Source organism: Pelecanus crispus, chromosome 10, assembly GCF_030463565.1.
Source record: "Pelecanus crispus isolate bPelCri1 chromosome 10, bPelCri1.pri, whole genome shotgun sequence".
In the NCBI taxonomy this organism is placed as follows: domain Eukaryota; kingdom Metazoa; phylum Chordata; class Aves; order Pelecaniformes; family Pelecanidae; genus Pelecanus; species Pelecanus crispus.
Genome location: NC_134652.1, coordinates 22,853,609 through 22,997,287, shown reverse-complemented (window position 1 = coordinate 22,997,287; position 143,679 = coordinate 22,853,609). Strand labels below are relative to the sequence as shown.

Genomic DNA, 143,679 nt, shown 5'->3' with positions numbered 1-143,679 from the left:
AACACAGGGATGCCAACAGCTTGAGGCCACGCCACCTTGGGATGTGATCTGGTTAGAGCTCACAAACCAAGCAGGATGGGACAGAAGTTCCACTGGGATTTGGCTTGGAGTCAGTTCAGAAATGCTACCTTTAGGGCTGCTGGGGAAACTGCTGGGGAGTCAACAGGGGGTGGACAGAATATTTCTTTACACAATGTTAACATGTCCTGGAAAATACCAGACTAGGTAAAAGAGTCTAAGCTCTATGCTCCAAAGCATTTCTGTCCTATAAATCAGCTGCTCCCAATTACAATGCCAAAAGAAGACTCTTTTCAGTGTACATGAAAGACGGTCTCAAGGCTTTGCTGGGCATTCTATGCTATTTTAAGAGTACTGTTCTCTGTGTATGGTACAGCAGCATTGATCAGATCATTTGTGGTAATTAAAAACCCTGTGGCAAGTTTCATCAGGGACAGGTGACAGGTCCGTTAATTATTTTTAGGAAGCAAAATTCCCTCTTCAGTTCTGAACAAATTTGATATCTCTTCCTCTCTACAGACGGAGAAAAGTAACAGCAAAATTATCTTTTCCCAGGGGTGATAATGGTATTGCCATTAATATTAATAGAATACACTTCCCTTTATATTTGGCCAAATTTTGGTGAATGGCAGTATACAGAATACATTAATCACGTGTTTGGTAAAAATTAGCAAGAATTAGTAAAGAGTTATTTATCCTGGAAAACTGAAGCTGATTTTACAACAAAGGGGATGAGAATTTGACCTGAAGCACAGATTTTTTTCATAGCAGGAATAAGTCTGGAAAGTAGAAACATTGATAGACATTTGCCTGGTAGGAAGTGTGTACCAAGATGTATCCTGAACTGAGGAAGCCAATACACTGGTTGTCCTCCCCTTACACATTTGTAATATTTTATATATAGTTAAAGTGCCACAATACTGAAGAAGATAGATTTGTCCACTTAATTTTCATTGGAGTTACTGACTCCCACATTGACCAATTAAAGGGAATAAGGCTTGGTGAAGGACCAGGCTGTGCCTAGAGAATCCGCACGCCACAGAGTATTGATGCAACAGTCTCCCCTTGTAGGCGTCCTGGGAGACCCAACTTGAAATACATCACTCGTATGAGATTCATGCCTAGGGTGTATTGCCCTGGAGGAGGGGGAGGATGATCCCACTTGCACGCTGGATTGTGACTGGGTGTAGGATAATGTAGGGTTCTTTGGTACCAAGAGGACTTGGACCAAGACGAGCATGCTCAGAGAAAAGCAGAAAATAGTTTAGTGTTGGCTGACACTTGAAGGAGTAAGAGAATTGAAAGACACATGCTTAGATCTGAGAGAGCCTTCCAACTCCCAACAGAAGGGAAGTGGCAAGGAGCAAACATCCAAATGCTGAGTGCTAAGTAGAAGTGGATTAAGGAGATGGAGTGCGTGGCTGTAAAGATCCATGCCTGCCTATTTTCTATGACTGTAACAATGAAGATGAATTGTCTAAGGTGGAGCTGCTGTTTTGTTTGTCATATCAGAAATTTAAGAAATGAATCACAGAGCTAAAAATTGAAATTGCTGTAGCTGAAGCTGTTACAAATGGATTTGGCTTTGATAGTCTTCATGGGCTGGGCACAGGGTAAACCTGAAAGGTAGTGACAAGAAAGTTATCCTGAGAGCTTTTGTACAACTGCAGAGCAAACACCGTGGCACGTTCTGCCCTACATAGCAGAATTTGTTCACAATAAGCCCTTGGAAAGACTCTGATATGATACATGCATCCAGTTGTCTGCCATGTCTGAGGAAGCCATGTTTATCGCTATAGCATCCCCTTTCTTCTATAGGCAACCTACCGTCTCTACCAAAAACAAGAAGGAAAGAAAGCCTAAAAGGGTGAAGAAGGATTTTCATTATGAAGTTAATTAGCTTCTGAGCCAAGCTGCACCTTTTCAAGAGGAGGAATTAGAGGGATTTAATTGCTTTATCAGCCTTCTCTTTGATTTTCAGCAATCAGGCCGATTCCATTTAATTTAACTGCCACAGATGAGAAGAAAATTGATGCACTCACCTGCCTCGGAGCAGAAAGAGAGAGTGAGAAAGAAAAGTTGGAGAAATTGGCAAATATAGTGTCTGCAGATTAATGAAAACCAACAGCATTTGCTCACAATTGGAAATGATGTGCCTGCCCTGAGGTGTTTGGAGCTGTGCGTGTGCCGCTGTGCATGGTGATGTGAGACCCATCTTAATGGCAGAGAACAGGGAAAAGGGGGTGGACCTGCCCTGGGGAAAGAGGGGAATATATTCGTGAGATGATCAGGGATCAATTAATGAATGGATGTGCAGGGGGGGTAGAGAGGAAAGGAGGAGGGAAGCGGCCAAAGCCTTGTGCTAGCATATAAACAGGCAGAGGTCAATGTGCCGAGCAGGCTTGGTGTGGCATCTGTTGTCAGCCTCTGCCAGCGGGCTGTACCCTGCCCGTGCTAGGGGAGAGGTGTGGTTCACGCTGTTGGTAACTGATGGTCTGTTCGTTTTGCCGAGGTACAGGGGAGAAGTTTGCAGCTCAGGCTTTTTGTATATAGTGTGCCTTTGCTGAAATGCTTTTCTTTCTGTCAGAATGAGATTTGCTGTTGCTCCCTGCCATGTTCTTAGAGATGCTTAATGTGGAGCTGAATGAGACACAAAACCAATGTGTTGAAGAGGAAGAAGGAAATTAGAAGTGATGGGAATAGCAGAGGATGGTCCATGAGGAAGTGACGAGGAGAAGGTAGCAGGGGAGGGAGCTGAGACTTGTAGAACTGGGATCCACATGATGAGAGCTGACTTCCTCCAGCTAAGGTGTGACTTTGCAGAGGGCCTGCTGGGTTTCAGTCTGTTAAACAAAACAGTCACCTGTGGCTGTCTGTAGTCACAATAGCAGTCTGGGAAAGTTGTCTGGTTCTCAGCCTCTCGCTTTTCAAAAATGAGGACTCCTGAAGGTGTCTAGAGATAATCCTTCAAAAATGGACCCAAGTAATCTTTGAAAATCATGGCTCAAAATTATAATGTGGCTGTATTGGAAAGCTGGATTTTCAGTGGGAGGGCTCTTGGTTTCCACATCACGTTGCTTTGGCAGTATGTGAGCTAATCTCTTTACCCTTGCTGGCCCCCAGTTTGAGGAGGGCTGATCCCTCACTTAAACAGTGTCGGACAAAGGTCTTGGTTGGGAAACTTTGCATCCTTTGGTCTGTGCAGCAAAGGTGAGGCTTCCTCCTGGGTCTTCACCCAAGTCTTCATTTGAGGGAAGATGGCAAGAGTGGGTGAATAAAAGGCATTGAGGAAGATGGTATTTTATTTTAGTTGTGTGCCCTCAAAAAAAGATAATCGGGGAGTTGTTTGGTGTAAGAGAGTGTTTTCCACCAGAGAAGACTGTTTAACTGAAAACAGAAACTCACCACTGAAATGTCAGTTTCACTGAGATTTTGTGTCACAAAAGTTTTTGAGGGAAGCCTCTTGGTAAGGTTGACACCTGCAATTTCACTCCTTCGGAAGCGAAAGGGTTTTTTCATTTCAAAATAACTTTTGTTCAAAAATGTGTTTGATTCTATAGTATTTAGATGGTTCTTTAAAGAAGAACATTTATTTTTTAATTTTATTTTATTGGAGTAAAACATTTTGATCCAAATTTGTTTCTGTCAGGAAATTTATTCTATGACAGACGACTTCTTGTGTGGATTATTTCCAGTCCTAGATGAAACAAATTTCAAAATTGAAAGTTTTCAAAAAATTGGGAATTTTCAGTTTCTCCATAGGCTAGGGATCTGTTCTCCCCTGGGATTCTGAGTCTGTTTCAGGTCTATGTGTTGAATTTTAACAAATTTCTTATCAAATGTTACTGTTCCCATTGTTTAGATTTTATATTATCTTTGAATCATAGAATCATAGAATCGTTTAGGTTGGAAAAGACCTTTAAGATCATCCAGTCCAACCACTAACCTACACTACCAAGTCCACACTAAACCAATCAAGGGTAGACTAGACTAAACCATGTCCTGAAGTGCCACATCTACCCATTTTTTGAACACTTCCAGGGATGGTGACTCCACCACCTCTCTGGGCAGCCTGTTCCAATGCTTGACTACCTTTTCTGTGAAGAAATTTTTCCTAATATCCAACCTAAACCTCCCCTGGTGCAGCTTGAGCGCATTTCCTCTCGTCCTATCACTAACTATGTGGGAGAACTTGGTGCAACTTGACTATGAAAATGACTTTGAATTATTTTTAGAAGGCCACACTAAGGTTTGATCAGATTAGCTACATTATTTTAGATACTATTGGAACTGTACGTCAAGAGATGGCTTTTTCTCAGGCAAAAGAGGGAAGACGGGCAGAAGCCGGGAAAGGGAAGGAAAGGCACAGAGGGTCGAGCGACTTGGCCAGGGCTGCACGGCAGTGGGGAGCGGACTCGGGAACACAGGCTGTGTCTCCGGACACGCAGGAGAGTGCTAAAGCTGATAGCCTGCGCTGCCTCTGTGGCAGCCTGTCTCTGGACTCAATACCTGTGGTTGGTCCAGAGTAGAAGCAGGAGCACTTAGAAGCTGTCGTCACCCTTACAAGTCAGTCTATAGGTTTTGCAAGATGGAGTTGGCTCTTTGCTAGAATCTAACACCTTTAGGTACAGACTTAAAAAGGAGCATCTTTGTGGGCTGTAATTAAGACTCTGGAAGGGACTTTTCTCTGATGATTCTCTCTGCTCACCCACAGCAGGTTAGATGAAGGGGTTAATAAGGTATTATTTCCCCACAAAAGCCCTGACGGTGCATTTCCTCACAGCTTGCCTGCCAGGCTTGGCCTAGCTGTGTGGATCAAAGGCTGGTTATCACTAATATTGAGCTGTTGTAACCTCTGTCCCCTTTGATTAAAGTGGAGCTGCTGTGAATTTCTCAGTTAATCATGCCTTGGCTCACAAGGGTCAGCTTGCAACTTGGCAAGTTCAGAAAACTACAGCGGAGGAGAGAAAGGTAAAATGTATTATGCAAATGCAATTATGATTGAGCCTGACTCCACCCAGCCCAGGCCTCGTGCTGCTGGAGAGGCTGGAGGGAGAGGAATCCATAGCCCGTCCTTCGACGAGAGCCTCTTGGTGACAGAAGGGGAATGGAAAAGGAGACTCCCCTTTTTTCTCCCCTGAACTTCCCACACCACTGAGGAATGCAGGGTTTTGGGGACTTTGAAGCCCCCAGCAAGGCACGGTGTGTTCAGAGGAGAATGTGACCTCCCAGACATTTTCCATCCCTGGGAGCTATGACTTATGTTTTTTCCTTGGACTAAATTGAAATGGGAGCTCCGTCAATGGGTTCAGGACTGCTAACTCTGCTTTCCACTCCACATCACTTCCCAGAGCCTCAGGACGAGAGGAATCAGCAGGCATCATGGCAATGTGGATCCAATTTCAAAGCACACAGTAAGATAGACAGGTGTGTAAGTCACGAGGTGCATGTGCAGGGCTAAAGATGAAGCTTTTTTGCCCCAGGAAGGCTGTAGTATGAGACGTGAAAATCAACGCAGTTGGCAGTGAATTAGGTTAGTGAAGACAGCAGCCTAACCCTGTTTTGGGGATGCTGAAGGATAGGGCTGCTGTCTAGAAAAAGGTCAGGATTGTTGAGTCTCATTATGAAAATCACTCTTTCTTGTTCTGTGTTTTGTTTTCCCTGCCTGCACTAGGGTGTGATGGTATTGTTCTGCCAATGGAGGTGGATATGACAGTTCCTCAGCACTCAGGATATAAGTTAGGGTTTTTTTTAGGAAGGTACCCTGTTCTTAGTACCATTTCAGTAGCCCGTAGAATTGGCTGCGTCAAGAACTCGGCTATCTACAGGCATATGGTAAAGCCATATGTACATGCGGAGGTTTTAATGGTGTAGAAATACCCGTATAACATACCGGTGAAGCATTTCTACTGTGGTTGCAAAACTAAGCTGTGTACTTTCCTACTGAATCCAAGTGAAACAAGCTATGGCTATAACTCCATTTTTGCCATTATTACTGCATAGTCAGGTGTGGTTTTGCCAACCAGCTATTGATCAAGGTTTAAACCCTAGCTATCGGAGTTGCTCCATGAGAGGTGTGCAGCCTAGGAACAGTCTGTGCAGAGATGTTAGACCAACAGTAGGTGTGGCAGAGCCACTGGGCCACGGTTACAAACAGCTCAGCAGCGCAGCCAGGAGCAGAACCGTGTGCCCAGAGCTCCGGCTCCCCTGTGCCAAAACTCCTGCTTCTCCTGGCCCTGGCTGACTTTAGCAGTGCTTCTCAGATTCAGGAGGTTGCCTGCAAAGGGAATTTGCTGTTTCTACTGGCCTGGCAGAATCTTTCCTTACCAGTCATACCCTGTCTGGATCCCAGTCTAATTTGCTAAGTCATCACGTTCCTGCCTTCCTCCCTACTCTTAGGGGAAAAGGGTGTTTTGCTGCCACTGCTCAAACCTGTTGTGCTTCCTGGCTGTGATGGTGGGAGGAGGGAGGGAAAAGAATGAGATGTTTCTAGGGAGACTGGTAGTTTCAGCTCCAGCTGTGCTGCAAAGCAGATCTGAACTGGTGAGCAGAGGTGAGGGAGAAGGCAGCGCAGGGGCACGCCTCTACTGCGGCAGCGCGGGTCTGAGCAGAGCACCGAGCACAGAGGGGAGTGGGGAATGCTGGAGGAAGAATGAGCACGGCAGGGCATTCTTGATCAAACCCACTAATTAACTGCTTGCTCTTGTTTTATTTACTCCAATCTTTCTATTTTTGCATCATTTGTTTCCCTGTTCAAGAGAAACAGCGAGGAACTTTTTAAAATTTAAATTCAGAAGTGCTGGAACTGAGCTCCTGCTGGGGAGAAAGTCCTGGAGCTCTGCTCCTGATGGCTTTTGGGAACGGATGGCAATGTTTCGATGTCTCTCGCTCCCACCATTCTGCTCTGTTGGGGCACGTGGCTCTCGTTATGTTATCAAACCTCGCAAGCATGGGAATGGAACCACAATGCCTGCTGCTATTTGAAAGACCCCTAAGCTTGAATTTTAGTAGGTAACACATACAGACATCTTCCCATCGTGGACTTTTCCTCACTTTACATCTATCTTTCCCTTGTGTGCTTCTCGATCCTTTCGCACTGTTTTGTTGTTTCAGATTCCTAACATATAATTATTCTGTAGTTTTTAGAGATGTTAAAGACACTATCCAGATGGCTCAAAGGTGCGACATGGTCCTGGGCAGGACTTCATTAAAAATTACAATTACATGACTGCAGCCTCCTCTTTAAAAAAAAAAAAATGCTAAATTACAGCTCTCTTGTCAAGGTGCTTTGGGCAGATAATGCAGCACTGCTGTCCCCACTGCATGGATAAATTGTGGCTGGGAGAAGCAGTTTGCCCAAGGTCATGGGAGAACTAGAGTCAGGAGGTGCGTAAGTGTTCCTGGTATGGCAGTCTATCTGCTGTATCATATGCCCCCTTCCTACAGAAAGTGGGTTTTCCTCCAGCTTCTATTTTCCCATCTTCTGAATCTCCCTCTGATTTCTTGGTCAAGCCTCCAAGAGAAGAAACTGGCATTGCACTATGAGCTGAGGATTAACAGTGTTTGCTGAGGTCCAGAGTGAGTGCCTTCTGTGATTCAGTCTAAGGACTAGTAGCTTCACTGTCCAGGAGACAGTCATGAAACACCACGTTCAGTGAGACTGCTCCTCTGTCAGGACTTAGTAGGGCTCTGTGGAACAGGAGCTGCACCTTGCACAACTTCTGTAAACTGTGAACTAATGTGACTGTGAAAGAAAGGGTGTGATGGGCCAGAACCAAAACTCTTAAGTCTCTGCATCTTACCCCACACATGTGATGTTTTCCCTGGCAAGGGTGAGGACCTTCAGCCCAGATGAACCTTCCAGCATCCTTTCTGTGGTTTCCTTTGCAGATCTGGAGTACTTGATCTGTAAAGGAGCTGAATGAAATTAGGCTCCCAGGTCTTTTTGAAATCCAGTGGAAGCTGGGCATCTCTCACCCTTCACTTAGTTGAAAAATCTCTAGCAGTGACATATAATGGGGTCATCAGAGCAGGCTTCTTTGAAACACTTAATGCCATATTTCTTCAGTCATTAGTATCTGTTCTGTGCACTCCTGGATTCCCCAGTAGTGTTAATGCTATTGATTCAGCAGCAGTAACAGGTGGAATTTCTGTTCGGTGTGCTGGAGCACTTGGGAGGGTTTTTAGGCATGCGGTGTTTTTATGCATTACAGGACATGCAAGAGAGTTATGCCTGGGCAGACAGAAGTCATAGTGGGATGGGTCTGTTACAGACTCTTTAGAAATTCCTATGGACAGTCCTTGCCATAAAATACAGCGCTCCCAAGGCTGCTCTGATTTACATTCCAGATTTCCCCCTGCAACAGCCCAGTATCCCAAGGTTACAAAGGAGGTAAATGCTAACCCCCTTTAACTTAGAGGTCCAATATAAAAGCTTATTCCTTATTAATCACAGTTAATTTTTTCAGTGGTGCCTGTCACTGTAATATCCTGCTTTCTCTCCCCACATCTTCTATCCTTCCTTCTTTCCTTCCCTCCTCCTCCTTCTTCCTCTTGCACTTCTTTTACCTCCTTTCTTCCCCTCAGCCCTCTACTTCCCTGCACGAGTTTGCTGCCTCTTGATTAAAATGTTGACTTTAACTTGGAATTAACCTGATTAATGTAATTGAAAGTAAAAGTCTGCTGCTCAGCACTTTGGGTGATGAGTGGAGATGGATTGAGAAAGAAAGCTTTCAGATTGAATACACTTCTCTCCTCTGGCTGTTAATTGCACCGTTTACTGGTACCTGACTCACTGACCGTCAGTGTTTAGTCCAGTTAATGATGATACACAGTCCATACTTTCCAGAGATAATTAAAAAACATTCCAGCAGACACTCTGCTGCAGAGAGCTTTCCTATCTGTCGCAGTCAGCAGGCCCCAGGGGTTAGGGGTTGTAGTATGTAGAGACAGGGAAGGCTGTTCCCTGGGTGCAGAGTTGAGCTGGCCTTGATTATGCAGGTGTTTCGAAGAGAAGAGGGATGGTAACTACTTCACGTGTTGGCTTCAGCGTGTCTGTCTCCTGACTGTACAATATTGTGCGTGGGTGAGCATGAAGGTTCTCTGGGGTTGGGGGCCTATTTTTGTGCTTCCAAAGCACTTTGGCTAAGATGTTGGATTTGTAAGTAGAGCTCTCTCCCCGCAAAGTCAATTGAGCTTTTATCCATAAGGGTAACTCAGCACTGAGATCAGTGAGAATTAGGCATTTAAAGGCTTTGTGCATCTGGACATTGGTCTCTTGTGGCATACTTTTACATCTGCAAAATAGGAATGCTCAGACTTCCTTACAGATGGGGAACTCTCAAATGACTGTGGACAGAGATTTAGAGAAAATGCCTTGGCTGCCATATCCCAGAGACTCCCATGCACTGAAGTGGTAGCAAAAAAAAATTTTCTCCAAATATAAGAATCCATTTGGAAGCAGACTGGCAAGGGATGTGGTGAGAATTCTTACACTGCTGAAAAGAAGTACTTGGGCAAAACAGGCAATCTGTACCAATGCCAGCACTGGTTAATATATTTGCTAATGACGTGAAAAAGGAATGAACAAAGGGAAGAGAAAGTTGTAGGTGTGATAAAGGTAGGTATGCTGATCAAGATCAGGAAAGATGCCAAAGAACTTGTGAAGGACCTCACAGCAGTGGGTGAGTAGGTAACAGAAAGAACAGATTTACACATAGAAGGAATCCTGAAATCATCTACTCTGCCCTCCTGAGTGAGGGACATGTTGTACAGATGATATTAAGAGAGTAAGAACTCACTGTTTCAGTTGGCACTTTGTGCCAATAGCTAATCACTGTAAATTAAAACTGTGGGCTGTATTTTTCATCTGAATTTGTCTGTGTTTTAACTTCCAAGCCACTGCTGCTTGTTAAGTCTTTCTCTGCTAGATTAAAAAAGTCCTTTTATACTTTACGTTTTCTTCCTGTTCAGATACTTCTGTGTTAGACTTAGTGCAAGGTAATGCACACCAAAAGCTATGATTTGCATTTCTTGTATGCCTTATGCTGTCAACTCAGGGAAAAAAGCTAGGTGTCACTGTGACCAGCTCAACAAACATAAGTACTCAGCATGTCCTCATCCACCCTCTCTTGTCCTGCTGCCATTTCCCTTTACACGTGGGCTATGTGCAGTGACCTGACTATGAGCAGTGTTGAAGCTCTGGGGAAGAGGGATGAGATTTTAATGAGAGGAGTGGGGTTAGTGTGTATATTACAGTAGCAATGAAAGGATGTCATGAGATCAGAGCCCTTGTCATGATAGGTTTTGGGTTTTTGTTGTTTGTTTGTTTGGTTGGTTTGTTTGTTTGTTTGTTTTTAAAAAAAAAAGGGCAAGCAGATTATATCCCAGAGGCTTTATAATCCAAATGGTCTGGAATTTGGGAAGACTGTATCCTCAGACATGGGGAATCAAGATCTGGATTTTGAACCCACAGAGTGGAGCAAAATAAGGACTGCAACCTCCACCTCTTCCCCTTAGTCCAGCACTGGTATTGTAAGAGCCTACTGCATCTTGGGTAACTTTTTAAATTGGTATTGCTGCGCAGAAAAAGAATGAAATGGTGATTTCTTCCCTCCTCCCCCCACCCCACTGTCTCCTATTCCCAAGAGACTAGGAGCCTGCATGTAGCTGTGGCATATTTCTATATATTGAAATAAAACTTAAATAGTGATAATAGTAAATGTTAGGGACTACAAGGCTCCTTTCCTCTGAGGACGTAACTCCTCTGGGGGATTTTCATGCTTTTAAATCTGGCCCATTGCAGACACAGTATATGGTCAGGCATTTGGTCAGGATGCCTAGCCAAAGCATCCAAAAATACTGAGTCCAAGAGAATGGTTTCTTGTCCTGCTTCTCTATCTAAAAGTGTAGGTTGGTTTTGGCAAAACTTTGGAGTATGAATGAAGAGCTGTGTTCTGGCTGTGTTCCACAGCCCTTCCCTTTTCATTTTCTACTTTCCATTCCTGTATCTGCTTTAGCCTTTGTTTCATGCTCTTTTCCATGGTTGTCCCATCTTCTCTGACCCTTCTCTCTCTGCTCTATATCACATCTGCTTGTACCCTTCCTCACCAGCCAGGTCCTTCATCTTTGTCCATAACCCCAGGCTGTCTTTATCAGGTTTACCCTCAAGGCCATCCCATGGAGTATAGGAGTGCTTTCATATCCATTCAACAGCAAAAAAACCCCCAAGGCTCAGAAGAGCAGAGGAACTTTGGTCAGGGCCACCTAGCAAGTCTTTGGTACAGCTTGGTTTGACCAGTCCCTAAGACCATGAGTACTTAGTCACTTAAGAGCTGGGTAACCTTCCTCTAGATTTTCAGTGGGATTTTTTCACTGAAAATTTATCCCATCGTACTAACAGTGCTAAGATGAGCGGAGGGACCATTTCCTCATGGTGGGCTGGTCCCTGCCCTTGGCTGACCTGCGCCTCTGGAAGTGGACACAGATGCACCTGGGGGCATAATTAGGGTCCTTGAGACCTGGCCTGCTGGCTGAGTTCCCAAGGGACGTTGACCCATCACAGTAGAGGGTGGCCCTGCTGTGGGTTGCCTTGGGCTTGACCTTGCTGCTGCAGTGAGTCTTTCCAGTGCCTGAACGTGGCTGGTGGGTGAGGTTCATGGAGGCAGAGCACAGCATGAGGATGCTGCCGTGGGACCAATTGTGCTGGCACCTGCGAGGAGGCCAGGCTGGCTCTTGTTTGCTATTCCCTGCACACACGCAGGGAGCCTCGTGCACTAAGTGACATCAAGGCTCATTATTTTCATCAGATGCCACATTTGTAACCTGTTACCAAGTAAATTGTGATAAAATAGACTGGAGCAGCCCAGAGTCTGACTCTTTGTGCCGAGATGGCTGCTGTAAGCATAGCAGACAGGTACAGAGCCTTACAGGACCAGTGGCTTCAGCACCTTAAAGGAGCAGGAGAGGGTCTGGGTCAGAAGATGCTTATGATGCATCTTTTTGGCAGGCACTGTGTGCTTGGGATGAGGGTGAACTGCATCCTTCCAATGGTCCCAGGAGGTAGGTCATTTACTTCCCTCCCTCTTGCTATTGGGAAAACTGAGACACGAGGAAAGAGAAGTGACTCACCCAATGTCACATAGTAAATAAATATGCAGCTTCACCTCCTAGTTCTTCACCCTGTGCTTGGAGCCAAGAACAGGTCCCTCACAAGTTACTATCCAAATGGCAGGATGAACAGCAGTGGACCAGCAGTTTTCACATTTTCTTTCCCGCATATTAGAGTCCAGATGATGTGTGTGACTTGCAGTGGTAGTTGAGAGCACAGAAAAAACTCCAGCTCATTGCTGGGGTTTAGTTTTCTGTCTTTGACTTCATTCTCAAAGTCTGCCTGGGACATTCAGGTTTTTGGAGAGGAACTGCATTTGTTTCCGTACTAGGAGGTGTCAACTCTGTTTCAGTTGCTTTGTGCTTCCCTCCCAAGCCTCTCCCTGCCCCACAGATACAGACAAATAGGTTTGCCCTACAACATATTGTGAAGCTGGATTATATATTATCTTTAGTTTGTATGTGGAGAAACTGAGGCAATGAGAAGCTAAGACATTTCTGCAAGGATGCTTTTGTGTGTTTGAGAGTTAGAAAGCTGAGAGCAAGAGTCTCTCAGCACTGCTGTCCCCTGAGATTTCTGGTCTTCGTTTCTGACATACATGGAAGTACCTGCTGTGGTTTTAAGAAACAAATGGGACTTTTAGTGGAGAACTGCACTCTGTAGCACACTTTATTTGGCTTCCAAGTGAATATGTTTTTACAGGATTGATAGATGCTGAATAGCAAATAAAGATGCTTCACCAGTGTATGTTACTGGTGGTGCTGCAGTGGAACGTGCTGGAGGTAGTTATAATGATGGTTGTAAATACAGAGTTTCTTAGGAATTTTAATACATCAAAAAGTGTGCTGTGATCCAGAACAAGAATAGTTTTTGAGAAGTTTGACTAAACAGAATGATGTAATTTTAAGAGCAATGTAAATATTTCACTTTGGCAAAATCAAGATGGTATGATTTTTAGAGCCTTTCTGTGTTCTTTGCAAATAGAAGAAAATGTTGAAGTGAAAATGTTTTCAATAAAAGTACAAATTTGTATCAGAAAACAAACTGATAATATTTGCTTTCAGATTTTTAGTTTAAAAATACCTCTGGCATAGTGAAATTATGAAATACTTTATTGATATGAAAGGTACATTGCTGGGGGGAGGGAGTGCATGAGCGTTTTTTTCTAACTTTAGCTATATGCATCTGGACTCTGGTTACCAGCTGACTAGCTCTTTACTGCAGCACTTCTTCAATGCTTACTGATCCCTTATAAATATAATAGAAGGTGTGCTCTACTCTCTGCCCCAAAGGTCTTACAATTTAAATTGGCAGTTCAGAAGAAATATCTCCCTATTTCAGGAACTGGAGCATAGCAAGATCAGTGATTTGCTCAAGGTGACATGGAAAGTATAAAAAAAACAGCATCAGCTCGTTCCACTGTCCGGATGAGATCCATCCTCCAAGTTACCCCTCATTTTGGGAGCCCTCCATGATTTCCGAGCTGGCCTGCTTTACTGCCCCAACGGCTTGAGGTCGGGTGATGGCCAGTGGCTGGGGACGGGAGTGGCCGGCCAGCTCTGCTGCAGCTGTCGCTGCTCTTTGCTGACAGTTGCTGTAATCCATGGTGCCTGCTTTTATGGTGCTAATTAATCTCTTTTAATTAATGAAATCCTTCTACCTCATGTTCCTCCCCTTCCTTTCCTCCTTGCTTCTCTTCACCTTCCACAGCTGAAACCTACAGTCCTCCTTGAGCAGGGGCTGATAAAATCTCCAGCCTTTAAACATCGCTGTGTACTCGTCTGTGGCAGTGCTGGTGGCTCCATCTGCTTTTCTCCTTTGGTGCGGTAGCAGCTTAATCTTCATGGCCTGTTATCTTTGAAGCACACTTGATTTCTCAAAAGAAAAACAGCTAAGCATTTTAGCACCCGCTGCTTTCCTTCATAGGCTGCTACATGTCATTGCTGTTTAATCATGGCCTGAGTTTGCAAACACTGTGTATGTAATGGTACTCCTTTGAATAGACTTATGGGCTTGATTGGGACAATACATTCAGATAATATTGCTTGCCAGCATCTTTGCACTCCAGGACTGTTTATCTTCTTTAATTCTGTCCCTTAACTCCTACTCATAACCTTTTCTCTCTTCTCCTTGGGGCACAGAGTCTAATTCTTGTCCCTGTGCTATGAAACTTGCCATTCCGTGATGGGTAAATTGAGGAGCAGAAAAGAGGCTTGGGAATTACAGGACTGGATGTACCCAACCTGTCCACCTCCACTCCAAGTTATCACTTGCGATATTCCTGAAAAAACAAGGACCAGAGCCCTGCTGCACAAGCAATGCACAACACACAACAAAATATAGTCCTGGTCCTGAAGGACATTCAGTTCATCTTGGGAATAAGAGCCCATTTCTGGACTCACAGACACATGTCACTGCTTGGCTGAAAGGTGATAGAAAATTCTAGGGAGCAGAGGCATCAGCATTACAAGGGGAAGTTTCCATACCTCTGCACATTCAACTGCTAATCACAGCATACTTTTTCCCTTTGCAAACCCTGCCAGATACATTGTTCTCTGTCACCTTTTTTTCCCAGCAGTTTCTTTTCCTCTCTCAATATTTAACTTTACAGTGCCTTTCCTCCAGCTCTGGTGGCTGATTTACATACAAAAGGGTGATAAACTGTGGGAAGAACAGTCTAGCGGATCAAATACTAAGTGACATTAAGTGGCATCTAAATGACATTACTTCGATTCTCTGCTGAGCTATGAGTTGCAGTGTGACCATGCACACAGTAATTAATTCCTATGCCTCAGCTCCCCGGCTGTAAAATGGGCATGGTTCTGAGTTCCTGGGAAGTCCCGTGTTACTCTGAGGCCAAAGTGAGCAATGCCTGTGCAGAGCTGAGAAGCCGTGGTGGTGGGGTCCATCCAAACATGTCCTTAGGAAGCTGCTAGAAAGGCAGTTACTGTGAGTGGGAAGAATTGTATTGTGTCTTGTTTGTATGACAGAGCCATGCTTTTATGTGACACAAAACCTGCATAGGGATTCTCTAGTTATATTAACTTTTGCTTTTTTCTGTGCATCCCTATCCTTTTGGGTCAGAACATGCACACAGTCCAGTGGAAGGTAGAACTGCAGACTGGCTCCTTAGCACAGCAAAGGTCCAGGTGTATAAATCAATATATGGAGATATATTGACATCAGAAAAACTTTCATGGCTCATATAGTAGTTTGTCATTTAGTGAGAGAGAGAAAAGCATACCTTAAAGAGTGGTCATGGGAAAGTGATTGTGGGGGAAAAAAAAAGTTCCGTCTCACTGAATGCATCTGCTCACACTCACTCTGATTCTCACTTTCCTCATGATGGTGTAAATCCAGAATTTTCAACATATGTTCTCCATGTACTTTGACAAAATCAAGTCATTGGTGTAGCATCAAGTCACTGTTACACCTGAAACTGTAAATGCTCTAGGAAAGGCGTATACCTTGCAGCTTTAAAGGACCAGATTCTTTTCCTGGTTGGGCTGTTGTAAATCACAGATGATCCTGTTCAAGTCAGGGTGAACCCTGATAGGCTGAATAAAGCTTGACTCAAGAGGCAGAATTACCTGAAAAAGAAAGGGAGCAACAGGGAGACTACAGAGGCTTAGTAAAAGCTCTTCTTGTCATCTTCTCTCATGCCTGCATGCAAAAGGTCTACCCCAACTTTGACTCTGTCCCAACCCAAAAATAGACCCCAAGTGTCCCTTGCAGACACCTTTGCCTCTGGATCAGAGGTGATTTCAGCCAAGCAGTGACATGGATGTACTGAACTTTTCTCCCTAAAGGGCAATCTCATCCATCCTTGAAAGGAGACCTGTGGAGCAGCGTGTGCTCTCATGCCCTACCATGCTTCTCAAGTGGTAAATGAGTATCATGGGCTGAGAGAGCTGTGGGGTCTCCACTGACACCAAACACGTCACTGAGCTGCCAATACAATGAGAGCTGGGAGAGCTGCTGGCCTAGGATCAGATGTCAGGGAGAAGTGGCAGGAGGTGAGAAGGGCCAGGAATACTGCTTCCCAGCTGGCTCTGGAAACAGTTTATGTCTGTGTCCGTCTGCACTTGGATCAAAACCTCCCTGAATTATTCAGGTGTTCTTTGAAAACTCTCATCATGCAGAAAGTGAAGGCAGGTTGGCTTTAGCTGCTGGAAAACAAGCACTCATTGTAAGCTCCAGGGCCAAACCAAGGTTCCTCTGCTCACACAATGACAGTGGCTCCTGCCACCTCTATGGCAGGAGTTCGCTCTTCTTGTTACACCAGGTTCTCACGTATAGGCCTCAAATGTGTGGGCCTTCAGTCCGTACAGGCTTCACTAGGTCTTTTGCATCTAAGTGGGCCCATCCTTGCAGTCCTGCACTGATGCATTGATACTGCCTTCCCCAGCGTTTTGGGCATGTGGATACAGGTGCACTTAAGAACAACTTCTGGCAAACCTGTCTGGGTGGTGTTGAGTGGTTCCAGCTGTATCGATGGGAAGAACATTCAGTTCAGCCTAAAAGAATCAAATAAGATAGCACAAACTTGGTATTTCCTGGAAGGCAAGGGCAGTGTGCACTCTTTTGTGCTGTGATGCTGCAGCCGCTCTGTTGAAGCAATGGGGGCGCCAGCACTGACCCCCCCCCCTTTCAGAGCAGCAGCACACAGCAGACAGTGCTACATAGCAGCTTAAAAGGAAGAATGGCCTGAGAAGGGTAAGTGAGGCAGGGTCAGAGCTCTCTGCTGTGCTTTAAGCTGCCGATAGCTTCCTCTTCTGGGGAGTGAGTCCAGCAATCCCCGAGTTAGAAGAGCTGGTTTTGGTATCATGGGCAGATAGAGCTGTCTTAGAAGGAAAGACCACGTCCAGCTTTCATACGCCTTTCTGCATATTAAGCCCTCTGCATATCCAAGGCTGGGGTTACTCAGGCCAGCGTTATCAACTGTGATGTCTTTGTAATATTTTACTTGTGTGTTTTCTTTTAAATGCCAGCGCAAGGAAACAAATTATTACATTAAAAAGTAGCTTTCATTTTTAGAACGGTGCTTTACTAGCTATGTGGCTGAGAAGGTGGAAGGATTAAAAAGGAGAGAAGGAAACCCTCAATCATCCCCAACATTTTTTGCTTCTGAGATTTTAAGGCTGTCTTCGGAGTTGAACACTTGCAGCTACCAGCCCCTCTTACTAGAAGGTTCATCAGGCAAATCCCACTTTTCATCCTCTGCTGTTGGCTACAGCCTACAGATTTACAGAGGCAGGCTGTTCTTCCAAGAAAAGGTAACCAGCAACAGTCCACATTGATCTGCTGGAATCACATGACATTTTTTCCTGCTTGTCAGTACTAGTTATATTGCAAGGCCTGTGTCCTTGATGTGCATAACTGTGGATGATGGTGGTCTGTACCCACTGAAACCCCCCAGACCCCTCCTCATGAATCATTATCAGCTGCATCACAGAATACTCCCCGATAGACAGTGAAGTGGTTTGACAATTTCACACTGGGACCTGATGACCTGTTGCATTCTAGCTTAGGCAGGTAAGTTGCCACATCCTGCCAGGAGATGATGCTTTGAGAAAAACACGTGCTTCAGAGAGGAAGTGATTATACGGAAGGACGTCCACAGCAGAGCTGCAGTGCAGGGACCTACTAACTGAGTTCTTCAGCCTGCAGAGTGAGCGCTTTGAGGACAAAGTATTGAACAAACTTGTAACAGCAGAATACAGGGTGCTCCCGTGATAGGGCTGTCTCTTGGGATAAGCAGACAGAAGCTCAAAATATCCTTTCATTCCACAGAGTGGGTTTTATCTTTATTGCCTATCTTTTTAGACAATAAAGGTGGTCAGGATCTCCCTAAGAAAGTCTGTCCCAAGACAAAAATAAATTTTCTGACCTGATTATTATTAGGTCCTCCACTATCAAAACTATTTCATATCTGATTTCTCCTGTCATGCCAGCTCTGTGAAGGTGTAGTTTATTTCTGGCACCAAGTAGAAACATTTTAAAATATTTATTTATCTGTTGTTCTGGTTATTTATATATATTTATCACTACAATATCTGAGTGACCTCACCATTACTTGTGCTGTCTAGGCATTCATGGTTCCTGTTACAAAGAAGTTATAATCTAGTGAAAATTATGTTAATTGAATGTTTCTTTCTGAATGTTAGCTGTAACTTGACAGAATTAGCTTGTAATATGATCCCCATTCTGAATATCTGAAGTAAGAGGTTTTTGAAGGCCAACAAATGACAATTGTATACCTAAGTTTCACTGTTTAAATTCATTGTTTTCCCCATCAGTGTTCAGATGAAGCACAGGAATGGAATGAGCAGAACTAGCAGGGACCTCTGGGGTTATCGAGTCTGGTTTTGTTCCATGGGAAAATGACTGCTTTTTTTCTGACTATATTGTCATGATTACAAAAAGTGAAGGGAGTGGTTACTATTTCTGCATGCATGCTAATACTCTATTGCAGGCAGTTACCTAAGAGTCTGTGGTAAAGATTACTGCAGACTGTACATCCTGCAGATCAGCTAAAACCATCTTTGCCCATGTACATTACTCATTAGCTGAAATAAAAGATTCTCTTCCTCTTCTCGTGTGAAACTAAGGAACAGAAAACATTTTTCATCTAAATTTCTCTATGAAATATTGGTTGCTGGCAAGAAATGAATGCTAAAAAGCGCACTTAAAGCCTGATTGAGAAGGGATTTGTAAGGATTCTGTGTGACTTAATAGTCCTTTGTCAACTGAGTTTCCTGATCAGGCTGTATCTTCCACAACACACTGAGATTTATCCATTACCGGGTAAGTACTGAGAGACTAGAGTCATAAATAGAGATATAGATAAATACATAAATATAGATTGTCATTGGATCAGATGTTTGCTTCCTGGCTTTTGTTGTTCAAGATATGCTCTTTAGAGATATTGTTGGGTCTTGAGGACAGAAAAGATACCTCCCCTTGGCTTGTGTAAAACATCTCTCTTTTAAGGAAACTGGCACAGTTACTCAAGTTTGTCAGCGGGCCCATGGTGCTAGAAGGTGGTTGTGGAGTTGTGATCTTGGAAGGTTGCCTCTGGGATAGGGATGGGTGCAAGGGAGCAGTCTAGGATATCCCTCCAAGGTGTCCTCCAAGCTTTGGAAGGATCTGACTGGTAGCTCCACATCAGGAAGATACGTTTTGTAGTTTGTGGCATTAAACTAAATCTAATGTGCCACCTGATGTGCTGGAAGGTCTATCTGAACTGCTATGTCTGTTCTTCCCTATGTGTACCATGATAGGCAGGGCAAGGATTTCTTGCCTCTTTAAAGTGGACTGTGGTGAGGTTAGGAGAGGTAAAGGCAACAGCTTTTTGCCAAGATAGAACTGCGGTGATTCGCCAACTCAGACTTCCGCTGTAGTTTGTGTGTCCCTATTGTGCTGGTAAGCGTGGAGGGATAGGTGTGTATTTAGAGAGACATCTGCAGAAGAAATGCACTTAAACCCCGTATGAACACTCCCAAAGGTTGGGAAAATCCAGACCAGGAATCCAAAACTTTGAAGTACAGTTCTGTGTCTCTAGGCACCTGAGTAAATAATGTGTGGGCTGGAAGTGTTCCAACACTGCGGTTCTTCACTGGACACCAGTAATCGTGTGCGGAGGAAGAGATGTTTCTTCTTCAGTAAGCTACTTGAATCAGCAGAGTTGCTAGTGGGAGGCCTTAACTCCTCAGCGCCAGTGCAATATCACCACTCCCAGGATTTCTTTGCGTTCTTCAGCTTTTATATGGAGGATGAAGTTTTGAAGTTTTTGACCCAACTGGAAAATACATGTTATATTGGATTAAACCAGAGTGCATCCCATTGTCTTCCAACCAGACAAGAGAATGTGAAAAGCAGCCTATGCATCATTTGTAAATCTCTGCCATATGGTAGAGACATATTTCTGTCTCTTGTTTAAAGGTGGAGATATATCTCAGGGCCTGGCTTCATGTTTTCTCCAGGGGAAGTAAGTGTTTTCAAATCTTAAAGCCGCAGCAGGGTGGAGAGGGGAATGGGGTAGTGGAGCACTGAGGTGGATTGCTTAGGGAGGTTGTGTAACCTTCATTGTTGTTCTTAAAAACAGGCTAGACAAAAAGGTTTAAAAGTACTTTAATGCTGGTTGATCCTGCCTTGGCAGAGGCATGGTCTTGACTATCTCCTAAGGTGAACTCCAGCCTTATTTTCTGTGATTCTGTAAAAGGTTAGAATTGCTATTATTTCTGTTACTGCCATTTGAGGAGCACTTCTCAAAGATCAGAATCTGGCATTGCCTGGTGCTGTACTCACATGCTAGAGAAAGATGGTCCTGCCCTCAGAGAGCTTACGAGTCAAGAAGCAATGGCTAGTATGGACAGCTGAGGGAATACAGTAGGGAGCAATGAGACGCTATTGATCAGCAGGATAGGCAGTACTCATAATACATCAGCAGCCTAACTGCTGTCAGATTTTTGCAGGCATCATGGCTAAGGAGAATTTGAAGGAGGATAATGAGGAAGCTTTGCAAATGAAATCTCCAGGCTCCCACCACCTCTGCTCCAGAGCTGGGCAGCAGCAGCATAATGGTTTGCCTCCCACTTCTGACTGTTCTTGCGTCCCTGCCCGCCGCTGCCCACTCTCACTGAGGGCACAGGTGCTGCTCTTGCAAACTTGCTTCTAGCCTGTTTTGTGGCAGGATGGCAGGAGACAGAGCCAGGATAAGGCCTGGCCCTCTATCCCACATGCTGTGGGATCTCTTCCAGTGACAAGAAGTAAAGTTGATGAGTCTGTATCGAGACAGTGAAGTGACCCCCGTGCTGCTCCACATAATTAATAAATAAAGCACTGGGGGAGTTTTTGCCATGCCGGCTGCTATGACAGGGCTGTCTACGGTGCACTTAAGCATTAAATGACCAATTTCTGTCAGACTAACTTCCCAAGCCTCTCTCTCTCTCTCTCTCTCTCACACACAAAGCTAGCTTCCTCGCTCCCTGCACTTGGAGTTTTTCAGCAACTGATGGCTCCTGGTTCATTTCTGTGGAATTAATTGGTCCCTGAATGAATTCTGTTGACAGGGCAATTTATCATGTGTTTGGGTTGACAGTGTTGGATACCGGTAAAGGGGGGGAGTGGTGTGTGAGTGGGATGAGGGGAGATGGACAGGGTGGGGGTGGGTGGGAGGATGAAGAAGAGGAGGAGTAGAAGAAAGGGGAGGTGGAAGAGGAGATTTTTTTTTTTCAAGAAAAAAAAAAAAGGAAAAATTCTGTTCTTCTTTGGCTCACTCCAGTCCAACTCAGTGCGATGGATAATGCACAAGAGGGATGGGGAGAAGAAGGGGGGAGGAAGGGAGTGCCACTTGTCTCATGACAGGAGTCAGGATGTTGTTTTTCCACAGTTTGCACCATGGCTGGGGGAGGAGAAAAAAAAAACCAACAGTAAAAGCTAGTAGTTGTTGTGTGGTGTCTCTGGGGCTTGGCCAGAAGCCTCCATATGTAACGCCCACATTTCTACTTCTCCCTCATACCAAAGCGAGTGGGAAGCTAGAGACAAATCTGGTTAACCCTCAAAATGCTGATATGTGCCCCGATACTGTTTCAGTAGGTACCAAGTGGTGTCCAGTACCTCGCAATGCGTTGGTATCTGCCATTGTGTCTACTACTCAGGGACATCCAGGAAGGAATCATGTCTTACAAAACAACATCAGTGATTCGGGTTCCCAGTTTCTCCTCAGTATGGGTCAGGAAGGGGTGCCTGGTCTCGTATGTGCCTTTTACAATCACAGGTTATATCATTTCGCATTGTCCAAGATTGGGACAATGAGGGACTTCCCAATATAATTAAAATTACATTGCAATTACATTGTCATTAAAATGTCGTGACTCTGGCTTATGGATTCAGTTTCTAGTCAGCGCAATCTAGATGATCATTTTAGTCCCTCTGGCTTCACAGCTTCTGAATGCAGAAGTGTGGGTATGTGTGCGCATGCATGCGCTACAGCGTGGACAATGTTAAAACCAACCAAAGCCAGAAAGAAATTCAGTTTGGATGAAACAAAAGTATTTGAATAAAGATTAAATAGATTTAAAAAATTATGTCTTTTCTAGAAATCTTTGAGTGACCTAAAGAGGTGTGCTAAAGACCTGATCAGAGGGAGGTATGTCAGTGAAACATTGGTTGCATGCGTGTGCAGAGGATAGGCTCCATTAGTGTCATCTTCACCTGTCTCCTCCCCCAGCCTTCCCTACACTGTGAGTAGGATGTTCCAAAATACTCAGCGCTGAGCTCAGTGGAAGAGTTACCAGTAGCTTTCCTGCTGACCTCACTGGGAACAGCGTTAAGCCAGAGCTCAGCATTTTTGAAATTGCTATCCAGAGCCTTTAGCTTCAGGCTAGTAGGACATGCCTCTGTTTCTTGGAGCACTGTGGCTCAGTTTACCAGCATTCAGTCAGTATCTTTGCCTTGGGACCAAAGGTTTCATCAATCCAGCTGACAAAACGAGCAGCCATATCGTAAACAGCCTGGAGACAGAACTGAATTGGAGTAGCAAGCCCCAAACTGGGGGTGGTGAAACACAAGCGGTGTGGCAGTAGATGGTCTCTCTACTATTTTGTTCAGTCAGGTATAATGGAAATGGAAATACAATTCTTATCTGGTAAAAATGGTGCAACTGAGCATCGAGGAGACTGACTGCTTGTTTATGGTTGTCTTTACATTGTTGTTTCTACCCTGGATTGGGTCAAACCTCTAGCCTGCATCCTACCTGAGAACATCTGAGCGTCAGATCTTCTAGAGTGCTAAAATGGAGCAAGTAGGGTAAGGAGATGTAGGAAGCAGGGAGCTGACACAGTCAAACTGCAGAGGATTTAAGACACTTCTTGTAGGGCCCCCAAGTTTCCTGCCAATTAGAAAGCCAGTAAGAGCCACTGTACAGGAAAAGACAGCCATGCAAAGTCATACTGGGTAGAGGGAAGATTTATTTTTCAAACACTTTTATTTTCCTTCTCTTGGTATGATCACTTCAAGGAAATGGTGCAGGCAGCTCCTTCTCAAGGCTTTTGTAACAGGTTTCCATTGTAGTTACTCAGGTAAATAAAGCTGAGATTCATCTGTGATGCAGGGGATCAAACCTAGAAATACTCCCGTTAGAGATGAGCGGATCCAAAATAACAGTTGTGACTCGGTTTAAGGAGGAAACACAAGTGTAGCAATTTTTTATGTGGGATCCGAAAGTGTGAGTTGTTTGGGGTGAGGACCCGCTCTTTGTTGTAATTTAAGACAACAAACAAAATACATATAGGAACTAATGTACACAAATTGACGATGGTGGCAATAATAACTGAGCAATGATTTTTCTGCACAGAAGTCATGCAAACAGAGCTTAATCAGAAAACCTGGGAGATGTATGTGGTACTTGGAAAGGACCAGGGTGAATTGGGGGTATCTGTGAACGGAGAGCCTGGTTGGTTACAATCCCACACAACAGAAACATCGTTGATTGCTAATGAGAAGGTGCTTGTATAGGAGTTGAGTGTCTTTTTATAAAGAGGGCCTCCACACAGAGATATGAAGCCTAAATACAGGTTATTTATAAAGGGCTTTTTTCCTTCATTAAAAACAAGATTAGTAGTATTACGGTTTATAAATATGAACCAAAATGAAGAACATAACAGTTTGGTAGAAAAGGCTCTGCAGCATAGTATACAAAGATCTGACAAGCTCCAGCAGCTATAAGTTGATAGTAGGTAAATTCAACCAGAAATAATGTGCGTATTTCCAACAGTGCAGGTAATCACCTGTCAAAATATTTTAGCTAGGGTTCACTGTATTTTCCAGCACTTGAACCTTTATACTCGGTAGCAAATGTTCCTCAGAAACAGATTCCTCTAGCTCAACCCCAGCTACTGGACCCGCAGCAGGAATTAATTCAAAGCAACTCTGTGGGTATCTCATATCAGAGGCCAGACAAGATGATCACAGTGCACTAGGAGTCTCCTCTGGGGTAGCTGTGGCAATGAACTTGAAAACAGCTATCTTAAAAGTCAATGCCTGATTCCAGTTTCACTTGCACACTGTTTACATGAGTGTAACACTTTTGACTTCAGACTTCTGATTGACAGTTGTAGATACAGAAGGCAAATCAAGATTCTGAGAAAAATGGTTTTGACCAGGCTGTCCTGAGCCAGTCAGGTGAACATGATGTAGGACACATTAATGGAGTAAATGGGTGTATTTTAACTCATGTCACCGAACCTTTGGGACAGAAACACAAACATTTTTATAAAAAAATTATCCCTAAAAATTGAAAAGAGAGAGCAAAACCTGAAACAATACAAATCTTTCTGTATTGTGAAATGGAGGTGAAAAAACTCTTGTGGTTGAAAAAGCAATGATTAAAACTGAAGTCTGCATAAAATACTGGAGACAAAATGGACCAAAATTAGCTCCAAGCAGGCTGCATTTAGAACTAACCAGGATACAACAGGTAGCTAGCTAAGATGGCAAGACAGACGACTTAAAAATTATTCAATATGCAGTTCCTGAAGCAGTGGCTATGATTAGAAATGTAGGCCAGAGTTGCAGGCTGAGTTTCCTCACTTTTAATGCTAAATCTGTGGATTTAGGAGTATAGGACTTGTAAGACTGGGCCAGGCTCATGTTTTGTCTGGTCTACCATCTCTAGCAGTAGTCTCAACAGATTCTTAAGAGAAAAGCAGAACTGTGCAATGGGCAGGCATAGGAAGCATCTGCAGTTTGCTGGGAGCTCAAGTAATCTACAGATTGGCTTAATCCCAGAAATGTTCATATCTTTCCAGAATGCTTGGTGAACGCTCATAACTCTGGATTTTTTTTTAATCTGTAAAACTGTCCAGTCTTTTCTGGAATCTTGGTAACTTCCTGTGGTTACAAATTCAGTTGGTCAAAACAGAAACTGTTGGGGAAAAATTTTAATCAGCTTTGAATTTGCTGCTTTGTAATCTAATCAAGTGTCATCTTGTGTTCTTTTGACCTGCAGGGTCTGGTTCTGCTAAAGAAGCCTCTGGCTTGCCTTCTGGGGAATGTTCAGGAACCATTTTGATGAATTCCAATTAAGAGTCTTCCTGACATTAGGGGATGCAGAGGTCAAAGAATGCCCCGAGCAGCACGGCAGCAGACCACATGGAGCACAGATAAAGGTAAGAAAATGGCATAATTGTAAAACAGAACAGAAAATTCCTGAAGACATGAAAGGGGTTTGAATGTGGAAGGATTTTTGAGTGAAAGGTTCAGCTAAGATTTCTGCATGGAGCCCAGAAGAACTTGATAAAGATTCTTGTATACTTGGTAGAGAAAACAACGGTGTTAGTAATGTGTTGCCTCATTATGTAGTGATTAATCTGGAATGGAAGTTTACAGAAAGTTGTAGATGGTCTGATCAGAAACAAGAGCTTTTTGTCATTATGTGAGACTTGTAAGGAAGAATTATTGTGGTCGCTTGAAGCTAAGGGATCCCCGAGTGCCTTCTGTGTGCTCGTGATTCCAGCTGAAGCTGTGGGAAGTCTGTTGCTCCTGAAGATCCTAACAGAGGTATTCTAAGACACAACACCTGATCTTGGGAGAGAAGCAGGAGACCTCGATATGTTACTAGAAATGGCACTAGTCTGCATAGTAATTTGTCTTGAAGCAACTCTGTCTATGGCTAGTAAAAGGAAATTCAGGGGACTAACCTCCCAGCCAAGTGGACACTCAGTCATGAGCAGAACTGACAGATTCTTGCTGACATTTGTAGGAGTCGATCTCTGTCTTTAGCACAGCACAAGTAACTTGTCATACCAATATTGTAGCATTAACTGAGCTAGATAGCACTCCAGTGAGTCTGAGGGACTTAATCTCAATGTAGATAAACACCCATCTGGCTGTGGGACTAAGGAAAGGTAGGGACCTTGGGCAGAGAGGTAAAATCTCATTGCTCGAGTTGAGGAGTGTAATTGATTGCATAAACAAGTTGGTTGTTGTCAGTATCGTGTATTTTCAAACACTGGAGTCAACACTGGAATTCACAGCAGAAACTACTATGCGTAGTAGTCTACTACTTCAGTAGCTCAGAGAGTAGCATGAAGGAGCTCTTTCGCACCATGTTTATTCCAGGGGCATGAACTCCTCCATGGAGGAGGTATGGGTCATGTTCACAAAAAGGTGCTTTCGTTTTCAGACTGTTGCTGTCTCTCCTTCTAATGACCATTTTTTTTCTCTTTGGCCTCTTCAGTCTGGGTTGTATCTTAGGTGACTTGTTCAGCCTTTGAATAAGAGATGGCTGAGGAAAGCTCACTTTGGGGGGCAAACATATAATACAACGGGGATAGATGCAGAAACAATAGTTATTATTTTGGCTCTGCTAACTGAAACTAGAATACTGCCTTTTCTTTTTTTCCCCCAAGGTTGATCGGTTTAGGAGCAAGCCATGTTAGACAGACCATTGGCTAGTTTTGGGTGTCTAGGGAGAAACAGTGTCAGGAAAAACATTCTCCATGTTTGCTAAGTAAACCAGATGATCAGTGGCTTACAGATTCACCACACTTTTGTCACTTTGAAATTGGGTTAATGGGACAAAGTGAGAGGTCCTGCAATCACAGCACTCATGTCTGAGCAGAAGCAGCATAAGGAAGTTTGCAGCTGTATGATTTTTTGTCCATATATACCTCCTCTGTTAGCAGCATGGGGAATTTCAAACTGAGAAGTGTCTGTTTTGGCAAATTAAGAGCATGAGAACCCTTCTGCTGTTCTGGAGCATAAACCAAACTCAGTAGTAAGATTCCAGCTGCCTTTTGAGGCTTTTGGTTGGCCATTTAACGTGGGCTCTGATGCTCACTGTTATAGTACACAGACATGTATTGCGCAAAAACCACACATGCAGTTCTGTGTGTATGTAACCAAATAATCCAGACTCGACTTCTTTGTGTTCTGAGTGGCTGTGTAAGGGAAGAGATGCATCAAAGCTTTTGCTTTTCCTGTATTAAAGCCATTGTAGTTCAGAGATGACACAAATCTAGTACCTTTGCTGTGACTCACTAAGAAGGAAGGGCTCCAAAAAACCTTGCCTCCTTTCCTCCCAGTCACCTTTGAATGGAACACAAAAATGATGAAGCCCAGCCCTGTGATATAACCACATAAGCATCTGCCTTCCTTTGCCATATCCTTCACCATGGGTCCCAAATGTTCTGGTGTCTCCCTCTCTTCTGAGAGGACAGGTGTCTGTGCTGTCTCGGTTTGTGAAGGCAAACAGGTCTCAAAGCAAATCAAAATGTTACTGATTTTTTGCTTTTGCTGTATCAGCCAAGCAAAATCCATATGAAGAGGTAAAACACATGAATAAACAAACAGTCACAGGTCAAAACAGGCAATCCATACTCAAAGATAAAAATAGAAGGGCACACAGGACAATATTGGAGATAAGATAAAGACTGTCCCAGGTTTCCAGAATCAAAGACTGTTCTGAGTTTCTGAGTTCCCTTTAGTTTTGTTTTCACTCTTTTCACTCTCTCTTCCCTCCTTTTGGTGGGAACTTCTCATGAAGCACCTTGACCCAGAGCAGGATTTTCTGGGAAGTCAGTAATGACAGAGAAGCAGCCTCCAAGGAGAAGAAATGTTCGACATCACCAGGATGTTTCCCAGGAATGGTAATTTGTGGCCTTTCCCCCAGAAATAATTTGCTGTTTACAGTTTATTTTGTGGTAGCTTTTTGAGACCTCTGGTGTGGGCCAGGAGCCCACTATGTTACCTGCTGTGCAAACACAAAGCACTAAGAAAATTCCTGCTACAGACAGTAATAACCTTAATGTAGTGAGAGTGATCACCTGATATAGACAGAAGGGGGAGCACAATGAAATAGTTGGAGGAGAGGGTATAATTTAAGTCCCTTCTGATTTATAGTAAAACTTAAAAAGAAGTCAGATGGTGAATATGTATCCTAGCTGGTAGAAGAACAGGGGAAGATTTTTACTAGTTTTCAAAGAAGGGCAAGTTAAAAATAAATTTATTAATTAAACCTCAGGTCTGATTAGACACAGAAAAAATGATGGATAGATTTTCAGGGAACTTTAGCAACTGTTCTTACAAAAATTTTCAAAAAAGTTCAGTGTGTAATGTACAGCTGAGTGTCCCAAACACTCCTCAAAGTCTTCTAGTAAAAATACTGAGCTGTACATATTTACATGCCTAGCTCACATTTGGACCCTTTTGAGGAGCTGGTCACAACTGTAGAAACCGAGCCTTTGGAATATTCTGACAAATGTAAAACCGAATAACTAGTTTATACAGTTCAGAATGCTGGCCAGTTTCTTATGGTTGCTGGCCAGTGAATCCTCAAAGTAGAGTACTGGGATGGGAATAAATCATGGAAGGAAATCTCACTCCACTCCTGAGTGTATCTGCAACAAACACAGATGCTCATGAACTAGGAAAGTGCTGGGCTGTTGGTGATTTGGGAAAGTTGTAGTATTTGGTTAGATCCCTGAATATGGGTTACATTTTAGAGAGCTGCTTTTGGGAATCTTGGCCAAGGATGTCCCTGTATTAATAGCTTTATGCCTGTTTTTTGGACTATGGGTGTGCTTCTGTGAGCTATCTGTTAGCACTTTCTTTCCACTATGTAACATCCTACAGTTTCTGTTCTGTTTTGTCACAGTATTGTCGTGGTTTAGCCCCAGCCAGCAACTAAGCACCACACGGCCGCTCGCTCACTCCCCCTGCCCCGGTGGGATGGGGGAGAGAATTGGAGGAGTAAGAGTGAGAAAACTTCTGGGTTGAGATAAGAACAGTTTAATAGTTGAAATAAAGTAAAATAGTAATGATAATAATAACAATATAATAATGATAATAATAATAACATACAAAGCAAGTGATGTACAATGCAATTCCTTACCACCTGCCGACCGATACCCAGACAGTTCCCAAGCAGTGATCGCTGCTCCCTGGCCAACCCCCCCCAGTTTATATACTGACCATGACGTCATATGGTATGGAATAGCCCTTTGGCCAGTTTGGATCAACTATTCTGGCTGTGCCCCCTCCCAGTTTCTTGTGCACCTGGCAGAGCACGGGAAGCTGAAAAGTCCTTGACTAGCGTAAGCAGTACTTAGCAACAACTAAAAACATCAGTGTGTTATCAGCATTATTCTTATACTAAATCCAAAACACAGCACTATGTCTGCTACTAGGGAGAAAACTAACTCTATTCCAGCCAAAACCAGGACAAGTATTTTCCAACTCATTGGCTTACATGTTCTTTATGTTATGCACATGTATTTCCCTGCCAGAAAAGGATGCAGCAGGTAGAAAACCTGTGTTGAAGAGTCATTATCTTTTCTTTCATTTACTTTCTCAAGAATCTGGCAAACCTTTCAAAGTACATCAGTGAGGTGGGTCTGAGCAGCCACCTCTTGTCTCTTCCCAGAACGTGATCACTTCCCAGCATCCTTCTGCTAGGGCTAATTGGTGGCGGTCCCCTCTGCTTTTATTCATACCTGCATAAAGGGCAGGAGGATCTAGCATGGTGGCATGGCTGGTGAGATTTGTGTGTCATTCCCTTTCTGTCAATGATCAGGTGAGCAGCGTTGAATGACTCGCTTCCCCTCTCTATTTTGTCTAATGATAAGAGGGTTGGTCAGGACAGGAATGATGTCTTACTTTATACAGTACGTAATGCACAGAGTCGTCGTCTCGGTGTCTCTAGGTGATAATAATATAGTTCATAATCACAATACATAGGGACTGTAATGTTTCTTTCCGTGACTGTAGCCTGTGGCTATGCTACTTTGTGTACTCATTCAGTACCCCTTAAGCTGCCTGCTATAAGCAATCTTTTAGCAGTCTTTTCAAGACCCCAAACAATGATGTACAGATTGTATTTTGACCTTATACGTGTAGCCCAGCAAACGTGTATATGAATGCTAACTAGCATCATCTGGTCAATGTTTTACCACATTCATCTTGCACATGAAAGTCAGTAGTTTGTATGCCCAGTTTGGCAAGTCTCGAACACTCAGTAAGCAAAAATTGCTTTCCTCCACCTGCAAGAATAATGACATGAACTTTAATGTCATAAAGAGTTTTTCTGCTGTTTGTTTTTAAGCTCTTTGTCTTGTCTTTTTGAGCCTGTAATTGAAACTGGATGGTAGAACCAAATGAACTCACAACTGTTTTAGAAAGGCTGAGATTTTCATATTATATCACATATTCTGTAACTTGAGCAAAAGCACAAAACTTTCATGAGACTTGTGAGGCAACTGTGAGAATTAGTCATGTACCATATTCTAGTTTTGAGAGAACTGGCTGGCTACTGCACTGTCAAAACAATTACATTGATACCTGCAAACAATGTAAGTGACATACGATGGCAGAGCTGTTCTGAGCAAAACAAAGTAGAAAGAGAAAATACAGGTGCCTGAGATGAGGTTTGTGATGGGGTGCTTAAGAGCCAACATAAATCCATCATCAAGCAGCAGCTCTGTGAAAGAACAAGTTTCTTGAATGGTTCAGTGGCAACCTGATGCAAATATGCAAATGATTACACTTTGAAAAATTAGGTTAAATTATCTTTTTGAACACAAAAGAAACAATTAATAAAAATTTGGCTCCCTACTTTGGGGCAGACAGCAGAGTTCAGAATTTTCCAGTGAAAACTGGACAAGTTGAGATGTCTGCTGAAGTCTGATCTCTCTGGGGATCGTTCCCACAGGTATCATCAGCTCCTAAGTGCCCCAGCTCCTCTCAAACACCATGGTGTGAGATATTGCTCTTTGCTGCCATTTTTCTTCCTCTTCTATGCCTTTATAAAAAATGCTTCTCTTGTAAGGCCTCATTCAAGCAGTCTGCAATCCCCTTCTTTCCTAGCAGAGAGGTGGAAATACCCTCTCTGCTTCTCCTCAGTGGGTGATGAGATAGGCAGGGTGAACACAGCAGCTTCGGAAAAGGGTTTGGAATATGTCCTCTCTCTCCTCTGTGGTATCATGGCTCAGTCCCCAGAGCCCCAGGAATGTAGCGTCTCACATTTACCGCTCCTGCTACATCCTTTTAGCCACCAGAAAACCTGCATAGTTTAAGAAATGAAAGCTTTCACTTAAGGTGTGAAAAAACCATGTCCAGAACAAAAGGTGATGCCAGTTCCTTGACCCCTCACCAGAGCCGTGAGGAAAGAGCCAAGCTGCTGATTGTATTGCAAGTGAGGAGGGGAAACTCCCCCTTCCTCCTCTCCCATCCCAGCCCCCAATAAGGCTTCATCTCTCTGTGAATGGAGTCCCTCTGAGCATGATGCTGAGCCAGAGGAGTGACAGGTGCCTCCTGATATGCCTAAATGAGAAGAACCAATCGGAGGAGCCTGCCCAGCTTTTGTTGTCATCTGGCTTTGCTCACGAAAGATGAGTTTGATTGACAGATGCATCAAGGTTCACAGTTTATTGGTTTTTGCAAAAGAGCCAGATCTGCCAATTTAGACAGGGGAGTGACACAAAACTTTCCATCTAAATGGACTAATTTTACCACAGGGAATTCCCAGGCAGAGTGCGCCAAGGCAGGCGCAGTCCTGTTTTATTTTTTAACAAGGACTGAATGACAAATATAAACGACAGTTCTAGGCTGACGGAACATCAGCATTTGACACTTCACAGGGGAGCGGTGAAATAAACAATAGGCAGAGAAATTGAATTAGAATCAGATGAGAGTCAGCTAGAGAGGAGGGCCTGATTCTCTACCAAATCATTTATAAAAGAGCAAACTGAATACTAAATAGGTATAACATGCTCACATCCTGGTTTATTAGCAAATTTAACCTACTAGCGTATTACACTTGCATGATGCAAATGGATCGCTGGACAAAGGTGGGCGGTAGGGGAGACCAATGCACGGGGAGTGCGAGTGTACAAGGGGTTTCTGTTCGTGGTGGTGCGAGCGTCTTGTCATAATCTTACCCTGTGTTACTAATAGACTCCACAAAGTTTGAGAGCAAAAAGTATGACAAGTTCATTTTATTTCTCTCCTGCTCCCTATGGCAGGTCGCCTGCAGAGTTCTGTCCAGTCTTCCCGTATTATGGCACTTGCTAACTTTTGGGTACCCAGCTTTGCAGCCTTGGCTCAATTCTTTTACTGCTATTTTTTTCTCTAGGACTTTTCAATTTAAAACAGGCAATCCATTACATTTAAAAAGAATGATCCTGTGCAGAGTCTGTCTGGGACTTCTGAGTGTGGACCGTGTCTGCTTGAGATAAAATGTTGTCTCAGCTGATAGCGTTAGCAAGCTATTATCCTATTCCTACTCAGCTTTAACAGGGGGATAGGATATATAAACTTTCCTGATGTGTTAGGCAGCTAGCTGTTTGTTAGCTAGACATTGCTTGGTAGAAATTTGGATTCCTGGATTTTATGTCATGCTCTGAGATTTGAAGCATATCTAGAGAAGTGATTTTCAGTCTTTTTCAATTAGCAAACAGTAAGAACAAAAACCAATCAGTAGAAGAATAGCTGCCAGTATAGGGCATCTGGGTCCATAAGCTCAGTTTTCCCAGTTACATTAAAAGCAGTTTCCTTAAAAATAAACTAGAGATTTTAAAAACGTAAGTTAAAAGCTACTGGTGTTGATGTTAGAGAAAGGGGCATGAAAATAAAAGGCTTTGGGTTGACTTGGTTGTTAATGATGATTTGACTTTCATATATGATTCTGAAAATGTGCATATGTGGAAGCTGCCTTATTAGCAGCTTATATAACTAACCATTGCTGGTGTATTAAGGAGGTGCCAAATGCAGATCTGTAGTTAAAACTGCATTCTGATGGAGGCTGACATGGAGGAAAAATGCTTCTTTCTTCTGTACACAGAGGTACTGTATCTGTGTGAAATTTCACACTGTTCAGTCTTATACCCTTTGGGTTTTCTGTGTAGGTTTTATTTGTCTTCCTTTCCTAAGTATTCAACAGGGTGTGTTTGAAATTGGTCTCAGGCTGAAAGTCATGTTTGTAATGTTTCATTGTCGGTGTGTCTCTTCAAAACAGAGTGAGTTGTCTCCTTTTGAACAGGCACAGGTGCAAAGCTGGAGTAATTCTGATGCAAATACTATGTTTTGAAAGTGAATTGAGAAGTGAAGCCATTTTTGTTATGTTTCATAACAGAAAGCTTATCCTTCAGCAAAGACTAGTGCATAGTTCTTGGTGAAACCACGGTCAATCGTTGCATTGCGTCAAGACAGTCCCTTACAGTTTTTCTCCCAGGGACAGAAGCCACAGGCGGTTTCAGTTTCAGCTGGTCGGCATTTATGTACGAACTCTGGCAGCAGAAAGTTAGGCTGCCTGCAGTAAAGATGGATGTTGCCTGTGTCCTGAAACCTGGTGTTCCTATCAGAGTAGTAACAGGCACTGTGGAAAGCAGCAGAAAACAGTAAGGGTAGAGAAGGTCCTCTGCACGTGTCGGGGAAAGGGGTGTGTGGAGAAGCCAACAGTGCCTGAGCAGGGAGTGTGGGGTGCAGGATGGTCTCCCCGGTGTGTATGACATAGGAGGGTTTATACCTGAGAGGGTAGGGGGCAGAGAACGAGGAAGAGGGATTACAGAGAATCCATGTTTTCCACATGGAAGGGGGCAATGCCGAGGGACAACGTACTTGGGGCAGGAGAACCGGCAAGGCACTGACAGGGATCTTGAAGGAAAGGGCGGAAGAGGTGGCAGGAGGCAGGGGCTGCAAGAAACATCCAGGGTTGACAAGGGGGGTGTTCTTCTGCTATGGGGATAAGGAACAGTGGAAAAAGGTCCTCTCCAGGCAGCTGCTATGGAATGAATTTGCAGGTAGAGTTTTGAACCTGAAATGATCAAACATGCCTTGGATGGGCAGCTTCCACCAAAACGTCACACAGCAGAAGGCAGGGAAAAACCAAGTCTTTGACAAGCTTTTGTATCAGACCAGCTCTGTCAGCCTTGCCAGGAGTTACAGGGCCATTTCCAGGTCTTGTGACATTTGAGCTGCTTCCTAAAGCACTAGACCATGGGGGCCCTTCACTGAAAGAAATCAATTTCTGACTCTCGCAGTGGAAGAGGCACAATTAATAACATAGCTATAGACATCTTGAGAACACTGAAATTAGAAGTAAAAGTTCTTTTGTTTTTATTTTATATATATGTATATAAATACACATATATACAAAATGGTATCTGGTGTTATATACAAATTACGTGATTTCCAGTCAACCTTGTGATTTTTGTGGGTACTTTGTTCATGATGTTCAAGTATGAGGGGCTGGCAATACAGACTGTAACAAACTTCCTTTGCTTCACTGCAGACAGCTCCTGAATCATGTAAATTAACTGTCCTGAGGATATTCCCAGCTTATTTTCTAAAGCAGACAAGAATTTATGTACAGACTGTTTACTATGCATATCTTCATCAACCACTACTTGTTTAGTGAGCTGATCCTTCCCTTAATATTTTGAAGTATTTTCCTTTGGATGCAAGCATCATTGTGTAGATTTACTAGATGATAGTTTTCAGGATCAGTTTTTTCCTTTAAAGCATTGGTGCCATGTTTGTTGTTCTTCCATTTTTGCCATTCCCCAGGTCCTTACAGTTTTTCAGTACTGATTGTGTGTCCAGTAAATTCATCTGCTACCTTGATTAATACCTTCAGATGTGTATTATTTTTCCTTGCCTACATCTCATTAAAGAACATATTTATTTTTAAAGAACGTTGTCATCATCTCAGAATGTTCAAGCTTTTCTTTATTTTTCTTGTCAGAGTAATTATAAAGAGGATTTCTTTACTTAGTGTTGCATAATCTCTTACAATATCATTTTCCTCATTAGGAGACAGACTGTGGTGCTCTTTTTAGTTTTATCACACATTTTCACACTGAGAACCCCCACTGATTACGCAGGATTATTAAAGGAGCATAATACTAGTTGGAATGGTAGAAATAGCTCTTTCATGCAAATATTTCTTTTTGCAAGATATATAAGTTTTTGGAAGTTGCAAAAGTTTTGCTATAGTCCAACTATCAGTTATGGAGATTTACGCAGGAATGTCAGGGTGCCGTTCTCTGGACTGTATTAAGTAGAATACAAATGAGATGACCATGCTAGCTTCTAAATCTTTCTTCTAAGATTATTTTACCAGGATGAATTTTGAAAATCCATTTTGCTTTCTTCTGGCGCATCTGTCTGTTGATTCTTAGCCTGTCTTTCACCTCTGACAGCGAATGTACATTAGTAATTTCCTTTGATTCCAGTCAGTTTAAAATCCAGGATCGCATCTATTAATCCACTGTTTGATTCTTATCACCTAAACTTTGGTCGAGAAAGATAATTCTGATGCATAAAAGATTTCAGAATTTTAGAAGCCAGTTTTCTTCCGATCTTGAGCGCAAACCTATCCGTGCATCACACCCCAGGCCTGTCTGTCTCACAGGCAGCGGACCCTGGAAACCTGGGGTCTCCGACTTCAAGATAGTTGCCAGGCAGTTTTGCTGCAGTGTTGTGAAAATTGAATTGCTTTTACAGACTGTTTGGATTTCAACAAATTGACTTTCACTTATGGAAAATGCCCTGTTGGAGGATTTTCAGCCTATTCTATTAACACTGCAAGGGAAAAATATAAACTGAAACAAAAGGAAATGTTTTAACTCTCTGACGAGCAAAAGCTTCATGAAAGCATTTGATTTCATGACAGCATTTCTGCACAGGCTTTCCTTAAGATACACACACACCAGCAGAAAATGTGGCCCACTGGCTTTCATGACCTGTTGTGAAAATATTTTTAGATGACTAAAAATGGTAGAAGCAAAATTGATTTTGCCTAGTCTGACTTCTTGCTACATTGTTACTCCGCCTCTATGACCTTAAACTGCATCTGACTTCCTGGAGAATTAATGCTTGACTGAGGAAAAATTGAGTGAATACCTCAGTATTTGGTATGTTTATAGCATACCTTAATATAATGCCTAGCTCTTTGTTAGGCGGACGATGAATAGCTTGGAGAATGGGTTATTAATGACACTGCATTTGGTTTTGCCCCCTGGTTGACCAAGACAAAGATTAAAAGAAAGCGAGCTATAATAAAGCATCAGGCTAATAGAATTCCTCTTGTGAAACTAAAACCTGGGTAGCAGAGAAGTGGGGGTAAGACCTGAGAGCTGTCAGCCACCCTCCCTTTACTGAGACCTCGCACACAGCCCCCACGGTGCTCTGATGAAGCATCAGGGCTGATTCTGGAAGAGCTAAAATCCTCCTGGAGTCATGCTGAGCAGGTCTTGCTGATCCCCAGCTGGGCCCATGAGGAAACAGGCGTAGAGGGGAAGGGGACTCTGGGTTACCCCACGTCTTTCTGCTGTTGCTGCTACCCAACAGCGTTTTGATTTTCTGAACTACCTGGGGACACCTGATGTGTTATGGATCATCGGGAGTCAGTTGAGTGAGATCAATAGAAGGAGGAGTCCTGCTGGCAATGAACGGGGTGGGGTGGTGATGGCCGGTGGGGGCTCAGAGGCTGCAGTGCACTGTAAGGCGTTGCAAGCATGTGCGGTGCCTTCCGTCATGCGGTGTGGTGGTTGTTAGTAATCATAGTGTTGTTTACATGGTGCCTGAAGGGTGCTAGGTGCATCAAATGTAACATCCTGGAGACCTCAAGGAGAATCCACTGGAGAGAGAAGTGAAGGGGGGGGGAGAGAAGGAGAGGGAAAGAGAAACAAGCCAGAAGCCACAAAAATGACATACAAAAAAAAAATTGTTTTTATTTCTCATGTGCACAAAAAGAGAAAAGAAAAGAGTCAAACAGAACTGAAGCAATGAGGAAAAGCCAAGAGTGGCTGCAGCAGCCTAGAATGGATATGACCCTGCACCTGGCACTGGCCCCCTCCCCTCCACGGTCTCGTGTCTAGCTTAGCCTGGGGAGCATCAGCAGACCTGCTTACGGTTGGATTTGTCGTCAGTTCTGTTATTGTCATTGTTTGGTCCCTCCTTCCTGCTTTGCAAGTTTGCCACCATCCTGGGCCCAGCCAAGGAGCACACTGTGGTATTTGTGGGGTCCCTCACAAGCCCTCATTCTGTCGGTGCCAAAGGGGGCAGCTGTGATTCTTACTTCTTTTCCCAGAGGGGTGCTTTTCCTTAGGGACAAAAGGGTGGGGTTTTTCCAACAGTTCAGCAAACCAGAAATTCCTTTAGGAAAATGTTTATGTGCATATATAATTATATACTCAAGAGGAGAAAGAGGTGCAGGGTTTTTAGTTTTCCTTTTGTTGTTTAACATCCTCACAGTCATGTTGTGATTAATTCTGAAGTCTTACTCTGAATTTGAATCATTGCTACCGAGGGGTCAGAAAGCACGCAGTCTTCTCCCTGTTTCCACAGCAGGGCTCATTGCCACCAACCCTCCCAACAGATTTACAAGTCACAAGAGCATCAGCTTTAATGCATCCACCCTGTGCAAACCTCCCTCCTTCTTGCCCCACAGTCCATTGGGCCAAAAGGATGCAGGAGCTTCAGAGAACAGGACTTGAAAGTGCTGCCCAGTTTTAAATGCCATGGTCCCTGTTGCTTCCAGCGAAGCATGGCATTTGAGAACTCGTAAGATTCCTCCCCTGTGAAAAACTGGTGACAGAAGGAGATCCAGTCACATAACATTTCTGCTTGGTCCGTTAGATAAAGCAAATGTAGCAGCAGAGCTAAGAATGACAGGAGAAGAAAGAAGTGAAGGGAGAGCTAAGGAAGAAGAATAAAGAATCAAAGAATGATTTGTGAGAAAAAGGAAAAGAGAGAAATGTAATGGAAACATTCATTATTATTCAGAATAATACTTAACACTTTGATAGAATTTTCTCTCCAGGATCTCAAAGCACTGAGCCGGTGCTAATTAATTCAGCTGCGCAATCCCCCTGTGAACTAGGAACTATTGTTATCCCCATTTTACAGAAGATTGGAATTGAGGCATAGGGGGGAAATTGGACTTGACAAAGGTTCTCTAGAGCCACGAGGAGAATTGGGGAGTTAGAGTTCCCAGATACCTGCTCTCATATCAGTAATGCTGTTCCCTCTCTGGACAGAAAAGTGCATTGGGAATAACGAGTATAAAAGAGAGAGATAGAAATGGAATGGAAGGAGGGTGTGAGAAAGAAATGGGAGAAAGGGAAGAGGCAGCAGAATGGAGAGAGATGTGAGTCATAGACTTCACTGGATTTTGCATAGTGATTTCTTCCTCCAATTCTTTTTCATGTTTTCCTGTAAAACTTTTTAAAGAAAAATGAAAAAAAAAAAAAAAATCCACCTATAACAAAGCAACTGTTGGCCTGTTGGGGAAAGGGTCCTTCCAAGGTTTGGCTGTTCCCTCAGGTTCTGGATTTGTGCTGTGCTTTATTGAACACATCGTTTTGTTTTCAGTGAGCACAACGAGACTTGCACAGTACAGACAGCGTGTTCCTTATCTACAGGATGAGACGAGGCTGTTTTAATAACTACCATGATGAAGATGGAGATGAACTTATATACAAGAGGAATTGCCTTCACATTACACACATTATCTTCCTACAAAGCAGCAATTGTTTTTGCAAATAACATAATATTAAATAATTGGTAGAATTTTTGCGTTTCCTGCATAGTCCAGTCTAATGGAATCTATATGAATATTGATGGTTTTCTTCTGCATAATATCACCACATAAATCCCCATGTCAGGTACTAGACTTTAGCTATAATACTGCTTTACAATGCATCCACCGACTGTAAATCAAAACAACCAACACAAGAAACTCTTTGGCAAATGTAATTCAGTACATTCGCATGGGGGTCTACAGATGGTGGTGGAAGAGGATTAGACTGCCCAGTCCTTTGCATAATTCTGCTTTCCTTTTAATTTTCCTGGTCAAACTACATACCGTACTTATGAACTTGCCAGACCAATCCAATGCCTGGTGGAAATCCTCTTTTATCAGTGGAGCTACACCAACAATGGATTTGGCCCTCCGAGGGTCAAATCAAGCCAGCCATGAGTGAGCCAACCAAATCCTGCTTTCATACCCTAGCTCGTGTCTCAAGTTTAGTGAAACACCATTATAAAAACAAGCATTTCTGAGCTGCTAGCTTCTCTTGAGGTGGCCCCTGGGCTGCAGGTTGCCAAGTGTGAGGCGTAACAGTCTCCTTTTCTCTAGCCTCCTCAGGCGGTTCTCCTTGCTGGTCCTGGGATTTACTGCCTCTGCCCCGACCACCTGCTGAGTGAAACTGGGTGGTGTACAAGTAGAGCAAAGGCTGTACTGAGAGACTGAAAGGGAGACTTTATTAACAGGGTCCAGCATCTATCTGGTGTCTGAGGAGGAAAACGGAAGGAGTGGTGAAAGTAAATTTTTGGAAATCACTCAGAATTTTCTTCTTGTATAGACTAAGATGAGATAACTGGCCAAATTCTGGTCTCGGTGACAGTGTAACAACTCTGCTATTTGCAGCAGGTTACTCAGAGGTAAGACATGCGGAATAACACTTTTAATAGATCAGGAGTAACCTCTTTGATTTTATTCTGTACAGGAACAGATTTTAGCTCTATATCTTCTATGTAAACATCCCCCCCAGTACCCTTATCATTTGGGTATCCCGTTAAAGAAGACACAGACCTATAATCAGCTAGAGCCATGCAAGGGCTAAAAGTGTTAGGTGAAAGGGGCCTTTGGGATCAACACAGCTGTTTACTGATGATGGATTTCATACATACAAGTTAAACTTGGAGACAGAATACCGAGTCCACAACCACATCTCCTCTGAGGCTGGGAACTTTGGATTTTATACATAATGTTGGCTGTACAGATTGCTCCGCTGTCCACTTTTATGCCCTTCGGGGGTTTGATTCTCAATCCTGTCTTTGTCCATGGACAGTAGCCCACGAGTTTTATCTGAAACCTCTCTAAAACAACAAGGATCTACTTTGGCAGACTTGATGCCCTGGGGACAGGCTATAGCTGCCTTCATGTTTTCTTTGAGTATTTTTTAGGAAGTGTCAGTGCAAGGAACAGTTTATGAGTTTGCTGACAATACAGGAGTAATAAGCATTTCTATTGACAGTTAGCCTTTTGCAGAACAGTGTTTGCCAGTCACTTGGGAACCAAAAAGAGCAGAGAATCCCTAGAGAATCGTCAGGTGAGCATTTGGGATAAGGGGTAAATATTAGGGTGCACAATATAGGATTGAAGATGAAAAGACAGGGCTGTATGTTGGGACTGGCTGGTAGGATGCAGGCATACGGATTTGAATGGAGGCCTATAAATTAGTAGGTGTATGAGCAGATGGACTGGGAATCGAAGGGGGCCCATATAGCAAGGCTATAGTGGTTAGGAAATTAGGTGCTGGGCACAGATAATGAGGCTGTTGTCACCAGCTGTGGGGATCTGGAGAATGGGTGTTGGGCATATCTAAAATTGCGAAAGTTGGGATGTGGGTGAACTGAAGTCGTCACGGGTACAGGGGTCAAGGTAAAAGGAGCGGCGGCTAAGGGCTAGGGAACCAAGCAATAATCCCAGCCAATCCTGAATTTGTCCATCTCAGTCTCAGCTGTCCAGAGGGCAATCAGATGGGCCCACATGAAGCCCCACACTTTCCACCACACAGCGCAGTTAGAGCGCAGCTGGGCTTGTTTTCTTTGTTTGCCAACCAGTGACATGGAAAACGTTTGTTGACTCAGAGTGCTTTTTTGTCGACTGATGTGTTTGGTAACTTTGTCAGATGTGACTTGTCCACACTGCTCCCCAGAGACAGGATTTGGGAAAGGGGGAGGAGGAGGAGGCGACGGGGGGGTGGAGCTGGCATCCAATCCTCTCCAATACCACCATCCCATTGTAGTGCAAAACAGAAAGGAAACAAAACCCTAGAGTGAAAGAGGAGCATCAAACGTCAGAGGAACTCGTCTGCCATTCAGGTGGCGGGGAGGGATGGGACTTGGAGTTTTATTTTTGTAGGGTTTTTTAATTATTATTTTGGTTTTTTTGTTGTTTTTGTTTGCTTGGGTTTTTTAGAAAATTGGGGATTTGTTCTTTTTTTTTTTTTTTTCCTTTTTACAGACCTTCATGACAAAGCATAAAAACACAGTTATATTTATATATCTATTTATATATTTCTTCATTTCGTCGGTTGGTTTGTAAATGTTGCTCCATCCTCCTGTCTGAGCTGATTGTGTGTCACAGAAATTGTGGGTGTATGTGTGAGGTTCCTCCCAACTCTGGCCTGCAAAGTCACCACGCGTGAGGTGCAGCCAACTATGGGGGAAGCCAGGCTGGAGAGTGGGGATGAGGTGCACAGAGAACCCCTCGTGGGGTGCGGATAGTTACTTGGTCCTTTTCTTCGTTGCCAGATGGGCCAGGTCTCTGTACTGCCCTCTCTGCTCTAGCCAGACTGTTCCCTCTGTCCTGGGAAACAGGGTGAGCATCGCAGGTTACACACGTTGAAGAGTCCACCACAGGAGAGCGTATCTTTGGGGAACAGTGTTTCATGAGCGGCGTTCTCCCCTGCTTCCCCTGGTCCTTACCGCTCCCAGAAGAAGGGGGTCCTGTAAGGCAATGGTTGCCAGCTGCATTGCTTCCCAGTCCCCCTCAAGTCCTGGAAGCCAAGGGGACTTCGCGTGGCTGAGCTTGGCCCAGGCGCGGTGGAGGGCTCCCGCAGGAGAAGCCACTTGGCCGCAGGCTCTTCCCGCGTGGGGGGAGCGGTCGGGGTGGAGGGCAGGGGGAGGGCGGGCGGGGGGGGGGGTCTCAATCTCATGTGGTGAGCGCTTGGTCCGGCGCCTTCGTGGCGAAGAGGGAGGAACTGGACTGTGGGGAGGAACGGAGAAGGTCTCTTCACCCTTCCCAGGGATGGAGGGAGGTGATCAGACAGGTACAATGTGGAGGCCTAAGCTGTCGCCCTGCAGTTTCATGTGGTTTCCATGGTAACTAGTGGCGGTCATAGGCAGCGGCAGCAGTGGGAGGTGCGGAGCCCCGGGATGTGGCACTATAATAATAAGGGGAACCTGAAAGTTAACACAGGAGAAGAATGGACTGGTTGAAAGGACAAACAGTAAAAAAAAAAAAAAAAAAAAAAAAAAATAAAATAATCAAACAAAGAAAAGAAACAAAGGAGAACTGAAAAGGAAAGGAAGAAAGAAAAGGAAAGTAACCAAAAGAACGAACTTGGGGTCTCAGCTCTTGATGGCATTAGGGAAAGGCAATCAGCGGAAGCCAGCCAAGAGCCACGTTTCAGTGGATAGATACTACCGTGGCCTCTGGCTCTGAAGCCCCTCTACGGGAAGGAGATCCTTTGCTCCTTCTGACCATCTGTAAGTTGCTGAGAGGGAAGCCCGTGAGCACTGCAGCACAAATGATCTGCAGCCACAAGGAAAGTGTCAGGCCCAGATGTCCTGAGCATACCTGACAAAGGATAGCGGCTCACTTTTAAAACGAGGAGGGGAGAAATGAAACAAAATTGCAATGTTTTATCGCTTGGGATTTTGGTCACATTTGGCGCGAAAGCTCTCGAGATGGTTATTGAATGTGTGTTAAATAGTGATTGATTATTAAGATCACATTTACTGAGGTTTAACAACACTGGAATAAAATGTTCATCTATTATCCAGTTGTTAAACCTCAGTAAATGTGTAGGTAATAATCGCAGCTGATTTATTTTACATATAATAAATCTCTTGTTATTCCCTTGCAAAGAAATGTTGTGTTAGAAGATATGGTCTTATGGGAAGTTTTTTTCTGCTCTGAAAAAAACCTGACTCTTTCTGGGCACATTAGAGTCACTGGAGACGGACAGATCCCTGCAAGAAAACTCTACTGGCTATTACAAACCTAGTGATACAGCCTGTCTCCCACTCGGGACACTGTTCCCACTGGTCCAATAGGAGAACTGTTGGATTTTCAGATCTCCAGGAACTGACTGTGGGTTTAGCTTGGGAGAGGAGTGAAACCTCATCTGGGTTTTTAATCAGACCTTGAACAGATGCTGATTGCAGCCTGAAAGAGCAGCAGAACCTGAATTTAACTTCTGATCTCATCTGGAATAAACTGTGGATGCAGGCCATGGAGAAGACAGATCTGAACTGGAATTCTGAACCGCCTCACACAAGAGGAACCAGCTTCAGAACAGATACAAAACACATATGAGTATATACTCATCTAGACACGGGACTGGAGAATGAGGAAGAAGGCCTCTCACCTGGCCAAATACTTGAAAGCCCTCTTCAGAAACAAAAAAAACCAAAGAAAAGAAAACAAAGAGACAAACAGAAGGAGCGCGAGGCTGGGGGCGTGCTGTGGGAAAGAGGTACTCACTTAGTAATGCAGGGTTGCTGAACCGCCAGGCCTCGTTGTAGGTTGTGTACTGAGGGTGGCTGTAGGGGTTCCCTGAGAACTCGCTCCCTGGAAGAAAGCAAGCAAGGTGTGAAATACAGTTAAGAATGAAGATTTACATCTGCTATTCCATCAAGCCAGTTTTCATGTTGAATCCATATGCCAGCAGAAAAACTAGTGTATGTAGGTAGCTTCCTTGCCCAGCTGGGACTGTCCCCTTCAGGACTTTGTAGTGTTTGTTCAGTGCAATGTTGCTTACCCATACAATTAAAAATCATAAGATTGACCTCTTCAGAATCAAGAAATTAGTTTAAAATAATGAAATTCAATAATACAAATAAATAATTAAACTGGTTTATTTTTAATTGCCTTCTGACTTCTGATTCTCAGGTTGCAATAGGATTGCACATGCAAGCTTTTTCTTCAATTAACTATCAGCTTTCTTTTAAATAAAATCTAAGGTTCTCCAGTAGTGTCAAGACAGCAGGCATGGGAGCTTGACAGGACAAGCTCACAAAACTCATTGGAACCAGCAGTGCTGTTGATGGCAATATGTATTGCTAAGTTTTGTTCTTAAGGTGCTGAGGGTGATAACGTATTTGTGGAGAAGAGTATCGATCATTATTGGAAATGGTCGGAGAGTAGGGTGGGCTTAAATATAAAACAAGATGGAAGACATGAAAACTCTTTCTTTCTTACTCTGTGTGATGGTGTTAGTCAGAAGAGTGATTTGTATATGATGAACCACAGCTTTATGCTTAGTTACTGAGTTACACAGAAAACCTGCTGAATTCCAGTTCCAGAAAATAATTTTCTAACTATTACTGCTTTAGGTGCTATTCTGAATCTGAAAGACAAGCTGGGCTACAGCTCCCTTTTTCATATTCAGTAAAATGGGCCCAAACCAAAATACTTGTGAGCTTTGTGATCTAATAAGTCTCTGACCCAAGATTTGAATGTCATAGAGTCTTCTTAAATATTCAGTTTTATTGTGCATAAGAAGCTAGGTCTCCTTGTTTTATAGAAGGCTGTGCAGGGCTAAGGGAATTATATTTGGTAACTGAGGAAGTATGGTGCTGCATTCAAAATAAATATCCCCAAACTTAAAAAATTATGATTCTGTTAAATGAAAACATTCCATTATCTGATCATAACCTCAATTTAATGCAGTACCAACAGGCTGGGGACAATTAGTGCCACCTGAAAGGCATTATGTGCTTTGAAGACAGTGAGAGAACAGCGTGACTATTAGCTTCTGGTCTGCCCTGAGGCAGGGGTGGAGTTGTTAACAGCAGAAGTGTTTGGAAAGCACCTGGGGTTCCTGCTAGGTAGATACCACGGAGTAGGGAAAGGCGGCAATGCAAGACATGCTGGATGCCTGTGATACCAGTACTGAAGAAATGTCAATTAATTATACTGTAATCTCTGCAGATCTCCCCTCACCAGAGAGTTAAAGCCAAAACCACAGATTCTCAGATGGTAGAAACGAAGTCTGTTGAAGTCAGGGGATTTGCACTGGTTTAAACTTGAGGAGAATCTGTCCAGCCAGGTTTTTTAAAGACACTCAGGGTAATAACTAAAGTAGTCAGTACAAAAATGTATGTGTATCGAAAACAATCACCATCCAAAGGTATTTTAGTCACAGTAGTTTTTAGTTTCAGCATAAAACCTCATTTTGTGTGACAGACCTTGCTAAATACTGTTTTAATGACAATAGCTCAGCGTGTTTCCATATCTAGAAACGTTCTGCACTGAAAATCCTGACAGCTAGCTGGGAAGGAATAGGTGAAACCTGCTGGTGACCAAGATGCTGTGGGATAGGATACAAAGGCAAAAAGCAATGCATAATCCAGATTTATCTCTACTGAAGTGACTAATCTGTGGGATATACTGGAATGAGTTTGCCCCCCCAAAGAAGGGAAAAAAAAACCTATCCAGATGAGAATTTCTGCTTTGATATGCCTCATATAAACATCGCTTCTCTGCATGGAGAGAAGTTCTGAGATTTCAAAGCTTCTCTCTCGCCCTCTTCTGAGTTGTCACCCTAAACTGTTTATAGTGTTCCTAAAGCACGGGTTAAGTAGAGGAGAAAGAGCCCCAGCTATGGAGAGCTGGGGAGGAGGGAGGGCAGCCACTGGAAACAGTGTTTATTGACGAGGAGTGAAAGCATGCATGCAGCAGGATAATGAGCTTTTGAGCTCAACTGTGACCAAGAGGAACTGAGCTATCGCCTTCCCCGATCACTAATGAAACAAGTGTAATTTCCTCATCAACATTGGATTCTGTTTAACGACTCCCTGCCGTTGCCATCACCAGCCCTCTGCAGGCTCTACACTGCTCTGTGTAAACTGCAGTTCCCTTCAGCGGATGCTCTCTTCACCAACACAGTTTGCAGAAACTTGATGGCCTTTCTGGGAAAGAGAAGGAATTGAGGCAGGGATCAAAGGTGCTCTGTTACGTGTGCAGGAAACATCTCTCAGATGCACAGGTTAAGTGTAGCACAATACCTGATTCATCCTTCTCTGAGTGACTAACCCCTGCTTTTTTAAGTGTGTGCTCAGAGGCTACTGGCTTTCATCCACGTCTGCAGCCTGGGACCTGAAGTTACAGGCAAGGGCAAATGCAGGGTGTGTATCTTACCACATCATCCGCATAAACCTCAGAGATATTTGCATGCATGACTGACCATGTTGCATGGATGTACTGCTGCTGGAGACAAGCTCTTCCCTAGACTATACAAGTAGAAGTCTAGGGAAAGGTTGTCATGGATAGAACAGAGCACCTGTGGTTAGCACTGGTCAATCTTCTCAGAAACAGTTTTCCACTGGAAAATGCTGTCTCATCGAAATGGAAATGTTCTGCACGAGCATGTCAGCTTCAGTGGAGTCTGGAAAGAAAAGTTCTGAAATGATTGCAAATTGAAACAAAGTATTATGTTTCAACTTTCTTGTTTTGTTTCATTTTGTCTTTCTCATCTCATTTAATTTCCTTTCAACTCTTTTATTATTTTAATAAGTCTTGACATCTAGAACATGTTGACGTTATTGAAATGTTTCATCCTGATGTTTGCAAATTGAACTATTTCAAGATTCTGACTCTTCATCCCAATGCAAGATGAAAACAAATGTCAAGAAAATCAGAGTTTTGCATCGGTTGGAAATTCTGCTTTCTGACCAGTTCTATTTTTAGCTCTGCACCTTTCTTTAAAGAAGACAGAGCCTCTTTCTCATATTCACTCACATCTGGACAATAAGGTTTGTTGTGTGTCACTATATGTTTCTTAAAGATACTCCCTGAGTGGTCATTCTTGCTGGCTTCTTGTTTCAGATGTAGTTAAAGCACTGGTCCCTGATCTTTCTTGGCCTGGGGGCATGTAACAAACCATTGGCGACATCATATTTGTTTTCTCTGTTTAACCTGGACTCTTAACAGAGGTTGCAAGCAAGAATAGAGGATCGATCTCATGAGGCCTATATTCTGTGCAATCTGTGCTCTGGGAACCTTTACTAACAGTATTTCTTGGTATCTGTATTTAAATCTTGGCACGTTTAGTCTTCTAATACAGAAACCATGAGGCATGAAGCAAGCCTAGCAGGTGGCAGGTTCAGAACAAATAAGGGAGGTAGTTTTCACACAATATGTAGTTAAGCTGCAGAACTTCTTGCCATAGGTTGCTACAGATGGTAAAGGCTTATATGGGTTCAAGAGACACTGTTTAAGTTTGTGGAAGGGAAACCTTTCGAAGGTGTTTAATATTAAATAGTAAGATACTAAGTCTGGCTTAGGAAGTCCCTGAGCTGCAACTTGTTGGAGGCTGGGAGGTCTTTTGAGAAAGTACTGATACGTGCTTGCTCTACTCTTATACCCTTCCCCAGGCATTCACTTTTGGCCCCTGACAGAGAGTAGTGGCTGCAGAGATCTGCAGTGTGACCCATTAAAGTCAAGTCTTATGTTCCTTCCCAGGAAGCCTCTTTATCTCCAGCTTGTTGGCTTCAGTCACATTAGAAGACAGGAATAGAAGGGCTGCCAGGCTGGGTTTGACCAGTGGGGTATGACTGAAACAGCCAGAACTTGATGCTCTGTGGAAAGATGCAGTAGCTACTGCAGGATGCCCAAGTAGGCCACCGGAAAAACTTCCTCTAATTGAATGCTGACATCAGATTTAATGTGAAGATATCTATTTGACTTGAATAATCTTTTTTTCTTTGACGTATAACTCAACTTTTTTCTTTATTATCCCATTCCTTTTCTTTTTGGGGGTATTTGTGTGGTTTTGGGGACACTGCTGTCTTATGGATAAACAGCCTCCAATCAAGGAGCTGAAATAACCTATTCTTGGATGAGTGACCCCTGTGATTAGTGGTCTTAAAATTTTTGACCCAGTTTAGATGTCAGTATCATCCTTGTGATGAGGATGTTAAACTTACATAGCAGTCACTGAACAGTTGAGAAGTTGAGAATAGTTAGAAGTTGAGAAGAGCCTGTTTTTCAGAAGTACCTATTGAAAGAGGCAGCTATTTTGCTGTTACTAATCATTTCTATATGCCATGACCTTCTGTAAGTCTTGACCTATAACTGACTTAAATGTTGACAACTGAGTCTACCTACTGTTACTGGGATGGGGGAGCAATTGATTTGTATTCTCTTATTGCTTCTCTGATTTTGGAGCCAAACCACCTCCCTGAGAAATTTAGTGTAGAAGCAGATGCCCTAAAATTTGCCAACTCTGAACCACCCCAAAAGTTCAGCAAGCTGGTCAGCTATACCAAGGGACTAAAGTGGGGGTGAGGAGGGGACCAATCCACTATCTTTTCCTGATCTGGGGGTCAATCACATCATCTTCACAGCATAGCCTGAGATTTTGTTGTGCCTTAGGATCGTAAGCAGTAGGTAGCTTGTTAGCTCTGGAACGTGACCATAGGTATTAGCCAGTACTTCACAGTACGTAAGCAGTGATTTGTCATTTAAAGATGTTAAGACTTTGTCCTGCAAACATTTCCCATCAGTGATATTTTCACTGTCCTCGCTGCAGCGTATGTTCGTTTAGCTAGCTGTTCCAAGATTTGGATGAGGGTTAAGTTAGGCTTTTCACTCATAGGCCTTGGCAAATGGTATTGTAGCGATTTAAGAGCTTTCTGTCCTTAGCTTTCTGCTGCTTCAGTTCTGGAGTCATCCCTCCAGTAGCAGAGGCTGCAGAACGGACTGTGTCCCTGCTCATTAGCCATCATGACTCACAACCCGGGGCAGTAACATAAACAGAAATCAGTGGCAGATGAAGTTCTGAGCTGCTGTGGCTGAGAAACGAAAATCCTGCCTCTTAATTTATCTACTGGGGATAACTGTCATCAGAGGAGTGGGGAATAGAGCCTGGGGAAAAAAAATCTTCAGTTGCCCTAGGGTAAATGGTGAAATGTTCCCCCTACACAGTGGGAGAATCCATTTGCCAAGAGAAGGTATTTCTCCAAAGGTATTGGGTAGCAAAGAAACAGTTTCCCTTTGGATGTAGGATTAGGTAGACAGTGCCTCCAATCCAAGAAACTATCTTACAGACAGGATGTGGGCAAGTAGGTGGTTCCTGAAAGTGAATAGTTAGTTTCTCCTGAAATGCGGTTAATCATTGCTGAGTTCTTAGCTAGTTTAGGCTATGGACAGTAGGTCTCCAAAACCTGCAGGTATTAAACTAACATTGATGATTTTCAGTTTGATGCCTTGGCTTTAGATAGAAGGTAAGCTGTTACCCTAAGTTAGTGGATGGCTGAATATCCTGAGCCACGAGCAGTACATAATAATCTGCACGGGTCATTGGAAAATAATTACATTAGTTAATGAATACTAAGGTTAATTAATTACCAATTAATTGCCACAGGTTCTAAATATCTAGTTGCCCATAGCAGCAGTGAATCAGTTACTAGAGGGGGAAAGAGATACGTTACAGAAAGTGTTGTTAGCTACATTGGTTGTAGGCACCTGATGATTTCTTTATGAAAAGAATAGGCCCTAATATCAGGTAAGCAATAGCAAAGCCAACTGTGAAAGCTCTTACAATGCTAGTATACCATTCAAACATGTGTGCACCATTACTGAAGTCTGGAGGCTGACTTACCAGGAACCATTCCTGCAAGAGTTGAGGTTGGGTAGCTGCCTTGTCCAGTTGGGGGAACATGGGGTGGGTAGCCAGGCAAGGTGGTGCTTGCCATATCACGACCTGGAAAGGCAAAGAATCAGGACAAATGATCAATAGGGATAAGATCTTTCAATATTGATTTGATATCACCTTTTGTCCCACCGTCACATGACTATCAGCTTGATAGGCAAGTGCTGTGTAGCCTTCTCTTACATAAGTCCTGACCATCCACTGAAAATTTTAGGGGAAGATTGTGGCACTTTTGATCTCACACTGTAAGGATGGATGTTAAAACTTAGCTTTGTGAGGCTCAAAAGAATTTGTTCTGTAGATTTTGGATCTATTTTAACTAAATCAAAATGGCCCTAAGCTGCGCAAAGAATGGCAGCATATTCATTGCCAGAGTACTGAGGTCCTGTCTATATGCAGTGGATGCAGTTCCAAAACTGTGGTGATGTTGTTTTAGGGCATGATCAATGCGCAAGGCATTGGAAAGTGATCCAAGAGTTTTCTGTGCCTGTCACTTTTCCCACCTCTGCCATTCACCTGCTGATGATTTTAGCCAAGTCACTTCACCTCTCTGTGCTTCTTTTTATGCTGCAAACTCTTTGGTGCAAGGGCACACTTGTAGTATATTTGCACAGTGCTTAGCATGAGATCAATACTGGTTGGATTCCTTCCAGGTGCTGGTGTAATATATATAATAATAGGATCATGCAAATTAGTTTGAGTCCCATTTCGTTTTTATCACAGGTACAATTTTTTGTTAGTAATACTTAAAGTCGTGGTATCTTTTCTCCACCAAAGAAGTAGAGAGGGGTGTGGACTGGGTGGATGATTGTAGTTTATTTTTCATCTCTTAGGAAGTGCAGCTGGAGGCTTCTTGATTGATGCCAGAGGCATTTCCTCATTTGGACTGGTTAGCCTGAAAATGGTCCAGCCAGAAGGGCACTTTGCACTGTTAGTGCTTATTGCATTTAAATGAACTAAAATCATCTCGGAAGCTGCTGGGAGTTTCAAGCCAAAACCAAAAAAAAAAAAAAAAAAGCGCTAAATAAATTAAGATAATCTTTCCCCCACAGCCGCTGAGAGATTTACAGCTCAACCTCCAGCACTGCCTACTGAGATCTCAGCCCGTTCCAGGCACCCAAAGCCTTTCACATTCCCTAGGTGAACTGTAGCTTACCAAGAAGTTTGTGCCATTTGTTGTTCCTTTGTTAAATTTTGTCTCTCCTGTCTGTTCTAACTGCACGGCTGGAGCCTGATTTGCCTTTAGAAGTGACAGGTTAAGTATGGCCCATTAACACCACTGGAGTCACTGGAACTGTGCTGGGATATGCCAATGAAAGAAGAATAAGAGTTGGTTTAGCTCTACTAGTGGCAGAATGATAACTGATAAAGCAGGCCCTGGAACAAGCATGAACCTTGACTGGGGAATCATAAATAAATAAGTTACACAGCAAAGCAAAAACTAATCAACATGGAGCATTAACCTGAAGGGAGGAAGTCTGTATGGGATGTGGTAGGCTGAACCAGTGTTGTTGCTTTCGTAGGTCTTGACTAAAGATTACTGAGGTGATGGCTCAAGAAAAAAGAAATGCAAGTTCATTCTTTCTCCCTGAAGAGGTTCCTGATTGGTGGCTGATGTGCCTAGCTCATCTCCTCTTAGATAATGGCACAGAACTACCAGACAACAGCTGAGCCATTTTCCAGCCACTCCCCAATACTGATAAAAATAAATATATAATGCCTCAGGGATTTATATTCTGCACTCTTCTACTCTTTTATCACCATCATTCCTTTAGTGATTTGTAGCTGTGTGTTAAGCTGTATGATTAACACCTACTAGATGTAGTTCTTTTTTTTCCCCCTCACATTCTTTTAAGGCAAGAAAGTTTTATGCTTAAAATTCATGTCCTTTTGGTTTCATATATTGACTAGCCTGAGAAATAACAACAGGTGGTGAGTGAGAAAACAGTGTCACTGAAAAGGTAGAGAGAACATTATGTAGCAGCAGGCAAATTTAATTCATTTTGACACTTCCATTCAAGTGGGAATGCATACACACTCACTCTGCTGCTCGATCTGTGCACATACGCCCCTGTGTTTTTATTCAGATACAAGCACACAGAGGCTGATGTTCAAAACTCAGTGTGGAAAATTCATTGGGAAGTGATCATCTGTCAAAATCCCTATCTTGAAAAAGAAGATAACAAACAAGTACAGTATCAGCAACACAAATAAGAGTCTCACAGAAAGACTCTTAAAATGCTGTTACATACAAGTAGGCCCCTTCCATTACCTCCTCTCATTACCAACAGGTAGACAGGATTATTAAATTCTTGTACTCCAGGGCTGTGGCAAAGCTAGCACCTATCCTGCTCAAAACATGCTTCCAACTCCAGCCACTCTCCCTTCTCCAAGAGCCTTCTGAGTGAGGAACAGCACCTTCATCACTGTGACATTGTTTGAGCTTTTGAACGCCTTCTCTCAGGTCTAACTCTCCACAAGGGTCCTAAGGCAGGTGCCTCTCCTGGAAACACTGCGCCTTCTAGGCTAGCAGGTGGTCATATATGACTGCATGCCCAGAGAACTATACTGCTGGAGAGAGTCCGTCAGGAGACTCCTTGGCTTAGGAAGTGCCCAGAGCTCAGAGGTTCTTATTGGCTGCAGTAAGATTGGACCAAGGCAGTGTTACAAAAGTCTTCTCTGCTGTTACTTGCTGCTTTCCTACAGGGAGGTTTAGAAATGCAAATCTCACCTGACATTACAAAGGGAGGATGTTAGGTCAAAAGAGAAAAATAATACAGGAACATGAAGGAGGCAGAGGTAAGATGTGTTTCTTGAGCATTAGGAAATGTGGTCTGCACTAAGACTTTGTTCTGAAAAAGCCAAAATTACATTCTTTGACGGTGGAGTGACAACAGCCTCAGTGGACACCTAAAATGATTCCCACTATTTCATCCAAGCCACCGCTGAGCTTCTGCAGCAATGTTGCTTCAGTCACCTTGCACAGGAGTTTCCCCTAGTACCTACCTGAAACTCCTCCTTCCTCCCCTCCAGCCTGCTGCTCCTAAGTGCTGTCATCTTCTGCAACCTATTTCTTCACTTCTGTCCTCCCCTTAAAGGCCACCTACCTCAAGTCTGTATTCCTTTGGCTGTAAGACATTAAAGTCTCTTACCCACCTTTCCTGGTCTTGACATTCAGATGTGATGCCCTGTTTCTTAACTACTTGGTCTGCTGTGTGAAGGCACCAGCTCACATTGACACTCTCAAACCAGGTGACTCAAATATTGCTCACAACATAGCTGTGGTACTGATCGCCAACTGCCTATGTATTTATCTAACTTAGTGATTTGTACAAGCCATGCTGAACGACCCTGCTAACAGTCCTAGAGCTGGCTAGGTTATTCAAGTTGTAATCATCTACCTTAGGCTAGCACACAGTACTCTTGCTGGGCCTACAGTACTCGAGGGCATTATGGCTATTGAGGCAACACATGACTTCGCTGTATGAGTGTTCCTGTACTAAGGCCCAAACCCATCCAACTGAGACACCCAGTCACTTCTAGGTAGTTACAGCTTGTTTTCCCATTTTATTCTAAAAAATTAAGGACAGGCATGATATTTTTTTGTGACTCTCCACGAAGCTGACAACACGTGCTGCATACGCAGAACTGGAACATGGTTGCTCTGGTTCCCACTTGCACTCAAAGAGCTTGCAGCATCTACTGGTCTCCCCGTCAGACGAAACTGAACCCCTTGCCTGCAGCATCCCCACTGAGTGTGTGGCCAAGGCCGGTTACCTGCTATCAGAGGCTGGCTGCTGGACTGCCCAAAGTGGGCACCATGATGAAGGAAGGCACTGTAGCAAGGCGTGGACGCATCATCTGAAAGGGCCATGTGGAAGGGCTGAAGATCAGCCTGCCCAGAGCCGACCGGCGTGGTGGGGGTGAAAGGGGTGAGAGAGGCTCCATGAGGCTCTTGCTTTATACTGAGGGGAGAGGAGAGGTTTTCTGTGGTAGGGTAAGGGATGGACACAGACAGACAAAGGGAACAGGGGGAGGAAGAGGAGGGTGGGGAAGGGAGGAGAGGAAGAACAAAATGGGTAAATGAAAATGGAGTGGTTAAAATCTACAGGGAAATTAATTTAAAAACAAAAATAAAAATAAAAAGGTTAGGAGTAGATCAGAGGAGCCAGTGCTGAGACAACAGCAGTAAACGCACCCGGGGGCTAGGCTCTGACTGCAGGGATGCCTCTGCAGGGGCAGCAGGAGATGAGGAGAATGGAGTGCAGTGGCAGATGGGAGGAATGGGATGCAGGAATAGGAGAGGTGAGGGAGGGAACATGCAGGAGAGGGAGGACAGGAAGAAGCGTAGGGTTGGGAAGGAGAAGAATGCTCTGAAGCTTCTGTGCTCCCTTTCCTGTTGCTTCCTCTCACTGGCCAAGGGTGCATGAAGATGCTACACTTACACAGTTTGGCCCAGGGAATTATACCACTTTGTCTCTTCAAACCCAAGGTAACCTTCCCCAGGAGAGCAATTATGAGTAGTTATGAGCATCTATTAAACAGGATGCTCGGTGTAATGGCCAAAGCTTGTCAAGCCAAACTCTGTAAAAGCTTTGACAAAAAAGGTGCAGCTGAAGTTTGAAGTGGTTAAAATGAAAAATGGGACTGTGCAATTAATAGGTGGATAGATAGATAGGTAGATAGGTATTATCAATTGATCTCGTTCACAGTGGCACACTTTGGGGCTTTGACCATAAAAGCAGTCAGTACTGACTCTCAGAGTATAGTGTTGCCAGACAGATACCTTGGCAGAGAGATATAATGGAGGAGAGTAAACGTGGGGGACTTATAAGAGGTCTCATTTTCATTGTTGTTTGCACTGGACCTCCATTTCTGGTGTGCAGATTTGCATAGGCACAATAGATAGAGCATTGAAACTGCTCCTAACTTGGCTGCCAAGTAAGAGGTTTGGGAATTGCAGAACTCTGTGACCTAAAGCATAGGTACTCCAGAACACCCACTGTTGTTGGGTCAGCAGTAATAGAGTCCTGTACTTGAACACCTGAAAAAGAAGTATGGATGATGTGATCAGATCTGATCCAAATCATCTAGCAAACCATCCACCCTCAGGTAAACAAATTAAAGCCAATAAATGAAAGCCATCTCTCTGCCGTGATGGCAAGTGTTGCCAGTGGCCTATGAAATAAGTTAGTTCTGGTGGTTTTGATTTATACAGAGAAATATAAATGTGACATATAATTAGGTCATAAATCTGACTTCATTAATGTAGAACTGGCTTAATTAACTCTAGGCACCTTATTGTGAGGCTACAGTGCTCACCTAGACAATAAAGGGCTGGACAGTTTCTATCTGTGAATGCTGTTTATCCTGAGGCATTTGTTTCCTAAAGGTTTGCTACCTGGCAAAAATGATAGTTTGCCATCTGTGTTCTCTTCCAAGTACCTCTAACCTGGATGGCCAGCAAAGGTCTCCGATCACTGAGACTCCTTTGCGGCAAAGACATATGTTCATGGTTCAATTGATTGGGAAGGCTCAGTCCTGGCCAAAAGGTGTACAGTTCCTCTTTATTTAGTTTACTTATGTGAAGTCTCTGGTATGCTAAGTAAGGGTTGTAATTTCTTCTCCCTTTTTGCTGTAGGAAACTCTGTTTGGCAAGGACCTTTTGTGGAGGATATGGGGCATAGAAGCTGGAGTATCTGGTTCTTGTTGCACGGTTAATTAGTGTCACCAGAGTAGGGCAGCACATCAGTGCCCAGCTTCTGCATTTTACAAATATTTACTACCCTACAATCCTACCAGGGAGCCTTCACGTGCTAGTGCCAGTCTCTGTAGATGGAGAACCCCCAAAGCTATTTTTCTCCTGCATCCTCTGTCATCAGATGGCAAGGAGGGCACAGATCTACCTTCAGGCCAGACAGGCAGAGTCACCACCAGCAGTCTGGGAATGCTGAAGCCTTTATCCAAATAATGTTGATGCTAGATTATTTGGATGAATACATCTCCCTGCAGGCAGAGGGCCAAAAGTTCCCCTGGCTTTCAGGGGCTGCAAGTGAAGTGATATTTTTCAAGGAAACCATTTGACAGTCATACCTAAATAAACTAGGGACGCTTTGGTCCTGGGCATTTTCTGGGCTCCTTTTTCAGCTCTCTGTACTGTGCAAGAGAGAGCAGATGTGGGGAGCTGCTGGGGAGGAAAGGGCAGAGAAGAGGATGGACACGGGAAGTGTGGGTGGGCAGAAGCGAGAGGTGCTATGGACAGAGGTTAATCCTGTTTGCGCAGCCCCCAGGCACGTTGGGTTTCCTAGTCCCTCCCCTGCTTTATTTCTCTTTTAAAGCATCGAATTTTCAACTATAATCCTCCCTAAACCGCAGCATTTTTCAGGCGCTCTGTGTAAGTGAAACCATAATCTCTAGTAAAACAGACCGCTTAAGCTGCTGTAGCATTAGGCCAATCTGATCCAGCCCCTGGATTTCCGCTCTGCCCAGCCACCACAGAGAGGATTTCAGCCTGAAAGACTGTCTAAAGCCCTTGCAATGGGAACAACAGTGCCAGGCCTTGCCTTGCAAAGCTGAGAAGGGTTAAGGGACCAGGAGCTATTTGTCCCGGTGTTGTGACAGGGGCTGTTAAAGCCCCTGTCAGACTCACAGCAGAGATGAGCCCAGCCCTCTCTTGAACACATCAAGGCTTATGAAGAAAAATTCTTCACACCTTCCAGAGGCAGCACCACTTAGTCAGTGCGGGGGGATAAAGAAGTCAACAGTAACATGGCAAAGAGACTGGCACACAATAATGCTAAACACTCTTCTCTCGGAGAGTAGTGGAGAGGAGGCGAGGATAAGGTCAGACAGCGAGTGATCGCACAACCAAAACTCAGACTTTTATGTGTCTATCGGTCTATCTTTCCTTCTATGCTCTGCAACTACACAGATATAACTTATATCTCATGTATCTTTACTGGTGGATGACATTTACCAACTTTTATTCCTTTGTTGTCCAACTCTCCCCTGACTAAAAGCACCTGAATTCTGTCTCCGATATAACTCCTGCCACTGCTATGCTGGAATAATTGCCCCAGCAGTGAATTATAGCTCCAAAGTGTGTCAGTGTTGATGAGATCAATTGATTGATCCATTCCTATCCACCTGTGAATGGCACAGTCCCATTTTTCATTTTAACCACCTCAAACTTCAGCTGCACCTTTTTTGTTTTCACTTCTGCTTTTCTCCATTCTCCGATTCTTCTGTATTCGTGATGGAGAACTTGCCCCTTCCTCTCCCAAGTCCTGCTGGTGCCAGCAAGCTGTGGAGCCGTGCTGGCCTGGCTTGTCTGTGTCTTCGGGGGTGTCCCTCAGTAAGGCTGCATTAGGGAACCCCAAGGTATCTGTCAGTGTCTTATTCCTAAGGCTGGAATACTGACCTGTAATCAGGTGGGTGGAATAAATTTGCAGCCCCCCAAAGCAGCAGAAATCTATTCCTGTCCCAGGCTCCTTTCTTCTTCTAAATGGCAAATAATATCCTTGTTTATAAGCAACAAAAAAATACCACCCAATGTCATGGCAGGGGAAATTTGAAAGGGTCAGCAGGGTGGCGATATAGCTAGAAACATACGTATTTTCTGCATCTCCTGCTCCTCTCTTTCTGACTGTACTTGCTGAGTTATGGCTGGTTTTCTTCCTTTCTAACCCTCTCCTCTGTTATTCTGGCGGAGAGCTAGAACTGGTGATCTCTGGCCTAAATTCCCCCTGCGAATGAAGGGATTTTGGCCAGACAGGGTGAGAGGAAGATTCACAGCTTTGGGTTCCTACAGAGAGTCGTCTCAGCTTTTATCGTGCTCTCTGCTGCTGAAGGGAAGAGAAGCAGGGGGGTTTGCAGGACTAGATAAGCTGTTTGTTTTCATTGCTGGCTTCCTGGAGGATAAGCTACCTGCATCCAGTGCTCCTTTTCTTTTCAGTAAACAAAGAATATCAAGATGGCACATCCCTGCATAAGGGCTGTCTTGTACACACTTAACAACAGTGCTCACCATCTTGACAACACTTAGCGTTCTTCATCTTTTCCTGGGGTCTCTACCAAATATTTATATGACCCCAGTGCCTCACTCTTTAGAACGCGTATTTTTACAGCATCCCTTAGGGATCGCTGTTTTATCTGTGAGGAACTGAGCCCAGAGAAGACATACCCAAGTTCGTGTAGGAACCCTGTGCCAAAGCTGAATCTTGTCTCAGGTGTTTTGAATCCTATGCTTGTGCCCACCATTGAAACATCTTTTTTCCGTATTTGCATTCTCCCTTCCTTAGAAAGGCTTCATTGTGGCAAACAGAATGGGACTGGGTCCTCAGCATTCATAAACTGTTGAGTTTACACTACAGCCAGTGGAGTCACATTGCTTTATCCCATGTGAGAATCTTGCCTCAGAAATTCTAGAAGTCATGAAAAAGACCAAACTGGACTGACACAGCATATCTTTCGCTTTTGCTTTCTGTCATGTCAGAAAAACCACTTTTTCTTTCATTTCTTAGTTTTCTAGCTTTTCTTTTGCAAGAGCATTATGCAAGTAGGACTAAAGGTAAAGATCATCCTATTTTTCTTCCCTTCTCTGTGATCGTAGCAGACCTTTGCTAGAACAACTAAAAGGCATGCAAAGACTAATCTGCTTCTCATTGTACCTTTCTTGTCTTCTGTTTGTATTCCTGCTGACTGGAGAATAAGCCTTGCGTGTTCAGGTTTATTTTCTGTTTCTGCACAGATCCATCCATGTTCTTAGCCCAGTACTTTACTTGTGGGTTGTTGAAATACATGTTTAAAGAAACAAGCTTGGATTGCTTTCCCCTGAGAGTCAAAACTGTTGTGAAACCACTGATGTCAAGTTTTGAAATCTATTTGCCCCATTTTTTAGAAAACTGAATTTTATAACTCTAGATTTTGTGTCTGATCTAATTAACTGCTGCTCTCCAATAAACTGACTTGCTAACTCTTTATGTTACTTCGGAGAGAAAAATGTTTTATAGTCTTTGTACTGGGTAAAACATGGAGCTTCCAGTAGACCTGTGATCTGGACTTACTCTTTGAAGCTAGTTGAGTACTGTTAGTGTTAATCGCTGGAGAACTCCACTAAAGTCAACTTCATGTGGCTCCAAGTACCTTTGTTTGCAGATGGAGCTGATGAAGGAAGATGTGCTTTAAAGTCTTGGGCGGAAAAAAAAGATGTGCAACTTGTGCACTTGGCAAACAGATAATATTATTGTTCATATTATCTGAACACATATCTTGTTCCATTCATATTCTTGTCCCCTTTCTTGAGTCCCAGCCCATCAGGTTGGGTAATTACTTCCTGCCTGATAGTGTAACATATGCTTCTTCCTTGGTGGGCTGGGACTTGAATGTTACCATTTAAACAAGATGCTTTTGAAATACATGCTGGGAAAACATTAGTTTTTCACACAGTCCCCATTGTAGGTATCTCCAAGGTTTCATCACAATGATATTCTACTGATCATAAGGTAGGATCGACCTTCCTGAATAGCCCACAGCAATCCTAAACTTACAAAGAAGGGCCAAAGATTGACGTAAGCTCTCCATTTCTCTGAAAGACTGCAGTGGGCAATTTCAATTGTACAAGCATCTGTCCTGGTTAAATCCAGTACAGCTGATGGAGAACAAAAGTTATTAACACCTGCTGACAGGTGTTGCTTAACTCAGATATAAAGCACAGTTTTTGCTGTCAGTGGGCAAATGTGTACATCACAAAGTTTTTCATCATAGCCATACTTACTGGATCCTTCATTTAGCCTCAAAGGAAAAGGCGAGAACTGAATTGTTGGCAAGACTATATAATTCTTTTATCTAAAAAAGTCCCTTTTTGTCTGGCAGCATGCAGTGTGGCAGGCCTGCAATGCTGTCCCCTTGCTGAGGGAAATGGGACTGGGAATGCCAGTTCACTGCTATTGTCATTACCCAGTTCACTGAAATGCTAATTTAAGGAAGATGAAGACATGATTTCTTTTGGGTCCATCTGTTTCTGGGTTCCTCACTTCAGTATGCCTTTCAAGCCCATGAGCTGCCTTCTTCAGCATCATAAAGTTATTGTCAGTGCAACTTCCGTTGGATGCATGGAAATAGTTTATGTGATTCCTTTCCCCTCCGCTATTCCTGTCTGTTCCAGGGATCATTCATCTGACCATCTATCACCCTCAGCCATTTGGTCCTAGAGGAGAGTAGTAACACCTTTTGCCTTTCCAAATTCCTTGACTAGATAAGATATTATCTCTTCTTAGGGATGGGAAACAGATGATGAAATTTGGAGGTCCTGTGGTCTTCTACTTTTGCTGATTCCTTATCTTAAATAGAGGAGAGGCTTGCTCACAGAAAATACCTCCTTCATTTTGATGAGGCAGGATAGTAGCAACCTTGTAGCAGCCACATGAATGATTATCATATTCCATTTTCATGGCATTGGGGCATCCGGAGATGTGCCCAACAGGCTGCTTGACTGTTGGCGGCTGCAGCTGAGACGCTGTGCCGCAGAGCGTGGGTCTGCATATGTAGGATTTGCTGTCACCAAAGCCAATTTGGGGCCTGTAGCAGTTTGTCAAAGAGTTTTCGCTGAGTCAGCTCAGTCAAGCCCTGACCAGGACTCTTGCTCACTGGTGTCAGAGGCTGAAGTAGACTGGAGCAAGAGAGGAAATTTTCACCAGTACAAACAAGGAAAAGAGGAAGGAAATGCTCCCCCTCTCAGCGCAATGACATAAGTACAACTGACTGTAATGGTCAGTTTTAATCATGATTTAAAACAGCAAGCTGGATCAACTTGTTTTACATTTGCACTATGAGGCTGTTTTCTAAAAGGTTGAATTTTATGGGTGGTAACAAATATTTTGACAAATACAGAACTTACACTAAATGTGGTTATTTCAATTTTTTTGCTAAGTAGATGAACTGCATCTGTGCACATTTATTTAAGCAATTATGCTTAATATAATTTGTCTTTACATATTATTATATGAGAAAATAGTGAACGATGAGTCCATATTATTATTTTATTAGATTATTAACTTTTTACTTGTGATGTGTGTCAAGTTATATTTGGATGGAAATTAGAATTAAATTAAAAACAGTATTTGTAATTATTCATGCTAATTAAATAAAGTGACCACAAGTTCCCTGACTTCCTAAATACACTAGAACAGAAAAAGCAAGCTTTTCTAAGCAGGTTTTGCTTTAAAAATGACTTATTAAATGAAGGAAAGGATATATAAAAGGAGGAAATTGAACTGATTTTAGAACCTGATTTTAGAACTAATAGATCTCATCCTTTCACACCAAGCTTAATTCACTCACTGACAGAGGAAAACAAATGTTCCTGCTTTTTCAAATCGTAGTTTGTTTCTTAATTTTGAATGACCTGGTTATTGAACTGAATAAAATTCTCTTTAGTTCACTCACTAAGCTGAAACGAAGGAAATAATATCTTTTCACCTAGCAGGAGGCTAAAATTCTCAAAAGATTGCTTATCATTTCAGAAAAACTTTGGATCCAGGTGTCTTGCCAGTGATTTCTCCATGCTTAGCATCGCAGCTTTCTTGAAAACTTTCATCGAAATCAGGTGCTGTTTAAGTACTACTTTTGTATGTCTTTCAGACATAGCAAGTAGCCTTAATGTCAGTAACTATAGGGATTTTTTGCGTACATTCATGTAACTTAAACCGAAAAAAAAAATCTGACCCCATGCCAGAGAGGGGTGGTCTGGAGTAAAGTGAGGTCGATGGGGTTTGTGCTTTTTTGGTGCCTTTGTTTGACACATTGTGAGTTGTCAGGATTTCTCACCGTGGATGATATTTGTTGCTTTAGGGAAAAATTTATTTCCCAGAGAGAAGGAAGCATTTTCTATACAGGACCTGGTAGCTGTTTTGGTGGGTGATGATGATTTGAAAAGTTACTTACTCCTGTTAATAGGTGCTAACCATAGCACAGAAGCACTCAGAAACCTCCACACAAGAAGAGGAGGGGACGCATACTCCCATTTCAGTCAATGGTGGAAGTTGCTGAAGTGCTTTTTTTGCCCTGTTTTTCTTCGGCTTGTCTTTTACCTTTACTTTTCTTTGTAGATCTCACTGGTTGTAGTGGGCTGGCAAACAAGGTCTATTTAGTTAAAACTGCTGGGATTCAATTAAGGGAAGTTTTTCTTTACCTTTGCTGTAATTTTACGATCCATTAGTAGGTAAATCCTCCCCTTTAGTAGTCTGTTAATAAACAAGTTTCAAGCCATACATTAAAAGTCCATTGTGTTTTATTTCCTATAGTGCTGCCTCTCTGTTGGGTAACTTCTGGGCTAGATAATTGAGTTGGAAAGGACTTTGCTCCCAAACTATTAATCTAAGTCCCCCGAACTCAAAACCTGGTTGAAGACACAGCACTTCTTTCATGCATGCCTATTCCAAAAGATATGACTTCTGATGGCACATGAAGAAGGATGTTAACCGTTGTTCTCAAAGGATTCAAGGCATCTGTGAACAACCTTGTGCTTTTAAAGTACTCCTGTTGCTAGTGCCAGAATCTTGAGGTTCTCCTCCGCTCACCTCTCGGGTGTTAGCTACTGAGTACCTTCCAAAATCAAAGACCCGTGGAAACTACTGAATAAAAGAAAGCTATTGAGGTTTTCTGTGTTTACTTAGCCCTGTACAGGTTTATATTCACCTGCCTGGGCTGTTTCCCTTCAATAGAAATAATCAAAGTAGAACATCTCTGAACAACAGAATTCTTGTCTTGGTGTTCAACTGCATGTACTTGCCTTATCTTGGTATGTTCAAGCTTGGATCTTTGCTTCTAGGAAATCTGATTGGTGTCCAAACATACTGTCCAAGAAACTGTCAGGGATCTATGCCAATCTGCCTATGATGGCCATGCAATATCTAGGCAAGATGTAGCTGGCCCACTGGCCTGTGTGTGTGAAGGAAGAGGTGAGGTGGTGTTCTCAGGCACCTCTTAAGAGCTTTCTCTCTCTGATATTTCATAAGGCAGTTGACAATTTCTACATTGTCTGTTCTATATGAAGGACAGTGGGAGCATGTTTCCTAGCCTAGTGCCCAGCTAGCCCCTAAGTGTCAGCTTGTTCATAGAAATTCCTCGCAGATACTTAATGGGGAGAAAGAAGGGTGACCTGTCTGCTCCATAGTAAACAAATGTTTTTGTTTACTTGCTTTAGGAGATGTGAGTAATAAATGGACCATCTAAGATGCATTAGACAGAATAATTGTCTGAAAGGCAGTGTTTGATATTTGCAGTACTAGGCAAGGCTGTGCTGTATGCAACTGTGGTGCTAAGCTGTGTCTTAGAATAGATGCCAGGACTTTGGGGAAGGCCTTCCTGCACATTAGGGAGGTGGCTGCCTGTTTTGCAGCATTTCTAGCTCTTCAATTCTAGGAAGCTCACAGACAGACAAAGGGACTTCAGCAACATCTGTACTTAACTATCTCGGTACATTCCAAGGTTTTAGGTAGTTACATATTGTTGAGGTTCTGATGGCTTTTGGAGGGGTGTATTCTCAGAACGGTGTGAGCTCAGAGAGCTTGCTGAGGAAAGCTAGTCATGAGCCAGAGAGAGGAGAAGGACTTTCTCTGAAGTCTTCAGAAAGGGCAAGAATCCAATGCCAGACAGCTTTGGTTTGGAAAGAGCTAGTGATACTGTTCTCTGTCTGGGAAGACTGAGCTGGGGAGGCTTTCTTGTAGACTGAAGCTAAATCTTGCATCCTGACGTGACTGCACACAGAGTTTGTACCCTGCATGGGTGGATTTGTTTCACATCGTTTCAGGTTCACAGACTGCCCTGGGACAAGAGCAAAGAGGCATTTCAAAGATGACACTATAGCAGCAAAACAGGCAGCCAGCAATTCAGTACTCGCTGTTCCTCCAGTATCCCTTCTTGGGAGAGGGATCTGGGTGATACCAAAGAAATCTGCACACTCCCAGCCTCTTCCTTAATTTCCTGGCCAGGGGACATCAGGAGGCAGCACTGAGTTCCTCACCTCTCTGGTCCTTCCTGAAGGCACTGCCCAGCCCCATAGCAAACATATCATGAATCATTCATCTTTAATAGATTATGCAAATTGAGGACATCAGATCAATGAAGATCAATAACTGCAACCATTTAATTGCCAGCAAAAACATTTTAAGAATGAGCATTATCTGAAGTCCTTTCTTGGGTAATGGCACCATTAATCCAAACATTGGATCCTGGCCTAAGTGTAGAGGAAAAATTCTCCGCCCCTCTTCCCCTGCTGCCTTTCAGGGTGTTGAGGGTTTTTTTTTCCCTTTTCATTTCCAGTTTCTGAGTTTCCCCATCATTACCACCACTGAACAGCTCCCAACACTAATAGTTCTGCTTTTGTTACTCTGCGCTGATTGAAATGTCGCATACAGATTGAGATGTTAGTGCTAAGTTGCCACCTGGGAATGTCAAGCTGGGTCTGAAATGAACTTTTCTCACTCTTGGATCCAGATGGATCAGATGGGGATGTTCTCGAGCTGAGCTGGGAGTGTTGCAGGGAACAGAGTGGGGATGGCACAGGGTTGGGAGGGACATGAAGAAGATTTTCTGCCTCAGCCCACAGCCTCTTCTGTGAGGCCAAATTTGTCTCCTGCTGTCCCCTTGTGAGAGTCGTGTCCAAAGCTTGTGCAGTGTCCCCAGCCTTCGGAAATTCTGCTCTCATGTTAATGGGCTGGAATTCACCATCTTCACTTAGGCAGAAGGACTAAAAAGAATTACTTTAATGGCCCCTTTGAATCTTAAACTCTGATTTTAGGTGCCTCACCTTTACCTCCAGCTATGGGGATCTGCCTTCCATGAAGGAAGGACAGTGCTACTTTCCTACTGGCTTTGCCCCCTGAAGACAAGAAAGTATTTCCTGTAAGAGATGTAGATCTGCTAGATGGTAGCCGGACAGCAGCTGAGTTTTGTCTTGCATATGCAAATACAAAGAAAGGTGGAACAATTTTGCCACAGCTGAGCCATTTTTTTCTGGTTGGCTAAGAAACTCCATGGCTACAAGGCTCCTGGATCAAGCCTGATAGCAGTAAAAGCCATGAAAAAAGCCTGGGGATGTCACGCCTTCTAGACACTCCCTAAATAATGCAGTTCGCCTCCCCATGGTTCTCCATGATATTTTGCAGACCTCACGCTGGATCTCCTCTGTATTTGGGGTAACTGTTACTAATCCTGCCCGGTCCCAAAGTTCTGGTAGCCGAAAGCTGCATGTAATAATACGCCTTTGCTCAGCGTTTGCTGAACAAGCAATGACTGCCTGCCTCAGACATGAGCTGCTCTGACCTCAGGGGCTATTAGTTGGGGCTTCTGCAAGAAAAAGTTGATACAAACTCCAGTGCTCTTGATTCTGTGCCATCAGAGGACAGCTTTTTGGCCAAGAGGCAACAGCTCCTCCCCTTGGTAACAGGACTTAGACCTCTTTGTCATGAGTTATTTCTCAGCTTACATCATGAGGTTTCTAGAAGGGCCACAGCAGTTGTAGGGCAAGTAGGATATGCCAGACCGGGGCGAGGCACTCGGGCCTTGCCAGCTGCTCTAGCTACCCAGGAGGAGATGTGCAAATCCGTGGTAGCTGTGTAAGCAGGGAGCAGTGGCAACTAAAGCCTGAGAAGAAGGGCTGTGGCACCAGAATATCTCCTTATGGCTCCAGACATGCACAGGGCAGGCAGTCTAACAGTATCAGGACGGCATGCCCTGTGGCCCCAGGACAACCCTGTGCCGCTCAGGTCCTGCGCGTGCCACCAGCGAAGGGGAAGCTTCTGCAGAGCAGCTGCTGCAGAAATTGCCTCCTACTTCTGTGCATCCCGATTCCTCTACTGTCTTGCACTTGCTCTCATTTCCTACTCTCCCATTCACACCCGAGCTTAATGTGCCCACGTGGGAGGGAAGGGGGAAGGCTGTGAACAAATTTCTTTTGCCAGCTGCTCTTAGAGACTCATGGGCTTAAGGAAGAGGGAAGTTAGCAGTCACAGTTTAGCAGACCTCAGTATTCAGTTTGCAAATGCCCCTTCCAAATGCCAGGGCTGAACAAAACTTAAATTATTATTTCTCCCCAAGATAACCAAGTGTGGATCATGGGTAAACCACGACCCTCTTGCTCTCGGACACAAAGGAAAAAGATCACAGTTCGTATTTGGACATACCTGTCCTCCACCATTCATCCCTAAGCCCCGTCTGGGCACCCAAGTTCCCGATCCACTCCTGGGTTTGCCTGTCTTTGAGTCACACCTGGGCACCTGTAGGTGTACCCAAAACCACCAATACTCTGATTTTCAAGCTTCTCTTGAGCCCTTACATCCTCCACATTCTTTCTGTCTCTTTCCATGTTTGCCACAGAGGGATATCTTGCATTAGCAGAAAAAGCAGAAGCTAATGGTGATGAGGGAAATAAATAAAAAGCTTGGTTCTGCTGTTTGGTCAGGCAGCTTACCGGTCACCACAGGGTACGTCTGGGGTCCTGACACATTAGTCCCCAGGTCTGGGTTAGCAGAGGTGGATAGACTTGATTTGACTTCATCGAGACCAGGGGTCAGAGCTGGGAGGGAGTACTCATTACCCTGGGGAAGAGAGGAGAAAGACAGCTCGCTATTGATGTGCCGGGAGAAAGGGAAGGATGTACAGATGGGGGGGAGGAAGAGGAGAGATGCAAACCCCTGCACAGATGGAAGAGGAGGAGGAGGAGAAAACGGAGAAGATGAAGTGACAAGAGGGTTGCTGGGGGTGTTCCTAGGACGAGCTATCCCACCCTCCTGTGTGCCGCTGTGAAGGGGAAGAGGGGTGAGGCCAGGCGGGAGATCCGGCCCGTTATCTGTGCCAAGACTGAGCCTTCGCTCAGTGCTGTGGGGACGGGCATGGCTGCCTGTGCCAGCCCAGGGGAGAAGAAAGGGGAGATCCACGTCCCCTCCTCTTGGCTGAGCGGAGGCAGGAAGCGTTCGCCCTGGTGACAAGGACAGCTGGGGCAGAGGACTGCAGTGACACGACTGGGACAGGCAGTAGGAAGCAGCCAGCATTGGCCCACTGTAGCCAGGCTCTTTGCTGAGTCGTCTGCCTCCCGTCCGCTGTTACCTCTGTCCTAGCTCTTTAAAAACAAACAAAGAAGCCTCATCCCCTGCCTCTGTCACTCTGTGCACTGGGGTATGAAATTGGGGAGGGGGGAGCCACATGGCTAACAGAAGGGTGGGAGGGGGAGAGCCATTGAATCTGAAAGGGTGTCCTGTCCGAAAGGCTCTGGTAATTGCCTTTTTATTGTGGCAGCCTCCGGACCAGACGCGGGAGCTGGAGAAACCGGGAAGGCTACAAAACAGCAGGAAAAGTTGCTCTGATTAATATTACGTTAAATTAAAACTGATTTTCTGCTCTTTCTGCTCCGTTTTTTTCCATGCGCTTCCCCAGCCCCCTCCCCCCTTCTCCCCCTCCTCCGGCGGGCTCCCTGCTCGCTGCCCCCTCCCCGCCCCTGTCCCTGCTCGGCTAGGACTGCCTAGTCATTTCCAATTCCTTCTCGTATTGATCTTCCTGTAGAAATCAGTTTTGTAATTAGCTGCAAATTAGGCCTTCTACTGGGGGTGAGCCTGCCCCCTGATTTATCACCAGAGTAATTCGCTGTGATCGGAGAGAAATTAAAATGAACTCAATTAGGCTTCGGATTTGCTTTATGGGCCCTGCTCAGAGTTTCAGGGGGAAAAATGACTGTGCTGGTGCTTAATAGTCTAATGAAAGTAAATAAAGGTTATTCATTGTAATAAACCCAGGGACTCTGGGATGAAGGGAGTCCACAGCCAGCCTCTCCTTCTCTTCCTTTGTTGGTTTATGGCTTGGGGCGGTTTAAAAAGACTTTTGATTTTCATTTTATTAAGACAAACAGCTTTTGGGATAAAAGGCCGGGGGAGCGGGGGAGTAAGGGAAAGTGGGGGCAGAGCTGCAGAAGTGTGGAAAACTAGGTTGGAGATGGGAGTCAAGTCTCAGCTTTGGGCCATGAAGGAAAACGCTCTGTTAAAGCCTGAGCCTGTGGCTCGCTGGTCACCGCTGTGATCTGAGAGTGCAGGAGTTTCTGTGCAGCGCTGTGTGCCAGTGAACGTGCATGGCAGTGTTTGCATGTTCATGGCAAGAACACGCCCGCATACCTTGCAGGTGTGTGCGCGGAGGGAAAGGAGGACATGGGGATTTAGGGAGAGCAGAGTGTGCGTGTATACGGCAAGTTCACCAGAGGAGGTACAGCTCGTGTATACGCATGCATCAGCACAGTGATATATTTACAACTAGAAAGTGCTGTAAAATGTAAATGTGATGTACGTGTAATAACAGGTCAGTGTGAGAACAAGGGGTGAAGAGGGAGAGGGTCATTTCAGTGAGGGAATCTCCCTGCCATCATCCTGTGGGCGCCTGTGGGTCCCCGTTCCCAGGCCGGGCCCTCACCTGCTCAGATTTGATGTGCTCTGATGTTTGAAAGACGTCAGGGTAAGAAGGACGCTCAAAAACTCGATCTAAAGCTTCCAGCTGCTGCTGGGTGAAAGTGTCGCCACGAAGGTGCTTCCGCAAACTGTCCACGCTGCTCTGGGAATCTCCGTTGGGAACTGAGCCCTCGGATACATCTGCAGGGCACAGACAGAGAAAACAGGGAGTTAGCACCACCCTGGCTCAGATCAGCAAGGGATGTGGGACAAGGACAGAGCAGGGCCCTCCGCCTCCACCCACAGAGCTGTGCCACTCCTGTGGGAAGGGGAGGCTGCGGGAACCCGAGGGAAGCCCCCTCCTGTCTGCTGGAGCGGCCGGGCTGCTCCTGCAGCCTCCGTGGGACTCTGCCCAGGATGAGTGAGGCTGTGGAGAATGGTGCTCGGCTCAGAGATGAGTTTCGGTTCCGCTGATTTTTCAGTGTTAAAAATTGCCAAATCTCCATTGCTGAGCATAAAATGGGAGCAAAGCACAGCGATTAGCATGGCTAGAAGGCTACTGGAGAGGCACCTCACAGAGAAAACAGAGTGCCGAGGATGGACCTGTACTGGAGAGGGCTGAGGAAGCCTGGAATGGAGAAAGGGCTCTCTTACAGCTTGGAAGGGAGTCAGCCTCTGTTGTAGCTCCCCGGTCCCAACAGAAGTTATATCTCTGTTAGGGTTTCCTTCTCATCTGATCTTGTCCTGCCGTACCCGAGATGAGTCTTTCATCCTTCTCAGATAACAGGAATGATCCTGTTTCTGACTCCATGTTTCACCATAGACAAGTCTCTCCCTGTGGAGTGTCTGTCCCATCCAACATACGTTGGTTTCTGTTACGATCTCTGTCCCATTCTCCTACATGTAGCTCGTGATTTATCACAACCTATATCTCTGTTATAAAACTCCCTCCAAAATGAGATGAATCTTTGTCTGTGTCAGTCCCTCTTCCTAACCAAAATGAATTATTGTATTACAAAACCTAGTCCTACTCAGTGGGAATCAGCCTTCCTGGTAATCCTTTGTTCTTACTCGGAAAAAAAGCTTTTTTTCTGGTAGAAGCATCGCCTGAAGTGCATCTCTGTCCCTCCAACAGCCCTCTGACACAGCCCAATCTTACTGCAGTGCCTCCTGCCATGTTCCAGGTGTCTCTGTCTCTGTTGTGCCATCCCACATCTCTCACAGCCCACTCATCCCCTCTGAGGTGAGTCCATTATAAATGCCCTGCCCCATCCAAAGTGAATCTTTCCCTGTGATAAACCATCTTATCACCCACCTGTTTTTGTGTGTTTTTTTTTTTTTTTTCCTGTTATCCCCCAACTCAAATGAGGTGCATTTATCTCGGTTATAACCCCTTTTTATCTGAAGTGAGTGAGTCTCCTGCTATTAGCATCTGTCACATCCAAGGTGAGTGTGTCTGTTATAACCTCCTGTCCCAGCTGAAGTGAATCTTCCTTTGTCATAATCCCTCATCTCATCTGAGGCAAGTCTGCTCATTATAATCTTCTCCAACTGTGCTGAGTATCTTTCTGCTGTCACCTCTCAGCCTAACTTTGGTGAGACTCGTTATAATCCCCTGTCTCATCCATGCTGATATACCTCCATACCCTCCATGCTGAATCTCTACCTACTGTGCTTCATCAGACACAAGTCTGTCTTATCACCCTGTCTAACCTAAGATCAGGTCCTCCCTCTTACGCTGTGATCACCTTCCTGCTTTTTCACTATTGTTCCTCATACTTCAGCCTTTCTTGGTGGCTTCCAGTCTGTGAGTCTCAGAAACGTGCTGTCTGTCAAGAAAGTGACTGAGGGATCTGTATGGACCTTTTCCCTCCTCTGTGTGATTGCAAGTGTGCTCATGGGCCGATGATGCTCCCAGGAGCCTGGAGTGGCTTTCACTGTGCAACGGCCAGAACCATGCCACTCCGCCACTTCATCTTTTAGCTCGTGGATGGTGCCAAGACGGGTATTTTCCTGGCACAGTTAATGCCCAACCGGTGGCCCAGAGTTATAACTGAGCCTGCTGCCTTCTGGCTATGAGATATATCCGTTTATAGGTGATTATACGATATGATATAATCAATAGTGCATTATATACAGTAACATAGTACAGTACCACTCACAAGACCATAGAAAATATTACATATTGATTTGTCCCAGCCAGCAGCCTTCCCTCAAGCAGCCCTTTCTCTCTTTCTTTTCCACCCCTAGCCAGAGCAGACACTGCTTTTACTGGCTTTTACTTTACTGGCACTGGTCCCTGGCATTTTCTCCTCTCCTCGGGCTTTTTTGCACAAGGGAAAATTCTCAAGTTCCTTAAAGCTAGAGTTGATGACAGATTTGACTAAAAGAAAACAAAGCAAAGACCAGGCTTGGTGGACTGCACACTGTGTGTGTCAGTGCAGTCTTTGTGTTTTAGATGGACTGGGCTGTTACTGCAGGGGTGGCTTTCAGGAGGACCAGGGTAGCTCAAGTCTCATGCTCCCAATTCTAGTAAGCACTTCTCTCTAGTCCTCCCTGCAGAAAGCTGGCACAGAACTCCTGGGTCCAGGCTCGGGAAAAAAATAAAAGTGTGTTTCTGTATCAGCACTTGTCTCAACCTGTCTGCAGCCTGTGAAGCTGTTTGAGGATTTTTCCACATGTGTCAGTGTGCATGACTGTGCACACCATGATGCTAATACACGTGGGTATTTTGGCAGTAGATCATTATTCTTTAGATTCTGCATCACTGTACATGCCTGAGCAGCCGTCTGTCTGCAGTGGCTGGTTTAGGCTTTATTTGATTTTCAAGGATGGCAGCCCTACACTACGCGTGGTGTTTGGTGCAAGTGGATAGGTGTTCACGTATACAGTAAAACTTCCGTTAATTGTCATTAAACCAGATTTTACCCTTAGTGAGTTGCCCTGGGTGGTTACACAGATTAGTGCACACGTGCACATGTATTTGCAATTCCTGTCTGCCTGCAGAGCCCTGTGCACGCGTGTCTCCCGTGTGTGCACAGGCCATGCCTTTGTGTGAAGAAGCTGAAACCACAGCTTTCCCAAGTCGCTGTAGGAGTCTCTTTTCCTTCATTTATTCAGGGGCCCTTCAGATCTTGACAAATCTGTCACTCTAAATTTGCGAGAGATTATGGTGCTCTCTCCCTAGCACGGAGAGAGGTGATATATGATATCTGCTGCCCCTATTGATTGCCTGATCTGGTGGCAGAGGGCTGGCGAAATGAACTTGAAATGAACATCATGCCTCAACTCATTGTGCGTATAATACACTACTTAATCCCACATTTTTCAGCCACTATGGAATTCAATTGATCAATCATGTCCCTCTGATAGTACTGTTTTAGGGGTTATTGCTGCTCTGCTCACTGACCTTTTTATTTATTTATTTATTTGTGTCAGCGGGGGTGGGGGGGGTGGGGGGTGTGTGTGTGTATGTGTGTATGTAAGTGTGTGTGTGTATTGGGGAAACTCAGGACAAGCTGATAAGAAAGGACCTGTATTATCAGTGGGAAATGAAAGGAAAGGATGAAGGGAGGAGAAAGGGAAGGAACGGGGTTAGATAAGAAATCAGAATGATCAAAGCAAGCAAACAGATAGGAAGAGGTGGAAAAGTTGTAAGGAGAAAGGCAATGCTTTAGTTTAGGTGGGAGTTCTGGATGGGGGGCACTCTGCCATGGCCTAGACTTTAAAATCTACAACAGAAACTTTTGACAGAGGCCTGTAGGCTACGTTGAGGTGGACCTTGTCTAAACAGCTTGCAGTAGTATCGGACTTCATAATGGTAGGGCACACAAATCCCAAACTTCACAGACCCCTAATATGAGCTGTGCATATGGATTTTACTTATGAAGTGGAGAAAGTTCCACAGAGATGATCCTGAAAGACAGATTTATATGTCTTGTGTTGCTAATACTGAGACATTCAGAGTCACGGATCATTATATTTTCTTCAAAACCAAAGGACTGTAAATCCCCTGTGTTTGTTTTCTGGTGTCAAAACCTACAGAGGATGCGTTTTCATTTTTTCCCTGAAACTGCAAGGGACAGACACTTATCTCTGGTTTTAGATCAAAGTTGCAATTCTCATCTAAGCATATGATTCTGTGAGCTGGACTATCAGATGAAGCCTCAAATACTGTAATACACAAAGTATGGGAGCTGACAATTGCGTGGGTATGAGCAAATATGGCAGTAAGGAGCAAGAGGACTTTGGGGAAGAGATGGGGTCCGTCCAAAGGGCTGTGGGTGAAAGCAAAGGGAGGGCTCATGGGGAAAATTTGAGTTGGGAAAGACTAGCAGATCCCATTAGGAATGGCATTGTGGTGGGCAACAGTCACTTCAACTGATGAACAGTGCTAGGAGTAAAGCTTAAGGGATGGGGGTTTGCCAAGAAAGCAGCTCATGGAAGGGGTACTGTGGTGAAGCAAGGCTTCAGCCGCAGGATGAGTCTGGGGGTGCCACCTATGTAACTGTGCTAGCTGTATCATTAGGAAGCATCATCACCTTTCCCAGTTCCCTTTTTACTGGCGAGGCAAACTCTGTGGTACCATGACACTGGGACTTTAATCAGAAGGATCTTAACAAACAGCTTGAGAGGTGAACCATGGCCTCGGTCACTGTGTCCCTCACGAGAGCACACAGTTGCTGTCAGCGTGATCAGGACTGGCCTTGCACATGTGACAGGAAACATCTCTCCTGCCGAGGGGCTGCCGGGGGAGTGCACACGGCCAATGTTCAGCACAAACCTTCGACACAAGACACAGAAATGCTCCGCGGGTGTCACAGAAGTATCCTGACAGATAACAAGGAAATGCTCTGCCAGAGGACATGGGAACGACCTTAACTACATCTGACATGGGGAATATGCCCATTAAATAGCTCCAAAACAAAGAGATGTTCCCAGGTCTGGAAGCCACAAAGACACCATCATGTACAGGTAGCACGAAGCAGCATAATACGGTTACTTCCCTGGCTACAGGTGACAGCACCCTTGCTCAGGGTGGGACAGGGTCACCTCAACAAATAATTCAGAAGTATTGCTGACACAGGAGGACCTTTGTGGCACAGAAACACGTAGGAGGGTCATGAGAAGCTGTGCAGCTGGCACACAAGCGTGGAGATACTGTTCTCTTCTGGGGCAGGGGCTATTACCGCCCCTGTGACATGTCTGCCCACTGCCTCATGGGGCCCCGATCTCAGCTGGGGCCTCGCAGCACTACCAATAAAAATCACAGTCATAATAAAAGCGAATGTGACTGGCATGAGAACTGCCAGCCAGGTGACACAGCAGAACCCATCTAATTGTCAAAGCCTCCGAGGGAAACGCATCTGTCTAATGCAGCAGTGCTGAGCCGGCTGCTGAAATGCCATCCCTCTGCACCAGCGAGGCCACCCTGTCCTCTCCTGCAGCCTGCCTTTGTCACCATCCCCACTGGGCTGCTTAACCCAGAGCGGCCCTGTCCCACTCTCCAGGCACTCTTGGCTACGTGTGCTGCCCTTTCCCAAGCCACCCTTTGTGTTAAGACTGCTCTTCCCCTTTACCCCATTTCCCTTCTCTTTTTTCCCCCTCTGATGTGTTCCCGTGTCCCCGCGCAGCCCAGGCCTGTCAGGCAGCTTTCCTGGACGTCCCGGGGGGCCTCTCCCCGCGCTGCCAGTTGTTGCAGTTTCAAACTCAATTGTTCTCCTCGGTACTGAGGCAAATGGAGTCATTAATTACCTTCTATCGGCTGGGCCGAGTTCAGAACGCGATCGATAGCCAGCGCTTGTCATTCACGGCAGCCAGCCCTGCGCAGACCCTCACGCTGCATTCAGCGCGGGTCCAGGAAGGAGCCCAGTGCTATCAGACCTGGGCTTCAAACCCTGGCATCGAGCTTCTGCTGCAAACAGCAGACCTCCTGCATCTGTGTCTGAGCTGACCCCCAACCAAGGGAGAGATCAGGGACAAAGACCTGGGCTGAGGGAGCGGATCACACATTTTCAGCTGGTCAGAAGTGTCTGGTACTGGTGTCCTGGTCTGCACAAGCTGATCCAGTCTGGCTATCACGATGTTTCTAGAGACTCCATTTGCATCCTCCATGATTATTAAACTAGTACTGTACTCCCCGTAGTAGGGACAAGGGCAAGGACTGGCAGCCCTAATCTGGTGATCTTTTCACCTGTGTAGCTTTCTTGCGTTACTCAGTAGGGTTTGGAAAAGGAAGGCTGTAAAGTTTGGTTTACATTTCCTTCCAGAATAATTTTTGCAGCTTTTTGGGCAGTGTGAAAAAAGGCATCATCTCTAGATAGGCCAATTCTGTATTTCAGCATGTAGTAGTGCTGCAAGAATTGTCAGAGCTTTGATTGTGATAACTGAACTGGTGGGAAGAAAGATGAACCTCAAATTCAGGTGGAAAGGACCCCAAGTGAGTGCAGGATAGAGGTGACAGAGCATGGAAGGGGCTGGCAAGGTCCAGCAGTGCATGGAGAAGGAATGTTATCAGGGATCTACACTGTGATAGTGAAAGAAGATATGGTACAAGTTCAGGTTATGTACAGTATCCTGCAGAAATAGGGATAGTGGGAAATGAGTGCTGGAGGAATATCACCTCGAGGAAACGTATCGGCCTTCATCAACTCTGCAGTTGTTCAGATTCCTGTGTCCATTTGCCTCAAGGGAATCCACAAGCCTGAATCTGAGTATGCTAATTGATGGTACTGTGCTGGTCTATGTGTCTCTGTAATTTAAGTGTGTCAGCAACACATAAACTATGTGTATTTGTTATTTACATGCTCAGGCTCAGAGCAGAAGGGCTCAGAAACAAAGGGATTTTATGTTTTGAAATGAGAGTATAGCTCAGATGAGGAATCGGTGAGCAAGGAAGGCTGCTCATGCAGGGAAGTGAGCGTGCCTGACCGAGGAAGAGTGAGATGTGTGCTGGTGCCTGACAGCTGGGGGACTGCAGTGCTTTTAACACAGGGGTTGTGTATGACAGAGTACCTCAGATAGAGCAGGGATGGGCAGTGCAGCTTTAATGTAGGGCTTACATGAGCAAAATGGCAATGCTCAATGAGAATGTAAATGAAATGAATTGTGTGTGCAAATGTGTAATGAACTGTGTACTCAGATCTGTCTTGGATTATCATGGGAGCATGCAAATGTGCATTTAAGGAAGTGAGTGTGTGTATGCGTATGAAAATCATATGTATTTACTACAGCATCTAAGTGTATGATTGCAAATTCGGCCCAGAGCATCTGGGAAACTAAGTCTGTACAGACTTAGGTTTGTGCATTAGATAGTAATAATCAGCACATCCAGCCATACTGAACACACCGGTAAAGGCCTTTCCAGGTGTTAGGCTGCAAGCAGCTGCCTCAGACGCGTGTACAACAAGTACTACAGCATGTGTGGGTGTGCAGATGAGGCGTGTTAGCCTGGGTAGTCAAAGCCGGTGGCTCCTGTGCGAGCAGCCACTGCAGCTTTGTGACCTTTGGGTATGCTGGAGGTGAGTGGATGTATTCTGCTCTTAGTCCGGTTGTTGCAAATCCACAACAATTCCCATACCTCAGAAGAGGCACTGGGGATTTATACCATTGTAATGAGGGACAGAGTGTCAGTCCAATATCTCTTACTAGCACTATTAGGCTTGACTGTTAGCCCGATAGAAATGCAGCTGCCTTTGGGACCCAGTACACTTGTTTTGTTTACGTTGGCAGAGTAGCAAGCAGCACTGTCACACAGTGGGCCAGATCCTCTAGTTAGTGTAAATCTCTTAAGTCTCTGGCATTCAGTGGTTATACTGATTTACACATCCTGAAACTTATCAGAGGGCTTATCCTGATTTATGCTGTTGTGGTGTCCACAACATGGCCTTTAGTGCAGAGCCCTTGGGGAGAGCTGCTGCTGCAGAAAAGTGGGGCATGGGGATCTATGCTGTTCCCTCTGCCAGGGCCGAAGATGTTCTTGGCATCATTGGTATGACTTAGCTCCCTCCTCTCATCTTCCTAAGCCCATTTGTTGGGGAGCTACTTCTTGGCAGGCTCCCCCTTGGTGAGCACATAAAAAAGGGCGGCTTTTGTTAGCTCCAAAGGACAGAAGCAACGCAAAAAATTACATCGCATGCAGCCCTAACTATGCTTGTTTAGAGAAACTGCTTGCATTTATGAAGTCTTTGGTGCGGAAAGCAGGGTTGCAAATGACTGCATCAGAGCGACAGTAAAGGCCATTAATTTCCTGTTATGTTTTCCTGTGTTGGGGGCTTTATTAATTTAATTTTACACTGTCGAACAACAGCGAGCGCTGACACCGCCACACTCGGAGGGTTTTTTTTTTCTCAAGCAGTGCTTTGCCTGACATGCAAATGAACACTGCTATCAGGACCGCTAGAGACAAGGGAGGGAGCACAGAGCTGGGCTGTCCCCATCCAGCTCCATCTCCCAGTTTCTGGAAGATCCCTGAGATGCCAGTGGAGCACACTGGCACCTGAGAGGCCACCAGCACTAGGGCTCAGCAGATCTGGATCAGGCCATGGACACCTCTAATGCACAGCGTAGAAAATATTAATTCCTCTTTATCCTGCTGGGTTCCAGTGACCTGGTCCCCCACTAACATGCCTCTTAATACCTCCTTTCCTTCTGTTGCCCTTGCTCTAGACTCTCCCTTCCTTTCATTCCACCTTATTTTCTCCTCGTACACACTTTTACCTTAGCCTTGCAAGTCAAAGAAGGCTGTGCCTGCCCCTGAGCCAGATGCTAGTGAATCATGTTATTGGAAGCCCTTCTGAGTCAGCACTAAACCAGTGCTCTAGCAGAGTGTTTTTAGAGCTGCCATTTTTGACGTGCCATAAAACAAAGGCTCCAATCACTCAGAGTCATTAAAATTCCCATGGCATTTTTTGCAAGAGTGCAGACATTAACCTGGCTGTCCTGAACAAAATCCAGCCTGAGTGATTACCCACAGCATATCTTAATTCTCCTGTGGTTTCATTTGGACATGGCACAGCAAAATTTCACTGTTGATGCTCTGTATTGTTCAACATCTGCCATGGTCCACCCGAGAGTCAGCCACATTTCAGTAGTAAATGAGGTCTTCAGAATGGGAAGGTTAATAAACAATGTATTATACAGGACGGATAATTGCAAAATGCCATGCAATGAAAGAGCTACAGGCTTGCAATATGCTGCAATCTGCTTGGACTGTCACCATGCAAACTCTTTTTTTGAATGCTCATTCCTATAATAACTGTAAAGCATTAGTAGAGTAATTTGGAATCTTTCTGCATGAGCTCATGTAAAGGCCCTTACTGATATATGAAGGATCCTATACTGAGATGACCTCTATAAGATGTATGTCAGAGATATGTTCCAAACTGTAAGAGGTAGACCCCAAACAAGAGGGGGCCCAGTCATGGGTAACAATCAGTTTCCCAAACGAGAGAGGGCTGTGCAGACAAGAGCCATAAGTATCTTTGAGGATTAGCTAGTGGGGTGGTTTTTTAATTCGCTGGGGTTTAGTAAAGTTGTCCCAAACTCTAGGATAGTGCTGATCTGCGTGCAAGGTCAGCTCTTCTGTTCAAGGCCTACGTCTTCCCACACTAGATGCCAAAAGCCAAAGCAGAAAAACAACAACTCCTTTGGGAAACCAAGCATGGAAGTATACCTGTCCTTTATAACGGCCTTTTCTAAAGCATCTAAGAGAGGACTAGAAGGCACTCAAGACTTTATGGACATTGCGTACGCAATAACCACTTCATTAAGGTTTAATCAGATGCCTACAAACCTGTTCTGATGCAGATCCCCTAGCTTAAAAGCAGAGTAACACCTCTAAGCTCCCAAGAAAGGCAGAGCCAGTGAGAGAAAGAAATCCTGACCTACTCCACATCCAGATGGAAACAGTGATACCCATGACCTAGCTCCTGTTCTGGCACTGTGCTCCCGTGTGCTTTCCTGTAGCTGTTGACCTGTGTGGGAAGAGGACACTGTACCTGGAACCTGATGGGATGTAAGCAGTAGGATGCTTGGATGGATGAAGGAAAAGCAAAGGAGAAATATGGACCTAGGCATTATTTTCAGGGCCCTTGACAAAACTCTGACATTTTAAAGGGCCTTAAAATGGGCATGAATTGCATTTGACACCTATTCAAAATGTCCTTTATTTTATCTGATCAATGCATAGAAAAATCACCTTCAGAGAATTATGGATGGAGACAGACAGAAAACAGACAGACATGTCTGCTAGGTCTCAACAGATAGGTATCTGTAACTGCTTCTTTCAGGCCATCTACTGTTAACAGAAGCGTCCTCCATATGCAAGGTCTTAGAGCTTAGCCTAGCCTCTGCAGGCCAATGCCAAATGCTGTTCATTTCAGGTCTTACTTGGCAGCCACAGAGATAGCTGGAGGAAATCCAGTATTCCCTGAAAGGGTCTTAACATGTTCACAAACTACATTTTCCTTTAATGCAAGTTCTTGTGGGAAAATTAAGCACATTGCCTTTTCTCTCTCTCTCCCCTCCACTCTAGTCACCTCCCTGCTCCTCATCTATCCTGCCAGGATTCTCTTGGGCTAATCACTTGGTGAGATCTTGTTGCTTCCCCTTGGGATCCAGTGAAAGAAGGCTGGAGGATCTGATGCTATCACTTAGGGAAGCAAAGAGCTCCTGCTTTCCTTCCAAACAGCAGCAGCCCTTATTTTGGGAGGAGGAGGGGTTTCTCTCTGGCCCTGACTGAGAACAAGGTGCTTAGTGTTATCCTTTAGCGCAAGGAGACACCCGTCTATAGGAATGATTTCTATCTATGAACAGCAAGCGATGCTTAACATTACATTGACGTAGACTTGGGAGTGCAGACATAGCCAAATGAGGAGCTAATTGGTGCTCTGGGGATTGACTGTTGGGCCCCCTTGGCTGCTGGGATGTGACCAGAGAGAGAGAGAGAGAAAGGGAGAGAGCAGGAGCTGTCCTCTGCCGACGCCTCTCTAAAGGTTGGGATTCCTGAGGCCGCTGCTGTCTAGTGCTGTCAAGGTCAGCAGGTTCGGGTTCACTGAACGGTCAGGATGGTTTGAATTACTGGCACTGCCTGCCGATTCCTCCGCTGATCGTGATCCGTCTTCCAGCGCCGGCTGCGGGATGCTGCTCCCCAGCCATGTGCTGCGCTCGGTGTGGGGCACAGGGAATGTCAGAGAGGCAGATGCACTTGTTAAGAGGATAGGTTTTTAGGAAGATTTAAGGAGCCAAGGCAGTGCCGAAGAAAGGCACATACTGCATGTGCTAAGCACATGGAGACCGGGCTTCCAGAAACAGCAGTTCTGATCCGTTTTTCTTTTACCTGGAGAACTGTCCCCTGGAAGCTTCTGTTTTTCATGAAAGTTAGGAGAATGGCTTGAACAGGGCCTATCAAACCCTTATGGGGTGAAAAACCCGCTGGTGAAGATTTCTGTCCAATTCTATATAGGTAGAATGCTTAGTGAGCAAAGACTAACGTGCGAGTCTTTATGTAAACCACACTGCTAGGACATTTTCTCTCCAAACACACGTAGCTGTGTGACCAGGCTAGCCAGGCATGCTCCCACAAGGTTGTCTGCAGAGAGTACCAGAAAGTGCTCAGAAAGCTGCCTGCCAGCATACACCCCAGCAGGCAGGCTTGGAGCCACTGAAAGGGGCCTCGCCAGCGCAGGTGGGGAGAAGCTGTGACTGCAGGGGTGTGAGTATGCACAGGCAGGCTGCTAGTGTCACAGACGTGTGCCTGGGGTGGCACTGGCGTGCGGATGAGCTCCTATGTGTGTGTGCATGCTGTACGCACGTGCTGTCCAAGCATCCATAGCAGCAGTGATAGCAGAAGTAAGCATGTGAGAAAGAGCATGGCAGAAGAGAGCAACAGCAGGGAATCAGAAGAGGACTAGGGGCTGTGTGGAAGTAGTGTCCAGTGTTTGTCTTTGACAAGAATGTCTCCACAGGCATCACTGACTGGCTTTCAGTGGAGTTGTACTACAGACAAATCTGGCCCTTTCAGTCTATAAGCTAGAGCGCTTATTTTTGCTTCTTATTCTGAGGTTTGTCGGGTACCTCTGTGAGTCAGCTCCTGGGTGCAGTCAGCTACATCTGCCTGTAGCTGTGTATATATTGCTTTCGTACTCACACCTCTGCATCTGCCTACCACGCACATTTCTACACCTGGAGAAAACTCAGGGTAATGCTGAGAATGGAGCTGTGAGGGGCCGCCCATACCTGGTGCCCATACCTGAGACCTCGTGTGCATCACTTGCAGTGCTCACCAAGACATGGAAGAGATCAGGGTTAACGTCATGCAATCTCCTCTGTCAAAGGGAAGCCCCTGTCTTCTCTAAGCTCAGCACAGGTATTCTAAGCAGGTTCTCTGTGTGGCTTGGTCCCTATGCATTAGAAAGTACCTTGTGCCTACCATCACCTCTGCTCTTGACTCCTCTCCCAGTTCCCTCTTCCACTTCAGAGCAATGGGCTCTGGCAAGAAGGGTCAGGGACAGTGCCCAGTATCGTGCTGGTTTACATTAATGAGATACACACAGTGTAATCCAGCAATGGAGTCAGCTCCACAAAAGGAGGTAATAGCAGGCTGCCATGAACAGAGCAGCTCAGGTAATTGGTTTATCTATCTAGAAGCAGTAGTAGCAATCTCTGCACAGACAGAGTAGCAGTAAAGTCTCTTCCTTAAGGCTATTTCCTTTGTCTTTTCAATTGCTTGCACATCCATGTGAGATAGAGAGAGAGAGTGGAAAAGAGAGAGAGCTAGAGAGAGAGAGGGAGAAATGTTAATTTGTGAATTAATGGCTTTTCTCAGCGGAATTGTAAATTCAAATGTCACCTCACAGGGTGACACTACGCTGGGCTGCTGAAGAAGCAATGATAAGATCCCCCCCCACCCCCATGCCGACATAGCCATGCCCCTCCCCTCCCTGAAAGATAGCTACGGAGTGGAACATGCTACTTTTAATTTGCAATAACACCACAGCAGAGGGATGCAAGAATGACTGCTTTCTGACCCTCCCTTCCACAACAAGCCGGGCCACATCTTTCCCTTTCCACCTCTACCTCCTTCCACCCCCTCTTCAACCCCTCCCATTTTAAACAGAGTCCAAGACAACACATTATCTGAACTCCCCCCACCCCAAACTAATCAAAGGATGAGCAAAGGGAGGGCTCTTTAGAACGGATGCCTCTGCAACCCTCTCCTCTCCTGCAATAATCAGGTGAATTAATGACCCTGAAGTTAAAGTGAGCGCTGATACTCAGGCGTTGTGCAGCGTAGGGGAGAAAGCCTTCATTGTTTTCGAGCAGGAGGCGGGCAGCAGCAAGGGAGATTCATGGATGGAGATTGAATATGCAATTTTCTTTCACCTTGCCAAGAGCTGCCCCTGGGCTGTGCCTGGCCTAAATTTTTTTTTCCTCTTGCCATCTCTGCCTTATCCGGCCCTCCCACCTCCCTTCCATTCTTTCCAGAAAATTACCTTCAAAATTGATTTCCACTTTTACAAACAAATATAATGGGAACATGAGGGGGAAAAAAAAATCTTGGGCTGTGATGAATTAGGGCTGTCAGGTGCTTCCAAGTCTCCTTTGTTTTTGTTTTACTGCCCGTTAGGGTCTTTGTTTTTCCAGCAACTGGGAATAGTGCCCCTGCCTACACAGTCCCTATGGTCCATGGCTACCGTCACAGGATATGTCCATCACCTGATGTCATCACTGTGTTATCCCTGCTCTCTATCACTGTGATGCAAACAGCCACTGCTAATAGACTGCCCCAGCCCTTCACAGCGGGATGCAACTGATCTCCTCGTGGAGATGCTGCACGTCCCACGCTGCCGGTGACCTGGCTCCTACAGCCACGGTACATTGATGTGCCTCTGATATTCTTCACCCTGCTCCTCCTGTTCTCCTCTGCCTTATTCAGCTGATTCTTGGTGGAGGTTTCCTAGCCCGCTCTGTTCTGATAGATCAGCCTGGGTCATCGGCATGTCACCTTAATCCCTGTTGTACCTCAGTGCCATGTCACCTTGATTCCATAGCAGTATTGCCCTTATGTCTCATTGCCATGTCACTTGACCCCAAAACAGTGTCATCCCTATCTCCCATTGTCATGGCACCCTGATCCACTGTTATACCAGTCACCAACAACCCTGTAAAATACCGTTTGCCTGCACATCGCCAGCTATTCCTGATCCCTTTGCAGTTTATTCAGTCATCCACTGTGCATTAACCTGGGATCCTCATGGATCCAGGCATTACACTCCCTCCAACTCCCATACTCTTTACATCCATGAAAAAATGTAACAGTCACCTCCCTGAATGCGGGCAGACCCAGTGTACAACTCATCTAGAGTGAGCAAGAAGAGAGGCAGGCCCCAGCAAAGCTAGGGAGCAGCCACTGCACAGGTGGGCACGCAGAGCGGGCAGAGACACTGGGAAGAGTTGTAGCTGCTTGACTCCTGCTGACACGTTAGCTGCAACGTTAGCCCCTCCCAGGAATGAGTCAAAACGTGGAAGAAGAAGATCTAACCGCAAACTAAATACCCATAAATAAACAGTCAGACAAGCACACATTCACGGCACTCACACAAATAAAGAAAAGCTCTGTGCATAAGTAAGACTCACAAAATGTAGCCAATAACAGTTAAAGACACAAGAATGCAAACTGGGACACAAGGAGGTACTAATGCAGGTGCGTGTCAATTAAATGTAATTTCTGAATAAACAAATAACTTACAAAAATATACATACACTAACTAAATGAAAACCTGGAACTCCAAGTAATTTCCTTAAATTCACATATACAAAATTAAATCATGTAAACAAATACAAACTATTTACATAAATAAACAACCTTCACACAGGCAAGAACAACCGATATATATATACAACATACACACAAATATATAACCCCAATGCAAATACACATCTGTACAAACTATATACAGAAGTGCACAGCACTAACAGGCTACATATTCATATCCAGCAACCACAAAGATACAGTGATACTCCAAGTATGTAACAACACATACGCACAGAATATACATACAAATATACAACATTCACATATATGCTCAAAATGTGAATACAAATACCTGGCGTTCATAGAAATACATAGCACTAATACTGAGCCATACATGCCCAGGCATCCATATGATCCACAGTATGCATTCTCCTACTAGGCAATATTATACACAGCTTAACATACACATTTTCCAGGTCTCCATAGGCATGCACAAAAATACGGGTCCAACCTGCCACTCACCCCAGTACATAAACACAGGTAAGTAGAAACCAGTGATCCTAGCACAGAAATACAAAAGACAAACAGGCGTGCATTCCTAGAGACACAAATACACAAGCAGAGACGCACACAAATACAGCTGAAGCCAGACCAGCTTGTCTTCAGATAGTACCAAACCCTGCCAAACTAAGCAGCACTATAAGCTTTAGAAGCAGAGCATTCTGTCCAAACTGCTTTCTGTGATGTAAGCTGTTAACTCTCCCTTACCTGAAGTCCTCCTGAGCAATGCGTACCCCCAGACCCTCAGGGTGTGTGAAGACACACACACCCCCCACACACATATACTGTCTTTTTTGCTTACAGCCTGACCTCCAGATTCGTGGTGCAACAGCCCACATTCCTGACAGTGCTGTGCTACTTACTCATTGTCCTCTCCTTTATCCAGTTTCCCCCTCCTCTCTTTTTCCACACATACTCCCCCTTTTCTCACCAGCCTCCTGCAGTTTATTTAGAGAGGTGCAGGATGAGTACCAGGTGCCTTTCTTATGTCCTCCTAGGAGCCTCACCAGCCAAAGACCCTCAGGAGGGAGAAGCGGGTGGCTGCTGAGAATAAACTCCCTCTTCAATTTACATTTTCATTTAGAATGGAAGGGAGTGTTACCTACGCTTGTGTGTATAGACACAATGAGCCTGGACGTCCCCTGTGACCGCTGCTGTTTGCAGTGACACACCATCACTGCAAGCTGATAGCCACTGGAAACAGTCACACTGCATGAAACAACACGGTCCCAGGGAAAGTAGGAGGAAGACACTGTGAGAGTGTGAAACACTCCAGAAACTGCTCACTCCATGTGCACGGCCATAAACTGCTGGGTGCACACCCCACAACTGTGCATGATGGTTGGAACGTGGGGTTCGCACCTGAGGCAGTGTAACTGCATGTGTCTGCAGTGTCATTAAGATTATTGCTGACCTGCAGTAAAGCAATCATAGAGTAGCACAAACACATCGGCTCTGGTGACAAGAAATCACAGCATGAAACAATGCAGCCACGCCACAGACAGCAGTGCTGTTGTGTCACCTGCAGGGGTCCAAACACACTCTGTTGTCTTCAACAACACAACAGTTTTGGGAGAACAGAAATACACCTAATATGCCCAGAGATCATCAGGTGCCATGATACAGTCAGGCAGAATGACTCGCTCATACTCCTGGCAAATGTATGCAGGCAGCACAGGAAAATGAATGTGTTTCCCTACAGGACAGTTAAGGGCTAGACCTCTCTGCACTAGTACAGCTACAGCACTGGTAAAGCATCGTCATACTGCAGATGACAGCATAAACACACTGCATGTCCTGAAACAACCCCAGTATGCTGTGGAACAATATGGTCATACTTCGTGAAAACACGCAATTCTCAACGGAGTGCTGCAGCGACATAGCCGCATCGACTTCACTCTCATGGCCAGGTGACAGTCTGTTGTCAGTTCACACATTACATCAGCTGCAGTAACAACTAAATGAATTGCAAAGACAGTACAGTACAGCCTGCACCGGTGTACCAACAATTACCACAGTGAAACAGCCTTGCTGCATGCCATGATGCTGACATACCACCAGAAATAATTCACAGCCGCCTCTGTGAAGGCCTTAAGTGTAATGGGGCAGCATAGCAAGCAGTGATACTTAATCTCGTCATTAATGTCATGAACCCACAGTGATACAGTCACAACGTGATAACCACAGCCACGCTGCCTGCAAACACATCTTGATGCCACTGATAATGACACAAAGTCACCTGAAATGTCACAACTACGTCTCCCAAATTATATTATCATTGCCACTCTGAACAACACAAATGGGATCATACTTGCAGTGACACAGTCAGCTGCTGCATATCTGCTCAAAAAGTCAGACCTTCTTAAACACATTGCACATCTCTCCTCTCTGCGCTACCTTCCACTTAAACAGTTGAGTTCAAAATTTTCTTCAAGACAGTCTATGTCCAGGCGCAGTATCTAAAGAAACAACTTTTCAGGAGTGGGACTGTTGCAGATCTCCCTGCCTCACACCCCACCTGCAGGAGGCATTTCGGCTTTCCCAGTTGAAAAATGAGATCATGACCAGCTAGGAAAATCCCCAAGCTGAACACTGTCAAAACCCTGCCCTGCAGTCAGAGTCCTCCCATTTGGAGTGAGGGAAGAGAAAACCACCTGTAACAAAAGCAATGCTTCTCAGTAGAGGGTGTCGGTAATAAATCAGAAAATTATGCGTGCAGCACCAAAGAGAAGTGCAGTGACGCTGCTCATCCTGCAGCTACAGGACTGCAGGACTAACAGTGCAAGTGCTCCTACTGCTAGTAGGCAGCACGCTGTTCTGCATAGCTCAACCCCATTTTGAAGAGTACAGTGAACCACCTGTACTGATACAGCTAACATACTTTGGAAAACATCACCAGACCTGCCGAAATGTTGGTGACCCTTTACTGACCCTTTACTGAGACAGCCCTGCATCGCTTACTTCAATGTAAATCACTCTAATCATCAAAATAACAGGTGATGAAAGGAAAGGAGGAACCTCTGCCTTCTCAGGTTTGCTCCCCCATCTCCACTGGGGATTCCTTTACTGCAAACAGCCCGAGTATTATTGCCATTTACAGTAGCAATCACTCCGTCCACTTCTCTCCCACAAACCTACTGCTGATATTAGCACTGATCACACTAACAAGCCTGTGGGTTTTATTACTACTGATACTAATAATACTGGACACATTACGTCTGCTCCCGCCAATAACAGGCTGCAGATATGATCCCTGCTAATGCCAATAATATTGGGGGATATTATCTCTGCCATTGTCGGCACTGCAGATATTATTGCCAGTAATGCTGTCAAATACTACAGATATTGTCAGGGACCAAGATTAATAATGCTGAGAATGTTACAGCACCAGCCTCACTGGAAGACGAATCCCAAATGAGAATTTGGGTCTACAGAGGCAGTGGCCTGCTATGAAGAGAAAGAGCTCTCTCTCATAAGAGTGGTTTTGTAAAGATCCCAAAAGTTTCACCCAGATGGAGATGCTGTGGTATGCAGGGAACAGTTTGAAATATTGTTTTCATATTATCTAATTATCTGTCTATCTATCTAACCATCCATCTATCTATCCATCTGTCCCTTTCTCCCCATCTCTCCCTTTTTCTCCTTATACAGTGCTCAAGACTACAGTATGAGTGATACTAATTTTTTGTTAGTGCCTCTGGGTCACCCCAATTCTCATCCTTTTAGCTATCAATCAGGGGATTATGGAACAACAGAAATATTTGCATATTATTTTTCCCCTTTATCCTTCTGGACTTCTTATTGCTGCTCCTTAGTCTGACAGTGACCCTGCTGAGCTTGGCCTGCCATCACAGCATAGTACAACATTAGGATCATGAAGAGCCAGGAATTCCTGTTTCCGGATGCAGCTTGATACTGCAAGACCCTCAGTGGTCTTGGGAAAGTCATTAAATGGTGCAGGGCCACTTCTGCCTCTGGAAAATGGTGGGTGTAAGTGGTGGGGAAGGTCAGAGGGAAATTACAGCAACATTGGCTGTGCCCGTAGACTGCAAGAAATGGCACAAACTGTGCTACACAAGTGGTGGTGAACTTTTTTAGCCAATTATTTAAATAATCATAGGAGACCAACTCTCTGCTTTGTCTAATCTCTCATGGAAGTCAGAGGGCTTACAATCACTAGTCAAAAACTGAAACAAAAGGAATACATGGTCTTAACAGGGCAAATCCTGATCATCCTTCCTAGGCACTCACCTGAGGAAGACACACCGAGTTTTGAGGAAAGACTTGTGATCTGACAGTTCCTTATTGTGACTAGCAGACACTCAGAGCTACCTCCCTGCTAGCTCTCTCTCAATGCCATGGTCTTCCCAGGCCACCCTTGCAGTTGCAGCTAGCACATTTAGTAGGTTGGGATTTCCCCTCTTCTCTCTAACTCCCTGTGAGGGACACACCTGGCTGTCAGCGTCCATTGCTAAGCCCACCTCATGCATCCGTTTGGCTCCTTCTGTCCAACTCGGGAGTTCTGCTACATCATCTTGACACATAATTATCTCTCCTCTTCTTAATCATCTGTGCTACTGTCTAATGTAGGCACCAGCTGCAGCAAGGAGGACCTGGGGGAGGGGGTGTGCTCAGATAGAGGCTCCTCTGTTTTTCTCCCACCCTGTTCCCCCCAGCCATCACAGAGGTTGCTAACAAGGTTTTCAGAACCAAGGATTCAGGAGCAGCTTGGTACTTCCCCCCTTTCTGCTGAACTGCATTCCTCACAGAGGAATCCTTGCAGCAGAGCTGGTCCAACAGAGCGGAAAGAAAGGGAAAGCAGTGCTACTTCTTCTGCCTCCTTTAGAGAACAGCCACCCCCAAAATGCTGGGAAAGCAGATGTGCATTGGGAGCTCATAAGGGCTTTTCAATGTGAGAATAAACCCTGCAGTTAAGAAATTGCAATAAAACAGTGCTCAGAAGCTCTGGCAAATACCAAGAAGGTGTATGCATCCAGCATGAGCATGACAGAAATGTCTGCACTGGATTTCTTGCCAAGCTTGCCTAATCCCCATCTCAGCTAGGAACAATCAGAGCCCTCAGAGCTACAGGGGAGATTGCCCAGGAGCAAGTGCAGGTCACTGGCTGTGCAAAACCTCCCTTTGGGCCCTTCCAGCCTTAGGACCCAACCGTGCAAGGTGGTGATGTCTTTCAGCATTTCTTAAGGCCAGTGTGAGCCCAGATAACTCAACTCTTGGCTAGGGGTGTTCAGCAACAGGCAGGGGGTCCCATGCGAGGTTTCTCTGAGATAGGAGTGTGACATCTCCCTGCAGCAGATATCTGGGATGGTGGGATGAAGGCTGTTCTCTAAGGCAGTTGCAGCTGTGTCATGTAACTGCCACCTAAAACACTGAGTGCTAAAGACAAGCAACATCTCCAGGATTATCTGGTACCTTTTTGATTCCTAGTGGGATATGTGGGCTCTTGGCCAACAGCAGGGAGTTGCAGAGTGTTGCTTGCCCTTCATAAATCAAATCTGGGATGAATTAAGGACAAACACAGAGAGTTGTTCTTACTGTCAATATATCATTGTGAAGTGTCACAGGCTTAGATGGCTGCTTGGTTGTTTCTGTGTTTAATTGTACTGCTCCAAAAAAGCTCAGGTTCTGACGCTGGAAGTGACTGCGTGGCTGCATCTAAAGTGGGATGATCTTTCCAGGTATTTGGAAAGAACAGCCGCTAAAGCCAGATTGAACTACTTCATTTCAAAATGAGATATAGAGGCACCATGTTGAGAGCTGATGATCACCATGCTGGACTGTATGAGAACAGGGGTTCACAAAAACCCCAAATAACTGCCAAGAGATTTGCACAACCATTAGAGAAACTTGTCACCCAGTTTGAAATGTCACTCTTTCCTGTGTATGTAATGATGGGAAGTGCTGGACGGGTTTGTAGTGTTTGCAGTCTCTTATTCCTGACATTTTTTTGACTTTGAGGCATCGACTCAGCCCTTCCATTGCTACACTTTTCTCTTAGCTGGGCCCTACTGCCATCTAGCTGGGAAATGGATCTTCCTCTGGGGCCTGATCCAATTTCCAATGACATCAGCAAAAATCTTCCCATTTGCTTTAACAGGAGCTGGATTGGGTCCTTGCCTCTAGTTTTACTTTGTATTAGGGAGAAAGGGGTCACAAGGACTGCCTTTTTTTCTTGGGATTATTGTGTTTATTTGGATCAAAAACTTACAGATGTGAACCTCACCAGAACCAATGCCAAGAAAATTACTAGCCAAACCCCAAAATGCAGCATCTCTTTCAGGAGAGCTTTCTCTCCTCACCGTGTATCACAGAGAACCCTCATGTTCTCTTGCACTGCACAGCCTTGGGGTTACAGCACATGCAGCACACTGAGCCACCTGTACTGCTAAGAGGTCCCCCCACGCAACAGGCAATAGTGGAAAACAACATACTGAAAGCAGGGCTGAACCGAGCAAACTGGTCAGGCACTATTCTTGAAAAGTTCACCTCCTGGCCCTCAACTTCTGAATGCACCACATTAAAAGAGCAAGATTTAAGGAAAAAACTTTACAAAGCCACCATAAGAGCACCAAGGCCTTACCCACCCCTCCTGACTCAGTCTATCTAGACCTGAGGCTCCAGCTTTTGGCTCATGTCAGGATCCACTTTGCCGTGAGTACTTCCCAGGTAGAAAGGAAAAGGAGATAGCTTAATCCTAATCCCTTAGAGCCCTAGCGAAAGGCTTAGATAACAACCTTAGGGCCACAGTACTCAGAAGACCTCCTGTTCTGCTTTCAGACTGTTGCAAACATGGCAGTTCTGCTGTGGTAGATGCTACCCATTGAAAACTGGGCCCTTGTGATCACCAGCTAATGTAGCTCATGGCACATCACAGGGCAGGAACTTGTTTGCAAGGGGAATGAAAGATAACTCCCACATTGCTGGTGCTTCTCCGAGATGGCATTTTGTTTGAAAACAAGTGAGTCGGGGAAACCAGGTTTACCCACAGTTCAAAGTCCGGGCACCTGCTGGCACCTGGGGAGTTCAGTTCCAGCCGTTTCCAGCAGTGAATGAACTTGGGATCAGCTCCAGCAATGGAGACGGCTCTCTGCCTGCCGAGCAGATGTCTGGAGACGCAGCCTGTCATGAAAGGGCCTCGGAAGAAGAGCATTCCAAGCCAGCAGGGCAGTGGCGGGGAACTGGTCTCTGTTGCTAAAACTGATCTAGCCCCTGGAGCAGCTGCAAACCTTGGCCTGAAATTGGAGCCTGTACATGGGGACAAAGAATATAAAAGGGAGGATGAGTTTCTCCCCTCCCCCTACCTTCATCACGTTTCCTCTTCTCGCCATTCGACCGAGGAATCCCCAGGATCCCGTTAATGGAGTAAGAGCCCACTGGATCATTGGAGGCACTGGAGACGGGAGGGGATGCTGTGCTGGGCACTGGACAAAAGGAAAAGGGAAAAAGGGCCATGAGGAGAGCAGCACAGCACTCAGGGATCCCCCAGCTGAAAGCTACACATGCCACCAGTCTCACAGGAAAGCCTGGGCACTAAGCAGACTCCCAGACCCTCACACTGAAGGACTCATACTCGCTCTACTGCTAATGTTGCTGCATCCCAGCTTTTCCAGTTCGTTCCTATACTGTAGCTCCACAGCCTTCCAGGACAGGGCCATTAATAACAAGCAAGTGTATTCCATCAAGAAGCTAAACCTTGTTGTTATATCCCAGTTCAGAGCAGGGTTCCCAGTGCATGCCATGGTAACTGAGTGCAATGCTACACAGGCCACATTCTCTAGTGGTTTCCTAGTCTACGCGTATTTTGCCAGATCATTTCCTCTCAGCATTTTTCCACCAGGAGCGCACATGTTCTGTCTTAGCTAGACCAGTCTTCTACGCGTCCACCCAAAACACTCACTGAAAATTTACCTTCTTAGCAAAGGTTAGAAGCACTTCAGTGTTGGGCCAATAAATTCAGTTCCCTACTAGAACAAATGGTGAGTTGGCGATACATACTCCAACCCAACCCAGATTAATAAAAAGCTACTGTCTTCCTTTTGCACTGACCAATGTCAACTGGCAGACTCCTCCTGCCACTCAGGGCTGTCCAAGGTTGCTCATGAGTTTCCAATGTATCAGGAATTACAAGTCATCCAGATTAGAAATGATCGCTTCACGATAATCAGGGGTTTAGAGTATAGAAGAAGTAGAGCTATGCAACCAGTGTGCATGCCCATTATCTCCCAGCATGTCCCAGTAATGGGGAGAATATCCCAGTTCTCTTACAGGCCACTACCCATCATTCAGCTCATAAAGCACTGACCTGAACCAATCAATACCTCCAATACAAGCCTTCCAGGATGGAGCAGAACCTGTCAGTGCTATCCGATGTAGACCCACACTTTCCAGTACATCCCAGAGCAATGAGAGACTCCAGTAGCAGCACTCACAATCACTATCCCAGCTCAGCCAATGCATTCCCTAGACATTGCACTACTTTTCCAAGAAGGAGTCATATCTGCCAGCTCCATCTGTTGTGGTCAGTGATTCCCAGTCCAGTGAGTAAGTCCAGATTAAAAGGGCATCCAGAAATGCTCTTCCATACTGGCCCATTAATTTCATTGTGCTCTTGAACACAGTTCATCTACAAGATTATATCTGCCAGCTCTGTCCCATGTAGACCAGCACTTTCCAGTAAATCCTTGTATAGCAGCTGATTCTCAGTAACCAACAGTATCTAAGTGTCTTAGGCCATGAATAAGCTACTGTACTTCACAGTATCCCAGAATACTGCATGTTTTTTCCTGTTCTGAATTGTTACTGGATAAACCTATGCTAGCAACAGCAGACATATGCACCATACAGCCCACATAGTGAAAAGTACCTCATCACACATCTAGCACAGTACCTTTAAACACAACAGACTAGGAGACATTTGGTCACTTTATTACAGCCTCCATCTTCTGCGCACCTCAATAAACTTATCTTCCCCAGCAGAAAATGCATTTTCTCAGTGAAACAGACCCATGGGATACCTGACTGCAGAGCTAGAACAATGAAGAACTCAGTTGTGAGGCATCAGGAATATCTTACCGTGTCTGTGTATTACTAGCTCTAAGAAATGGACCAGTTCCAGCAAAGGGAGAGAAGAGAAATTGGGAGAGAGAGGGGAAAAAAGATTCAGAGTAACGAGACAAAAGGTGAAGACTGGTGCTTAGACAGGATAGCGATAAATACTTCCCTCTGGCAAGGCGAAGGAGAGAGCATGAACATGAAATGGATGTTAAGGCAGAATCACTTTGGGCAAACCCCTACCTTGGGCTGGTTTCTCTGCCATGATTCCCTTCTCTGCAGTGCAACGAGGGAAACAAAGAACAGAAACCTCTGATTTCCATTGAGGTTTCCTTCCCCCCGCCCCTCCTCCCTTTTGCTCTGCTTAGCATCTGCTTGTCAGACTTTGTTCCCTCAACTAAGCTTCATCCTCATTTCCACTTGTCCTGTCACCGCCCCTCATGCCAGTCTTCTTACCAATAGTATGTCCTGGTGCAGTCACACCTGTCCCACTCCCGTCTGGTGTTGGGTGAAAAGGTTGCTGAACTTTGGTTCTGATGATCCTGTAAAAGAGCAAAACATGTTCAGAACTCAACTGCAACTTCTCTGTGCCTTTGCATACCCGTGATCCCAGCTGTCAGAACCTGAAGGCCTGATCTGAGCTCTCAGTGCAGCAGAGTGGCTTCATTTGCCTTCTCATGGTCCTGATTCTACTGCTTTAATGGTCCAGTTCCCAGAGAATTGTCCTTGCTCTGCTCTGTCATCTCCCCAAACTTGGGTATTCACTGCATAACTATCGTGCTCAGTGAACAAGTCAGGATCTCCTGTGTGCTAGCAACTGCATTACCATTTATGATCTGATCTGTCAGCATGATCACAAGACAGTCTTTGCAGCTAACAGAGCCGCTGCTGGATTTAAAAATGGTGTAGATTTTATTTTGTTGTATATCTAAAAAATACCTTTCTGGCATAGAACTGAATGCTTTGAACTGATGGAAGGCTTGCCCAAAGCCCTTGCCCTTTATAAATGAGAAGGGGGAGCAGAAGGCATCTATAGGAAGTGGTGATGGGATATAGATTACCAGGAAAAAGAAGCTCCAGCAAAGAGGGAAAAAATTGGTGTTTATCAGGTGGTGAATGAACACAGCATGGGAACTCAAAAAGGTGTCTTAGTGAATGCCACAAAGCTCATAATGCAGCTCAGAATGAAAATAAACTGAACTGTAATTGTCAGTGCTCCATTTCTTGTTACATGAAGTCTTTCACCTCTAGGTCACTGGTTTAAATCCAGCTGAGGTCAGTGGTGAAGGAAAATCACTAGCACCTAGTACTTGACTGGCAGGGTCCCTGCCTGCTGGCAGATGCTGAGTATCTGTGGCTCAGGGACTGTCTCACCAAAGAACTTGGCAAATACGCCATGACCTGTGGAGGCCATGGAGACCAAATTCCTTGCTGAGATTAAAACGAGCCTCTCCAATTAGGGTGAAGGCTGCAAATGCTCTTCAGCCTGAGCTGCTGGAACTCTTAGCCCTGCATTATATTAGCTTTAACTTCTCCCCAGAAATCTCTCCAGAAGGTGAAAGCAAGTAACACATTCTCCCTCCCCGCCCAAGAGCTTCCCTTAAAGATTCGTTCTAAAGAGTAAGTTGGCAAAACTGCAAAGAGTAAATGTGTGTCTAGTGGATAGAGATAGGCAGAGATGTTGAGAGGGCATTTTTGAAAAAGCACAACTCCTGAGAGTGAAACCTTCTTAGGAAAAGAAAGGCATTTCAGAACATATCACTGCAGCATGTTAGGAAACTCCGATACACGCATGATGAAGCCTGGGCAGTAGCTGGAGCAGCAGAGAGGCTGCCTGGGATGTAGCTGGAGACAGGGAATGTCAAGGTTCTGGCTGGGGATGGAGATCCAGATCCTCACCCCGTATAGGTCAGTGGTACCAGGGGCCCTAATCTATAGCTGCTGAGGACCTATACAGAAGGTGTCTGAGGGCCTCAGGGCCAGATTCTGAGGTCATGCTGATTTGCACTAGCTGAGGAGCTGATCTGAGAAGTCTGTGCTAGGGCAAATAATCTAACTTTTTTCTTCTTTTCTGTTTTTTTCTTTTCTCTTCTCACACATTCCCCCTAAAACCCCCTGAAGTGCCACTCTGGTTGTGTGAGTTTATTGATTTCCCCCAGCCCACAGAAACAGAAAGACGGGATGGGGTGCAGGCAAAGGGATGGAAATAGAAAGCTATAAATTATTTGTGACAGGAAAGCAATAGTGCCAGAGTGCTGAGCACAAGTCCCGTGTCACTATTAGATTCCTTTTAGCCTGATGACACTGTAAAAGAGGTTAAGTGTCTGATGGAATCGTACACCTTGGGGGCAGGGGCAGTCCAGGAACAGAACAAGCCACAGAGAACGGGTATATCAATTCTCCAGGCCAATAATATTCCCCTCATTGATCGCAACACAAAGTTCAAAAATCTCATTATAGCCAGGCAGACCTGGAACTTTTTAAAAATCAATAGAGTGATATAATGTATGTATACTTTGTATAAATGTATCTATCCATCCATCCATCTGTCCGTCTATCCAAAACGTGCCTGAGGGTGTCTAAGTTAACCTACACATTATACTGTGTTATGTTCTATTGTAGTGTAGCATAGTGAATGGATTAGATTTCCCCTGCAGCCTGAGATGACATATTATAAAAAGTCCTGTTAGCACTGAGGTGACATCAGACGGTTCCATTCATACTGAGATATGACATCAGATTCGCCATTCGTACTGGGAGGTGGCATCAGACAGCTCAGCTTCTACTGAGGGGAACCGTAAGATGAGCCTAATTATACTGAGATGGCTGATCAGGCTCTGCTGAATCACGCTGCATGAAAACTGCAAAGTTCCGAAAAGCCATTCAGAGTAAAAACAGCCTGTGAAACGATGGTGGTATAAAATGCCTGTCCATAACGCTTCAAAAACCCAGGCAGGGGACGAAGAGGAAAGTTCAATTTCCTTCCCCATTCAGTTCGTGATCTCTCGGCTGAGAATGCCAGTTAGTGCCAGTTGTGACTGTGTTTACTGAGATGTATCCATTAGGAACTGGAATGAGACTCACCAGCTCATATCGCCAAGTAGCCGTCAGCTGGTAATGATTTTCGGTCACTACCAACCAGGGCCAGATTTCAGCTAGTGACCCAGAGGTGAAAGGCTCTGTTCAAAAACGTTCCCCTCCTAAGAATGAAACTGGTTTTATGTCAAGAGAAAGTGTCTGGAAACAGTGAGTAAAGGGGAACCATTCTGGTTGTGCAGCCTCCAGTGGCTTGGGTCAAATAATTCTTGGCATCAAATGCACAGCGAATCTAATGAGGTCTCAGGTAGAAGGTATTTCCTATGGCTAAAAGAAGAGGCAAGTCATGAAGAGCTTCTCCCCAGCAGTGCTTCTTTGCCCTACAGTCACTACTGAACTCTAGTGTGGTAAGGAAAAAGGAGAAATTTCAGGACCCAAATGCTCAGTACAGAATACGGCAGTGCATCCCCCTGGGTCAATTCATTTAGGGACAGTGATATACAGCAGGATAGCTAGGCATCACTGCTGCTGCCTTAAGAGGCTTCGAGTGAGTCTGTCCTACACGAGACCACCTAATGAAACAGCAGATGAAAGATGAACAGAGCTGACCTCGTCCTGTAGCAACAGATGCAGCGTAATAATGCTGTCTTTAAACTTCAGGATTGCTGAAAGCTTCTCACCCTTACCGGAGACCGAAATACGCACTAAGCCAGCTCTGCTGCCTCAAGCCTAGGATTTCTGGATCACTGCTGTGTCAGAGGGAGCAAAACCTTGACCACCTCTTGCGGCCTTTGATGGCTTGTTCTTGCCTCTAGACACTGGGAAAGACAAGCCTTTTCACAGAACACTTCCTCAGCCCTTCCCAAAAGCAGAAGGGACACAAATCCTGGCACACCAGTCAGCAGTGCTGATTTCTTGAAGTAAATGCCAGTCTTTTCAAACATCCCTCTTTTCTCCAAAATAAATTGTCACTTTGGACTAAATTCATTCCTGCTCTAATTCCATCACAGTCACTGACTCCAATAACAGCATTTGTGTTTAATTAGGGGCATAAATGGGTACTTACTGTAAATTCCCATTTTTCATTTTCCAGTGGGAGGTTTTTGCACAAGTTGTCTACTTTGAGTTTTGGAGAATATACACAGATTTAATACATAACCTTCTGAAGTTTCAGCAACAGGACATTTACAGATCTTTGATTGCAGTAAAGCAACTGAACTTCATTTCACAATCTGAATTTAATATGCGATATTATCTTAAGTAATGGCATATAATGTCATTACAGTACATAGTATCATACTGTGAATTATACACCCATTCCTGGAATTCATGATTTACCATAGTTGGCTTGTAGTAACTCTTTGTAGAGTTAATACTGCATATAGCTCCAGCTGAAACCAACTGCCTGTTTCCAAGTGCCTTTGACTTTCTTAAACGTTCAGCATTAGATCATGAATTCCCAATGTTTGATTTCTACTTTGTTATCTTCAGCAGTTTAAATGCAATTCCTTTTGCTGATTCTGAATACAGATGGACAGACAAAAATCATCTCTCCTAACAAGCTCTAATCAAATTTGGTCAAGAATGTAGAAAGAAATATTAGAAGTTAAATTAGCTGAGCCATAGTCCTTTCTGAGAAGCAGAACTTTCTTTCATTCCTTGTAAATAAGCAAGTAAAAACTCACTTCTAAACCAGTCCAGAAATTATTTGCTAAAAGAATGACAGATCAGATCATAGGAAACGTCCCTCGCTTCTCTGACATTTCTACACAAATTCTCTTACAGCCTGACATACTCTATGGTTTCTCCTCTCTTACTGTTGCTGGCAGAGTCTTTAGACAGTATCTCAAATAAAAAATCATACTAGGGCTGATCAGAAGGAGATGAGGTAGGTCTGAATCATCTGGAGTCCCAATCCAGCAATTCTTCTAATCCTGGAAGAACAGAGTGAAGTTGCACTAAGGGGAAGAGTGGTGTGTCCTGCTGCCCCAAGGAGACCCTGACAGATTTCAGAAAGGACCGGTATCCTCACTTTGATCATATTCTTTTGTCATGAATTATTTTTCAGAGTGGAAGGATACACTCAGCAGAGCACCAAACTCCTTGTAATTGTTTTGGAGTATTCGTATTTTAAATGCTCCATATTAGAAGCACATTACAAGACCCCAGGGTGTGCATTACTGGGCAATTAAAGCGGTTCTTGGAAGGCTAACATTGCGAAGCTTCAGCCTTTTCTCTGTAGTGTGTCCAAGGGAGGCTGTGATGGCCAAGGAACACACACCCTGCTGTGCCGCACTGCTTAATTAGCGCAGGGCTGTACTGCTGAGCCACGGGCTGTGCCGGCGGTAGAGACAAGGCAGCCTGCAGGGGACTTGGTGCAGGGCTAAGTGAGACAGTGATGCCTTCTCTGCATCAGATTGCTTCCTACAAAAGCGCTTTGACCATCCCAGTGATGCTGGTGTCAAAGCATGCCTGAGGAAAAGAGGGAGAACACAGGATGGGAAGAGGCAGCGCTGGGCTCCTGGGTGACAGCCCCCATGGAGCCAACAATATCCTACCTGCAGATTGGTGCCGCGCAGGCATAAAGAGCTCTGAACATGGCTTTGGTTCAAATAGGAGGGAGTCTTATGTTTCTGTGCATGGGTCAAGTCGCAGATGAATTCACAGTTGAGCAAAAGAAAGGGGGAGAAAAGGTCTTGTTTGCACAAACAAAGTTTAAAATGGAAAGCAAGCTTCATAGCATGGTGAGGAAAAACAACCAAGGGATTTGGGGGGTGAAGGAAGGGAAATAGAAAGTCTGATAGTTAGAGCCTAATCCGACTTAGGGAAAGGGCTTCAGTTCCTTGCTCTGTCATGGACCTCTCATCAAGACTTTGGACAAATGGCATTTCTCTCTGTGCTCTGTTTCCTGCCTGAAGTGTGAAGATAGGAGCATTGCCGTGCCACCTGGGGCACAGTGAGGACAGCTGGAAGGAGGAGTGAAGGGCTCAGACTCTAATAACAGGGGCCAAGTAAGTGCTTCAGCGAGCTGTAGCACAGTATTGGCTTCGTTCCCCTGCTTGAAGCAGAAGTGACATGTACCCTGCTGACAGTGGCTGTACGTGAAGGGAAGGGAGGTAGGCAAAGGCAACAGGAGCTCTATTTCAGCTGCACTGGCTTTGGTGGTTGCGTTTGAATTTGCAGCAGCAGATGTAGTTGGGAAGATCAGAGCTGCAGTTGCCCCCCAAAAGCCACAACATAATTTCCATTAGGATGTGTCGGGGGCAGTAGCTTCTCCTACTGCTCTCAAAATCTACAGTAACACTTGCAACCCTCAGAACAACAGCTGACATTGGCAGGAGCAGCAGACTCAGCTTCCTTGCTAGCTGGCCTGAGGCTCTGGTGCTCCCTGCCAAGACAGCAGAATGCCTTCAAACCCTGCCATATTCAGGGGCCACAAGCAGTATTCACACATTCAAACTCTCTCCTGTCATGAAAATTACATTTCCTTTTCCCTACCTTTTGGAAACGGAGAGGGAAGAAGGGTGATCATGTACTACATTAGTATATAAGCGCAGGTATGACAGATTAATCAGATTGATTAGATAGATAGACTGATAGTCCTAAAAGGTGCCTAAGAGGGATTACCTATTTTCCTGAAGCTTCCAAATAGATGAGAGGTCGAAATGGAGATGGCTTAGATATCTCAAAACACAGTCCCAGCCCTTCCTGAGATTTGACTCCTTATCTGTTGTTAATCTGTGTAGGTCCATCAACTTCACTGGACCTACACTGACATCGTGCCTGAAGACATGGGGAAAAAAGTGCCACTTTGTTCCAGGTTAACCTGCTCACTCCAAACACAAAAGAAAGCCCAGTCCTGCCTTTTTCTCTCACTGCATTTCTTGGCTGCACTCTGAGGAGAGGCAGAATTCACAGCAGCAGTTTTACTATCTGAAGGGCTTAGAGAGGAGCTAGGATTTTTTTGTTGTTTTAAACCAGTGACCCATGATGACACCATATGGTTTTATTTCATTTAATTTGAGCAGAGCATTAACGTTCAGCTTCTAGCAGATCTCTGCCCATTCCAGTTCTGCTATGGTACACGGTACAAGTCCAGACGTAAGGAAGAGGGGTGGAAGGAAAGAAAGGTGAAGATGCCTGCCTTCTGGGACAGAGGAGATCTGCCAGGCTGGGGGTTGGCCTGCCAACTCACCCCGCTCAGCAGTAACACCCAACTTCATGCCACCGGTACTGACGGCGTTGACAGCGGTCAGCCCCATGTGTATAAGTTAGCTAGCCTGACCTCCCAGAATAAATTGCTGCACTAGGCTTTAAGAAACATTTTCCCATTTATCCAAGTGGATTTGTGTTAGGGTGCAAAACCCACCTGGGAAACAGAAGGTGTGCCTGAATAGTTGCTGTGTTGTGCAAAGCTGTGGCTACAGAGCCATCAGGACTCAGGCTAGCTGGCTTAAAGCTGGCTCAAGTATATTTACACGAGCTGCAGTCAAGCAGTGACTGCAGCATAGAAATGTCCTCAGGCAGGTGTTTCTACTTTTATTACACTCAGTTCACGTTTGGAAGGCTTTCTTTGCAGTCAGGAAAGCCAGAAATTCATTAAAATCGAAACATCTAGAAGATGTCATACAGTTTACAAATACTGGAAACAAACTTGATCCTGGGTGTAGATGTTAAGACATCCTGGGTTTATGCTGAATTAAGGAAATCTTAAAGGACAAAAAGGGTTCTGCTGGTCTTGGACGTAGAGACACAAGCCTGGGAGGAACCACCTGGGTCATCAAGTCCAAATTCCAATATCATAGGCAACCATGGAGCAGACATTCAACTCACAGCACCCACGAGAATATCCCTCCCTGCAGCTACAGACCTACCACTCCCCCTCAACAAACTCATAATCTCTGCAACAAAAGACCAAAAGCTTCAAAAATGACAACAAGCCACAGGAAGAGAGCAGGAGAAAAGCACTGCCAGTGGCTGGGTCCCCTTCACTAGCAAGAGATTTCTGCCATGAAAATGCCCTGAAATTTTTGAGCTCTTAGGAATTAATCATTTTCTAAGAGTACACCTACACCGCAATAACTGCGGTTCAAAGCGACATCTTCTGTTACCTACGGACCAGCCGGCTTGGGTCCTGCTAGCCGCGTTGCTGCAGCAGCATGGAGCTGGCGTAGGGTACAGCCCCACGAGCTGCCAGCACACCGGCGGCTGCCACGCAGCACGGGCCGGAGCTCTCGGAACAGCGGCTGTGCCAGCAGGTGAGTTAAGAAACCTACAGAAACACATGGGCTTGCCAAGGTTAAATATCTTAATCTGAGCATGGGAACTTTTAATTGAAAGCTTTGCTTTGAGCCTGTTTCCAGTTATTAAAATTCAGGAGTCTGTGCTGAATTCCTTGTGGACATTCATTTTGATTAACAGAAGACATGCGTGTACTAGGAAAAGAGTCTTGAACTGGGAGGAATCAGATAAATGTAGATAACATTCTCAACTCTCTTGCAAGTTATGCCATACCTGGTATTTTGTGTAAAACCTCAGATCTTGAAGAAAAGCAATTATTTCAGCTTTCATTTAATACCGAGGTATTTCTGGCTTTCATGGCTACAAAGACCATGTGGAAGTGGGACCTGGCTGCCTCCCAAGGGGCCGCAACTGGAGGCAAAGGAAAAAGACCCAAATACATTCTTATTTACAGTCACGTGAATTTTATGCCAGTCTCTTGGTTTTGGAGGGTATTGACTCAGGACTTTTTAACTTTTGGGCTTGGCAGCGTTGTGTATTAGCTGTGTATTATCTCTATATCCTGTAGAGTGCTCCACCGCAGTATGTGCTTGCGCGTGTTGGTAAGTAAATGATTCCCTTTACAGGGGTGTCATTGTGTGTTCCTCCCTTAACGTTTGTCAGAACTGGTGAAAATTTCATAGTGGAGCCCTTACCAGTAGAAGATGTTTGCCCCAAATCAAAACAAAAACAGTGCTGGGAATATGTCACTTTAGATCTAATGTTATTTTTACCTTGGGTTTTGAAGAAATTAACAAAACTGTGAGAAGAATTTCAGCCCTATCAGAATGGAAAAATTGTGGTTTTTCCTTTAAAATTACTTTTTTTAGGGAGAATGAGAGACTATGCTAAAAAAAAAAAAATTAGAATAATAGCTTTTATTAAAACAGCAGGTTCCAACTAGACTGAAATGTAGCTGTAGAATTTTATTAAAGTTCTTATTCAAAATGAAAACCACATCGAAAAGTTTAAAATCTCCACAGAGAACCTGAATCTTTCCTTTCCTGTTCTAGTCCTCACTGCTCTTGGTATTATTTATTCCTTGCTTTATCATGCTGCCCAACGAGCCAGGAACAGGCAAGCATTTCAGGGTGCGGGTGCTACATAGGCTCCCAGCATAAAGTTGGTGCCCATCTCTAAAGAAGATAGTCTAGTTTTCATATTTATTTTCAAATATATAATATTTGTCTTTTATGTAGTGAAAGGACAAATCTGTAGCCAGTCTGCTTGGCTCATGTAAGTTACTATCAGGCCTGATGTTTAGAGAATATGAGCTTATGTTTGTTTACGTATCTATATCGTGTTTGCAAATGCACTAGCATCTGTCTCTTAGTATGTTTTAATTTATCATACAATGTGCGTACTTGTTTATCTTTGCCTATAGGTCTGTATTTGCAACTGTGGCTATATGGAATTAGACATTTGGGTCATATTATATATTCAGACCCCACAAAGAATTAATAAACATTTATTCAACCACTACAGTTTTTAACAGAGTTTAATGGGCAAATAGGCTGTTGAGATCTGCGCCTTGTAACCATCAACAGCTAGCTACAGGGATGTTTTTGTACAGCACCAAGCACAGTTATTACAAATAGTAAGTCATAACACCTAGAACTCATCCGTAACAAAACTATAATATCCACTATATAATATCTAACAGGTCTGAATACAGATGTATAATTAACGTGGAACCTTGCTGTATTATAAGGCCCGTACTGGTGTGTGCATTTGCATAGTTGTGTAAGTTTGTGAGTGCAGCCCTGCTCTATTCCTAAGTCATGTATCTGGCATCCATCTGATGAACTGCAGAGCTATGGGTTCTGTGGGCCTTCAGCAACCTATTCTTTCTATCCTTTCCTGTTTCAGTCACGATGGCTGATACAGAGTACGCTGGACTTTGGGGTCCCCTTTTCCTGGCCCCGTATAAATACAGTCTCTGTCCACCAGAGTTAGCAGTCTAAGGGTTCACCTGCAGACAGCTATGCAAAATAACTAATTTGAATTAACTGAATGTGTGAAATTAAAGTGGTCTAGTTAAACTACATTACAGCTCTGACTCCCTTGTTTAGAATTAAGGCAGCTTTAATTTAGTTTAGCTTAATTCACTTTGGAAATGAAGTAAACTAAATTCAATTTAGGACACTCAAATTTTGAATGAGCATCCGAACAATGTTTTAATGCTTTTAACCAATGCACTTGCAAAGTTAATTCAGATTAATTTTCTCGTTTGCCCCTGTGTAAACAAGCCTGTTGCTTATTCCCTGTCAATGAAACCATCTCAGCTGAGACTCCTTCAACAACTCCAAATTGACAAGCAACCTCCCAAGAGCAGCAGTTTAAATGATCTTCCCACACACACAAGTGTTTCCCCATCCCTACGTCCCCATGCAGGCAACTTTTCTCCCTGTGAGCTTTAGTGATCTCTAGGACTGATTTGTCCAGAGCTTGACACACTGAGCCAGGCACTAGCTGGGGTAAACACAGAAGAGGAGCGATTGTTTAACGCTATCTGAAGACCTGAGTTATAACTATTTAATTATTCAAATTTTACAGCTTAGGCTTTTGCAGTGGAATACTGTACTGCAAATTACAAGACATTCTTTTTGAAAGTCAGGACATTCTAGAGAATTTTAGTGATTTTATCCAGTTCCATTATTTCAAAACATGGTCCCCTTAATCTGAATTAAGTATTTGTTCACCTCATGAATCAGAATACCTCCAGCTGTAAATTAGCATGTATTTCATTTTTTGATCTAACTTAGATTGGACAAGATCAGGTACAATCAGGATTCATAGGTAGAGGAGTACAGAGGAACATAGGCGATGGTATTTAAAAAACTATACTACTTTTCCATTTTTTCTTGAATATATTGTAGTCTAAGAAGACAGGAGGTAGCATAAGGTGGCTCAAAGATTCTATCTTGGCATTTTTAAAGGGCAGTTGCAAAATCAATCATGAACAAAACAATTTAGAAATAACACAGAAGCATATTTTTTAATGCAAAAATACTGATCTTTTTAAAGCGTCATTATGGAAATTTCAAACTTTTCATTACCTTGCTTAATTTTAGAACCACAGTGTGTATTTAGTCAAAAGACATCTTAGGAGGAAAATGTTGTCAAACGTTATTTTTATCACAATGCAAAAAAGTCCTTGAAAAATTGCTTTTTGGAAAATCTCAACTCAGAGAAAGCACCTGCCCTAAATCTTTGCTAAAAAGTCAACCAGACAAACAAAAAAACAAACAAAGCAAAGAAAGCCCACTTAAATATCCCAGGCCATCAAGTACTATTTGATTAGATGGTTAGGCTGTATTTTTGTGTGCTTGTTTTTTATGGAGTTAAGTGCTAATGAATAACGGTTGTTTGACGGCTACTAGAGTCTCAGATCTTTGACTGGTAGAAAATTAGCATAGTTTCACTGAAACAGTTACCAGTATAATATAATAATGAAGCAGTCCTATATATTAATATGCTTGGGCAGAGTAGATTTGAGTGTGTGTGGGCATCCATTTATGTGCAGCTAGCTAAAAAGATACCTCTGTAAGTAAAATCTAGGTTTGTAGCAACACATCAGTTTGCGTGACTCTTTTGGTGTGGATATACAGCTGTAGGAGGCTATACTGATGTATCAGTGTGTGCGTGTATGTGCTTGTGTATTTGCACGCACGTTCATTTGTATGTATGTCTGTCTGCAGGTATGTTTCTACTTCTGTGTGTAAATCTGGCTGTGGTGCTTTCTGAATAGCAATGAGCTCAGTAAAAGCATGTATGTATTTGTATCTGTGTGCATCTATCTGCATACGAATGGGCTTGCGTGGTGTCTGTGGATCTTCTTGTGTGGTTTGTGTCCCTCCTGTGAAACGGATGCCTTCTTGCAGTCTGATCTCAGTCACTGTGTGTGCTTTCATTCCCCTAAAAGGCAGCATCCTTCAGCAGCAAAAACACTAACTGGCCATCAGGAGACCTGGATCCCGATCCAGCCACCCTGCTGATGGGCTCTGCGACTGAGCAGGCTCTTTTAATTCATTCTGTGCCTCAGTTTCCTCTCCCATCTTTTTTTTTTTACAAAGACTGTGGACATAGACTGTCTGCTACTACATGGGCATATGTAATGCCGTATGTGATGGGCACTGTCTAGCTCAGTCAAGACCCTGGGTCCTGAAAGGCTCTTCCGATCCTATGCCACAGCCTTACAGTAATATTCATCCCTGCACATGCCTGCCTTCGTGTGTTGGTGTTTGGGTGTCCATCTGCGTATTTTGTGGCTGGCTATTTGTAGTTTTGTTGAAGAGTTTGTCTCCCCCATGTACATACAGAGCAGGGGGAGGTGGAAAGGAAGGAGTTATTAAATGCCAAGCGGATATGCAATAAATCCCATTGATTTTACAAACTCCAACTTGCCTTCAATCTCTTTCCGTTCTTTATCCTGGGGGCATTGCAACAAAACCCTATTTTAAATACCTTTTCTCTCCCTTCCCCCCTTCCCCCTCCTCCCACTCCCAAAAAAAGTGTCAATATTTTATTTGGATTTTTAACTTCGCTCCATAACAGTTGTTTGACCTCCTGACTCATGTGAGTCACATAAATTCTGGGACTTTATTCAGGAGCCATGTTCCTGCTATTGAATAAGCAATTTGGGAGGGTGAATTAATGACTTGTGCTGTGCTGGAAAGTCCCTGAAGAAATATTAAAATTGCTTGCAGACTGAATCAATACTCACTGAACACCCAGCATGAGGACCTGGGCTTTTTAATGGCTACAAGCAGCGGCACTCAGTAGAGGAAGGGGAATTCCTGTACACACAACGCATGCAGGCACACACAACCGAGAGCAGTCTTCCCCCGGCCTTGCTGGCGTTTTCAGTAACGGCATATTCTTGTGCATGCAGCCTGGTACGAGTTGATGCCTGCTGTGCCAGGGAAAGGACTTAGAGTCTGGTTCCCCTGTCTCCCTCCCAAGAAGATCATGCAGGATTTGCAAAAGCCAGCCATTCGGGCCTTGTGCTAAGCGCTTGGGTTAGTATGCTCTGGCACGGGCTGCGAGGCACAAGGAAGGTCGATTATTTGTAGCATTATGAGCATGTTTTATGTGGGCACTTTTTTCCTCTCTGAAGGGGAAAGACGCTAGCACTGTGACAGATTTGGGTGTGCTGCCGTGGTTTGGGAAGAGGATTGGGCTGTTTTGCGGTGGCACATCTGTGAGATCGTTCTGTGGCTTTGGGCGCTGAACAGCATTTGCACCCTTCAGTTCACAGGGTGGATGCTTTGCGTTTCCGATATTCAGCAGGTTTTTCTTCCTTATGTTGGCTTGTGTTATGGTGAGTCTTGAACATCATGCACCCCTGCTTGTGTTAAGAGTGACCCTGTGATGCTTTTGGTCATTGAGCAAAGGTGTCACTTCACTCTTATTTCAATGGCTGTGGGTGCAATCCTGCATGGTCCTGAGTGTCCTGGGGGTCCACCAGCCTCACTAGGACATGAACGTGCTCAGCACACTCCTTGCTAGGCTGACAACAGCCAGATTTTGCGCACACCCTAAGTTTTGCTCTAAGCCCCCTTTGGCAAGGGTGGATTTTGTTGCCAGAGTTTTCCGGTCTCCGTTGAGAATGCGGGCCCCGTGTTTTGCCATTGTGGTCGTGAATGGCTGTTTTGTATTCGCTTGTTGGGCGGCTGTTATTGTGTATTAACACCGGGGTGGGTGCGCTTTGTATGACCGCATGTCTGTCTCATTGATTCCATCAGTATTATTTTGTAATCGTGTGTCTCTGTGATTGAGTTAGTGTGCATTTCAGGGCTCCTGTGTATTGAATAATGATGTCAGGGATTGGGTTGTTTGACTGGGTAATGGCCTCTTTTCAGTGTTGTAAGTGAATGTGTCCTTCTCCTGTTTCCCTGTCTCGGCTGGGGCAGGATCATTTACACTAGGTGATTCCTTAAGATGCTCACATGCACTAAAAGAACATTCCTTTGGCTCCAGCGCTCTCCCTGCCAGCAGGGCGAGCTGAGGGTGCGCTGCTCACGCGTGTGTGACGCGCGGGGTGGCACGTCTGGCTGGTCCTCAGCCGCACGCTTCAAGGTCTGTGGCCGCTTACCTGTGAATAACCGTGTGTGTGTGTCAGCGTATTTCTAAGGCTATGTGAATATGTTTACATGTGTGTGCACCTTCTGGTGCACTCGGGGGTTTTGCTAAGACTTTGATTCTAAGACTTTTCAGTTAACGTTTTTGGATGAGTCTCCATATCCTAGGTTTCTTCACAAATACATGCAAGACTGTGCTGTGCAGTTTCGAATAGATTTGACTGAGTCTGTGAAGGGATCTATAAATGACTACATAGGTCTACAGTGAAGTGCATACTTGCCTTTGCAAGGATCTTCTTGTGTGCCTTTCTATATTAATGCATAGAAGGGCATCCGTTGTCAGTTAGCAGATGCCTCTGATCTGTGTGTGACTGCCTGACGACGTTCCCAAGTCTGAACTGACCTGGGTCTCTTATATACATAAGAAAGAATGGGATTCTATGTCAGCAGCATTTAGCAATGAATATATGTGCTAAGAAATTTTAAACGTACAATGAATCTCTGGGTTTGTGCAATGGCTTCTGACTTGTGTAGATATTGTGTGCTAATGCCCTAAGACAGTGTAGCCACATTTGGTCCCTTGGAAATGAACAAGAGACTTCAGTTATTTTTCAGCTGATGATTATGTGTCATTGCCTCATGGATTTATTTGCTCTGCACAGGCAATGTGTCTGGCATTGGGCCTGTTCTGTGCTTCCTCAGCCATCAGGATTTGTCCCAGCGGCAGTCACATCCAGACAAAGTCTATGAAAAAGGCTGTGAAAGATCCAGAAAACTTCCAGAGAAAGCTCTCACCTGTACCCTCTCACCAAAATACCCCATCATGGACAGACCCGTGACCTCTCTCAGTCAGGTCATCTATATGGCTGGGATTTAGCAAGCCAGTGAGTTTAGCTTATATTTTTCAGTGAGGTTGCTAACAGGTAACTTCTTACTCCTCCTGGCATTAGCTCAAGCCTTGTTACTTCCCCTGCCTCCTTGTTCGTGCTCTCCCACTTTTTCCCCCTTCCTCCTCTGTATTCCTGCCTGCCTTTGACCTTGAACAGATGACACCATCCTTAGCCCACCCACTGCTTTATCGGCTCCCACCCCTCACACTGGGGTAGCGGCACCAGGGTAATAGGGGGAGGGAAAAAATGAGGGAGTAAGGTGGGGGGGGGGGGGGGAGAGGGAGAGAGAGACCTGTTTGAAAATAATTGGAGGCTGTTAAACAGAGGAGCCCAGCATATCACTCTAGTAATGGAAATAAATTCCATTGTATTTGCATTTTAATTTTCCACATAAACAAAGGCCCGGAGTGTGCTGGCTTCGCCAGAATCACCGGCCAGAATTTAATTAGAAATGAAAAGTTTATAGGGTCCTCTTTAATGCGATTAATGCACAGTTAACATTTATCACATACATATGCTGGAATCGCCTTTTTTAAGCAACCACCGGCCATGAAATGAATTTCTTTTCAACTTTTTTAGCGTGCGTGAGGAAGGCTGTCTCTGGTGAGGCGGTCCAGTGAACACACTCCTGACAGCTTGGTAAACTGCAGCCCACAGAGGCTTAGTAGCCCCCATCCTCACCGAGGAAAGTTCAAGGTGGCTTAGAGGGAAGCATGGTCTAGTGGTTAAAGCCTGAGGTTGGGAGTCAGGGGATCTGGGTTGTATTCCCAACTCTGCCACATGCTCACTGCATGACTGACTTGCTCTCAGCATCTGTTTCTCTGGGTGTTAAAAATAAAAGAGAAATCAGCTGGAAGAAGATATCTCAGCCCCAGACCCCTCTGTGACTCAAGCTCTCCAGAAACTTGGCCAGCCCTGTTGTATGGGATCTGGGTTGGATGCTGCACTGTGCTGGCCTCTCAGCTCATCTCCCCGTGCCCGAGCATCCCTACACCGGCCGTGGGGACAGGGGAGCGCCCGCAGCGCTCGCCTCATGCGAGAGGCTGGGCCTCCCGGAGGGACTCGTTGCGCTGCCCCGGCTGCCTGCACACGCCAGGCAGCGCTGATCCCTGCCGCCTGGGTTTGCACGGATCTCACATTGCTTGTGTGAGATACGCACCTTCCTGCCAAGGGGCATGAGGCAGGAGTGGAACAAACTCTGCCCGTGCAGCGTGGGAGCCCTGGCAGCCCTGCCGTGAAGGGACCTGTATTCACTGCTGAGGCAGCTCCGTGTTTCTTAAGGGGATCCTCTCATGCTGGTTTGGTCCAAAAAACTGCTAAGAATGGCTTGTGAGATACTGGGGCCGTGAAGCCTGAACCTCAGGTCCTAATATAAACCTAATCAGGAGCAGCTACCAGCCCTCCTTGTGGTGGGGGTAATTACACCTCTCTCACCCTGAGGGGCACTGAGGGGTCGCCCAGTGAGTGCTTATAAAAAGCTTTGAGCTTGTCTGCATGGGGACACTAGGAAAAGCAAGTCTAAATCCAGACAAATTATCAATATCCCTCCCTTGCAGAGCACAATGCCGAGATAAAAGGCCAAAGGTGAACACCTCCCCTGCGAGCCCGTGTCCCTGCCAGAGCTAGGAGGGCATCAGGCTTGTCACCTCCCTGCCTCCGCCTGGCTCCAAGAGGGGACCATATCGCTGCCGATGTCCCCATTGTCCCTTCCTTCTGCCCCCTCCCCTGCTCTGCCTGTGTGACAGGCGGGGGCTACAGCCCCCCCTACTCCCACGCTTCCTTTCCGGGCTTGCAGACAAGCAGAGCAAATAAACCAGGCCCATGGACACAGAGTGTTAGCGTGTTAGGGACACAGCAGGGGAAGGAGGAACATGAAACCTCTATTGATCCCTTGAGGAATGATGTCCCTTCCTTATCTTATCAGATTCTCTTCACTCTTCAATTATAGTCTGTTGAAATTGGCCTCTTAACCCAAACAAGATAACCCGGGTAATGAGGAGAAGAGTGTGAGGGGAGGGGAGAGGAGAGGAGAGGAGGGCAGAGTCCAGTGCATTAAACTATGGCTATCATTAGAAATATCTCCTTTAGGGTAACCCCCTCTGCCCTCACTATCCCCAGGTATCCCCTTCTTGCATCATCTATGAGATGAGCTAGCACACATCCACTCCCTGACAAATATCATGCCATATACACCCCTCATTTCCCTCAGATGCACTAGGCGTCCCCAACAGGCACGCATCCCCACATTTGTACGTGGCATCTCTGTGCACATCTGTACCCACGCTGCCGTGCGCCTCCTGCGTTCACACATCTCAGCAGATGCCACTCTGGCATGTGCACACTCACACACGCGTTTGTGTTACTGATGCTGCCCACGTCACCAGCTGCATTCTCCTCAGCACGTTGGTGGCATGGCTGCCGTAGCACCTTGGGTCTACTCAAAAGAACTGCTGACAAAGATATGAGTGCTACCAGGACCCCCCATGCGTCTGTTCACAGCCACAGTTCATCAGTGCATTCACATGACGCCCTTGCCATCGGGAAGCAGTCACACAGAATCCTGCGCAGAGCCCCACAAAACTAGACAGGCTTCCCAAGACGTGTATTGCCGTGCCGTTGCTCGCCCCTATGACTCGCTGTGTGTAACTGCAGAGTTAACAACGTTGTTTCCATGGATAAGACTATTCTTAGTTCTTACACAGACCAGTAATACCTACTTGCTATAAGTCTATACTCCCAGCTGGACATGTTGCCCTAGCGATATGCCCACGCTCCTCCTCGTACACATGTCATGGGGTATAGGGCACGTCTCGCCCAAATATCCATTACAGAGAAGATTGTCTGGTGGAACAATAGAGACTCAGTGGTCTATCTGCACAAATGCACCCGGGTTTCCATGCTCAAATTACTTCACTGTGCTCAGAATGATGCAGGAGCACATTCAAATGGTGCAGAAGGTGCTTTCATTTTGGAAAGGTGGAGCTCTAAGCAGTACAAAGGCTTCGTTTACAGGGCTGGCACCCTCCTCTTGCACTCTTCTAAAGACTATTCCCCACGATCACGTTATCCCCTGCCTTTCACTAGGCTGGGGCATTTCCTTGCATACACACCCACCTGAAATGGGCCGCACTCCCTTTCATTTCATGTCTCCCTGTGCCACCAGCTCTGCCAGTTTTGCTGGCTGGGCACCAAGGCCCATAGGGGAGTCACCCATAGGCGTGTATTTTTCTTTAAATATTTGCAGGTCACAAAAAATCATGTAATCTGCAAAAAGGAGTTAGAATCATGGCAGTCACCTTTTTACACATTTACACATGCTCTCTCATGTGCAGGCATATGCACTCACCCATGCAGTTCCTCCCTGCTCTCCAGCTTGTGCACCTCACAAGAGCCTGCACGCAGCCAGATACGCTTACTCTGTCCCCATCCTTGCTGCCTCCGTATGCACAGACCCCCGACTCGGGCACACACACAGCCTGAAATTGTTAAAGCCACGTAAGGGAGTTGGATGTCAATACTGGATGACTTTTTGCATCTTGTTTGGCACAGTGGCCAAGACTGACTTCTGTAAAACCACAGCAGGTCTGGTTTTGACACTACCCAAGTCAAATCTGCCTTAGCCTTTCACTCCATCCTTACCTCTTGTCCCTTCCTCCCCCAACCCCACCCAGCCTGTGCTCTCCGCCTGCTGTGGAAGCATGGTGTTGTGGCTGGCTGGCTGGCTGCCAGAGACAGCACCGCAAACATTGTGTCTTTAAAACTCTAAATTTGCTGTTTGTTCTGTAGGGAGAGAGAATTTGTGACATTACTAATTTTCCACTCTGCCTCTGCTTGCACAGCCTTGGCCCATTTGTACGTAGCACGTCCCAGAAATACACTTCCCCTGTGCACTTAGTATGCAAACATGAGATCTCCTTTTCTTCAGAAATATTATTCCTTCCTTTCCTCTTCTATATTTCCTCCCTTCTCTATAGATTTTATGAATAAGTGTATATGCATTTTTTGTGTATGTATAATTTATGTATAAATGTATAATTTTTCAAGTTTGAAAGTCTAAATTTAAACAACCAAGAAAGGGCCTAAATTTAAGCAAATATTAACAGCAGGCACTATTACATAGCTACATTGTGCTGCGGTCTTTCTTTTTAATGGCAGATGACCAAAACTTGTTCTTAAAAGAATTTTTAGGGAAACGTGAGTATGTTGAAAGGCAATAGTCCCTTTAAGAAGTGCCCAAATGTTAGTGCCCAAAGACTCTATTGCAATTTTAAAGCGAGAGCCTGAAAATGGGCAGTGGGGTGATGAGGTTGCCCACATATTTCAGCCCAGCTTGAAGAAAATGAGGACTAGTTCTGGGAGTCAAAGGGCTGGGATATTAACCCTCCCTGACCAAAGAAATGGGTACTGTTATTGTTGCCAGAACAATCCAAACTAGCCTGAAACTAGAGGTGGCGCAGGGCACCTGTCAGATACGTGAGGGTTTCTTTTGTGACTTTGTCTTCTGGTCGCAGCCTCTGATTTTCCTTTTATAAATTAAAGAACAAACATCAGTCTGCCTTGCAAAACATGGATACCAGCCCTCTCAACTGAAATACAGTGATGGGCATTTTGAGCAGAGCTGATAGCTATTCTTGATGCAATTTGCCTCCCAACCAGAGATGGAAGTTTAACCCTGTGCCTTGGATCCTGCAAAAGAGAGGAGGGTGCTTACCTTGGAAGGAAGAGGAACTGTTCAAAATGGAGCCAAAGGAATGAAAAGTAAATTGGCCCCCAGGAGAGAACAATTAATAGAGGCAAACCCCAGCATATCTCTGTGTGTATGCATGGGTGCGTGTGTTGGGGGAGCTGCTAGAAGCCTGGGGAACAATATGCTGTGCAGATTTTAGAAACGCTACAGGAACTGCAGAGCTAGGGAATGACAGCAGCAAGAAATGTCCTACTTCTATTTTTCATACAGGCAGAGACAAGCCACCAGAATCTCCCTTCCTGATTTCACAGTGAGGTTTGGGTAAATGTTTCATAGATAGCATTTTCTGGGAAGCGTATCTGTGAACTCACAGTCCGTTAGCTCAGGCTTTTGGCACATCACTCTTTCTCCTCTCTGTCAAAACTGGTACACACATAAATCCCAAGCCAGACAGAGGACAAAGGAATATCCTTCCCCGACCACACTGAACTCCTGCATATGCTTCCTTTAGCTTACCAGCATTTTGTGTCACCGTCTATGTGCCTGCCCAGAGACACACGTTCCCTGCCATATACCGATATACTCATATGTAGTATCCAACCAGCAGGCGCGTTTCTCCAAAGGTACCTATCTGCATTGCACTTACAGTCCCCATATAAATGTCCTATAAAAAAACGCAGTATAACTCTGCTTTTTCCTTCCCCACGCCCACCTCTGAACATATCAACCTTTCAAATTTGCCTACTATATATCTAAATGTACCCTCTGCGCTCCTCCTATCCCATCACTCCTCCTCAATATCTATATGGACAGACGTATTCTGTCCATACGTCTCAAACACTTCATGCATCCATCCTGTCATTCTTCACACCCCAACCACAGCTATTCCTCTCCTATGGCTCCAGGATTGAACTATTGTGTTGTCCATTTCCCAGCGACAAGGGGTCTAGTTACAGGGTTATTTATTGGGTTTCATGCAGACAGATGGATCTGCCTTTGGTCTCCCCACCAAAATCCACCTCTGTATGGGCTGATTGTCACTGCTCCAGGGATAGGATTTCACCAGGAGACCACCCTCCATGCAAACATCCTTCACCCAGGCCACGGATGGTAATAAATGGAGTCAGGCTGAGCCATAATAAAAGCAATTGAGTGGGTTACCTGTGCAGACATGAGATTTATACCTCCTCATATTTGATGTGATTGTTTTATTGAGTTCTCAGTGCAGTTAGGATGCCGTTTATTTATTTATTTATATGCCTACTTATCGGGGAAGAGGGGGGAGGCTGTCGCAGTCTAGCTAGCGTTCAGCCTCTGTCTTGTCAGATATGAGCCCGAAGAAGACGGCTCTCCAGTTCTGCTCTGCCTTCTACCTAGACTTGGGCTTGGTGGCTGAGCCCTGGCCAGACACCTCATTTCCTCTAACAGACAAAGATGTTTGTTTCAGGATCCCTGGAACCTTGAGGACTGTCTGAATTATGAACCCAGTAGAAGCTGAGAGGATGGTGTAAAGACAGACACGTGTATGTGCTGATTTTCTAAAAGAACCTCTCGAAAGAAACTCCTATTTACGCTGAGCCTGTTTTGGACAATGGGCTGTGATCTATGCACAGAGCCTCTTTATGCTATTGCAATAGAAACAGTAAGCACCAGCACTGCTTCTGACTCTGTCATCACATGTGAGCGTTGAGAAATATTAGCAAGTGCAAATTGATTGGAAATGAATATTTGTAAGTGCACTCTGAGGAGTTTGGAAACCAAGTGATTAGATTTGTGATTTTCAGCTGGGTAGATAGCCATGTAAGTGCTACAAAATCAGCTCTCAGTTACTGGCACTAGAGAAAATTGGAGGCCAGCACTGAATATCATACTGTCTAGTATTTCATCACAAGCCTAACGGTGTTTGTTGTGGGTTTTCCAGCTCCTCAAGTCAAGTGATAGCATGAGAATTTCAGTTCTCATTTAATAAAGTATGTTTCCAGTGCTTGTGGGGGCTCTCTGAAGTCTCAAAGGACTGCATTGCTAAGGTGTTTTTACAGTCATTTAATGGGAGTCAGATATCCAAATCCCTTTAAAAAATTAGGGTAGAAAAGAGAAAACAAGTAAAAATAAACCCACATTGTATTACAAGTACTCATGATTTTCACACCAATTGCATGATTTAGATTCTGCCTTGGTATTTTTAAACAGTTGGGACTGGTAAATATGGCTATGTGTGTATAGGCTTCAGTAGATTAATTGGGATTACAGTGGAAAAATCCTCATTCCTGTTAGCTCTGAGTTTAAAGAATGATTGTTTGGGAGAAAAACTCAAACCTTTCTGACACTTTCAGGAGTAGTAATCATCATTAGAGCCATCTACACACAGATGGGATTTCCTAAAGACCTAGTTAGCTGCACGGATGTCAGGCCAATGACAAATACTTCTGAAAGCCTCTACCTTTCCATTTATATACACCTTCCCCAAAAGTGGGATCCCTAAATATTTTGCTGATTGTAAGCGGTGTGCCTAAACTCCATTTGAATTCCAACATGCCTTAATTAAAGACCATGGCAAGTTAATGTAAGTGAAGCTCAGCCTTGTTCAACCGTTTGGAAGCTGTATCTTTTTATTCAAGTAATACATAAATCCTTTGTTTGAATGGGCTTTAGAGTCAGAGACGGGGTTTTTTGAATATTTGATATACTGCTGAAAACACGACTTTGTTTTGTATGCATCATGTCATCATATCATAAAGGGTCCAGCTGGCCTGCTAGAGCATTATCTATCTCTTTAGCCAACGCCAAGATTATTTCTTATTGTATGTTTGCTTGTTATGAATATCATCTAGTTATATACATTCCAAGAAATCAGGAATTCCTGTGGGATGCAATTCCACAACTTAATGGACCTCCGTATCAGGAGGGTCCTTCTGCTACCATATAAATGTTTCCTTTCTTACTTCCCTCCCTTCATTCCTGGCTATGCTGCTTTGTTTAAATGCGAATAATTCCTTTCCTGTTGGAGGGACTGTGCCCTTCAGATCACTATATTGTTCTCACCACTTCGTCATTGCTTGGCCAAGCCACTTATATTTTCTCCTCTTTTCTCCCAAAGTCAAATGAGTTTTTCACATAATAGTGATTCTGGTAAATGAGGTTTAGCTCCATAAGACTCATTCACCCAGCACTGAAATGCAGCTACCTCTACGGCAGAATGCAGCAATCATTCACTGGATGCAAAAGCTTGAAAATGTTTAACTTCCAACAAAAATCAAGCTTTCTGTACATCTATACAAAAAGGAAGGGCTGGGATTTTTGGGTGATAAAGAGACCGATGTGGTTCTGAACTTCGAGGTTCACAGAACAGGGAGCTCAGAACTTCCCGGGCACAACCAATTTTACTTGCTAACTGCCTCTGTTGAGCTAATATCTCTGCAATATGAAAATCAGAAAAAATGCAGCTAGCTTATTGTAGTTCCCACCATACAACCTTCCAGTGACCAGATATGAGGAATAAAACAAAAAGAAATGCTGTGAGCATTCATTTACTCTTTCAGCTGCAGTAACATTGTCTGTAACCTCTGCTTTATGAGCCTCTCCTTTATTTGCAATGATAAAAAGAAGATAATACCAGGTTTGTGTCTGATGGAAAAGAATCTGAATTTAAAGGAGTATATTCCCTGTAATGAAGCCCTGTGTGACCCGACTGTGTTCTTCACTCAGCTGAAAGCAACTGGCAGTAGAAGTCTGCTACTTTGACAGCATCCCCTGGATGCAGGAAATTGCATAGGAACCTTAGACTCAGCATCAACTAAGTGAGAAGATCCCTGCTAGGATCCTGAGTTTCTTCTGTGCGCACTAAGAAGTGCCAGATTACAAGACCTGGTAAACTCTGTTGGGTACTGTCGGACAGGTTTTCTTCACCCCTGCTTAGTACGAACCCGTTGTCAGTCAGAGGCTAATCCAGTCTACATGGCCAGTCTAATCCTTGGCCCCTCTACTGAGAAAACTCACACGCGGCTACTAAATACTGATGCTGGCGATAGGTTTGTGACACGCATGCTTGCTGGTTAAAACGGTGCAATTCACCCCGTGTTCGCTCCAGACCGTGCAGTTGTCACTACTTTTGGTCGCTATGAACAAGCTGCCATTAGAGATGCTCTGTACTCTTCCAACTTCTCCCTAGACTCATTACCTGTCCTCCAGGAATTCCAGATTTGTTTGGTGGGAAAGGCGGGGAGAGATTCACCAGTGACTTTGGCCAGGGTATCTTTTGGGGAAATTCTCAAGTGAGGCTAGCGAGAGTGACTCAGCTCTGTGTGCATAACATTAATTTCTTCCGCATATGACACAGCCCCTGCCCTAATACGCCTGCCTTTTGCCAGACCCGATTGTTTGTCTTGAGACATTACGTTTACCTCAGTCTAGATTCTGTTCAATTCTATCTCCTTGCGTGGGCTAAAGCCTCGGCTGATGTAAAACAATCTAGCTCCAGTTTTGAACCTTTTCTCATTACCTGTTGAACTCCACGGGCATTTTCAGTGAAAGGTCACACTGAGTTTTACAAAGGTAGCTAAATACTGTTATTTTCATTTTACAGATGACAAAGCAGCCTCATAAGGAGTCCGTGTGACCTGCCCAAGATCAACCAGAAAGTTAATGGCAGAACTGGTAAGAGAAATCTGATCTCCTGATATACCATTCTTTGCTCAGAACTACAGGCCTGCCCACGGCCACCGAAATCAGCCACATGCTCAATAGTATTTCAATGTACAAGTATATTTCACTGGTCATTATAACCTGAATCAATGCGTGTGTCTTTCTGTACGTATTTTTAAAAAGCACATCATTACTGGAGACTTTAACTAGGAATCATTAGCCAATTGTTATATAATGAAACAGGAAACATCTCCCCAAACCAAGCGCTTAACGCTAGAAATTAACGTATACCCAATACCTAAGAGAAGATTGAAAAAACATCTAATGGCTTGACTGAGATAATATATCCGCTAAACTCTATTCTCTGCCATGGGGTATTAGTTAGGTCTACTCTCAGGAACTCAGGGTCCAAAGTGTATCCAGAAGGCTGACTGAACTCCGCAACGCTTTGGCTTCGGCATTCCTTGGACTAACTGCGAGTCCCTAGTACTGAACCCAGCCACAGGAGAGCTGAGTTAGAGGGACAAATTGGGGGGGTGTGGGGTGTGGGTGTGCTTTGCCTTTCTGGACCTGTAAGGAATTTATTAATTTAAGATAAGCGGGAAATAATGCTTAAACTACAATGTCCATTGCATCACTTCCTGCATAACCGTGAACATGTGCCCGTGATGTGCCCCATCCTGTTCCTACTAAAGTACACCGTCTAATTCAAAAGATTTTTCTGGGGTGATTATTATCTCATGAAACCTGTGATCTGAGGCTAACTGTACGTGCTGCAAAACAAAGGAGAAATTCTCATTAACATCTGCCTCCAAGTTCATACTTAGGAGGCCACCGCAAGGCTTACAAGCAGTGCCTAAATCCAGTTGAAATATTCTAACCCAAAGTGACCAAAGATAACTTGTTTATAGTCATATGACAGATGGAAAAGTTCGGGCTGGCAGGGTGCTCAAGAAGCAAGGTGCTCAAGTGATTTAAAGTAAGCATTAATTGCGTACCAAAGAATTAAGAGCTTCTGTCACTTGCCTGCTTCTCAATTACATGCACTGTGTATATGTGTGTGTTTACATATATGTATGTGTTTATATATATACATGTACATATGTATGTATGTCTGTATACCTACACATACACAGCAGATTTACACTGTATAGTACCCAGTGTATGAAACGGGAACAGGGAAGCTCCCAGTGCAGAGATAACTGATCCTGTCAGTTCTGGTGCGCTTCGCTTATTAACTAGTATACTCTCTAGACTTTTTTGCCATAATTAAAGGAAAACTACTGCACAGCAGAAGACTTTTTTTTTTTTTCCCCCTGAATCTTGACAGGGTAGTTAAGTCATGTTTTTCACCAGAGTTTGTATCTAGCCTTTATCTGCATGAGTTTGGTATGAACAAGTTTCTGATAAATCTCAATACTGAATTACACGTCATCCCAAACGCGTCCTGATATTCTCAGTGCAATACTGACAGATCAGTGCAATGTAGGCACATAGAATTCATGCATCACAAAAAAATAATTAATGGAAAAAAGATGTTAAAAATGTTTTAGGGAGACCTTAAAAATGGAATTGAAACTGCATTGTAGTCTCTCACCCGAAAGCCTTTGTTAATGTTAGACTAACCGCCAGAAAGAAAGAAAATAAAATGTAATTAATAAATTTTTAGAAAATCTTGTAATAACCAAAAGTATTTTTTTCCATGTACAAGGAGATCTCAATTTTGCAGTGCAGTATTCAGTGTCTATCTAGGGACATAGGTAACTTCTGTTTCTGTAGATGCCTCAATTATAGTCTCAAGATGTTAAACTGCTCATAGATGTAGCTCTAATGGTTCTGGACACTGGGCCAATGCAGATTTTGCTTGGGAACTCCACATTTTGCAAAAATAAGAAGACAGATATTTCTAGAAGGTGGGTTTTTAAAATTGTGATCTATCTGAAGCTGCACAGAGAGTGGGAGTGTTAGATTAACTCCAATTTGTGATCGTACCGCAGGTAAGGGATGTGCTGTTACAAAGGACTGACCTGATTCTATATGTGTATTTTGACAATGGGAGAGAGAAAAATGTATATTTAAATTGTGAACTTAGTCCCCTCTTTGCGTTTTGTGAGTTTTGTGAGCTGGAGTCACAAAAGTCACTGGAGTGATGAAGCTCACACTACTCTCTGCGGCACCAGGATTGGGCCCTTATACACTCGCTATTTCCTATTCTGCTGCAATTTTTTCCCAGTTCGCTGTCCTGTTCTTGCCTAGCACAGACTTGCAAATTTTATGACCTGTTGACGGATGTGAGTTTTGGGGAGCTTCTTACACAGGTGAATAGTGGGAAGCTGGGCCTGAATTTTTAAAAGGAATGGGGAAGGACTTAATTATATGAAGCCAAAATGCTCTTGTGCGTTGGTGACTACACACTCAAATGCCATTGCAGTATGAATCAAACCTGGTGGGTCACAGCCAAGCCTCTTTAATATAATAGTACTTAGCAGCTACAAAGCACTTGCCCTTCTCAAAGCATTTTCTAAGCGCAATCTAACTGGTATCTGTTCCTACCTCCTTTTGAGAAGGACCAGTTTTCCTTTCCAGGGTGGGGAGACCGAGGTACAAAGCCCCCAAAGCCCTGCCGCAAAGTGCTAGCAAATGTGGGAGCAAAACCTGGCGCTCGGCCTTCTGCCCGGGACATCACCACCCCGACACGAGGCGTCGGGTCCAGCAGGCGTGAGGCTGAGACTTCAGTGACATTTGGGTGCTCACACCCCTTGAGCTAGCCGAAGTGTACATGTGCGTCGGGTCCGTATTTGCTATTCCTCCAAAGAGCCCACAGCCGTTCCTCTGGACTTCTGTACCACCAGCTTAATTCCTCCCAGGGATAGCTGGCTGTCCTTCTGCAGCTGCCTTTGTAAGGTGTCTGAATGTCAAACTGTTATTATTTCAATACCTGACTGAGAGAGTAACAGAGACCTGGAGGTTTTTTAGGAGGGTGTATAATTAGCCGATCAGTATTATGTTACCCTGTTCATAACTTAATAACCATTTTAATACAGATGGCACACACAGGGATAATTTCCTAGGGCAGCCTAGCAGTATATTACAGAGACAGTGTGTCTGAGGGAATCTTTCTTAGCCAAGGTACATTCCACTAGCTAATTCTACCTGCTGTTTTCAAGATGATTTGGGATAATTCCATATCATTTGCAAAATATTAAAACCCATTTATATAGGATGCCAGATTTAGAAATACAGGCTGAGTTATTAGACGTATTTTGATAAATCTGCCATGAAAAGCGCAAGACAAAAAATACCACTGTGTTTTCCCTGCTATTTATTTTTTGCTTCCCTTGCTATAAATACGCCAGGTTTTAAAAAAAAAAAAAATCTGGCTAAACTTGTTATATATCAAAAGGGCCGATATACTGACTTGTGCATTTTTATCTATGCGGACACTACAAAAGCCTGCATGCATATTTACGTATACCCTATATACATTTATTTGAGTGGGAAGCGCCGTATATTTGGGATTGCGTGCAAAATGTCATGTATTCTTACTCTGTCGGTGAGGGGTTTCGTGCCTACGTACGTACCCTTCGCAAATATCCGCGTTACTCTGTTTCCAGAGGTTGTATTTCTGTGGGCAGAAATTTAGCTACGCTAAAACAGCGTAGTTACTTTTACTCCGTGCGTAAGAATGTTGTGCGTTGCCAAAGTGCGAGGATCTGATGTACGTTGCGTTTGAACGCGCAGGCCTGTGAACAGTCTGAGCGCTCTGCAGTGTTAGCACTCGATTACATCTATCACCGGCCTTTTTCTCCTGCATCGATCCTTTTTTTTTTTTTTTTGCCTGTCATACGCTTATTTTTGTCACCTCAAAACCTGAGCCCGAATCCGAGCCCCTCCACCGACAGAAGTCGCACCCTAGCAGCTGGGGGAGGCGGGGGCAGCCCGGCCGCCGGCGCTGAACCGCTCCCCGGTCTCCTGGGGAGCCCGCCCGGGGGGGAAGGAAGGGGCCGCCCGGGGGGGAAGGAAGGGGCCGCCCCGCAGGGCTGAGCCGCTCCCGGGGGGAGCGCAGCGGCCCCGGGGCTGCGCTCCCGCCTTGGCAGCGGGCAGCGGCGGCTTTTCGGCTCGGAGCCCTGACACCCCGGGCGAAGCTGGCGGCCATCGGCGCCCCGGGCGGGCTCTTTGGGGGGACAGGGGAAAGCCCGGCCCCGCCGCCCGTCGCCCCGCCAGCCCCCGGACCTTGCGGCGTGCAGCGGCGAGCCCCGGGCGTGCCGCTGCGACCGGGGGGCGGGAGCAGGCTGGGTCTGACCCGACCGAGGGGAGCGGGCCGCCGGCGCTGCTGAGGGGGGCTACGAGGCCCCGAAGGGGCGACTGGGCCGCGAGCAGAGCCGCGGGGTTGCCCTTACCTGTTTATGGAGGAGACGCTGGGGACCGTGTCGTTGTCGCAGATGCCCTCGGCCAGTAGCCTGTCCCGGATCTCCCAGGCGAACATGGTCGGGTTTTGTCGCTTGTACTCGGCGATTTTATCCACTACTTTGGGGGTCGCCACTTTGGGTTTGGAGCCGCCGATCACGCCGGGCTTGATGCTCCCCGTCTCGTAATACCTGCACAAAGGACGGTCAGCCGTCTGCCGTGCCCGCAGCAGCCCCGCCGCCCCCGAGCACCCGCTGCCCCCCGGGCCCCTCGGAGCGCCCCGCCGCCCCCGGCCCCGCTCCCGGCTCCGCTGCGGCCCGCGGCGGCTCGGGTGCCGCATGGCGCGGCTCCGCGGGGCGCCGGCCCCCGGGGCTGGGGCTGGGCGCCACTTCCCCTCTCCGGGCCGCGCTCCCCCTCGCCTTTTGGGTTTGTTTCCCCCTCCATTTCTTTTTTTCCCCTTGTGTGTGAGAAGCGGGGGGCGCTGGGCTCTTCGCCGTCTCCCCCTTCCCTCGCCTTACACGCACATACTCGTTTCAGGCCCGGGGATCGGGAAGCAAAACAGGCACCCCCGCCCCGGTGCAGGGGGGTGGGGGGCCGCGGGGAGCGGGCAGTGCCGGCCGCACGCCCCCCGCCTCCCCCGCCGGCTTCCCCCGCCGGCCCGCTCCGCTCGCCGCGCTCGGGCGCTGGCGGGGCTGGGGGTGCGGGAGCGCGGTTTGTGCCCCCCGCCCGCGGCCCGCGGAAGCCGGTGCTCGTCCGCGGCAGCTCCGGCCCGTCCCCCGCCGGCCTCTGGCTCGGCTGGCGGCGGCGGCTCCGCACTGGGCCCGGCAGCGCGATCCGCAGCCACGGGCGGCGGGGGCTCTGCCGCCCGCGGGCACCGCGCCGGGCCCCCGGCCGGCCCCCGCCGAGGTTTCACACCGCGCTGGGCGGCGACCGCTTACCGCGGGTATTTATTTATTTGCCGCGTCGTTTATTTATTTACCCGTGGATTTGCTGAGGCCGCTCGCGGACTGTTGTGAGTTGGGGGATTATTGTTGTTGTTGTTGTTTTGGGGTTGGTTTTTTTTTTTTGGTCGTTCCTTCGTTTTTTCTCCCCCCCGTCCCTTTTCTTTCCCGCCCTCCCGCCCACCCTTCTCAAATTGTTCGTCTTCCCAGGAGTTTCCAAACACCGCCGGGGGCGGGGGACACGCACACACACACGCATACGGACACACACACAGACACACACACGCACACAGACACACACGCACACAGACACACACGCACACACGTCCTTCCCGGCGGGAGGAGGGGGCCCTGCTCGGCCCCGGGCTCCCACGGCGCGGAGGTGCCGGGGCCGCTCGGGGAGGTGGCAGGGAGAGCCCGGCGCCGCGGGAAGGGCGGGAGGTGACAGCGGAGCGGGGCAGGGATGCACCGGTGCCGTCCCAGGGGAGGGGATGGAGCTGCCTCTTTCCTTACCTGCCCAGGATCTTGCTGACACAACCGTGGCTGACCCGCAGCTGCCTGGAAATGTCACAGGGTCGCACGCCCTGGTGAGCCAGCTCCACTATCCTTTGTCTCACCACGTCAGGTAGGGGCCTGCCGTTCACAAACACCCCCCCGAGCTGGTTCACACCCCCGTGCCCTGCTGGGGAAAGAGAAAGAAAAAAAACACAACAACCCACGCACACCAGAAACACACCGTTAGTCGTGGATTCTTCACCACTCGTTACTGCAAAATCTCCAGTCACTACAGATGGATGGGGGTGATGGCGGGGGGTCGAGAGGGGGGAACAAGACCGGGGGGGGAGGGGGGAGAAGAAGATAAAAAGGGAAAAAGAGGGAAAAAACGGGGAGAGAGAAAGAGAGGAAGATAACGAGAGAAAGAAAGGTAAAGAGAAAAGGAAAGATAAAGAGCGAAAGAACAGAAAAAGGAAGAGGGAAAAGAGCGAGGGAGAAAGAAAGAGAAAGAAAGAAAAGAAAAAAGGAAGGAAGGAAGAGAGAGGAGGACCGGTGGGAAGCGGAGAGAAGGCAGAGTGAATTTTCCCGAGCCGGAGGCTAGCCGGGGACCGTCCCCCCGCACGCCGTGTCCCCTCCCCGGGCCGGAGAGCCCCTCTCCCTCCCGCCGCCCCCGCCCGGGCCGCCGGAGCGGCGGCTCCTCGGGGCCACGGTGGCGGGGCGAGGGTGCCCGCTCCGGCCCCTCTCCCCAGAGTTGGGCAGGGATGCGCTCCCAAACTCCGGAGCTGAGCTGCTTAGCGGCTCCGGGCGGACCCTGCCGCAGTCCACCCGCTCTCTACTCCTGGGCTTTTCCTCTCTCCTTTCGTTTTCTTTCCAGGATTTTCTATCGCATTGTCAATTAGGGTTACTCGCGAACCCCGCCCTCCCTTCGCCCGCGGCGTGTCCCCCATGCAACGCGTCCTCGCCCGTTATTTTCGGATGCGAGTTGAAGGGATTCAGCGAGAAAAAGAGAAAGGGAAAGGAATGGAGGGAGAGGGAGGGGGAGAGAAAGAAAATGCGCTGTGTCCCGCGGACGGTGTTCGTTTACAGACAGACCCTCTCTCTCCTCAGCTTTCGATCTTTAAAGGAAAAATCCTCCAGTTAAAAAAAAAAAAAAAAAAAAATACTAACGGACTCGCACGGTTCCGTCTTCCCCGGAATCTAATTCAGGGAGAATTTAAAATGCTCCGTTTTCCTCTGTTCGCCGCTTTCTAGGCAAAAACCCGCTCTCTCAGACAGGACTGCTTTTTCCCTGATCTTTCTCCATTTCGAGAAATAACTTGGGGAAAAAATAAGTATGCACCTGCTAAGCACGGGCAGGAGGACCGGAGTGACGGGAATAGAGGGCAATATCTCCTTCAGGGGCTCGGCAGGGCAGGCGGCTGTGAGCGCCTCGCACCTGGGGCGGTCTGCGGGCGGGAGCGGCTCGCCTCGGCCCGGGGAGCGGGGGATGCCCGCTCGCAGGCGGTGCAGCCTCGCCGGCGCTGCTGCCTGCGTGTCTCTATCTCCGGCGTACCCAGCTGATATAGCTGTGGAGTGCACACTGCATTAAGGCTTGCCTTTCACACAACCCTAACCTTCTGTATCTTCCTCGGCAAGAGATCTTAGTTCGTTTTGCAGTTTGCTGAAAAATGATCTGTTTGTATTTTCGCTGAGGTTTTTTTTTCTCCCCCGCTTCTGACACTGACTTATTGGCTCTGAACTTAGTGGAAACTCTCATTGCCCTGCGATCGATCCAAGTCCTTTCGCACAAATAGAGTTTTTTCCATCTCCCCCACCCCTTCAGTAACACCTCCACATCTCCCCTCCCAGCCGCCTCGGCCAGGGCGCCGGCTGGCTTCCCCGGCCCTTCCCCGAGGAGCCGGGGTTATTTGTTGCGTTCTTTTGTTAGTCTTTCTTAAAACATATTTAGGGTTGCGGAGGGGAGGGGGGGGGGGGGATATTTATCTTTCCCCGCTAAGACCCGCGGGTGTATGTTGCTGTGTGGTTTCTTTATTTGTTCAGAAGCCCTTCTGCACATGTTGCCTCTAAAGTTACAAGGCAGCAATTTCCTCGGCAACTCCATGATAAATAATTCAAAGCACCTTTTATAACTCGCATTACAAAGTAGTAAAAGGCAACAGATGCAAAAAAGATTAAAAATTAATAATTCAAATTATTGAAGCCCGGGTATTTTTCACACGAGTTTGTTTTGCTCTGCCCCGTGCTTTTCTAAGGTTATTTCCATCAGAGCAGTAGGATATTTACGTGTATTTATCTGCGTGTAAGTGCCGGTGCCGGTGCCGGTGCCGGTGCACACGCCCGGCCGGCCGTACCGCTTCCGCACGGAAGGAGCCGTGTGTCGGGAGCCCGCGCCCGGCTGTATTTTATTTGGCTACTAATATCCGGGTCTGTAGGTCTAGAAATACATTTTAGGGAACAAATCAAATGTTGATTTTTTTTTTTTTTTTAAATCGGAAGCCAGAATTGTTCACGAATGTCATTGGAGTGTTTTAAGAATCAAAGGCAGTGAAATGCCTCTTTCGGCTGCCTGCATGTGCCGGATCGTACCGGAGGCAGAATTACTGCAATCGCGTCTGAAAGCAGGTCGCACCGCTGAAAACTAAAAATAACGTCTAATGCGCGGACTATTCTCTGTTAAAGGTCTTCGAAAATTAAACCCTACGTTTTAAGCGATGTATCCTGGAAATCATTAGTTTGGAAACAGGAAGACAGTTACCTACACCCACGTTTGGGGATCTGATCACGGGGTTGTATTTCCGCGCCTTCCTTCTCACGGCAAAATCGGGATTTTTTTTTTTTTTTTAAACTTCAAGCATTTCCATTTTATATCTTTTCGGTTTGTTTTTATGCAGCGGGCAGGGCGTGTCCTCAAAAGTTTCGGTGTCAAAAGTTACAAATTGCTCTTAATTATTCATTTCCTGACTCGAGATGCTCTCAATCTCGGCTTTCTATTTGTATTTCTTTCTTTAATTTAAATCTCGGAATTATTTTCCCTCCGTGCGGTGAAATTAAAATCCCTGAAAATTCCTCGTTAACGGTCCCTGGCAAAGGGGTCTTTTCGCTTTCCTTCGTCCCCCGTCTTACAGAATGGTTCTTTAAAGTGAAAACGTATCACCAGTGCCGTTTCCTCTGCGCCAGGAATGCATTTAAAATGCACACCGGGGACCTGGTAAATAAACCGGGAGGGATCGTGACTCCTTGGGAGCCTCCGAAGCCGCCCCATCTCCCAGCCACACGAACGCCCTATTTTTCCCGCAGTCCAACCTTTCAGCAAAGCGAACAAGCACGGAACAGCCACCGAGCAACCCGCCATGAATTTGAAACTGGCGTCTCCCCTCTCTGCCACTGAAATCCGAAATCAAAGCGAACAGCAACAGATCGCGGGGGAAGCTGTGGCTCTGGAGCCACGCAGGCTTGCGGGAAGCCCTGGCCCGGCGGGGCGGGGACGGGGACGGGGACGGGGACGGGGTCCGGCCCGGGGCTGGCAGGGGTCGGAATGAACTCGTGTCGCCGGCGGGGCGGCGGGGAAGGTGCCTTCGCGCAGCAAGGACCTGCTTCGGGGCTGTTCGCTTTCGCGCACACGCGGCACGCAGCGCAGGCACAGCCGCGCTCGGCCCCTGCCCCCCGGGCTGGGGGTCCCGGCCCCCGCCCGCCGCCGGCACCGAGCCCCGCTCCCCCCCCCCCCGGGCCCGGGGCTGCCGGGACCCTCGCCCTGGCGCCGGGGCCGCCGGGGCCCGTCCTGCCCTCCGAACGCCTCTCTGAGCCCGGGTTCGGCCGCGGGAGGAGAGGCGGGCGGTGGAAGGGATGGACCTGGAGGAGGATCAGGTGAGGAAGAATGGTTGGGGAAGGAGGAATGGAGGGATGAGGAGGAGGGAGAGCAGCGGAAGGAGCCGGGCTCCAGTACTCACGGTGCATTGCTGAGAAGGGGTCTGCCTTGCAGTGCATATCCATGGGGAGGCAAAGGAAGGGGAAGAAATCGGCTGAAGCCGCCGTGTCGCCTCTAAAACTCAACTTCAAGACTTAGGGGAGAAAAAAAAATAACAAAAAAAACCAAACCAAACCAAACCAAAACAAAAAAAAACACGGAAGGAGAGGAGAGGAGGGGAGCGGCGGGGAGCGCTGGCCCCCCTGCCCGGCGGAGCGGGGAGCGAAGTACTTCCCGGGGGGCGGGAGGGCTGCGCCGGCTCTGGGGGGCCGGGGCGGCGGGGCCGGCGGAGTCAGCAGAGTCCGTGGGAGCGAGGGGCTGGCGGCGCCGGGGGGCAGGTGGGTGTCATGGCTGGGAGGGCTCAGAGCATCCCCGGCGGCGGGGAGGGGGGTGCCGGAGCAAGGTGCGGCCGGCGGCCAGGCGGCAGAAGGCGCGGGAGGACGCGGCTCTCCCTCCTCCTCCTCCTCCTCCCGCGGTCCGGGGCTAGTTCATTTAAGTTCAAAGCGGAGTAGCAATCCCCGGGAAAGCTGCGAGCGGCGGGCGGGCGCGCCCCCTCCTCTCGGCCGGGCGGAGGATCCGGCGCCCGGCGGACTTTCGCCCGAGGTGGGAAGTGCTTGCGAGGAGCCGGGGCCGGAGACTGGAGCCTCCGCTCCCGGTGTGTGTCTCTCTAAAAGCCGCAGCGCCCTCAGCCCCCCGCCCGCCTCCCCGGAGATGGATGACTTGTCAGACAAAGGCAATAGATTCCGACACTCTCTGATTCGCCAGCGCGCCGAGCCGAGCGCGGCCAGGAGGAGAGGAGAGGAGAGGGGAGCGGGGAGAGGAGGGCCGGGCCGCCGGCGCCCGGCGCGGGGGGGCCGCCGCCTGCGGGACCGGGCGGCGGGGGAGCCCCGGCCGCGCGCCCCGGAGCGCCCCGGGCCGCGCGTGTGCGGGCCGGCCCGGCCCGCGGGAGGGGACCCGGGCCCCGCTTTGTTGTCACTTGCGGCTCCGGGTCTGTAACTCCCCGGGTTGACACAGGCACACGCACGCACACACGGCTCGGGAGCGGCGTCTCCCTCCTCACGCCCCGCTCCCGTTACCGCAGACTTTGCTCGGGGCGAGGCGGGAGAGGGGGATTCGATACACATCGGGGCTTCCGTGGTGTGGGCTTGGAGCGGGGGACGGACGGGGAGAGGAAGGCAGAAAGGAGGTGAGGGAGAGAGGGGAAGGAAGCGGGGAAGGCGAGAGACAGAGAGAGAAGAGGGGGATCAGGAGAGAAAGACGTAAAGAAGAAAACGAAGGGAAAATTGGCAGGCTAGAGTGACCGAGGGAAAGAAAAGAAAGAAAGAAAAGAAAGAAAAGAAAAGAAAAGAAAAGAAAGAACGAAAGAAAGAAAGAAAGAAAGAAAGAAAATAAAAAGAGAGTGCGAAAGAAAGACAAAAAGAGAGAAAGAAAGAACGGGAGAAAGAACGAAAGAACGAGAGAAAGAAAGAACGAGAGGAAGAGAGAAAAGGAGAGAAGAAAAGAGAGAGAAAGACAGCAAGAGAGCCTCTTGCACATCTTTGAACCAATAGGTTGGGCCCATCTCAGTCATTGCAAAGTTTCCCCTCGCGCATTTGGGAAAATAACAGCAAATCCAACTTCCCGCTTTCCCCATCTCTGCTGCTTTTTCCCCCCTTTTTTTAATGCTAGAGCGGGATTTAAGAATTATTTCCCAACGAAGTCTGCGGCTAAAACAGACGTGGCTTTGACCTAGCAGAGAAGCAGAGAGCGAGGAGAAACGCCTTCTTAGGGTAATAACCAGGGGTAAAAAGACAAGGCAGGAATTGCTGTGAGCTCAGTTTTGATTTTCAGTCTGCGAGTTTACCATCACCTGAAATGTACTTTCCTCTTCTCCTCTTTTCCTCCTTCATCCTTCCCCGTCCCTCTCCTTATTTGTCACGAAACAGCCCCTTTGTTTTCTAACTGGTTTAAGTAAAGAATCTCAGGGAGATCTTCATGAAATATTTTCCACCGTCTCATAAATCATTTTGGCACTTCAGCTGATGTTTTATCTTTCTCTCCCCCCACTCCCCTCTCTCTTTCCCTTGTGTGCGGGAAGGATGATTTGAAAAAAAATTTTTTTTTTTTTCTGTTTTTGACACGACCGACGGTTAAATGTAACGTTGAGGCAGCGCTCGGCTCCCGCTCTGCGCTGCCGAGAGCGCGGCGGGCACGGCTGGGGCGCCAGCGCCAGCGCCTGGCAGCAGCCCACGCAGGGTGAATTTTCCACGGGAGCGGGGGCTCCCCGCGGCCCGCTCAGGCGCGGTGTTCGCGGCCGCCCGGCAGCAGAAGGTCCCTCTCCGCCCCGCCGGGCCCCGAGTTTGCGAGCGGCCGCTGCGCTCCGCCGGCGGCCCCGCCGCCGGGCCGGGGGTGCCCCCCTCGCCGCCGCTGCCCCCGGCTCTGCCCCGCCGGCCGCAGCTCGCCCACCCGCGTCCGCGCCCGGCCCGCGGCGCCCCCCCGCCCACCCGCGGGCTCCCTTTATCAGCCGCTCCCCCCCCCCCCGCCCCGGCAGCCGGGGCCCCGGCCCGCGGCGGGGCCGCCCCCGCAGCAGCAGCGGGGCCGGGCGCAGGTGCGGGGCGGCGGCGGCGCTCCCCGCCGCGGCCTCTAGATGGCGCCCTCCGGTCGGCTTGGCGCCGCGGCGGCCGCGGGCCGACGGTGGGGCTGCGCCCGACACCCCCGGCCGACACCCCGGGACCCGGACCCGGCCGACACCCCCGGCCGACACCCCGGGACCCGGACCCGGCCGACACCCCGGGACCCGACCGACACCCCCGGCCGCCACCCCGGGACCCGGCCCCGGCCGCCGCCCCCGGCCGCCACCTCGGGCCGCCACCCCCGGCCCCGGCCGCTCTCTCCGGCCGCCACCCCCGGCCCCGGCCCCCGCACGCAGCTCCGGCGGGGCGGGCGGGCCCGGCGGTGATGAACTCCCCCCAACACCAGCAACTCCTGCTGGCGGCGGGGCCGGGGCCGCGCCGGTGGCCGCTGCCGTTAACCCCTCCCGTTAACCGCTCCCGCCGTCCGGCCGCGCCCGCCTGCCGGTGGCTGGAAAGGGCCCCTCTGTCACTCCCCTCCGCCGGGCGGTCCGGGTCGCTTCTCGTCTTCCAGCAGCTCCCCCGCCTTCCTCCCCTGCAGCCCAGCCAGCGCCGATCGCCCCGCGCCCCTCGGGCGGGCGCGGGCACGGGCACGGGCACACACCGCCGAGCCCGGGGGCAGAGGCTGGGCGTGAGGGCAGGGCCCCCGCCGCGCCGGGGGGGAGGCTGCGTCCGCCGGCCCGGTGCCCGCCTCGCCTCACCGCCCCATCCCCGGGGCCCCGGCTTTCGGGGAACTAACTCATCGCCTCCCGCCCTGTGCCGTCATTAGCACTCGGGGAGTTCATTTTGTCTCTCTCGGAGATGCTCTGGGCCTTTAGAACTGTTGATTGTACGCTGAGAAGAGAACAGCTTGCTGGTGGGCCGGGGCGAGGGGAGCCGGCGGCCCCCAAATCTCCTCCCGAGAATGTATTTTGCCGTAGTTTCCTCACTCCCTGTTGCTGTTTCCCCATCTCAGTGAGGAGAAAGGCAGGAATAAGAGGCTCGAGAAATGCACAACGTGAGCGCTCTGCGAGGCGAATCGTGAGTCCCACGGCGCGGCGGTAACCCGTGTAAATGGGGGAGCCCCGAGCCTGGTAGAACAAGACCACTTCCTCGGGAAAGAAAGAGAAGGGGAAGGGAAGAGAAAGGAAGGGAAGGGAGAAAAGAAAAGAAAAGAAAAGAAAAGAAAAGAAAAGAAAAGAAAAGAAAAGAAAAGAAAAGAAAAGAAAAGAAAAGAAAAGAAAAGAAAAGAAAAGAAAAGAAAAGAAAGAAAAAGCTCCCTGCTCGCTGTCCCCTTCCCCCACCACACATACCACAATATCACCTGGTGCCCCTTCCCACACCAGACTTCCTGGAAGAATTGCTTTGTCAACATTTAAATCCACCAAACAATTTCTGTCTGCCAAGATTAAAAATACCGATCTGTCCCCGCGGCCCCGGGCACGGCCGTGTGCCCTGCGGGACCGCGCGAGGCCGAGACTATGGGCCTCTTCCCACTCCCACGGCTCCGCATGCATCTCCCCAACCTATTCCCACTTCACCAGCCCTGGGTGCTTTTTTTCCCGTCCTACTTTAAATGAACCTTTCCGCCTCTACTTTTCTTTCTCTTTTCTCTTTTCTCTTTTCCTTTTCTTTTCTTTTCTTTTCTTTTCTTTTCTTTTCTTTTTTTTTCTTTTCTTTTCTTTTCTTTTCTTTTCTTTTCTTTTCTTTTCTTTTCTTTTCTTTTCTTTTCTTTTCTTTTCTTTTCTTTTCTTTTCTTTCTTTTTTTTCTTTTCCCTTCTTTTCTCTTCCCCTTTTCCTTTCCTCTTTTCTTCTTATTTTTTCCCCTTTTCCTTTCCTATTTTCTTTCTTTTCCTTCCTCCCCCCCCCTTTTATTTCTTTTACTCTTTCTCAAAGAGGATCTGAGGATCTCCCCCTTCTTCGCCAGCCCAGCCCCCCCCCCCCCCCCAAGCTAGAAACATTTACACTTCAAAAGAGGCGCCCGCCTCTCTGCGGAAATTTCAAGAAAAATAAACTTTTGGGGGGAGTTGCGGCGATAGCTATCTTTCGATCTGCTTCATTAGCCGGCTTTCTCCAGCTGATCAAGCCGAAATCTTCTTCATTGATCCTATTTCCCACCCCTGTCCCCAATACACATAACGGCGAGGGCCCTGTCAGCTCCCTTCCGAAGTCTTTTTAGCCCTCCCGAGCTGCCCGGGCTTCGCCAGCTCGCCGAGCTCGCCCGGCCCGGGAGCGGGCTGCCCCGGCGCGGCTCCCGGCACTTGCCTGCTCCCCCGGGCGCCCGCCGGGCAGGGCGCTGCGCCCGGAGCGACACGGCGGGGGGGGGGGGGGGGGGGGGGAGCCCCTTGGAGGAGTCGGGCCTGGAGCAGAAGCCTTGTGCCTGCCATCCTCGCTGGCTCCAGAGCCAGGACTGGCGCCCACGCTGGCTCCCAGTCTTCTACGGCTCGTCTGCCGCTGATTACGCTGGAAACCAGTTAAAGGCGACCTATGGCTAGCGGGACGGCGTGCCGCGGGGGCCGAAGTTTTGTATTTTGGAGTACCTCGAGATGCCGCTGACTCCTGGGCTCCACACGCCGCCTGCCTGCCTCCCCTTGCCCGGCGTGCGAGCGCCTTCGGCCCCAGTGTTGGTAGTTGGGAGGTGGTTTAGCTCTGCCCTTAATACTCTCCAGCGCCGTATTTACGAATTTACAGGATAAATCTGCGCTGACCATCTACATGTATTTTTCTGACCTGCGACCGCTAATTTAACCCTCGCGTGGGAAAGTCGGGGGCGAAATCCCTGGCTGTGAAACGATAGGGAGGGGAAAAAAAAAAAAAAAAAAAAAAGGCCCAGGGATGTGAGAGTTTAAGGGAAGGAGTCAGCCGATGTGAGTGTGAGAGGGGTCTTCAAGGAAGGGGACATCTTGAGAAAACCTTCCCGGGCCACTTTTGGGGTGCTTTGTCTGAGGACAGACTGATTTCTGGCCTGAGGAGACATCCCTCTGCCTCTGCCCAGCCAGCACCCAGGGGAAAGGGGTGCCCAGACTGCTTCGCTGCAGGGGTGCTGGGGGTCTGATCTTCCCCGGGGGGGGAGAGGGCGATGGGGCAGGGCCGAGGTGCCGGGCAGCAGCGTGGGGATGTGGGAGCGGGATCAAAGCTTCCTGGGAGGTTTTCCCGGGGCCGGGCAGGGCCGGGCAGGGCGAGGGGAGGCAGACAGGGCCCTGCCGCCCTTCCCCGCCCCCCCAGCCGCTCTGCCCAGGAGCCCCCAGATTGCTCTTGGTGGCCGAGTTTAACAAATAAACACAAGTTAGGTTTTAAATGCACAATTAATAAAAAAGAGAGCGCGAAAAGAATAAAAGACCCTCATCCTTCCCCTCCCCCTGTGTCTCTGAGCCCCTCTCCCCCTCTCCCTCTCTCTCTCCCCCTCTAAGCACCTCTGGTCACGTTGGAGGATGAGTTTTTGGAGAGCTTCTGGTACAATATGGAGCACCACGGGCTGCAATTTCACACTCCACAGCACATTCCCCCTAAAGCTACTTTCTTTTTTTCCCGTCTAAGACCCCCTCATGTCTCCCCCTCTCTCTTTCTCTCGCTCTTTTGTGAGCCATGGGTGGGTTGCATGTCTGGGGGACGCCGGGGCTGCGAGGAGGCCGGCGGCCGGGCCCTGCCAGCGGGGCGGGTGCGTGTGTGCGCCGGGGGGGCCGCGCTCCCCCCTCGCCCTGCCTGCTGCTGGCTTTTCCCTTCTCTGCATTTGTTTGCCCTGAATGGTAATAGCCCACGTGTGCTGCTCTTTATTCAGTCACCGACACTTTAACCTCTCCTCTTTACAAGAGAGCGTTTGCCACAAAAACGAGACAAGCCGGAGACCTTTTACAGCCTCATTGAGGGGGAGAAAAAAAAAAAAAAAAAAGAAAAAAAGAAAGAAAGGAGGGGGGGGGGGGAGCCAACAATGTGAAGAGACACTTCTGCAACAAAGCCGCCTCTCGGCGCACCGGGCCGGCCGGAGCTGGGGCGAGTCTCCAAGCCTCCCGGGCCACAGGCACACGGGGACGGGGACAGCCCCGGCGCTGACCGCCGAGCCTGCCCCCGCTCCCCGGGCAGGTGGGCAGGGAGCGGGCGCACGGCCCCGGCCGCCGGGCCCCGGTCCAGCGGCTGCCCCCAGCCTCGCCGCGGGCCCGGGCGGGGGGAGCCCGCGCTGCAGGCGGGGTCCCCGGAGCTGCCTCCCCGCGGGGCCGCCTCCGCCGGCCGGCATCGCCCGCTCTGCTTTTGTCCGGCCCCCGGTCCCCAGCCCCTCCGCGCCCCTGCCTGCTCATTGCTTTGGCCCCGAGCGGGGGCGGGGGAGAGGGCGGGGGGGTCCGTGGCGCTCCGCTGACCCAAAGGAGCCGGCCCAGATGTGAGCCCTCCTGCCCCTCCCGCCACGGGAGGCCGTGGCGCTGGCGAGGCCCAGCTGCCTCTTCCCTTTGCCCTGGGCTGCCGCTGGGGTGGCGGCGTGGGAGCCCCCCTTGCTGCCTCCTCCCCCCACGCTGGAGATGTCTTTTTTTGTCCTCCTCTAATTTCTCCATAAAACTCCCGATGAGTGAATTAGACGCTTATTAAAGTCTCCTTTTAATCAGCAGTAATGGGAGACCCTCCCTCCCTCCCTCTCTCTGCCCGTCCAAGGTTAGCTTGCCTCCGGGCCATTTGCAAATGTTAGGATTTACAGTTATCACACGCAAAAACATTTATATAACCCCTAACTACAATACACCCATAAAAACGGGGAGGGAGCGAAAACTGCGAGCGAAAACTGCTGCGGATCAGCGAAAAACCCTATGGCTTGCCCATTAAAGTCCCCGGAAAGGGTAATTCCAGGAGTCAGAGGGGCCAAAGTGTGGTAATGACTGCCTGGGATTCGCATCTCCAAAAACGTTCGCACAAAGAGACCTGCCGGGGAGAGGGGCGGCCGCTGCGCTCCGCTCCCTCCGCAGGGCCGGCGGGGAAGTTGGGAGCAGACTTCGCACACGCATTAGAAAGTGATAGCTAGCCCTCGAGACTTTGGTTCTTCTTTCCTTCTTTCTCTCTTTCTCCTCTTCTCCCTCCCCCTTCCCTCTTTCTTTCCATCTCTCTTTTCTCTTTCTTTCTTTCTTTCTTTCTTTCTTTCTTTCTTTCTTTCTTTCTTTCTTTCTTTCTTTCTTTCTTTCTTTCCCTCTCTCTCTTTATCTTTCTTTCTTTCCATCTCTCTCTTCTTTCTTTCTTTCTTTCTTTCTTTCTTTCTTTCTTTCTTTCTTTCTTCTTTCTTTCTTTCTTTCTTTCTTTCTCTTTCTTTCTTTCTTTCTTTCTTTCTTTCTTTCTTTCTTTCTTTCTTTCTTTCTTTCTTTCTTTCTTTCCATCTCTCTCCTTCCTTCCTTCTTCCTTCCTTCCTTCCTTCCTTCCTTCCTTCCTTCCTTCCTTCCTTCCTTCCTTCCTTCCTTCCTTTCCTTCCTTCCTTCCTTCCTTCCTTCCTTCCTTCCTTCTTCTCCCCCTTTCTCCCCCTTCCCTCTCTCCGTCTTTCTTCCTTTCCCTCTCCCCTTCCCATCTTCTTTGCCTTCCAGCCAAGCTGAGCCCGGACAATTTCTATACACACACGAATCCCACCTCCCCAGAGAAAGTTGCCCCGCTCGCGTTTCTGGCAGCGCTTCCCAAGCCCCGTTGTGAGCCCTGCCTCTGCCCCCGCTTCCCTCCGCCACGGACGGCTCTCCGGTCCGAGGGGATGCGCCGGGAGCTGGGTCGGGGAAGGCAGGCTCGTTTCCACCGCTAAACAAAGGCTGGAAACGCACCAACAAAGGACCTGGCGCGGCCCCTCCGCCCGGTGCGAGAGCCGCAGGTGAGGGCTGGGCTTGCCCGGCCGGGCGCGGGGGGTCCTGCTTGCGGAGCAGTGCTTGAATCGGCGGGGGGGAAGGCGGGGGGCTGCGGGGCGTCAGGAGAAACTGGTCCTAAGTTGGTGGGGAAACTTCCCCCCCTTCCCCTCCCCCCCCCCCCGCCCTTTCTGGGAAAGCCGGGAAACCTGGCGATGTCAGCTCTCTGTCCGCCTGTTCCCTTCGCACAGAGGGGCTCGCTGCTTCCCTTCCCTTTCCCCGACTGGGAGCCGCGAAAGCCCAAGTTCGGCGCCTAATTAAAAAGAGTGGCAGGGAGAGTCATTCCTCTTTAACATCAGCTGTTAATGGCCTCGGAGTTCAGTGCGTCTGAGGAGGAAGACACAGGGCGACAGGCAGGGGGATGGAGCGTGCGGGGAAACGGAGGGGCTGAAAGAAGGGGGGGTCCCTAAGCGTGGTGGAGGAAGAGAAGGAGAGCGTAAAAGGAGGAGAGCAAGGGAGAATTTTAACTTAAAAAGAGGAGCTGGAGGGTGGAGGGGGCGGGGAGGGACTGAACCGTGAGCCGGCACCAAATCTCGGCTCCAGCTGCCCTGGCTGCCTCAGCGGGGCGGCTCGGGGAGGCGCGGAGCCGGGGAGCGGCGCGCAGCACAGGAGAGCGCACGGGCGGAGCCGGGGCGGAGGGACGGAGGGACGGAGGGACGGAGGGACGGAGCTCTTCCGAGCCGCGGAGCGCTTCTCCTAGCTGCCTGTCTTGCCTTCTCCTCTCTTGCACCCTGGTCCCTTCCCTCCTTCTTCTCCTCTCTGAGGTTTGCAAACCAAACGTCACCAATCAATACGAGCCCCGGCTCTGTGGGTGCGTGTGTGCGTGTGTGTGCGTGATTGTGTGAGCGCGTTTGTTGATCCTGACCTGCTGGACTTCAAAAATCTGCCGCTTCCGACTCCCTCCCAGCCTGTAAGTTCAGAATTACAACCTTCTACATCTATGCAAACTTTTATTTATCGGAGAATTCCTTTCTCTAGTAGAAAGAGAAATTGTCACCATGTGATCGGCTAATTTCTGACACACGGGGCTTTACCCCTCCCCCAGAGCGGGGAAAAAATATCTCCCGTGGATCTCTTTGGACTGTGCACAATCCATAACTTTGGCAATGTATATACAGTGTTATTTCTGCAAGGCAGTTTTCCAGGGTTAGGGGAGGTGGTTGCATTCTGCTAAATGGATCCTTTGTGGTGAGTGCAGATTTATGCCCAGTTTTGATTTATAATTAAATTAGCTTCTAATTTGCAATATGTGTGTCTGTGTTTAAAATGTATCTAATCTGTGAAATTGAGGACGGGGGCACTTTAAATGAAAATCTACCTTTCGCCTCAAGGGTTTCTTTATGAAGGGATAGCCGGGAGGGCAGCGTGCAGCAGGAAAGCAGGGCTGTAATTTCCATTAGGAGATGTCAATCAATCCTTCTTTTCAATACATCAATTAATAAATCCGATTGGTGCTGCGGGCTGCTCCCCCCGGGCACTCTTTCTGGCCGGGTGGGGAAGCGTGAGGGGAAGGCAAACTTTGGCAGGGAAGTCCCCGCAGGCAGCGCCCGGCCCTGCCCGGCCCGGCCCGGCCCCCCACCCCGCGCCTCCCCCGGCCCTGCGCCGGGCACCGGCACCGGCTGCAGCCCCGGCAGCCCGGCCCCGGCGCTGGGGGCGGCAGGCGAAGCCGGCGGGACCCTCCCCGTCGGCCCTGGGGTCGGGCAGAGCGGCGTTAGCGCAGCCCGCCGAGACACCGGCGGGGGGTTCGCCCCCACACGCGCGCCAGAGACACGGCGCGGCGGGGGGGGGGGGGGGGGGGCGCACGCCGCGCCCGGGACCCCCCGTCTCAGCTGATCTATATTTGGGCTTCACTTATTTAAACGACACCCCCCACCACCACCACCCCCGCCCCGCGCTCCGTCCCACCCCACGCAGCTCCGGCCCGGGCAATAAACATCATCGTGGTGGTGGGCTGCTTTCCGGCGGAGCCGCAGCCCCGAGCTTTCATTTTTCACAATTAAAAAGGGGCCGGGATGGTGGGGAACTCCTCCAGCCTGACAGCTCGTCCTGGCTCTCTCTGCTCTTAGCCTGCGCTCCGCACCCACAAACCAGCGGGGAAATGCGGGGAAAAGGGTATTTCTTGATCACTATTGGCTTTTTTTTTTTTTTTTAACGGGCAAATACAGGAATTCCGTGGTCTCTCTCTAGTTTAGCACTGACACCGATTCTCCTTTCCTTCTAAGCGGCGCTGGGAGCTCGGCAGAGCTCCGCGGCGGTGGGCAGGCGGGTGGCCGTGGGAAGCCCGAGGAGAGCCCGGCGCGGGGGTGCCCGGGGCCCGCCCGGGAAGGCCGGCCCCGCGGGGACCGAGGGGGGGCGGCCCCGCGGTCCTGCCGCCGGCCCCCTGCTCTGAGAGCCTCACAGGGTCGGCAGAACCCGGCAAACAAAACTAATTCCGTGTGTCGCCTTTCCCTGCCAGCGCACACCCGGTATTTCGTAGAAATCCGGCTAAAGGAACGGCTGACTTTCCCGAGACGCCGACCGGTGTAAAAAAGACGCTTAGAGGGAGGGAGAGCAGCCTCAAACTACTCCGTAGCCATCATCATCATCATCATCATCATCATCATCCAGCCTGTCCGTTTGATTTAAAAACAGCACGATAGGGAACGCGCTGTCACCGAGCGCCGCCTCGGCTTCCCTTTCCCCGCCGCGGGGCTCCCCAGCCCAGACCGGGCTGCCGTGGGCCGCGGTGCTCGGCGCCCACGCCCTTGGCGTGTCTCCGGCGAGCGGAGCAACGCTGGGCAAACACGGGGCCGCGGGTGGGAGCGCGGGCAGCCGGGGCTTGCGGGGCCGAACTTCGGGAAGACGTGAAAAGAGGAGAGAGAGATTGAGAGAGAGTCTCCCAGGCAGCTTGATCCCATTAGCTCCGTCCTTGGGTTGCATATTTATACGGTCTAGGAGGTGAACAGATGGACTATCAATTTAATTCCATCTTCAACACCATCAGAGATTGATTTTCTACTCGCTTTTAATTTTGCCATAATTAATTAGATCATTACAACTGTTTTCTATTGATCTCCCTATTTAAACCTCAGATGCAAAGGGACTTCGGCAGATCCTTTAAAAACACAGAAGGGAAAAGGAACAGAGGGGGCTGCAAACTTTCTGAAGGTTTTTTTCAGTTTCGACTTAGAGGATTTTCGGTGCAGAACAGCGGAAGAAAAAAGCCGCTGTGGCCTTTTCTTTTAGGAGGCCTTTTTCGTTGCCTTTGTATTTTTCCTTTACGTTTTGGTGAATCTTTGTCGTGTTTATACGTAATATACAACATGTATAATAGATTTAATTGGTCCGATTATGAAAATACATGCTCGCACGTGCATGTGTGTATATACGCCTATACACACACACAAACACACACGCGCGTATTTAATACTAAGATTTACCGAGGTGGTGCACATACATTTATATATGGGGGAATCTATCGACAGAAAAGAGATGTGGTTTTCTGAAGGGCGGGTGTTTTTCTTTGCCTCCCGTACGTGTGTCCCTGTTCGGGCAGCCGGGGATATTGCCCCCCGCGACTCCCCAGCACTGCCAAGAGACGGCCGGAGCTGCGAGCCCCGCTTCCCCGGAGCCGTTCCCTCCGAGCCTGCCCTTCAGCGGGCGCTGCCGGCCGGGGCAGCAGCGCGGCTCCGCGCTGCCAGTCGGCGAGGTTTGCCTTTTAAACCTCCCTGTAGGTCTCCGTCCTTTTTCCCCCCCGCCAAATCCCTCCATTAAAAGCTCCATTGATATACGTGCTTTGAGGGACCGACCCGCGTAATTGTGCTTTTACCGCGAGCGGCAGCGCCGAGGAAACCCTCTCCTCTCCGGCCGGCTTGTTTGGAGCTTTGTTTGCAAATCATAAAATTGACGACGGGGGAAGGGGGGCGATCCGGAGACCCGTCCGGCGGCGGGGCGGGTTTCGGGGGGCGCAGAGCCAGCGCCGCGGCCCCGGCCCCGCAGAGCCCGGCGAGGTGCGGGGCTGCCGTGAGCCCCGGGGCGCGGGCAGCGCGGGTCCGGAGGCGCAAGAGCCGCCGCAGCGAGCGAAGTTTCGCGGGGTGGGGAGGGAGGCGGTGGGGAAAGAGTTTAGGCGATGCCCTGAACTTTCTACGGACGGGAGGGAACTCCGGGCTGGGGCAAGTGGCCAAAACCGGAGTGTAGAACAGGCCGGGGGCTGGGGGCGGGCGGCGGGGGCTCGCCCGGGCGGCCGGGGGGGCGGCGAGGCAGAGCGGCCGGGCCGGGCGGGGGGGGCCGGGGCTCGGCCCGGCTCTCGCTCGCGTCTGGAGGCTCCGCTGCGGGTCCTGGCGCAGCTCGCACGGTGAACACGGTGGGGACCCAGCCCTTCGAGGGGGGCTGAAGCGAGCACCCCTTAGGAAAGGGGGGCATTTAGCAGGTGAGATGGCAAGTCTTAGAGGGGAATCTGGCGAGGCAAGGAGGGGGGGGGTGTGTGGAGGAGAGCAGAGGCAGGCTGCCTCCTGCCAAAGGAGGGAGTTGGGGGTGACGGTCTCATCCCTCCCTGCTGAATATTCAGCGCCCCCCCCTCCCCCTTACCTGCTCTCCCTGAGCTCTGAGCCATGGCTCCGCTGCCTAATGGCCCGTCTCCCCGGGACGGCTGCAAACCAGTAGATCCGCCGCGGCCTTTCTTCGCTTCTCTCCTCCCCGCTTGGGTGTCTTGCTTTCCCCCGCTGACTTTCGAGATCTAGGCGCAACCACCCAAAACTAAACGGTTTAGATAACAACACACACACACACGCACACCAGAGCACCACCACCACCAAAAAAAAAAAAAAAAAAAATAGCCAGCCACAGAGAAAGAAACGCTGCTCTACTGAGCCGGGACAGGCTAAAAGGAGGGGAAAATAAATAACAATCAAAGCAAATGCAGCGCTGCTGCTTATAAAAGTGGAGAGGGACTCACCTGCTCCAGTGTAGTAGGGCTGTACAGCCGGGGAGGAAAGGGGCTGGGGGGGTCCTGCGGGGGGGCAGCGCCTGGACTTTGAATCTGCGTCCCCTTGCCCCCCTCCCGCAAACAGGCTACCTGTAGGGAAGTCTTGTTGCAACAGCAGATTAATTTGTTGTCTTATTACCATAAAAATGTGCTCGGAGAGGGGCTGGCAGGGAGAGGGGGACGCGGGACAGAGGAGGAACTTCCTCCAAGTTGAAAAGGGAGGCGGTGGGCCCCGGCCGCGGGGTGGGGCGCGCCGGGGCCGGGGCTGGGGGGGAGCCGTGGGGGGTCCGTGGGGGGTCCGTGGGGTGGCGCGGCCCGGCCCGCCCGGGAGCTGGCAGCGCCCAGCCCGGGGGCCCGGGCGGCCTCGGGTGGGGTGGCGGGGGCCGGGGCCGGGGCCTCCGCCGCTCGCTTTGGAGGCGGCGGGAGGCAGTCCTGTGAAGTCTGCCCCGGTGAGCGCCCGGCTTTGTGCTCCTGAGAGATTATCTGTCTGCCCATCCATCCGTCCACCCATTTATCTGTCCACTCGTCTCTTCCTTGCTCCTACGGCCGCGTTTTGGTAAAGGCTTCGCGACTGAAAATAAATAATAAATAAAACAAAGCTCCAAAGAAAAGAAGAAAAATTCCCAGTGCTAAAGACATCACTGAGCGAATATTTTTCTTTCTCTTTCTCCCCCCCCTTCCATCTCCCCATTGATTGAAAGTCTCTCTCAGCTCCAACAAGGAGTCCCAGGAAAAATGGACCATTCTGCTATCGATTCTTCATTAAAATTACATTTCTGCATTTGCTAAATTGGTTTTAAAAAGCTTCCCCTGTTATTATTGTCTTGTCAGAGCCGGCGGTGCTGGGCAAACAGTATTTAAAAGCTTGGGACCTCTCCAAGATGAGGCTGTTGGGGGTTTTGTGTGTGCATGTGCTTCTTTTCCTAAAGTGTTTAGGAAAATGCTAACGGCGCGGACTGGCGAAAGGCATGCCCCAGACAAGTGGATCGCTGTAAAAACGAAGAAGGTGGAGGGAGCGCTTTCCTTCATAACACTTAAAAATCATCGATTGCCGCTTCAAGCAAGGGGGGAAGAAAAAAAAAAAAGTTTCATTGTAAATATTAAAACGGGGCGCCGCAAGGCAACAGCGGCAGCAGTGGGTGTTTTTCTGAGCCGCCGTGCGCAGCCCGGTCTGCAGCAGCCGCCGGGTCCGCCGGGAGCGGCTCCGCACCCCGCGCGCTCCCGCGCCCCGGAGCGCTCCGCGGAGGGAGGCTTGCACCGGGCCGGCTCGCCCGCACGCACGCACCAGATTCCTCCGACCTAGCCCCAGCAAACCCCACGGAATCCCCCTCCTCCCTCCCCACACCGGTGCGGGAAAAACCCAGGAGGGACTCTGGGAGATTTACTTTGAATTCTGCAAATCTCTCTCGAAAGAGCAGGGAAGCAGAAATGTCTTCCTGATGTGTTTATCCCCTAATCAGTTCATTAGTTATAAACAACATGACATTAGAAGTTAGGAGGCAGTTGATATTAATTTTTATTTAACTAGTTGATGTTTAATCCGTCACGCCAGGCTGCTTAGAGAGAGCTGCCTGACACAAACCAGTTAGAACTTCATATACCGCGATGATCGCCCGGGCACCGGGACAAACAAACGGCGGCGGGGGGGGCGGGGGGGGCGAGGGGCAGGGAAGCGGGGGGCGGGGGGGGGCGAGGGGGAGAGGGGCAAACCCGGCAAAGAGGGAAAAGCGGCAAAGGAGGCCGGAAAATTCCTGCCTCCCCGGGACAGAGGGGGAAGGGAGGGGGGGGAGAGAAGATGTGCCTCGGCGGGGACGGGGGGGAAGGAGCATGAAAAATGTCGCCAGGAGGCTGAGCCGAGCGGGCCGGGAGGAGAAGGTGCCCCTGCCAGGCAGCCCTGCGGGCGGCCCGGGCAAGCGGGCCGGGCAAGCGGGCCGGGCAAGCGGGCCGGGGCTGCCCGGGGCCGGCGTGGGGCTGCGCGCCGCCGGGCAGGGCGAGGGTCGCCGCCGAGCGAGTCCTCCTCTTAATTAAAAGAGGCGCCGGTTAATTAGAACGGGGCTGGCCAAGGGAGAGCAGCAGCACATGGCGGGGCCGGGATAGACGGGGTCCGGGCTTCTCCCGGCTTTCCGGGTGTAACAGTTCCCCTCGGTGTCAAACCGCGACCCTGAACCAGAGAGCACACGTGCTACTGCAAATAAAAGGAGGGAACGGTTAAGGACGGAAGACTCGTGGGTACATTTACGGACACACGTCTCTTCCTACCTTAAAGCCGCGCTGGAGTGCCGTCTAAGTGGAGGCTGCAATTACAGACCTCCCTGCTGTAATGCCCCGTTTCTCCCCTCGCAGCAAACCGGTGCCCTGCAAATGGGCACGGGTACCTGTTTGGCTGTACACCGCCTTCATGTGCGTGAATCTCTGCTCCTCACCCACCGCCCCTGCCAGCGCGGGGGACCCCCCGCGCCTTGCCTGCCGAGGTGGCCGCCGTGGGTTCCCCCAACACCCCCCTCCGCTGCGGCGGGACCCCCCGGCTGAGGCTGCCGTGCCGCCGCCGCCTGCCCTTTCACTCAGCGCCGCTCAGAACGCATCAACGGGAGCTATTGCAATGACATCCGCGTGTATTTCGCAATCCAAGCATTTCTTGGCGGACCAGGAAAACCCTCGGCAACAGCTTGGCGCGTTGCTTGCCCTGGACGCCTGTTCCTCCGTGCGGCTGTAGCCGCGCGGCTGTGACTGCGGGGAAAGCGTTCCCGCCTGCGACCCATATTTTAATATCAATTTCCATATTAATCAATCACCCCATCTATCTGCTGGATAAAGGAAATAGTTCACATTCCGAAGAAAATTGCCTGCTTTCCTGCAGTTAATAGTTAACTCCGGAATAGAAAGTTCCCAGGGAAATGCGGAGGCAGAGGGCGAGCGGCTCCGCGCTCCCAGCGAGCAGCGGCCGCCTCTTGCCCCGGCGGCGGGGGCGCGCCCGGCCGCAGCCCCCCGGCAGCGGGAGCGCGCCCGGCCGCAGCCCCCCGGCAGCCGCCCGACCCCGGCCCCTGCGCCGCCCGCTCGGGCTCCGGCTGCCTCCGCATTTTAGGAAAGAAACCGGGCCTGAGTGTTTTAAGGAATAAACTCCCGATGGGGATGTGGGATGCAGGAGGGGGGCAGGCTCTTTCCCCATAGACCGAGACATAAAGTGACTGCAACAGGTAACAGGGCAGGCACCAGCGACACGGGGAGCGGGGGGGCTTTTCAGCGGCGAGGGGAAAGGCGCACTGCTTGCCCGTTTGCCTCCTAAGGAAATGGGTGCCTTTCCCTTTGTCTGGCGTCTCCTCTCCCTTTCCCTGAGGCAGGGTGTGCTCCGAAGGATAGAGGGGGTATTGGGGAGGGGGCCTGCCGAGGAACCTGCGAGGGCGATGCAGGGGCAGAGGCGAGGCTCGGCCCGGCCGGGGGGCTGCGGCGCCCGGAGGCCGCTCCCCGGGGTCCGCCGAGCCCGGGGCAGAGCCGGCGGCCCCTTCCCGAGAGTTTCGGGCTGACTTCAGAGGTGTGCGGGGATGTCCGTGTCGCTGCCGCTGTGCCCCGCACGGTTGCCTTAGCGCTGGGCTGGCCGCCTGGTGCCTTTTGGCCGTGACGGCGGCGCGGGGTGGGACACAGGGAAGGGGGGAGAGGAGCAGAGGACGGAGCGGGCCCCCGCCCCGGCTCGGGGCTCCCCGCGGAGGCTGCGGGACGAGCAGGAACGCTCGCAGCTGCCCAAGTTGGAGGCTGCTGCTGGCGCGGGGGGAGCTGCCCTTCGGGCGCTGGGCTGGTGGCAGAGCGGTGGCGTGGGACGGGCTTTGCGGGAGGTGCGGGGAGGGGTGGGCGCCCGGGGAGGCGGCGGGGCAGGGCTGCCGCGGGCTGGGACCCGCGGGCCGCCCCCGCTGCCCTCGGGTGCCTGCGGCGGGGGTCGGGGTGCGGGCGGACGGGTGGCAGCC

The 143,679-nt window shown here is 47.2% G+C and overlaps 1 protein-coding gene across 4 annotated transcripts; it reads right to left on the bottom strand.

Moving 5' to 3' along the window:
- Positions 1–41,962: 41,962 nt before the first annotated feature.
- PAX2 (paired box 2) lies at positions 41,963–126,406 on the bottom strand. Of its 4 annotated transcripts, none has more exons than XM_075717942.1 (10): positions 126,304–126,346; positions 122,375–122,543; positions 120,914–121,111; positions 92,353–92,438; positions 90,147–90,266; positions 68,035–68,210; positions 66,053–66,179; positions 49,531–49,632; positions 43,410–43,496; positions 41,963–42,084 (listed from the first exon to the last, which is right to left on the bottom strand). In XM_075717942.1, the coding sequence occupies exons 1-10, from the start codon at positions 126,344–126,346 to the stop codon at positions 41,963–41,965; spliced, it is 1,230 nt and encodes a 409-aa protein (XP_075574057.1). The 4 variants fall into 4 exon arrangements, with proteins under 4 accessions (XP_075574057.1, XP_075574060.1, XP_075574058.1 ...); XM_075717945.1 differs by having other exon boundaries at positions 42,027–42,103; positions 126,304–126,406; XM_075717943.1 differs by having other exon boundaries at positions 42,027–42,103; positions 92,380–92,438; positions 122,375–122,540.
- Between the last annotated feature and the right edge of the window lie 17,273 nt (positions 126,407–143,679).

Bases quoted from the DNA above. Each gene is read 5' to 3' on its own strand.
- PAX2 (XM_075717942.1), bottom strand. From the start codon at position 126,346: ATGGATATGCACTGCAAGGCAGACCCCTTCTCAGCAATGCACC. The intron at 92,439-120,913 runs GTAAGGGCAACC...GCTCTTTTACAG, and splicing joins AGCGTCTCCTCCATAAACAG to GATCATCAGAACCAAAGTTC. The intron at 90,267-92,352 runs GTAAGAAGACTG...CCTTTTGTCCAG, and splicing joins TGCACCAGGACATACTATTG to TGCCCAGCACAGCATCCCCT.